At 41.5% G+C, this 144,179-nt stretch overlaps 3 protein-coding genes, 1 long non-coding RNA gene and 1 pseudogene across 8 annotated transcripts; 1 reads left to right on the top strand and 4 right to left on the bottom strand.

Annotated features, from left to right (window-relative positions):
* Window positions 1–14,398: 14,398 nt before the first annotated feature.
* On the bottom strand, window positions 14,399–19,298 carry LOC110510776 (uncharacterized). Its single transcript, XM_021591999.3, has 5 exons — window positions 18,337–19,298; window positions 18,105–18,221; window positions 17,826–17,972; window positions 16,347–16,457; window positions 14,399–15,225 (listed from the first exon to the last, which is right to left on the bottom strand). Exons 1-5 carry the CDS (start codon window positions 18,449–18,451, stop codon window positions 15,023–15,025), a joined length of 693 nt encoding a protein of 230 aa, XP_021447674.3. The 5' UTR covers window positions 18,452–19,298; the 3' UTR covers window positions 14,399–15,022.
* Window positions 19,299–24,356: 5,058 nt separating this feature from the next.
* LOC110510848 (uncharacterized) lies at window positions 24,357–26,144 on the bottom strand. Its single transcript, XR_005051408.2, has 2 exons — window positions 25,938–26,144; window positions 24,357–25,809 (listed from the first exon to the last, which is right to left on the bottom strand). It is a non-coding gene; the product is annotated as an uncharacterized LOC110510848 (long non-coding RNA).
* A 61,526-nt stretch (window positions 26,145–87,670) lies between these two features.
* On the bottom strand, window positions 87,671–91,513 carry LOC110510822 (nonsense-mediated mRNA decay factor SMG9-like; annotated as a pseudogene). The gene is made up of 9 exons (XR_016493169.1): window positions 91,379–91,513; window positions 90,364–90,525; window positions 90,199–90,273; window positions 89,833–90,067; window positions 89,538–89,635; window positions 88,469–88,790; window positions 88,306–88,382; window positions 87,869–87,983; window positions 87,671–87,778 (listed from the first exon to the last, which is right to left on the bottom strand). The product of XR_016493169.1 is annotated as a nonsense-mediated mRNA decay factor SMG9-like (transcript).
* LOC110510439 (uncharacterized) lies at window positions 90,704–99,064 on the top strand. 2 transcript variants are annotated; one of them, XM_021591800.3, is made up of 3 exons: window positions 90,704–91,113; window positions 93,733–93,851; window positions 95,064–99,064. In XM_021591800.3, exons 1-3 carry the CDS (start codon window positions 91,014–91,016, stop codon window positions 98,784–98,786), a joined length of 3,942 nt encoding a protein of 1,313 aa, XP_021447475.3. In that variant the 5' UTR covers window positions 90,704–91,013; the 3' UTR covers window positions 98,787–99,064. The 2 variants fall into 2 exon arrangements, with proteins under 2 accessions (XP_021447475.3, XP_021447490.3); XM_021591815.3 differs by lacking the exon at window positions 90,704–91,113 and adding an exon at window positions 92,658–92,752.
* A 145-nt stretch (window positions 99,065–99,209) lies between these two features.
* On the bottom strand, window positions 99,210–142,293 carry LOC110510617 (intermediate conductance calcium-activated potassium channel protein 4). 3 transcript variants are annotated; one of them, XR_016493166.1, is made up of 9 exons: window positions 141,610–142,267; window positions 135,059–135,154; window positions 127,279–127,742; window positions 125,418–125,553; window positions 118,044–118,154; window positions 115,525–115,646; window positions 106,471–106,540; window positions 104,967–105,942; window positions 99,210–101,286 (listed from the first exon to the last, which is right to left on the bottom strand). XR_016493166.1 is itself a non-coding variant. In XM_036975405.2 (9 exons), the coding sequence occupies exons 1-9, from the start codon at window positions 141,889–141,891 to the stop codon at window positions 101,283–101,285; spliced, it is 1,452 nt and encodes a 483-aa protein (XP_036831300.2). In that variant the 5' UTR covers window positions 141,892–142,293; the 3' UTR covers window positions 99,210–101,282. The 3 variants fall into 3 exon arrangements, 2 of the variants coding, with proteins under 2 accessions (XP_036831300.2, XP_090082451.1); XM_036975405.2 differs by having other exon boundaries at window positions 104,967–105,133; window positions 141,610–142,293; XM_090226325.1 differs by lacking the exon at window positions 99,210–101,286 and having other exon boundaries at window positions 104,830–105,133.
* Between the last annotated feature and the right edge of the window lie 1,886 nt (window positions 142,294–144,179).

Raw genomic sequence — 144,179 nt, 5'->3', positions numbered from 1 at the left:
CTTTTTGTTGTCACGGCGTTATTGTATAGCACGGTTATTCTATGTATTCTTAGGGAGTTGGTTTTCACACCACCCCTTGCTCCCTCTCATGGTCTGTCTATGTAACATATCTGATATATTCATATTCTGGGTACTGTAGTCATATAGTCAACAGGTATGCTTGACTTCCATGTGCAAAGTGGAGATGTTCAGGGTATTCCAACTCCAACGAATGAGGTGAAAAAATTGCCAGTGTGTACATATTAACCAAAATATAATTTTAATTCTGCAAATTTCTTTTTCCTTCAATTCTGCAAATGTAACATGATTAAATAGAGTAAACACAAGTCTATAGTAAGTCTTGACCTAAAGACATTTGCTGTCTCGACTTTCAATGTACCAACAGACTCAGAAATGATTTAGTTAGATTCCTCCAGAGACGCACAGGGCCTGTTGCATATATTCACATAATATTGGAGTCAGATTGATGAATGTAGTTTATTATTATATTCAACATAATTTCTACATAATGGCTGAATGATTTCTACACCTAACATTGGTGCATTAGGATTGTTCACATTTTAGTCCTCTACTCCTCTTGCTCATCATTCCTATTTCACAGAAACATATGATGTAATACAAACCAACAGGAGACGTGGTGATTTACAGAGGCCACCACGGAATGAGAATAGCCAAACAACACAGCCAAAAAGTCTAAATAGTCTACCATAAAAAATGTATAAGAATAAATAATTGACTTTTTGGTCTTCATATAAGGTTAGGGTTAGGCTCAAGGTTAGGTTTAAAATCTGAAGAAGAGAAATTGTAGACTTTGTGGCTGTGTTAACTAGTGACGACAACTGAGAAGAGGTAGACAAGTGGAGACAGTAGCTCTGTCACGTTCTGACCTTTATTTCTGTTGTTTTGTATTTATTTAGTATGGTCAGGGCGTGAGTTGGGTGGGCAGTCTATGTTTGTTTTTCTATGTTTTGGGGCATTTCTATGTTTTCGGCCTAGTATGGTTCTCAATCAGAGGCAGGTGTCATTAGTTGTCTCTGATTGAGAATCATACTTAGGTAGCCTGGGTTGCACTGTTTGTTTGTGGGGGATTGTCTATGTTAGTGGCTTGTGTCAGCACAGGTCTCATTTTGTAGCTTCACGGTCGTATTTGGTTTATTGTTACTCTTTTGTATAGTGTTCAGTCTTTCTTTATTAAAGATTCACCATGGACACTTACCACGCTGTGTATTGGTCCTCAGATCCATCTCGCCTCTCCTCTTCAGATGAAGAGGAGGACGGCCGTGACAAGCTCATTGGTGACTAATAGTTACTGCTACTTTACCTTTACATTCTTTGAGTACTTGAAGTTGATTTATGAAGACATTAGATGTTTGTTTTTCCTCACACAGCAAACCAATGAGAAGCAGAGTGTCCCAGTAAGAACATAAAATGTGGTAGTAAAGGGATGAAAAATAACTCCATAGTAGATTGGGAGATTCAGGAACAAACATTACAGACTATATTAAAATGCAATGAAACACGTGTAATGTTAAAATGTGTCAACATACTGACTTGTAATTGGTTGCATTCTATCGTCGTATCATACTGCACTATGATTGGTAAATACCACCCAGGTCATGAGGGCCTTTTTCAGTTGATCATGGCTGGGGACACATGGACATACGTACTGCATTTTTTAATTTTGTACAAAGCGTGCAAAACAAGACATGGTGTCAGAGTAAAAGGACTAAAATATTAATTTTGCTGGAGTTCCTTCACCTCGAATGGACTGGGGGTCAACAAACGTACCCATAGCTTTTTCAAACAAATGTGCATCCTGTAGCTCTAACTCCAAAAAGTTCTGGGACAGTGTAAAGTCCATGGAGAATAAGAGCACCTCCTCCCAGCTGCCCACTGCACTGAGGCTAGGAAACACTGTCACCACCGACAAATCAACGATAACAGAGAATTTCAATAAGCTTTTCTCTACATCTGGCCATGCTTTCCTCCTGACTACCCCTACCCCGAGCCAACAGCTCGGCACCCCCCACAGCTACTTGCCCAAGCCTCCCCAGCTTCTCCTTCACCCAAATCCAGATAGCCGATGTTCTGAAATAGCTGCAAAACCTGGACCCATACAAATCAGCTGGGCTAGACAATCTGGACCCTCTTTCTAAAATTATCTGCCACCATTGTTGCAACCCCTATTACCAGTCTGTTCAACCTCTCTTTCATATCGTCCGAGATTCCTAAAGATTGGAAAGCTGCTGCGGTCATCCCCCTCTTCAAAGGGGGAGACACTCTAGACCCAAACTGTTACAAACCTATATCCATTCTGCCCTGCCTTTCTAAAGTCTTTGAAAGCCAAGTTAACAAACAGATCACTGACCATTTCGAATCCCACCGTACCTTCTCCACTGTGCAATTCGGCTTCCGAGCTGGTCACAGGTAAACGATATCATAACCGCCATCGATAAAAGACAATACTGTGCAGCCGTCTTCATCAACCTGGCCAAGGCTTTCGACTCTGTCAATCACCGTATTCTTATCGACAGACTCAACAGCCTTGGTTTCTCAAATGACTGCCTCACCTGGTACACCAACTACTTCTCAGATAGAGTTCAGTGTGTCAAATTGGAGGGACTGTTGTCCGGACCTCTTGCAGTCTCTATGGGGGTACCACAGGGTTCAATTCTCGGGCCGTCTCTTTTCTCTGTATATATCAACGATGTCGCTCTTGCTGCAGGTGATTCCTTGATCCACCTTTACGCAGACGACACCATTCTGTATACATCTGGCCCTTCTTTGGACACTGTGTTAACAAACCTCCAAACGAGCTTCAATGCCATGCAACACTCCTTCCGTGGCCTCCAACTGCTCTTAAACGCTAGTAAAACTAAATGCATGCCCGCACCCGCCCGCCCGACTAGCATCACTACTCTGGACGTTTCTGACTTAGAATATGTGGACAACTAACCAGACACCTAGGCATTTGTAGTCTGTAAACTCTCCTTCCAGACTCACATTAATCATCTCCAATCCAAAATGAAATCTAGAATCGACTTCCTATTTTGCAACAAAGCCTCCTTCACTCACGCTGCCAAACATACCCTCGTAAAACGGACTATTCTACCGATCCTCAACTTCGGCAATGTCATTTACAAAATAGCCTCCAACAGTCTACTCAGCAAACTGGATGCAGTCTATCACAGTGCCATCCATTTTGTCACCAAAGCCCCATATACCACCCACCACTGCGACCTGTATGCTCTCGTTGGCTGGCCCCCGCTACATATTAATCGCCAGACCCACTGGCTCCAGGTCATCTACAGGTCTATGCTAGGTAAAGCTCTGCCTTTATATCAGCTCACTGGTCACCATAAAAACACTCACCCATAGCACACGCTCCAGCAGGTATATCTCACTGGTCATCCCCAAAGCAAACACCCACTTTGGCCGCCTTTCCTTCCAGTTCTCTGCTGCCAATAACTGGAACGAATTGGTTTAAATAATGCAAAAACAAAGTGTTGGAGAAGAAAGTAAAAGTGCAATATTTGCTATGTAAAACAGCTAACGTTTAACTTCCTTGCTCAGAACATGAGAACATATGAAAGCTGGTGGTTCCTTTTAACATGAGTCTTCAATATTCCCAGGTAAGGAGTTTAAGGTTGTAGCTATTATAGGACTATTTCTCTCTATACCATTTGTATTTCATATACCTTTGACTATTGGATGTTCTTATAGGCACTATAGTATTGTCTGTATAATCTTCGGGAGTTGATCGGCTAAAAGTCATAAACAGCGCAGTGCTTGAAGCACAGCGAAGAGCTGCTGGCAAATGCAGGAAAGTGCTGTTTGAATGAATGCTTACAAACCTGCTGCTGCCCACCACCACTCAGTCAGACTGCCCTATCAAATATAAAATCAGATAGTTAATTCTAATATAATAACACACAGAAATATGAGCCATAGGTCATTAATATGGTCAAATCCGGAAACTATCATTTCGAAAACAAAACGTTTATTGTTTCAGTGAAATATGGAACCATTCCGTATTTTATCTAACTTGTGGCATCCCTAAGTCTAAATATTGCTGTTACATTTCACAACCTTCAATGTTATGTCATAATTACGTACAATTCTGGCAAATTAATTACGGTCTTTGTTAGGAAGAAATGGTCTTCACACAGTTCGCAATGAGCCAGGCGGCCCAAACTGCTGCTTACACAATTTCCATAGTTTAAAGAAAATCATGTTAGCAGGCAATATTAACTAAATATGCAGGTTTAAAAATATATACTTGTGTTTTGATTTTAAGAAAGGCATTGATGTTTATGGTTAGGTACACATTGGTGCAACGACAGTGTTTTTTTTTTTGCGAATGCTCTTGTTAAATCGTCACCCGTTTGGTGAAGTAGGCTGTGATTCGATAATAAATGAACAGGCACCGCATCAATTATATGCAACTCAGGACAAGCTAGATAAACGAATATCATTAACCATGTGTAGTTAACTAGTGATTATGTTTGATTGTTTTTTTATAAGATAAGTGTAATGCTAGCTAGCAACTTACCTTGGCCTCTTGCTGCACTCGTGTAACAGATATTCAGCCTGACACGCAGTCTCCTCGTGGAGTGCAATGTAATCGGTGTCTAAAAATGCTGATTACCGATTGTTATGAAAATTTGAAATCGGCCCTAATTAATCAGCCATTCCGATTAATCGGTCGACCTCTAGTCATGATGGGATAGGGCAGTGTAATGGCGATTGTGTCGTCTGTGGACCTGTTGGGGCGGTATGTAAACTGAAGTGGGTCTAGGGTGGCCGGTAAGGTGGAGGTGATCCTTGACTAGTCTCTCAAAGCACTTCCTGATGACAGAAGTGAGTACTACGGGGCGGTAGTCATTTAGTTATCTTTGCCGTCTTGGGTACAGGAACAATGGTAGCCATCTTGAAGCATGTGGGGACAACAGACTGGGATAGGGAGAGATTGAATATGTCCGGAAACACACCAGCCAGCTGGTCAGCGCATGCTCTGAGGACGTGGCTATGGATGCCGTCTGGGCCAGCAGCCTTGCGAGGATTAACATGTTTAAATGTTTTAATCACATCGGCCTTGGAGATGGAGAGGGGTGGGGGGGCAGTCCTTGTTAGCGGGTCGCGATGGTGGCACTGTATTATCTTCAAAGCGGACAAAGAAGGTGCTTAAGAGCTTTACACCCCTGGATTGTTCAATATCAGCCCTTTTATTCTTTTCATAATTGTTCAAGCTCTGTGAAGATGTTGGTGCTCATGGGTACACAGTAATTTTCAAATCCTGCCATAGATTTTCAAGCAGATTTAAGTCAAAACTGTATCTTGGCCACTCAGGAACATTTACTGTCTTCTTGGTCAACAACTCCAGTGTAGATTTGGCCTTGTGTTGTAGATTATTGTCCTGCTGAAATGTAAATTCCTCTCTCAGTATCTGCTGTAAAGCAGACTGAAGCAGGTTTTTCTGCTTAGCTGCATCCCGTTTCTTTTTATCCATAAAAACTCCCCTGTATTTGCCAATGTCAAGCATGCCCATACCATGATGCAGCCACCACCATGCTTGAAATATGGAGGCAGTTACTTGGATTTGCCCCAAACATGAGGCTTTGCATTTAGGACAAAACGTTTTTTTTTGCAGTATTACTTCAGTTGCATACAATATGTTTATTTCCATTAATTATTTTCATTGTCATTTAAATCATTATTGTGGAGTCACTACAATGTTGTTTATCCATCCTCAGTTTTCTCCCATCACAGCCATTGAACTCTGTAACTTTTTTTCAATCACCAATAGCCTAATGGTAACATCCCTGAGCAGTTTTATTCCTGTCCTGCAGCTCAGCTCAGAAGGAGGACTGTATCTTTAGAGAACTGTATCTTTGATGTGTCTGGGTGGTTTAATACATAATCCACAGCAGAATTATTAAATTAACAATGCTTAAAATATTTAATTGCATCAAGAAGTTCCTGCAATTTGTACCTCACACATGTCTTTCTGTACAGCTGTTAATTGTATGCTCTTATTAGGGATACAATCATACAGTTAATTTAATTTAGTGGAAATGGACGAGACTGAAAAGAGAACATATACTTTAAGTACTTAGCTTCCTCTTTCAAAATATCATTTTGTGAATCATGGTTTATGTCAATTATTTTTGGTAACATTTCTATGTTGAAGCGGCAGGGTAGCCTAGTGGTTAGAGCGTTGGACTAGTAACCGGAAGGTTGCAAGTTCAAACCCCCGAGCTGACAAGGTACAAATCTGTCGTTCTGCCCCTGAACAGGCAGCACTTTTTTTAAATAATAGTTTATACTTTATTCTGTGCCTCTATGGTACAGTCGTTATTGCTATCCATTTGTACTGTTTCTTCAACTTCCTTTGTTAATATGAACTCTTTGAGCAATTTTTGGGGGTTTGTTTTAAAGATGAATATTGAATTGCATGCAGGAATAAGTCAGTTATAAAATCCTTTGTCTTAGTTAAAAACAGGTTGTCATCCTTTAGGCTTTGATTAAATTTAGAATATCCTTGCCCATGTGGAAATTCTGTAAGAGTAATGTGGATGATTGTAATGGTGGTGTGTGTGGGGGGGGGGGGGGGTCCTATAGCTCCTCTTACTGTGGTATATCATAGACTTAAAGAGCATGCCACAGACACTTTCCAGCTTGAAATGCTACAGCAGTGTCACAGGACACATCAAATATTATTTTGTTAACTGTTCTGTGATGGTAAATGACTGATTGATCATGTAAAGAGTCATGTTACTCCACCATCAACATTATATATGAGATCCTATAGCTCCTCTTACTGTGGCATGCCACACGGGATAAAAGAGACCCTCATTTTAATACTGTAAGCTCTACAGTAGTGACCAAGGACACTAGTAATATAAATTATGTTCTGTGATGATAAATTACTGATATGATTGACAGACTGATAGTGTAAAGAATCAGGTAAATAAAGTGTTCTTAGCATTCTGTAGCTACCCTACAGTGTTTGGCTGTAAGAACTGTTCAAAGCTCCCATATGTTCAGCTTGGTCTCATAGATTAGACATAACAGAGTAAATGTAAAGCCGTGAACCTCAAATTAGTATGTTATGATTGGTATTGTTACATAAGACCGATGTAATGCAAAAACAAAAGGAGGGTGGTTGGTCAGGGCGGATGGGTTGGTGTTTAACGCGAAGGTTCAGCAACCCAAAGGTTGTGAGTTTGAATCTCATCAGGAACAACTTCAGCATTTTAGCTAATTAGCAATTTTTCAACTACTTAATACTTTTTAGCTACTTTGCAACTACTTAGCATGTTATCTAACCCTTCCCTTAACCCCCTTAGCTAACCCTTCCCTTAACCTTATTCCTAACCTTAACCCCCTTAGCTAACCCTTCCCTTAACCGTATTCCTAACCTTAACCCTTTAACCTAACTCCTAAACTTAACCCTAACCTTCACCCTAAGCCCTAGTCTAGCTAACGTAAGTCAGCTAGCTAACATTAGTCAGCTAGCTAACATTAGCCAACTGGCTAGAATTCGTAACATAGTGTACGTTTCCAAATTTGTAACATTTCATATGAAATGGATGATGGACATCAAAAAATTTATACATAGCATATCATAATAAATGGAGTGTCTCGGATTTACGTACAGAATAATACGTAATGCTGTTTTATTTTTAAAATTGTATTTCACCTTTATTTAACCAGGCCAGTTGAAAACAAGTTCTCATTTAAAACTGCGACCATGCCAAGATAAAGCAAAGCAGTGCGACAAAAACAACACAGAGATACACATAAACAAACGTACATCAATAACACAATATAAAAATCTATGTACAGTGTGTGTAAATGTAGAAGAGTAGGGAGGTAAGGCAATAAATAGGCCATGGAGGCGAAATAATTACAATTTGCCATTAATACTGGAGTGATAGATGTGCAAGTAGAGATACTGGTGTGCAAAAGAGCAAGAGGATAAGTAACAATATGGGGATGAGGTAGTTCGGTGTGCTATTTACAGATTGGCTGTGTACAGGTACAGTGATGGGTAAGCTTCTCTGACAGGTGATGTTTAAAGTTAGAGAGGGAGATATAAGACTCCAGCTTCAGTGATTTAGTTTTTTGCAATTCGTTCCAGTCATTGGCAGCAGAGAACTGGAAGGAAAGGCGGCCAGAGTAAGTGTTGGCTTTGGGGGTGACCAGTGAAATATACCTGCTGGAGTGCGTGCTACGGGTGGGTGTTGCTATGGTGACGAGTGAGCTGAGATAAGGCGGGGCTTTACCTAGCATAGACTTATAGATGACCTGGAGCCAGTGGGTTTGGCGACAAATATGTAGTGAGGGCCAGCCAACAAGTGCATACAGGTTGCAGTGGTGTGTGGTATATGGGGCTTTGGTGACAAAACGGATGGCACTGTGATAGACTACATCCAGTTTGCTGAGTAGAGTATTGGAAGCTATTTTGTAAATGACATCGCCGAAGTCAAGGATTGGTAGTCAGTTTTACGAGGGTATGTTTGACAGCATGAGTGAAGGAGGCTGTCACGTTCTGACCATAGTTCTTTTGTGTTTTCTTTGTTTTAGTGTTGGTCAGGACGTGAGCTGAGTGGGCATTCTATGTTGTGTGTCTAGTTTTCGCATTTCTATGTTTGGCCTGATATGGTTCTCAATCAGAGGCAGGTGTTAGTCATTGTCTCTGATTGGGAACCATATTTAGGTAGCCTGTTTTGTGTTGGGTTTTGTGGGTAGTTGTTTCTTGTCTTCTGTCTTTGTGTCTATGCACCAGATAGGACTGTTTTGGTTTTCACATTTGTTGTTTTGTATTTTGTAGTGTTCTCGTGTATAGTCTTGATTAAACATGTTGAACTCTAACCACGCTGCATTTTGGTCCTCCTCTCCTTCAACGGAAGAAAACCGTTACAGAATCACCCACCAAATAGGGACCAAGCGGCGTGGAAATGAACAGCAACAGCCAGCATCACAAGACTCATGGACATGGGAGGACGAGTTGGACGGAAAAGGACCCTGGGCAGAGCCAGGGGAATATCGCCGCCCCAAAGCAGAGCTGAGGGCTGAGTCTGAGAGGGTTGAGGAGTTATTGGATAGATTGGAGGAGAGTGAACGGATGGGAGATGAGGAGACACTCGAGGAGTTGTGAATAGAATTGGAGGAGAGTGAAAAGAGAGAGATGTTGATTTGGCGTAGTATGCAAGGCATGTCCCCAGCCCGGTACCACCAGTGCCGGCACCCTGCACCAGGCTGTCTCTCCGTCCCATCAATACAGGTGCTCCCGCCTGTCCGGCGCTACCAGAATTTCCGCCCCTCAGTCCAGAGGCGCCAGAGCCCTTCAGTCCAGAGGCGCCAGAGCCCCTCAGTCCAGAGGCGCCAGAGCCCCTCTGTCCAGAGGCGCCAGAGCCCCTCTGTCCAGCGCTGCCAGAGCCTTCCTCCTCTCCAGTGCTGCCGGAGTCTCCCACCTGTCCGGCGCTGCCAGAGCTTCCGCCCCTCAGTCCAGAGGCGCCAGAGCTCCTCTGTCCAGCGCTGCCAGAGCCTTCCTCCTCTCCAGCGCTGTCGGAGTCTCCAGTCTGCCCAGCGCCACCAGAGTCTCCCGTCTGTCCAGAGCTGCTAGAGTCTCCCGTCTGTCCAGAGCTGCTAGAGTCACCCGTCTGTCATGAGCCGCCAGAGCCGCCAGTCAGCGTGGAGCCGCCAGAGCCGCCAGTCAGCGTGGAGCCGCCAGAGCCGCCAGTCAGCGTGGAGCCGCCAGAGCCTCCAGTCAGCCAGGAGCCGCCAGTCAGTCAGGATCTGCCAGAGCCGCTAGTCAGCCAGGATCTGCCAGAGCCTAAGTCAGAAACGTCAGGAGTAGTGATGCTAGTCGGGCGGGCGGGAGGGTGCGGGCAGCAATTGGTTGAAGAACCTGCACTTAGTTTTACTTGCATTTAAAAGCAGTTGGAGGCCACGGAAGGAGTGTTGTTTGTCATTGAAGCTTGTTTGGAGGTTTGTTAGCTCAGTGTCCAAAGAAGGGCCAGATGTATACAGAATGGTGTTGTCTGAGTAGAGGTGGATCAGAGAATCAGTAGCAGCAAGAACAACATCATTGATATATACAGAGAAAAGAGTTGGCCCGAGAATTTAACCCCCATAGAGACTGCCAGAGGTCCGGACAACAGGCCCTCCGATTTGACACACTGAACTCAATCTGAGAAGTAGTTGGTGAACCAGGCGAGGCAGTCATTTGAGAAGCCAAGGCTATTGAGTCTGCCGATAAGAATGCAGTGATTGACAGTGTCGAAAGCCTTGGCCAGCTCGATGAAGACGGCTGCACAGTACTGACTTTTATCGATGGCGGTTATGATATCGTTTATGACCTTGAGCGTGGCTGAGGTGCACCCATGACCAGCTCGGAATCCAGATTGCATAGTGAAGGTACAGTGGGATTTGAAATGGTTGGTGATCTGTTTGTTAACTTGGATTTCTAAGATTTTAGAAAGGCAGGGCAGGATGGATATAGACAGTTTGGGTCTAGAGTGTCTCCCCCTTTGAAGAAGGGGATGACCGTGGCAGTGTTCCAATCTTTAGGGTTCTCAGACGGTATAAAAGAGAGGTTGAACAGGCTAGTAATATGGGTTGCAACAATTTCGGCAGATCATTTTAGAAAGAGAGATTGTCTAGCCCAGCTGATTTGTAGGGATCCAAATTTCGCAACTCTTTCAGAACATCAGCTGTCTGGATGTAGGTGAAGGAGAAGCGAGGGGGGGGGCTTGGGCAAGTTACTGCAGGGGGTGCTGAGTTGGAAAGGGGTGGAAAGGGGTGGAAAGCATGGCCAGCCATAAAAAAATGCTTATTGAAATGATCGATTATCGTAGATTTATTGGTGTTGGCAATGTTTCCTATCCTCAGTGCAGTGGGCAGCTGGGAGGAGGTGCTCTTATTCTCCATGGACTTTACATTGTCCCAAAACTTTTTGGAATTAGTGCTACAGGATGCACATTTCTGTTTGAAAAAGCTAGCCTTAGCTTTCCTAACTGATTGAGTATATTGGTTCCTGACTTCCCTGAAAAGTTGCATATCACGGGGGCTATTCTTTGCTAATGCAGAACGCCACAGGATGTTTTTGTGCTGGCAGTCAAGTCTGGGGTGAACCAAGGGCTATATCTGTTCTTAGTTCTACATTTTTTGATTGGGGCATGCTTATTTAAGACTGTGAGGAAAACATTTTTAAAGAGCAACCAGGCATCCCCTACTGACGGAAAGAGGTCAATATCCTTCCAGGATACCCGGGCCAGGTCGATTAGAAAGGTGTGCTCGCTGAAGTGTTTTAGGGAGTGTTTGACAGTGATGAGGCCTAATGGAAGGCAGCAATGGATTCTACGGTTCGCTTGGGTGCAAGGCTGTGTTGAAACAATGACTTATCAGTGACCCAAGCCCTGCTCAGATAATCCCTACCATTGCATTACTGAGTCGTAGTGCTGCTGCAAATATACATTGTCCCAGGGGTGTTGAAAGTCATATTGTAAGTAAAATCATTTATGTTCCTCTAACTCAACTGAATGCCTCTGTCAATCCAACAGATATTGTCAACAGTAATCATGTGCCTATGAACCATATCTAGCAAAACCAAAGTTCCAAAGACTGGGTCTAATATAGTGTATAAGAGATCATACAAGATGTTTTGTAGTGATTTCAATGTTGAAGATGTACAATGCATTCGGAAAGTATTCAGACCCATTGACTTTTTCCACATTTTGCTACGTTACAGCCTTATTCTATAATGGATTAAATCATTTTTCCCCCTCATCAATCTACACACAATATCCCATAACGACAAAGCAATTTATTATTGGGTATGAAGCCACAAACTTGGCACAACTGTATTTGGGGAGTTTCTCCCATTCTTCTCTGCAGATCCTCTCAAGCTCTGTCAGGTTGGATGGGGAGCGTCGCTGCACAGCTATTTTCAGGTCTCTCCAGAGATGTTTGTTTGGGTTCAAGTCCGGGTTCTGGCTTTGCCCCTCAAGGACATTCAGAGACTTGTCCCGAAGCCACTTCTGCGTTGTCTTGGCTTTGTGCTTAAGGTCATTGTCCTGTTGAGCGTTCTGGAGCAGGTTTTCATCAAGGATCTCTCTGTACTTTGCTCCATTAATCTTTCCCTCGATCCTGACTAGTCTCCCAGTCCCTGCTGCTGAAAAGCATCCAGAGAATCTTGTTTCTCATGGTCTGAGAGTCCTTTAGGGGCCTTTTGGAAAACTCCAAGTCATGTGCCTTTTACTGAGGAGTGTCCATCTGGCCACTCAAGACCTGATTGGTGGAGTGCTGCAGAGCTGGTTGTCCTTTTGGAAGGTTCTCCCATCTCCACAAAGGAACTCTGGAGTTCTGTCAGAGGGACTATTAGGTTCTTGGTCACCTCCCCAGATTGCTCAGTTTGGCCGGCCGGCAATTTCTATTAAGAGTCTTGGTGGTTCCAAACTTCTTCCATTGAAGAATGATGGAGGCCACTGTGTTCTTGGGGACCTTCAATGCTGCAGAAATATTTTGGTACCCTTCCCCAGATATGTGCCTCAACACAATCCTGAGCTCTACGCACAATTCCTTCGACCTCATGGCTTGGTTTTTGCTCTGACATGCACTGTCAACTGTGGGACCTTATATAGACAGGTGTGTGCCTTTCCAAATCATGTCCAACCAATAGAATTTACCACAGGTTGACTCCAGTCAAGTTGTAGAAACAACTCAAGGATAATCAATAGAAACAGGATGCACCTGAGCTCAATTTCGAGTATCATAGCAAAGGGCCTGATAACTTATGTAAATAAGGTATTTATTTATTATTTAGTTACAATGTTTTAAATAACTGTTTTTGCTTTGTCATTATGGGTTATTGTGTGTAGATAAATGAGGAAAAACAACAACAACAAAAAAAAAATAACTAAATAACTTTGGCTAGTTTGTTGTGTGTAATGAGGAGAAACCAGACGGCTGCATTCATGAAATTGCTTATTCCAGTTACTAATAAGCATGCACCCGTTAAGAAAATGACTGTAAAAACCCTTAAATCCCTGTGGATTGATGAGGAATTTAACATTTGTATGGCTGAGATAAATGGTAAGTAAGTCTGGCAGCACGGCAGATTGTCAAACTTACTGTAAATTGAGAAATCATGTAACCAAACTAAACAAAAAGAAGAAACTGTACCATGAAACAAAATAAATATATAAAGAATGATAGTAAAACACTTTTGGGCTAAATGGCGACATCAGCTCCATCCTTCACTGAATCCGATGGCTCATTCATCACAAAACCCACTGATATTGCCAACTACTTTAAGGATTGTTTCATTGGCAAGATTAGCAACAACAAATTCTGAACCTACTCTTCCATTCATAACTGACCAAATTATGAAAGACAAGCATTGTCATTTTGAATTCCGTAAAGTGAGTGTGGAACGAGTGAAAAATGAATTGGTGTCTATTAACAATGACAAGCAACCTGGGTCTGACAACTTGGATGGAAAATTACTGAGGATGATGGTGGACTATATTGCCACTCCTATTTGCCATTTCTTCAATCCAAGCCTACAGGAAAGTGTGTTCCCTCAGGGCTGTAGGGAAGCAAAAGTCATTCCGGTACACAAGAATAGCAAATCTTCCTTTTCTGGCTCAAACAGCCGACCAACTAGTCTGCTACCAACCCTTAGTAAACTTTTGGAGAAAAAAAGTGTTTGACCAGATACAGTGCTATTTCACAGTAAACAAATTAACAGCTGACATTCGTGACGCTTATAGGGAAGGGCATTTAACATGTACAGCATTTACACAAATGATTGATGATTGGCTGAAATAAATTGATAATAAGAAACTTGTGGGAGCTGTTTTGTTAGACTTAATCATAATCTGCTGCTGGAAAAACATATGTTATTGCTTTACATCCCCTGCTATATCGTGGATTGAGAATAACCTGTCTAACAGAACCCAGAAGGTGTTTTTTTAATTGAAAACTCTAGCATAATCCAGGTAGACTAGGGCATTCCATAGAGCAGTGTTCTAGGTCCCTTACTTTATTCAATCTTTACTAATGACCTGCTACTGGCACTGAGTAAAGCCGGTGTGTCTATGTATGCTGACGACTCAACATTAAACACATCAGCTACTACAGCAAGTGAATTCACTGCATCACTTAATAACAAAGAGCTGCAGTCAGTTTTAAAATGGGTGGCAAGTAATAAACTAGTCCTAAATATTTCAAAAAAAGAAAAGCATTCTATTTGGGACAAACCATTCACTAAACCTCAACTAAATCTTGTAGTGAATATTGTGGATATTTTTTATTTTTTATTCTTTGCCTCATTGAACTAGGAAGCAGGAGGTTGTGAGAATAAAGAGTCAGCTCATCTATTCAGTAATTCATATACTTTTCATATTTTTTTAATTTACAGAATTAATCTTGTTCATCAAGCAAACACATTAACACTGTACACATCCAGTGACATTTTTAATTTCAAGTATATTTCTGCTAGGTAAAAAATGGGATTCAATAGCCTTTTATGTTATTCAGAACATTAAAAACAGGTGAAAGCTAACAATGCCAATGATTTGAAGCAATGTACCACACTTGCTTAGATTGGCAAATGCCTCGCCAAACATAAACGCCTCACTGACTCACAGGGCCTTGAGGAGAGAAGAGGATGGGTGTGAGTGTGTGTAGGGGTTGTAGGATGGAAGTAGGTGTGGGTTGTAGTGGGTGTGTATTTTTTTGCGAGAGCTGTCCCTAAAATTAAATGGCTATAGTGCATTCCACAGGTGGCTGCAGCATTACGCTAGCGGGGGTGAAGGGGTTGAGTTAACACTACATAATGTGACGCCCCAAGGAAGTATCCAGTGAAAGGGGCTATTCTATAACATTCATTATTAATACACACAACAGGTAGATAGTGGAGACTGGGGCAGTAGCATGGGGAGATGGGGGGGAGGGGGACAATGACAGGGAGGCTCCTGTTACGATGGAGGTGGTGAAGGCAAGGTGTCTCTCAGTAGAACAGGGTGACAGAGACCATGGATGTCACCAGGATCAGGAGGCTCAGTCCGATGCTCTGGGCGTTGTTACACAGGTTGCCCTCGCAGCACTTCATCTCCATGCCAATGGCGGACCCCAGTGCTTGTGACACGTCTCCCATACAGATACTCTTGGAGGCACATCCCTTCATTGATATCTTCTCGCCACCCGTGTTCACTAGCAGCACACACAAGAAAATGTTATTGCTATTCACAAGACTCAATGCTTCCCAAGTCCAGTCAACTCCTGATAAGTGCACATTGGATAAAACTTTCAGCCTATGGAATACTCCGGTAGGTGCTGATTCTGTAGGTACCAGATTACATTTGCACCTGGTGAAATGTGAAGATATCCCATCCACTAGGGGCAACGTGAGTGCCTATTACCATCTAGTAGGCTTGCTAGGGTGTTGTGATGGGGGATAGAGTGTTTAAGCCGCAAACTCCGGCTCTGAGGGTCGTGTGTTCAATCCCAGTTCAAGGTGCTCGTTTTTGTTTTAAGGCTTTCCCAAACCTTAACCAATCAGAATTATTACATAAACCTAAGTTTAGCCCTATCCTTAACCATTGGGAATTCATGCCTAAATGTACATGTTAGTTTCACTTTTAAGGAGTTTCACTGACAGCTAAGATACATCACCACGTCGTAATTAAAACGTTGGGCCATGGAGTAATTTTTTTGCTGCAGTTAGGCCACGGTTGGAGGTTTATTTGGAGATTGGGAAACTTATCAGTGCAGTGCACACTCATTTAAAATACTTATTTATGCATTAATTTGTGGATATCCATCATCCATTTCGTATGATATGTTATGAATTACAATTCCTATGATATGTTACAAATTGCCAAATGTAAGATATGTTACTAATTCCAAAATATTTGTTGCTAATATTAGCTATGTGGCTAATGCTAACGTTAGCTAGCAGTAGGGGTTAGTGTTAGCGGTTATGGTTATCTAAAAGGTTGGGGGAAGGGGTAGCTAACATGCTAAGTATTTGCTAAGTATCTAAAATGCTAAGGTTGTAGGTGATGAGATACAAACATGCAACCTTTGAGTTACTAGACGTTCGCATTATATGCCCACCCATCCACTCCAACCAACCACCCTCCTTACATTTTTGCCTTACGTAACCTTCTATCTGATGTAACTATACCAAACATAACATGTCATACTAATTTGAGTGTCCCGGATTTACGTTTACTATGTCTAGTCTATGAGAGCAGTCTGAGAGACTAAAGGAAGAGGCTTTAGGAATGTAAAAAATGTGCAGATAACGTTAACGTTATCTGAAACACTACCTGTTGTTGAGATGCAGCGGTCCTCGTCTCCCAAGCAGCTCAGAGTGCTCGTGCAGTCCGTTCCGGTACAGGTGAAGCATGTCTTGCCATTAGGAAGGCCTTTAGTGGACTCTAAAGGATAGGTGATTGCACTTTTCACTCCCAGCTCACCACAAACCAAAATCAAAATAGATTAATTCTATTCCTTATAATAGCCTATTCAGTTGCGACCTGTTATTCAGAAAATAAATTTGAGCCCCACATTTTTTGCAAAAAAGCAAAGTAGGAAATACATTTGTAAAAAAAAAGAAGTTGCATGTTATTTTGGCATTAATACGAGTAACATATCAATTTGCAAACAATGTAAAAAAATATATATATATCATTAAGTTAATAAAGCCACCTACAAACATGATCTCGTTTTTGTTTTCTTTAGTAAATCAGCTCCAAAATGCAGGTGTTTCAGCCTAGATCAGTGCTTTCTATGGTGGTGGGGCAAGCCAGCAATGATTGGCTCAGTGTTCTGTCACTCATGGGGACACTATGTCACGGCCAAGTAGTAAGGGTAGACATAGAAAATTGAAGCCCTTTGGCTCCTGCCATAGAATTACATTAGTAGTGCCCTTCCAATAAGGTTCAAGGTCATTGGCCACAGAAAAAAATGATGTCAAATCATGTTATATGTACAGTACCTTTGATTGGACTGATCATGTCATCATCTTACTTTCAAAATCCTTGCCATATGTCATATGAAGAGAAATAATTAAGAGAAATTGTGTCTGCTTACATGCCCCCTTTATTTATCATATGGTGCTGACTTGGTGTACAGGTAAAACACTGTAAGAATGGCCCATGTTCTGAATTCTGTCCCTGTACATTTCAAAAGTACTGAACAACTAGTTATATTGACTATGTCAGTCCTGGCTCGCTCATTAATGTCTTAATCTAAATTATCTGCTTGTCGACCCCTTATGCCATAGTTTGTACATCTCAATTGTCAGTAGGAATCACATTTGTTTAAGCAAGTCAGCTTTATTAACTATGTTTTTTTTAAAGGCATTAAATGAGGCTGATGGACTGTTTCCCTGCCAGACAAGGCTCCGCTGGCTTTATGTAGACCTAACAGTTTGTGGTCACCCTTATAGTGCAATTAATGTATTGTTTGGAGTTGTTGTGTAGTGACTGCTTGCCCCACCAAGATGTGCATGCTAAAATCGCCACGGAGCCTATTTAAATTATTAATCTTCCTCTATGTTGAAAACACGTGGCAGCCGTTAAATAATTACGCTAAATACATCGGTTGGTTGTATTTCATTTTAGGGAGACGTACCAATTTAATAATTGACATACTCTAGTTGATCAACTCAAACTTTCCTCATGGAACTATCAATTAAAATGATTCATTTCAATTCAGCCTTTCAACATGCTATTAAATTTAAAGGTTTTAATAGTAGCATTTATTATAAACTAAGAGCATATAATTCTCATTGAGATAGTTACCAGGGACGCTTTGGGAGTTGCAGAGGTCCGTATTGCAGCATTTCCTGGCGATCGTTGTGCGCGCGATTCCGAAGTTCACTGATGCACTGAGACACTCAGCAGACACCGCGCAAGACTTCGCGTTCATATCCAATAATTTTATATCACCTGGAAATGGAAAGAAGAGGTCGAGGCAAGCAAAAAAACATACAGGTTAAAAAACGTTAAAAATGTAACCTAAATATTTGTTTTATCGTTAGGCTCAAATGTATGACCTAAATTAACCCGCCATTAATTTACCCGCATAGGATATGATCCGCGAGCTTCCACATTGGGCTGGATTAAGACAGTCAGTCTGCTTGTTGGTGCATGCTTCTGATTCTCCTGGTATGCACTCAAAGCATTTGAGTGAATATGCTGAGAAGGTGAAAAGTTACAGCATCCGATTATTTTAAATTATTTTTTATAAATGATCAAGGAGATGAGATAATAGACTAATAACCGTAGGCTATAACCTAAATAGTCCTCTTACCTTTGGGAAGAAGCACGCTCACGAGGATGGGTACAATAAGGTGCATTTTGACTTGGAGCTGGAGGAGGTGAAATGATATAGGGTGTGTCGAGTTACAGCATTTATCTGTTATCATTTAGAGGTGTGGTTTGAATACAGTGTTCCGTTTGCCGAACACAGACCATTTATAGAACGTGGTAATGTTTTGCATTTTCATATTCGTTTGTGGTTTTACATCCTGTAATTCAAATTCATTAACTTTTTTCACTGCTTGGTGTTCTGCAAAACCTTCATAATTTCAAAATAAATGTCAAATTAACATTATTTTCTGCCTTTTTGCATAGTGCACCTTTAAAGTAATGTTCTCAGATTGTTACAAGAAAGTTAAGAAACAACGTTCTTCTGTGGGAATTTCAGTACTTCAGCATAACATTTCCTACACATTTCATCGTGGTTCTATTTAAAATAATGTCTCAGAACGTTCAGAGAATGTTAAGAAAGTTCTTCTGTTAGAATTTCAGTACTTCAGCATAACATTTCCTACACATTTCATCGTGGTTCTATTTAAAATAATGTCTCAGAACGTTCAGAGAATGTTAAGAAAGTTCTTCTGTTAGAATTTCAGTACTTAGGCATCACGGTTTTGGCAGGTTTTACTCATGGCTCTATTTAAAGTCATGTTCTCAGAACATTAAGAAAACTTTATATACATTTTTTTTGAGTGAACAATGCATAACCAAACTATTTTCCATGTGTCCTATTTTTGATTGGAGTTCAAAACCATTAACCGAAGCTAGCAGTGTTATTAAAAGTATTTTTGAAACATTTTCACAGGACATTATTGAATTACTTTCAAATAACCTATCATATTCGTTCTCAGAAAGTTAATAAAAGCTTCCATGAAAACGTACTCACAACAAGTAAGTTCTCAACATCTCTGCCTCATATTGACACAATCACTGTTTGCAGCATCTGGTTGTGGTCTGCCTTCTGTGTCAACTTAAATCTGTTTTTTGTAACTATTTTTGCAAGTGGTCTGCATACCCGTCTCCCTGAGCATGGTTATGCCCATGTATGGAAACAAAGCCGCCTATAGGCTTTTTGCCTTGTGCCTTGAAGCTGACAGCTGTGGACCATGTGTATGTGACAAATACATTTGATTTGATTTTGATTTGTTCATCATCCAGACAGGAAACACAGTAATAAGTCTAGTGAACCTTGACTGATTCAGATTTTGCTGTGTTACAGCCTGAATTCAAAATTGATTCAATATATTATATCTATCCACAATACCCCATAATGACAAAGTGAAAACATGTTTTTAGACATTTATTACAATTTATTGAAAATGAAATACAGACATACAATTGAAGTCGGGAGTTTACAAACACCTTAGCCAAATATATTTAAAATCAGTTTTTCACCATTCCTGACATTTAATCCTAGTAAAAATTACCCGTCTTAGGTTAGTTAGGATCACCACTTTATTTTAAGAATGTGAAATGTCAGAATAATAGTTGAATGATTTATTTCAGCTTTTATTTCTTTCATCACATTCCCAGTGGGTCAGAAGTTTACATACACTCAATTAGTATTTGGTAGCATTGCCTTTAAATTGTTTAAACTTGGGTCAAATGTTTCAGGTAGCCTTCCACAAGCTTCCCACAATAAATTGGGTGAATTTTGGCCCATTCCTCCTGACAGAGCTGGTGTAACTGAGTCAGGTTTGTAGGCCTCCTTGCTCGCACACACTTTTTCAGTTCTGCCCACAATTTTTCTATAGGAGGTAAGGGCTTTGTGATGGACACTCCAATACCTTGTCTTTGTTGTCCATAAGCCATTTTGCCACAACTTTGGAAGTATGCTTGGGGTCATTGTTCATTTGGAAGACGCATTTGCGACCAAGCTTTAACATCCTGACTGATGTCTTAAGATGTTGCTTCAATATATCCACATAATTTTCCTCCCTCATGATGCCATCTATTTTGTGAAATGCACCAGTACCTCCTGCAGCAAAGCACCCCCACAACATGATGCTGCCACCCCCGTGCTTCAAGGTTGGGATGGTGTTCTTCAGCTTGCAAGCCTCCCCCTTTTTCCTTCAAACATAATGATGGTCATTATGGCCAAACAGTTCTATTTGTTTCATCAGACCACAGGACATTTCTCCAAAAAGTACGATCTTTGTCCCCATGTGCCGTTGCAAACCGTAGTCTGGCTTTTTTATGCCGGTTTTGGAGCAGTGGCTTCTTCCTTGCTGAGCGGCCTTTCAAGTTATGTCGATATAGGACTCGTTTCACTGTGGATATAGATAATTTTGTACCAGTTTCCTCCAGCATCTTTACAAGGCCCTTTGCTGTTGTTCTGGGATTGATTTGCACTTTTCGCACCAAAGTGCGTTCATCCCTAGGAGACAGAACGCGTCTCCTTCCTAAGCGGTATGATAGCTGCGTGGTCCCATGGTGTTTATACTTGCGTATTATTGTACACCTCCAATTGACTCAAATTATGTAAATTAGCCTAACAGAAGCTTCTAAAGCCATGACATAATTTTCTGGAATTTTCCAAGCTGTTTAAAGGCACAGTCAATTTAGTGTATGTAAACTTCTGACCCACTGGAATTGTGATACAGGGAATTATAAGTGAAATAATCTGTCTGTAAACAATTGTTGGAAAAATTACTTGTGTCAGATTTTTGGATATAAATATGAACTTTACCGAATAAAACATACATGTATTGTGTCATCTGATGAAGATCATCAAAGGTTAGTGATTCATTTTATCTCTATTTCTGCTTTTTGTGACTCCTCTCTTTGGCTGGAAAAATGGCTGTGTTTTTCTGAGACTTGGCTCTGACCTAACATAATCGTTTGGTGTGCTTTCATCGTAAAGCCTTTTTGAAATGGGACATTGTGGCTGGATTTACAACAAGTGTATCTTTAAAATGGTGTCAAATACTTGTATGTTTGAGGAATTTTAATTACGGGATTTCTGTTCATTTGAATTTGGCACCCTGCAGTTTCACTGGCTGTTGAAGAGGTGGGTCTAGCGTCCCAAATACCCTAGTGAAGTTAATGCAACTGCTGTGTCAGATCTCCAAAAAACTTTACGGAAAAAGCACACCATGCTATAATCTGAGTACAGCGCTCAGAGCCCAAACAAGCCACCATGTTGTGGAGTCAACAGAAGTCAGAAATAGTATTATAAATATTCACTTACCTTTGATGATCTTCATCAGAATGCACTCCCAGGTATCCCAGTTCCACAATAAATGTTTGTTTTGTTCGATAACGTCCATAATTTATGTCCAAATACCTCCTTTTTGTTCGCGTGTTTAGTTCCAAAATCCAAATTGATGACGCGGAGGTCAGACGAAAAGTCAAAAAAATTCATTACAGTTTGTAGAAACATGTCAAACGATGTATAGAATCAATCTTTGGGATGTTTTTAACATAAATATTCAATAATATTTCAACCGGAGAATTCCTTTGTCTTCAGAAATGCGATGGAACACAGGTCGCTCTCACGGGAGCGAGCGTGATCAGCTCATGCCAGACACCTGACTCAAAGAGCTCTCCTTCCCTCATTCTTCACAGTAGAAGCATCAAACAAGGTTCTAAAGACTGTTGACATCTAGTGAAAGCCTTAGGATGTGCAATATGACCCCAAAGACACTGTATATTGGATAGGCAAACCTACCTACCTCAGATTTCCCACTTCCTGGTTGGATTTTTTCTCAGGTTTTTGCCTGCCATATTAGTTCTGTTATACTGACAGACATCATTCAAACAGTTTTAGAAGCTTCGGAGTGTTTTCTATCCACAACTACTAATAATATGCATATTTTAGCTTCTGGGATTGAGTAGCAGGCAGTTTAATCTGGGCACCTTAATCATCCAAGCTACTCAATACTGCCCCCAGCCATAAAAAGTTAACATACAGTATGTATCTGACTCAGGTTTGTTAGATCTCTCCACTGTAGTAGCTGATTTGTGATGAGCTCCACCCCCTGCTCATGGCATATTCTGCTCCCAAGTGCTTCAATTTGACCTGCACCTGGTTCAACGCGTTCCTCCCGAACGTTAACTACTTTCTTTCTCTTTCTCTATTTATTTAGTTTATTGATCACAGCAGGATGTGACTATCACTCACATAGACTTCTTGGCATGGTAAATGATGCATGATTCAATTCCTGCTGACTAACGTGTATTGGTCTTGTAAGTGTTTGTATACTTTTCAATACATTACACTAAGGTGTGGTCTCCATGTTTCCAAGACTTATAGCTAAAAGTCTTGAACTTGTCTCAAATATATCTGTTCTGACACAAACCTGTCTTCTCTAATGGGTGAAGATTTCTGCAGTTTCACAATAAATGGGAGTTTTCTCTTCTGTTCTCGATCCAACAAGGATCATTGAGATTTAGAATAATCTAATAATATTTCTCCCAGAGATGGCATGAGCACTCAAGAAATCTGACCACCCATGTAATCAAATAACAATAATTGTATATTTCTGGACAAAAAGTAAAGTGAATTTAAACACTTCACCCTAGTTGTTCCTGTAAGTCACTCTGGATAATAATGTCAGCTAAATGACTGAAATGTAAATGTATTTGTCCAATAGAACAAAATTGAACATGTGCAAAGCATACACAGAATATACACAGTATTGCATCCTAATGAGTGATGAAGGGACAAATAAAAATGGGACAGGAAGCCAAGTAACACAAACGCATACAACACTTTGCCCCTGAACTGAAGGTAATATGTAAAAGATTCACAAATGATTTGGTTGGTGATAGTTTGTCACACTGCTGTTTTTACATTCACTTTCTCTGCAAATGAGCCCTTAAGTTTTCAGTCAAAACTTCAAACCGAACCATGTGACAAGCCCTACTTTCGAATTGAGAAACCCTGACCAACTTTCATTTCTTCAAATGTGTGGTCTATAACCCACATGTATTTAAGTTTCTGTTTCTGTAAGTTATGTTTTGTGTCATGAGCCGGTTTCACCACTTCCTGCAAAAAGTAGCGGGCTCTGTCTGTGTTGCTCCTATTTGTTATTGTTTGAATCCGGGAAGACGATCTGGATCCCAGTCAGAGGAAAACACCTCTTTTTGCAAACCAGTCTCTAATTAATTATGTATTATATTGTAACAACCCTGGGTTTATAAGCGCGGATATCGACTGTGCCACTTGAGCATGCTTTTTGCGGTCTATCAACTGTGCCCCAAAAGCATGCTCAAGGGGCAGAGTCACTATCTGCTCTTATAAACCCAGGGTCTTTACACAGCTCCCTCCTTTCATAGAGCGTGTCATCGCGCTAGCTTGCAACTCAATGTTTTACAGGAATGACTCACTGGCCAAGCACACGCACGTTCGTGGATTAGCTAACTTGCTTTGGCTAACGTTAGCTATTAGCTGTGTACAATGCCAGAGGATTGTTTAAAAGAGAAACTCACATATACTACTATGAGATAGTACTCCCTTATTTCTGTTTATCATCACCTTTTATAAAATGACAACAATGCCTTGCGAGCCGGCATACTTTTCCAGTCGAAGCACTGTTTCCTGAAGCATTCTGCCCTATTCTGAAATAATTCACTGGGTATACCGTCATGCTGTGGATGTTTGGTCAGGAAGTGTCGTTATATGAATTTGTTAGTTTTGATTGACTCATTACTCATTTACCAACAGATGGCACAGTGATGCCATCTGTTGGTAAATGTTGATTACTGCAACTCTTGTGTTTTACCTGGGTGCTTGAGATACCCGGATGTGTTGTGATGTACTGAACAAGACTGGTTACTCGCATCAATGCCTCTGTCTCGTCATTTAACATTCAAACAGATACAGGAGTAGTCTAGTCTACAATAATAATGTAATTGAATGTGCTATAGTATCATTTTTTCATTGATGAAAACAATTGTAGATGGGGATGGGTAGGCTACTTAATTCAGTGAATACTGAATGTATTGCTATTTCTGGGAGTATGTTAATGTCGTATTTTCAGCTGATGAACTATGGCAATGTCAAACTCATTTCTAAATCTTTATTTTAGTCAAGATGTGATGAGACAGAGTAACCAATCAGCTTCACTGCAGATGTTCAACCCACCACCCCCACTGCCCTCCCTCCACAAGTAGCCGCATCCTCTTCTCCTGTTCAACTACTTTGTCACCACACTAAAAATGACTATTCTTATACCCCTGTGCCCATTTCAGTGGAACATGATCCATCCAAGGCCTCAGCTGGATGCCTAAAATGTGAGAAATTTAAACAAGATAGTAGTGTATGTAGTTCCAAGAACACACACACGAGTGCCCCTCTCTGTCAATGTTGAAATGCCACACATGGAATATGTCAAAGGAGATAGTGATATGAGTGAGATCATATGAAAATAAAGACACCTTCGGATCTAAAATGAGTGTGGGATGCCCTCGTGTCTAATTTTTTTGTCATTGCTGATGAAAATTGATGAAAGAGAGGAATGCAGCTAAAAAAGAAATTCCGTTTTGTACTGTTGAAAACAGGATGTGGGCAGTAGTACCCCAAATATGTATGTTTGTTTCATCGATTCCACCCCCTCCCCACCAAATACTGGTAGTTATTTTAAAAACCTGTGGAACCACAATCTGGTGTTTAATATGCTATTTGTTATGTTTTGCTGTGCTTTTCACAATAAAAAATAATGTATACTTTCATCATAAAACAAATGCATCACCACTCTGTCACGCCTTGATCTGTTTCACCTGTCCTGGTCTCCACCCCCTCCAGGTGTCACCCATCTTCCCCATTATCCCCTGTGTATTTATGCCTGTACTTTCTGTGTCTGTTGCCAGTTCGTCTTGTTTGTTCAAGCCCACCAGCGGTTTGTCTCAGCTCCTGGTTTTCCCTCCCAGAACATTTTACACAAATGAAAGTGCTGAACAAAGTCAAATTGACTGCAGAGTCAGTTTCGCAAAATACCTTGAGCACTGTTAAGTCTCTGAATTGTGAAAGACAATATTGAGGGTGCCCATCTAATCCACAACTTGCTGTTTTAAAGAAAAGCACATTTCATATAAACATCTCAACTGAACCCACAGCATAACAGCTAAATTGTATCCATCAACCTAACATTTCAATTGTCTTTTTGTATTAAAATATTCTACATCAAAAATGGACATGATCTCAAAGAGATAACATTGTTGAATTGGTAAATACACTTTAGAATGTATGTTATCCATTATCCTTAAGGCATGACACCTATCGATCTAAGTAAAGCCAAATGCTGGGGCTTGAATTATGGCTTCCACCATGAACTTCTTGAATTGTTCGTAATTCTGGTGAATGGGTAAACGCATCACAACTCGCAAGTGTTTGCCTCAGGGTAGACCTTGTGTTCAGGCAGGAACTCTAATGTTGGCTGTGTGTCGAAGGAAAGTGGGGGTATTTCTTCTGCTCCTGACACAAATTGGAGGACCATTCCACATGTAACTGGTGCCCCGGGTCCTGTAAATTTGACCAATCCGTTTCAAACAGGGTTCAATTAATCTGAACATCACTATATTGATACATTGACAATGTAGTTGTATCCAAATATGATATGTTTTCTCAGACAATAGCAATCATGAACTTACAATCGATCTCTAAGAGGAAGACCTCCAGCAGATTAGAACTAGTTCCTCCTGTCTCCTGCTGTTAGTACCCGCCGGGGAGAGTTTGGTAGGAACAGCTCTTCAGATGTCAATGGCTTTGTGACACCAGCCACAAAAAGCTCACGAAGCATGTGTGGGTGTGCCCTCAGACATTCTAGAAGGTCAAGGGTCTTCAGCAGTTCTGTAAATCTAAAACAGGAATTTTTGAAAGTGAATCCAAAAGATTACCACATATTTAACAGTCAGTTCTACATAACTACTTTATTTTTCCCCTGTACTCACTGCTTAATACAGTACCTTGCGAAAGTATTCGGCCCCCTTGAACTTTGCGACCTTTTGCCACATTTCAGGCTTCAAACATAAAGATATAAAACTGTATTTTTTTGTGAAGAATCAACAACAAGTGGGACATAATCATGAAGTGGAACGACATTTATTGGATATTTCAAACTTTTTTAACAAATCAAAAACTGAAAACTTGGGGTTGCAAAATTATTCAGCCCCCTTAAGTTAATACTTTGTAGCGCCACCTTTTGCTGCGATTACAGCTGTAAGTCGCTTGGGGTATGTCTCTATCAGTTTTGCACATCGAGATACTGGAATTGTTCCCCATTCCTCCTTGCAAAACAGCTCGAGCTCAGTGAGGTTGGATGGAGAGCATTTGTGAACAGCAGTTTTCAGTTATTTCCACAGATTCTCGATTGGATTCAGGTCTGGACTTTGACTTGGCCATTCTAACACCTGGATATGTTTATTTTTGAACCATTCCATTGTAGATTTTGCTTTATGTTTTGGATCATTGTCTTGTTGGAAGACAAATCTCCGTCCCAGTCTCAGGTCTTTTGCAGACTCCATCAGGTTTTCTTCCAGAATGGTCCTGTATTTGGCTCCATCCATCTTCCCATCAATTTTAACCATCTTCCCTGTCCCTGCTGAAGAAAAGCAGGCCCAAACCATGATGCTGCCACCACCATGTTTGACAGTGGGGATGGTGTGTTCAGGGTGATGAGCTGTGTTGCTTTTACGCCAAACATAACGTTTTGCATTGTTGCCAAAAAGTTCAATTTTGGTTTCATCTGACCAGAGCACCTTCTTCCACATGTTTGGTGTGTCTCCCAGGTGGCTTGTGGCAAACTTTAAACAACACTTTTTATGGATATCTTTAAGAAATGGCTTTCTTCTTGCCTCTCTTCCATAAAGGCCAGATTTGTGCAATAAACGACTGATTGTTGTCCTATGGACAGAGTCTCCCACCTCAGCTGTAGATCTCTGCAGTTCATCCAGAGTGATCATGGGCCTCTTGGCTGCATCTCTGATCAGTCTTCTCCTTGTATGAGCTGAAAGTTTAGAGGGACGGCCAGGTCTTGGTAGATTTGCAGTGGTCTGATACTCCTTCCATTTCAATATTATCGCTTGCACGGTGCTCCTTGGGATGTTTAAAGCTTGGGAAATCTTTTTGTATCCAAATCCGGCTTTAAACTTCTTCACAACAGTATCTCGGACCTGCCTGGTGTGTTCCTTGTTCTTCATGATGCTCTCTGCGCTTTTAACGGACCTCTGAGACTATCACAGTGCAGGTGCATTTATACGGAGACTTGATTACACACAGGTGGATTGTATTTATCATCATTAGTCATTTAGGTCAACATTGGATCATTCAGAGATCCTCACTGAACTTCTGGAGAGAGTTTGCTGCACTGAAAGTAAAGGGGCTGAATAATTTTGCACGCCCAATTTTTCAGTTTTTGATTTGTTAAAAAAGTTTGAAATATCCAATAAATGTCGTTCCACTTCATGATTGTGTCCCACTTGTTGTTGATTCTTCACGAAAAAATACAGTTTTATATCTTTATGTTTGAAGCCTGAAATGTGGCAAAAGGTCGCAAAGTTCAAGGGGGCCGAATACTTTCGCAAGGCACTGTAGGTTCCTTCAGTCTGTCAGTGAGAAATGCCTCTGTAGTTTCTTTCACAAACCTGTCTCACTCTGTCAAGCTGGTAAGGTATTTGTACACCCCCAGCATTGTGAATGTGTCCATTGCTTCAAATGCTGTCAATCTGGCCTCTTCCAGGCTGGCACTGGCTTGTATATGTAAAGGAATGAATTCCCTAGGTTTTATTACCTATTAAATATATACTTTAGGTAACCTTTCTTACACTGTAATGTTAAAAAAGTTATAATTGAACTGAACCTTTTTGAGTGCGTCTCAGAAGGTATCCTCCATAATGTCCTTCAGTCCAGGCGGGGGGTTAGGCAGTAGTGCCAGCAAACGGAATATCCGTTCACTCAAGAATGGTGATGCTGCTCCAGCTTGCACCAGACAGACTGCCACCATTGCCCCCAAAGTCTGGTATTGGCCAGTCTCGCTTGCTACAGAAATAATAATGAAACAAACAAATATTGGAGGGAAGACAGGAAACGTCATGATATGGATCATATGATATGGATCATACGATATATATACATATATATAACATTAAACCAAAAATCATAACACACATTTCAGAGGATGATTTGCTTTACTTTGAATGATTGGCAACACTTGATGGTATAGGTATGATGCTTTGTAACATGAGCATAACTGTCATTTAATACACATTCAGAAAGAAGTGTACCATAGCTTTGGTACAACATTTACATGAAAAACATTGTCTTTCTAAGACAATTCATAAATCCACTGCTGGGTAAATTAGATTCTATACCAAATTCAGATCCGTAGGCTTAGAAGCGAAATAGGCATTTAACTGTAGTTTAATAAGTGTTGAAAATATCAGCTTTATTATGTATTGTAATTGAATAATGTACATACCATCTCTGTTCAGCTCCAGGGATTTGGAGTCCTCTTGCCCAGTGAACAAGCAACTATTTCTGATCTCCTTTAGGAGAAGGCAGGCAAGCTCTTGAAGTGGTACACCACCAGATGGATTCCTCCCCATACATTTGTGTCTACAAACACTATGTTTAGCTTGCAGGTGGCGTCGAGGATGGCAGGACCTGGCTCTGAGAAACATTTACCATATTGGCAAATGGGGTGTGTTCTCTGTCCACTTTTTTAGCCAGCCTGAAGAGCAATGTCTTCAGAGAATTTCTTTAAAATAAAAACATAAAAGCAAACATTATTAAACCAAAACATAGATCTCGCAATTATTCAGAACTTTTGAATGGTTAATATCAAGCATACTCTTCATCAGTGGATGCCAAGGCAGGTGGGGACCTGGTGAGTGTAGACACTTGTGAGGCAGGTGGAGACCTGGTGGGTGTAGACACTGGTGAGGCAGGTGGGTGTAGACACTTGTGAGGCAGGTGGGGACCTGGTGGGTGTAGACACTTGTGAGGCAGGTGGGGACCTGGTTGGTGTAGACACTTGTGAGGCAGGTTGGGACCTGGTGGGTGTAGACACTTTTGAGGCTGCTTAGTTTTGTGTTGGTTTATTTTCCTGAAAAACCACAATTCTTTTCAGTGGTTCTCAAACTTCTCTGCAACCCCCATATGTTTCACAATGTAGTAGTAGCCCAGAAATAGCTAAACAAATTCACCAAGTATTGGCCTTGATTAGTAGCTGATAAGTTTAATCTATTGTAGTAATTCTGTAATATATAAAATACATGTAACGGCAAGGTGTCCCTGAGGTTTGACAACCACTGCCCTATGTTATTTTTTTCAGATATGAAGCATGAAGGAGCACTAGTACTTATGATGTCAGATTGTTGAATCCGTCTAAATGTGAAAGTAGTCACCTCCACCTGATCCTCAGCCAGCCAAATAGTGAAGAAAACCGCATCTTTAACAATCCCACTGTCCTCCACTGTTCCTGCCTGGGCACGTGTGTAACTGGCGGATGACAGTATCAGGGGCCCCAACGAATATTACTATGTCCTATAAGCATTGAGAAAATTGCATATTAACAAGTTTAATGAGGTCCAAGACTTTTCCAGAGAGAAAGAGGATATTATCTTGTTGTACTGTACCTGAGAAGGTTGAGAGAGGAAGAACCTCTTCCTCTTGCTTCCTCCACCTGCGTACTTGATGGTAACCAGTGTCCCCTCAGCTGGTTCAATAATTTGTGCAACAGCATGAATCCTTTCAGCAACAGTCTTTAATGACAACGAATCACAGAATAAATATGTCCCCATGTGCAGTTGCAAACTGTAGTTCGGCTTTTTTGGGGGCGGTTTTGGAACAGTGGATTCTTCCTTGCGGAGTCCTTAGGACTCGTTTTACTGTGGATATACAGTGCCTTGCGAAAGTATTCGGCCCCCTTGAACTTTGCGACCTTTTGCCACATTTCAGGCTTCAAACATAAAGATATAAAACTGTATTTTTTTGTGAAGAATCAACAACAAGTGGGACACAATCATGAAGTGGAACGACATTTATTGGATATTTCAAACTTTTTTAACAAATCAAAAACTGAAAAATTGGGCGTGCAAAATTATTCAGCCCCTTTACTTTCAGTGCAGCAAACTCTCTCCAGAAGTTCAGTGAGGATCTCTGAATGATCCAATGTTGACCTAAATGACTAATGATGATAAATACAATCCACCTGTGTGTAATCAAGTCTCCGTATAAATGCACCTGCACTGTGATAGTCTCAGAGGTCCGTTAAAAGTGCAGAGATCATCATGAAGAACAAGGAACACACCAGGCAGGTCCGAGATACTGTTGTGAAGAAGTTTAAAGCCGGATTTGGATACAAAAAGATTTCCCAAGCTTTAAACATCCCAAGGAGCACTGTGCAAGCGATAATATTGAAATGGAAGGAGTATCAGACCACTGCAAATCTACCAAGACCTGGCCGTCCCTCTAAACTTTCAGCTCATACAAGGAGAAGACTGATCAGAGATGCAGCCAAGAGGCCCATGATCACTCTGGATGAACTGCAGAGATCTACAGCTGAGGTGGGAGACTCTGTCCATAGGACAACAATCAGTCATATATTGCACAAATCTGGCCTTTATGGAAGAGTGGCAAGAAGAAAGCCATTTCTTAAAGATATCCATAAAAAGTGTTGTTTAAAGTTTGCCACAAGCCACCTGGGAGACACACCAAACATGTGGAAGAAGGTGCTCTGGTCAGATGAAACCAAAATTGAACTTTTTGGCAACAATGCAAAACGTTATGTTTGGCGTTAAAGCATCACCCTGAAGAAACCATCCTCACTGTCAAACATGGTGGTGGCAGCATCATGGTTTGGGCCTGCTTTTCTTCAGCAGGGACAGGGAAGATGGTTAAAATTGATGGGAAGATGGATGGAGCCAAATACAGGACCATTCTGGAAGAAAACCTGATGGAGTCTGCAAAAGACCTGAGACTGGGACGGAGATTTGTCTTCCAACAAGACAATGATCCAAAACATATAGCAAAATCTACAATGGAATCGTTCAAAAATAAACATATCCAGGTGTTAGAATGGCCAAGTCAAAGTCCAGACCTGAATCCAATCGAGAATCTGTGGAAAGAACTGAAAACTGCTGTTCACAAATGCTCTCCATCCAACCTCACTGAGCTCGAGCTGTTTTGCAAGGAGGAATGGGAAAGAATTTCAGTCTCTCGATGTGCAAAACTGATAGAGACATACCCCAAGCGACTTACAGCTGTAATCGCAGCAAAAGGTGGCGCTACAAAGTATTAACTTAAGGGGGCTGAATAATTTTGCACGCCCAATTTTTCAGTTTTTGATTTGTTAAAAAAGTTTGAAATATCCAATAAATGTCGTTCCACTTCATGATTGTGTCCCACTTGTTGTTGATTCTTCACAAAAAAATACAGTTTTATATCTTTATGTTTGAAGCCTGAAATGTGGCAAAAGGTCGCAAAGTTCAAGGGGGCCGAATACTTTCGCAAGGCACTGTAGATACTTTTGTACCCGTTTCCTCCAGCATCTTCACAAGGTCCTTTCCTGTTGTTCTGGGATTAATTTGCACTTTTCGCACCAAAGTACGTTCATCTCTAGGAGACAGAACACATCTCCTTCCTGAGTGGTATGATGGCTGCATGGTCCCATGGTGTTCATACTTGCGTACTATTGTTTGTACAGATGAACATGAGTGGCAGCCCCAAAAATGTATTGGGGGGGGCACACGGGGAGTGTGGCGAAGTTAGGTAGGAGACCTGCGCCAACTCCCCGTGCTTACCGTGGAGAGAGAGGGCGTCGTACTGGTCAGGCACCATGTTATGCGGTGGAGCGCACGGTGTCCCCAGTATGCGTGCTTAGCCCGGTGCGCTACATCCCAGCTCCCCGTATCGGCCGGGCTAGAGTGGGCGTCGAGCCAGGTGCCATGAAGCCGGCTCTGCGCATCTGGTCTCCAGTGCGTCTCCTCGGGCCGGCGTACATGGCACCAGCCTTACGCATGGTGTCCCCGGTTCACCAGCACAGCCCAGTGCGGGCTATTCCACCTCGCCGCACTGGCCTGGCTACGGGGAGCATTCAACCAGGTAAGGTTGGGCAGGCTCGGTGCTCAAGAGCTCCAGTGCGCCTGCACGGTCCGGTCTGTCCGGTGCCACCTCCACGTACCAGCCCTCCGGTGGCAGCCCCCCGCACCAGGCTGTCTCTCCGTCTTCTCCCTACAGGTGCTCCCGCCTGTCCAGCGCCGCCAGAGCCTTCCTCCTGCCCAGCGCCACCAGAGTCTCCAGTCTGTCATGAGCCGCCAGAGCCGCCAGTCAGCCAGGAGCCGCCAGGAGCCGCCAGCCAGCCAGGAGCCGCCAGCCACGCAGGAGCGGCCAGAGCCGCCAGCCAGGAGCCACCAGAGCCATCAGCCAGCCAGGAGCCGCCAGAGCCGTCAGTCAGCCAGGCGATGCCAGAATCGCCCTTCACTCCGGAGCTGCCGAAGTCTCCCGCCTGTCCGGCTAAGAGGCGCAAAAAAACTATGGTGAAGTGGGGTCCACGTCCCGTGCTGAGTCCACGTCCCGCGCCAGAGCCGCCACCGCGGACAGACGCCCACCCAGACCCTCCCATATAGGTTCAGGTTTTGCGGCCGGAGTACTGTCACGTTCTGACCTTAGTTCCTTTGTTTTTGTCTGTGTTTTAGTATGGTCAGGGCGTGAGTTGGCGTGGGCAGTCTGTTTGTTTTTCTATGTTGGTTTTTGAGTTCGGCCTAGTATGGTTCTCAATCAGAGGCAGCTGTCAATTGTTGTCCCTGACTGAGAATCATACTTAGGTAGCCTGGGTTTCACTTTTGGTTTGTGGGTGTTTCCATGTGAATGTTTGGGCCACACGGTACTGTTTCGTTTTGTTCACATCGTTTATTGTTTTGTTCCAGTGTTCAGTTTGTTTATTAAAAAGACATGAACACTTACCACGCTGAAACTTGGTCCTCCTCTCTATCTCCAGACGACATCCGTTACAACGTGGTACCTTCAGGCATTTGGAAATTGCTCCCAAGGATAAATCAGACTTGTGGCGCTCTACAATTTTTTTCTGAGGTCTTGGCTGATTTATTTGGATTTTCCCATGATGTCAAGCAAAGGGGCACTGAGTTTGAAGGTAGGTCTTGAAATACATCCACAGGTACACCACCAATTGACTAAAATGATGTAAATTAGCCGAACAGAAGCTTCTAAAGTCATGACATCATTTTCAATAATTTTCCAAAGCTGTTTAAAGGCACAGTCAACTTAGTTTATGTAAACGTCTGACACACTGGAATTGTGATACAGTGAATTATAAGTGAAATAATCTGTCTGTAAACAATTGTTGGAAAAATGACTTGTGTCATGCACAAAGTAGATGTCCTAACCGACTTGCCAAAACTATAGTTTGTTAACAAGAAATTTGTGGAGTGGTTGAAAATCTAGTTTTAATGTCTCCAACTTAAGTGTATGTAAACTTCCGACTTCAACTGTATAATAATATCCGACTGGTGTTAGACCTTATTGACTATTCTGATCTAATCCTCGAAGATAGTTTTATTGTCTTCTTAAACTTTTATAAAGCCTTCGATACAGTGGAACATGAGTTTCTATTTCTCTCCCTTGAGAAATTTGGTTTTGAGGAATTATTTTGTAGTACAATTAAAACTGTTTATATGAATGGGAACAGATCCTTTAAATTAATGCATGGCACTTCTCCTAGATTTGAAAATAGGAATTAGGCAAGGTTGCCCAATTTTGCCTTACCTCTTCCTGCTTGCAACCCAACTTCTTACAAGTTCTGTTAAATCCAGTGATATAAATGGGATCTCTATTGCTGACAGAGATATTATCATAAATCAGCTTGCAGATGACATCACCCTCTTTTTGAAAGATGCTGACCAGATTCCCAGGGCAATCGATGTGATAAATATATTTTCCAAAGCATCTGGTCTTTGCCTAAACCTTAATAAGTGTGAATTGTTTGCTGTTAAAGACTGTGATACCCTCTACAGTATATGCAATATTCCAGTAAAGGAAAAAGTAACATACCTTGGGATTACCATATCTAAGAATCAACAGGAAAGGTGCTTATTAAATTTCATACCTATTATTGAAAAAGAAAAAAAAGAAGTTGAACCATTGGTTGTAGAGGGATTTATCCTTGAAAGGTTGAGTATTGCTTTCTAAAGCTGAAGGTATCTCCAGACTTACTTATGCAGTCCAGTCCCTACATCTTGATAACAAAATAGGTAAAAGCGGTTGACCAGGTTCTTTTCAACTTCATCTGGGGGAAAAAATGATTTTCTTACTTTGAATAATACTTAAGATAAATTGGGCTAAACATTTCTTAAAGAATCCAACTTCAATTTGGAATCTCAGCCCTCATATCTTTTCCCGTTTTGGTGGCCTCAATTTTATGTTCCTTTGTAACTATAACATTGATAAGATTCCTACAACATTATCTGCTTTTCAAAGACAAGTATTCTTAGTGTGGTCGTTAATATATAAACATAATTTTCCCCCGCATAGGTATTTTATTTGGAACAATAAGGATATTTTGTATAGAAACAAGTCTTTATTTTTTAAGAACTGGTTTAATAATCATATCCTACTGGTGAGTCAACTTTTTAATGCAGAAGGATTGTTACTCAATTATGAGGAATGTTATCTCGTTACAATATCCCTGTTACACCTAGAGTTTGCTATAGTCATTGATGCTATTCCATCTGGAACTCTCGTTGTTTAGAGGTGTAGCCAGACCTCACCTTGACCTACCCTCGCTTAATCCAGTTGCCTCACCAATAGGAAACATTTGTTTCTCCTTGCTCCCTTTTTTCAAAGGGATATTGTATCCATTCCTTATGTCACAACTTACTGGAATACATTGGTCACTAATATCTGTTGGAAAAAAGTCTGGTTATTACCACACATACCTGCTTGTTAACAAGGTCAAAGAGGTCTCTTTCAGAATGATCCATAAGTATTGCCCTGTGAATCATTACCTGAAGAAACTTTAAAAATAAATTAACATTGACTGTCCTTTTTGTGTTGAGCATCCAGAAACAGTTTTGCATTTATTTTGGCATTGTCTACATGTAAAAAAAAATGATGGAAAGATATTTACAGTTTTATAATTGTTAATATTCTTGATGACTTTTGTTTTGTTATAGGAGAATGTGCTGCTCGGTTTCCTTAAAATAAGGATGAAGAAAAACAATTTGACCTTGTAAATCTAATTGTGCAAATGGTAAAATTTCATATTCATAAATGTAAATTCACTAATAAAAAAAAACTCTTCACTGTTTTCTATAAGGAATTCGAGCAGTACATTAAGACCATTCAACATTCTTCTAATAAGAAAGCTGTTAAAACAATCACTGTGTGTTTCTTTTAAGGTTTTTGTATAATATGTCATTTGTTGTACCCCCTAGCATATGTTATCATTGTCTATTTGTATGCTTCTTATGTGTATACTGGTTTTTCTACATAAAAAAATGTCCATCATAAAAAAAAGACTCGTAGTTGAAACACATGTAGTTGTCGTCCTGATGTACAAAGCTGACTGCTACTATATGTATTATTTTGTAAATATATTTCACTAAGTTTATTACAAAGTTAAAAAAATAAAAATAATAAAAATAAAAGACCCAAACCTACATGTTTACTGTTCGCCTTCTTTATATGTCAATGTCTACACTGTATTTCTGATCAATTTTATGTTATTTTAAATAGACCATTTTTTTGCTTTTCTTTCAAATACAAGGACATTTCTAAGTGACCCCAAACTTTTGAACGGTAGTGTATATTAGGACTTATTTATGTACTGGGTTTTATTTTTTTAGTGTATACAGGGCTCTTGTAAAATAGTTTTATCTTAATGTGAATTCCTGTTTAATTAAAGGTTAATAAAAAATGTGAATACATTCTACTAGGCCAAACCCTGATTGCAGACTAACTTTGATATTAGGCCTACACATGTAATAATATTGATAAGCCAATATTAATTGAGTAGGTTACAATTGTAGTGTCATGGAGGAGCACCTTGTTGTCCTCCCTGGTCCCATTCCATATTGACAGGCTACAATGTATGCCATCTACCATTGTGTTCTCTTGGCTCCACCAACTGCTGTATCTGCAGCTTTTCTGATTCATTGTACAACTTGTAGATCTGTCATAGTGCATGTAGAAGTTTATGCCATTAAACAATAATATAGGATAATTCTTAATATCCTCATAAAGCACAGACACAACTTGGAAACTGAAGAGGATTTATTATATAGAGATACGTGGGGGAGTAGATGAAGAATGAGAGCTCCTTCACAGGTATAGGGACAGGAGTGGGCTTTAGGAGATGATGTGGTTTGTTCATTTTGTTGTTGGTTTCATTGCAGTGGCCGAAAATGGCGGCGCACCTGGGTCCACCCATCTACCATGACAGGTCAAATGGAAGAATTCAATAAACTTTTGTATATTTTTCTATAGATTGGAATGTCCACAGTGCAGGGTGTTCTACATTGGACAGACAAAGAGACGCCTTCAAGGCCGCTTAGCGGAACACAAGTACGCCAAACAGGTAGGCAATGAAGACTACCCCATGGCAAGGCAAGTCCTTACACCATGGCAACCCTACCTCCCTACAAGCTATGGGTATTGATCATATTCCGGCATCTATTTGAAAAGGGGACAGTCTTAAAAAGTTAAACCAAAGGGAAGGTTTTGGATTTACAAACTACATGCCACTAAATACCCTGGTTTGAATGAATATACAGTGGGGCAAAAAAGTATTTAGTCAGCCACCAATTGTGCAAGTTCTCCCACTTAAAAAGATGAGAGAGGCCTGTAATTTTCATCATAGGTACACTTCAACTATGACAGACAAAATGAGAGAGAAAAAAAATCCAGAAAATCACATTGTAGGATTTTTAATGAATTTATTTGCAAATTATGGTGGAAAATAAGTATTTGGTCACCTACAAACAAGCAAGATTTCTGGCTCTCACAGACCTGTAACCACTTCTTTAAGAGGCTCCTCTGTCCTCCACTCGTTACCTGTATTAATGGCACCTGTTTGAACTTGTTATTAGTATAAAAGACACCTGTCCACAACCTCAAACAGTCACACTCCAAACTCCACTATGGCCAAGACCAAAGAGCTGTCAAAGGACACCAGAAACAAAATTGTAGACCTGCACCAGGCTGGGAAGACTAAATCTGCAATAGGTAAGCAGCTTGGTTTGAAGAAATCAACTGTGGGAGCAATTATTAGGAAACGGAAGACATACAAGACCATTGATAATCTCCCTCGATCTTTTGCTCCACGCAAGATCTCACCCCGTGGGGTCAAAATGATCAAAGAACGGTGAGCAAAAATCCCAGAACCACACGGGGGGACCTAGTGAATGACCTGCAGAGAGCTGGGACTAAAGTAACAAAGCCTACCATCAGTAACACACTACGCCGCCATGGATTCAAATCCTGCAGTGCCAGATGTGTCCCCCTGCTTAAGCCAGTACATGTCCACGCCCGTCTGAAGTTTGCTAGAGAGCATTTGGATAATCCAGAAGAAGATTGGGAGAATGTCATATGGTCAGATGAAACCAAAATATAACCTTTTGGTAAAAACTCAACTCGTCGTGTTTGGAAGACAAAGAATGCTGAGTTGCATCCAAAGAACACCATACCTACTGTGAAGCATGGGGGTGGAAACATCATGCTTTGGGGCTGTTTTTCTGCAAAGGGACCAGGACGACTGATCCGTGTAAAGGAAAGAATGAATGGGGCCATGTATCGTGAGATTTTGAGTGAAAACCTCCTTCCATCAGCAAGGGCATTGAAGATGAAATGTGGCTGGGTCTTTCAGCATGATAATGATCCCAAACACACCGCCCGGGCAACGAAGGAGTGGCTTCATAAGAAGCATTTCAAGGTCCTGGAGTGGCCTAGCCAGTCTCCAGATCTCAACCCCATAGAAAATCTTTGGAGGGAGTTGAAAGTCCGTGTTGCCCAGCAACAGCCCCAAAACATAACTGCTCTAGAGGAGATCTGCATGGAGGAATGGGCCAAAATACCAGCAACAGTGTGTGAAAACCTTGTGAAGACTTACAGAAAACATTTGACCTCTGTCATTGCCAACAAAGGGTATATAACAAAGTATTGAGATAAACTTTTGTTATTGACCAAATACTTATTTTCCACCATAATTTGCAAATAAATGCATTAAAAATCCTACAATGTGATTTTCTGGATTTTTTTTCTTCTAATTTTGTCTGTCATAGTTGAAGTGTATCTATGATGAAAATTACAGGCCTCTCTCATCTTTTTAAGTGGGAGAACTTGCACAATTGGTGGCTGACTAAATACTTTTTTGCCCCACTGTATGGATTTCTCACCGTTCCTGTAGGGTTGTGATGGGTCCATTTACTGTCATCTAGTGGACATTTTGCTCAATTGCCCTCAGCTATGTTTAGACTGTTGTTCATGTTTTGCTGTGTTCTAGTGTACTATGGAATGTATTGCCTTCTTATTCTTGACACTTCTCCCAGTCATATTTAAGGTTAGAACTACCTTTCTAAGTGTTCTGATACTTCTATCTTGGAGCTGTATTTTTATAATAACTTAGCTACAGTATTTCACGTTTTAATGTGTATAGTATTTCTTACTAGGTGTGTCCAATCAATTTTGTAACCACTCCCTCTTCAAATTAGCTAATTGGAAAAGCTGTTCAAAAGAGGACATTGTATTATATCTTTGTACTCCCTGACGAAGGCCGTGCAGCCGAAACACGTCCGATTTTTAAAACCTTGTTTCTATCGAACATGCCATACAAATAAATACATTTTAATTAATTATATGAAGAGTGCCTTAGTCCTCCTTTCTTTTTGATGACCAATTCACCCCTTTTACCAAAGAGCACCTTCTGTCTACCAAAATGTACTATTGTGTACCTTAGTAGCACTTCCCTTCCTCCTCTTTCTACTATTTTCACCTGTTTATTGTAAAATAACATCAATGTCACAACAGTTCTTTCCTTCCATGTTCTTCCCTTAGAACAGAATCAAACTAACCTCCCTAACTCTGGACTTCACCACTGTCTCCACTGTTCTTACACAGTTCCTATCCTTGCATTCTGAAATAAAAAATGATATATATATTTCAGTCATCATTCATTTTATTTTTACACAATAGAATGGTAATGTATTTTAATTGTTGCCTCAAACATAGCAATACATGCTGTTGATGACTTAAGTCAACTTTCACTGTCATTGCTGGTACGTATAGACCACCCTATGCCCCCAGCTGTGCTCTGGACACCATGAACTGATTACCCCCCATCTATCTTCAGAGCTCGTGCTGCTAGGCGACCTAAACTGGGACATGCTTAACACCCTGGCCATCATACAATCTAAGCTTGATGCCCTCAATCTCACACAAATTATCAATGAACCTACCAGGTACCACCCCAAAGCCGTAAATACGGGCACCCTCATAGATATCATCCCAACCAACTTGTCCTCTAAATACACCTCTGCTGTTTTCAACCAAGATCTAAGCGATCACTGTCTCATTGCCTGCATCCGTAGTGGGTCAGCGGTCAAACGACCTCCACTCATCACTGTCAAACGCTCCCTGAAACACTTCAGCGAGCAGACCTTTCTAATCGACCTGGCCGGGGTATCCTGGAACTATATTGATCTCATCCCGTCAGTAGAGAATGCCTGGTTATTCTTTTTAAATGCCTTCCTCACCATCTTAAATAAGCATGCCCCATTCAAGAAATTTAGAACCAGGAACAGATATAGCCCTTGGTTCTCTCCAGACCTGACTGCCCTTAACCAACACAAAAACATCATATTGCGTTCTGCATTAGCATCAAACAGCCCCCGTGAAATGCAACTTTTCAGGGAAGCTAGAAACCAATATACAGAGGCAGTTAGAAAAGCCACGGCTAGCTTTTTCAAGCAGAAACTTGCTTCCTGCAACACAAACTCAAAAAGGTTCTGGGACACTGTAAAGTCCATGGAGAATAAGAACACCTCCTCCCAGCTGCCCACTGCACTGAGGATAGGAAACACTGTCACCACCGATAAATCTGCTATAATTGAGAATTTCAACAAGCATTTTTCTACGGCTGGCCATGCTTTCCACCTGGCTACTCCTACCCCGGTCAACAGAGAAGCTCACAGATCACTGCACCTGTACATAGGCCATCTATAATTTAGCCCAAAAAACTACCTCTCCCCCTACTGTATTTATGTATTTAGTTCCTTTGCACCCCATTATTTTTATTTCTACTTTGCACATTCTTCCACTGCAAATCTACCATTCCAGTGTTTTACTTGCTATATTGTATTTACTTCGCCACCATGGCCTTTTGTTTTGTTGCCTTTACCTCCCTTATCTCACCTCATTTGCTCACATTGTATATAGACTTATTTCTCTACTGTATTATTTACTGTATGTTTGTTTTACTACATGTGTAACTCTGTGTCAAACTGCTTTGCCAGGTCGCAATTGTAAATGAGAACTTGTTCTCAACTTGCCTACCTGGTTAAAAAAAGGTGAAATACATTTTTTTTAAATGAATAAACAACTAAGATAACATTATGTACTGTAGAGATGACAGCCCAGACCCGTATTGTGTGCAGTGACAAATTAAATATAGGTCCATGTACCTTTGCACTTATTTGGTTTCTGTCTTTTCTCTGCAGTGCCAGTGTCCTCCTCCATGGTCACAATGGACACCTGCTTCTCTTCCACTGAACTTCAACCTGAATGAACAAAAAAAACTGAATTGAAACTCTTAGGTGGCACATACACATTATTTGCTGGTCCAAATTCACTCCCTATCCCTCCTCCTTGGCCCTGACTTAATTTTTCTGAAGGGTCTGGATAGGTATAATCAGGAAAGTGGTGGAGCTTACACCGCATTGCTTACACATTTACAAACATCTAAGGGTTAGGGACAAGGGAAAGAGTTAGGAAATGGCTGACCCCCGACCCCCCCTTTGTACACTGCTGCTACTCGCTGTTTGTTTATTACCTATGCATAGTAACTTCGCCCCCACCTACATGTACAGATTACCTCAATTAGCCTGTACCCCCCCCACACTGCCCCGATTCCGGTGCCCCCTGTATATAGCCTCATTATTGTTACTCTTATTGTGTTACCTCTATTACTTTTATTGTAGTCTACTTCTGGAGGCAGCTCTGCAGAGTGGTCATTAGCTGGCACAGCCACAAAATCAGATTTTAAACCTAACCACACTGCTAACCCTAAATTAGGACCAAAATTGTTGTCATGAATTTTTTACAATATAGCCAGCCTATCTAAGGGGTGTCGTGGAAATTTCCTTAATTACCAAATGATGAGAGAGCAAATCACACACCAGTCAGAGTTGTGCTTAATCTTCACCTTTAATAATAATGAAGCTTTTGCAATAGCATTTTGACTTTCAACAGTTCAGTATCTCTAATGAAAAGTTGAGAGTGGTCACCATAATGACAACTGGGATCCTTTATAGCAAAGATCAACCCCCCCTAGTCGACATGACAAACCACAGGTCTTAGGAACTTACACAAAGAAAAACTTTACTTCAGAGAGAAATATCCCCTAGCCAGACAGAATTGGCTATAAATTATCGTTCAGTTTGGTCTCCTAAACAAAGCTCTTATCTCATCCTTGGTACAAAATGGTACCAAGACATTACCCCCACCCAATTCTGGACAAGCTCACAGAGAGGAAAGTGAGCCTCTAGGTCAAGATAGGGGCAACGAGAGAGGGAACATAGAATGGTTCCAGACACTGCCATCCTCCTCTCCCCGATGGGAAAAGTAGGGAGTGACTGGCACACAGACACAATGGAGCCAAGAGATAATTGGTTCCCCATCAATCATCCCTTCACATGGTTTAAAAGATATGTTTACACATGATGACACCTTGACCTTTTCCATCTCTGCACCTCAAACAACTTAGTCCTGACAGAGAACAGATAACTGCAAATGGCCACCACTATAGTACAACAAAATACATTCTCATGAGAAATAACTCATAAGCATATCATGAAAATAAAACATCTTATCTTACCCAACTAATTCTGATGAATCCCCAACAGGGGAAATCGCTCAGTTCTGCCTCCAGGACAAGACTGATGTCAACATGCTTGTGAAGTTAATGTAAAAATGGTCTATTTAGTGTAAATGCGTTTAATTGCAAGCCAACAGTATGTATAGACTAGTGCTTATGAAGCAACGTATGAATGCAATGTTATTCTACATTTATAAACTCGATTGTTTCCGAATGATATCACATTGTCAGTGTCATTTTCTTAACCTTATCACCATTGTTGCTTACAGCTGATTTGATTGTACAGTTCAAATTAAGTGGTTAAAATTGATCAAATCTGGTTTAGAGATTGAGTGGGTTGTTTGTAGAGAGTTCAAGGAATTGTTATGATCTTCCCTACTCTGCTAAGTAAAATATATTTTGAGCTGTAGGCTATGGTTTATCTGACAAATAGGCTGGATACCTATTTGAAATAAAATGCACCGGCTACTCCTGTTTATTTAGATCATGGCATGTAGCCTAGGCTACATCTGGAAACTCCAGGAATGAGGCAACTTTGATTTCAAAAGAGAACACAACTCTTGGGCTCCCGAGTGGTGCAGCGGTCTAAGGCACTGCATCTCAGTGCTTGAGGCGTCACTACAGACACACTGGTCCGATTCCAGGCTGTATACCAACCGCCTGTGATCGGGAGTCCCATAGGGTGGTGCACAATTGGCCCAGCGTCATCCGGGTTTGGCCGTCATTGTAAATAAGAATTTGTTCTTAACTGACTTGCCTAGTTAAATAAAAGGTTACATTTTACTTCTGTCGCACGTGGTTGACAGAGTCCCCAGTGTTATTTCTGCTCAAGATTCAGTTCTCTCGCTTAGCTGCCCTGATTGGGATCAGTTCCCTCCATGGTTACCATGGTCACCTTCTCTGCATCCGTCACCACGGGCCCCTCCTCAACGGCCTTCTCCATGGTGACCTTCTCCGCCTCCTCCATCAGCACGGGCCCCTCACCTCTATGGTGACCACAGTCACCTTCTCTGCATCCTCCATCAGCACGGGCCCCTCAGCTGCCTCCTCTATGGTGACCACAGTCACCTTCTCTGCATCCTCCTTCACCACGGGCCCTTCCGAAATATGCCGATACTGAAAACCATGCATACTATAAAGCAATACACTTTTGTGGTGGAAATACCAAACAATTACACATTTTCAAAATAAAAAATTACACATACACAACAGTATTTGCAGTGTTTCAAATAATTTGATTGCAAATGTGACAGGGGCCTTGTAGAAACTTGTTAGGCTACTAATTTTCAATAACCATGTATGACCACAAAAGCCTGTGTACAGTACGGCCAAGTACAGTAAAATAATGTGGTTGAAATGTGACTGGCTATATGCCAACATATATCATAGGAATTTGAATTACTAGTGATGCCACTGTGCGATTCTGGGAAGAATAGAAAGGCTAAAAATGAAAAACACAGATCCATAACTATAGACTGAGATTCCGTCACTCAGCCGGTGCTTACAACAAAGATGTCATTTGAGAATCGATTGTTCACTCATTTGAATGTAAATGTAACACATTTAAGGGTGGTTCACACCAAAAAATAGATACAACTTCAGCAAATACTTGCTCAATATAGATTTGATATCTTTCAAGTGTCTTTTATAGGGGAGTACATGATCCACTCCACAAACATGTGAGAATGCCAACCAACTGTTAATCAACTGTTGTTTACAAATCATTCATACTTGTGTCAAGGATTAGAATCTCATTTTCAGTTTTGAAATACCCAATTCTAACATTTAAAAATCTGATTAGAAAAGTTTTGTAAAACTTGGTCCTGTTGATTACTATAATTCACAGCTGTGTCTCACTCTAGATAACTGCTGTCTGAAACCAGACATACACTGAAGAAGGTGGACAACGAAACGTTTGTGTTAGTTTATTCCCTGGCCTGCTGAAAAACAAAAAAATGAAAGCGGAAGTTGGGAAGTTTTGTATATTCTGTGTTCAAACCACCCTTTATTCGTGGTATATTTGTTTAACACACCAACATTTTGAGTTTGAGCGCAATGGTACGTAAAAACATGATTTATTTTCATAAAGACTTCACTCATGCGCTGCTTATTCGGCGAGTGTAACATCATTAGTTATAAACTAAGTAAAGAATATTTGTGTTAATCTGCATCCATCCCTTATGGCACTTTATTGGGGTATTCCCTTATAGAGTCACATGATGTTGTTTGTAAAATGCTATGTTCTCATTGCAATATGACAATGTTGCATGTACTCTGAGTGTACAAAACATTAATAACACCTTCCTAATACTGAGTTGCACTTGGGCCATGGAATCTAAAATATGTCAAAAGCGTTCCACAGGGATGGTGGCCCATGTTGACTCCAATGCTTCCCACTGTTGTGTCAAGTTGGCTAGATGCCCTTTGGGTGGTGGACCATTCTTGATACACACGGGAAACTGTTGAGCATAAAAACCCAACAGCGTTGCAGTTCTTGACACACTCAAACTGGTGCACTTGGCACCTACTACTATACCCAGTTCAAAGGCTATTAAATATTTTGTCTTGCCCATTCATCCTTTGAATGGCACACGTACACAATCCATGTCTCATTTGTCTCAAGGCTTAAAAGTCCTTATTTTACCAGTCTCATCTCCTTCATCTACACTGATTGAAGTGTATTTAACAGGTAACATCAATAAGGGATCATAGCTTTCACCTGGTCAGTCTACATCAGGGAAAGAGCAGATGTCCACACTCAGTGTATGCAGACACTGGTATGGTGCTGGTGTAGAATAAAGCCTTAAGTTAAAAAGTGGCCCTTTTTTTAAATCACTGGACAAGTTAGTGGAAATACAGTTACTGTTGTGGTTGTACTGGTCTTCATTTTATATGCTTTGCTCAACTTAGGACTTCTAGTATCATGGTGTGGTCTCCTCAGGTCTTCCTCATCTCCAATTTCAGTACCTCTCTATGACTTCCCCAAACTGGTGGAGACAATGGAGAAGGAACTTCCTGTTTTCAAGAGGCATGTCCTGCTGTTAGCCATTCCCAACATGAGCCTGAAAACTAACCAGAGGAAGAACGAGGCTCTCCAAGCCAACATATGGGGATCAGCTCTTGTACAGTGCCTTGCGAAAGTATTCGGCCCCCTTGAACTTTGCGACCTTTTGCCACATTTCAGGCTTCAAACATAAAGATATAAAACTGTATTTTTTTGTGATGAATCAACAACAAGTGGGACACAATCATGAAGTGGAACCACATTTATTGGATATTTCAAACTTTTTTAACAAATCAAAAACTGAAAAATTGGGCGTGCAAAATTATTCAGCCCCCTTAAGTTAATACTTTGAAGCGCCACCTTTTGCTGCGATTACAGCTGTAAGTCGCTTGGGGTATGTCTCTATCAGTTTTGCACATCGAGAGACTGAAATTTTTTCCCATTCCTCCTTGCAAAACTGCTCGAGCTCAGTGAGGTTGGATGGAGAGCATTTGTGAACAGCAGTTTTCAGTTCTTTCCACAGATTCTCGATTGGATTCAGGTCTGGACTTTGACTTGGCCATTCTAACACCTGGATATGTTTATTTTTGAACCATTCCATTGTAGATTTTGCTTTATGTTTTGGATCATTGTCTTGTTGGAAGACAAATCTCCGTCCCAGTCTCAGGTCTTTTGCAGACTCCATCAGGTTCTCTTCCAGAATGGTCCTGTATTTGGCTCCATCCATCTTCCCATCAATTTTAACCATCTTCCCTGTCCCTGCTGAAGAAAAGCAGGCCCAAACCATGATGCTGCCACCACCATGTTTGACAGTGGGGATGGTGTGTTCAGCTGTGTTGCTTTTACGCCAAACATAACATTTTGCATTGTTGCCAAAAAGTTCAATTTTGGTTTCATCTGACCAGAACACCTTCTTCCACATGTTTGGTGTGTCTCCCAGGTGGCTTGTGGCAAACTTTAAACGACACTTTTTATGGATATCTTTAAGAACTCTGCTGTCACCTCTGCTGTTTTCAACCAAGATCTAAGCGATCACTGTCTCATTGCCTGCATCCGTAGTGGGTCAGCGGTCAAACGACCTCCACTCATCACTGTCAAACGCTCCCTGAAACACTTCAGCGAGCAGACCTTTCTAATCGACCTGGCCGGGGTATCCTGGAACTATATTGATCTCATCCTGTCAGAAGAGAATGCCTGGTTATTCTTTTTAAATGCCTTCCTCACCATCTTAAATAAGCATGCCCCATTCAAGAAATTTAGAACCAGGAACAGATATAGCCCTTGGTTCTCTCCAGACCTGACTGCCCTTAACCAACACAAAAACATCATATTGCGTTCTGCATTAGCATCAAACAGCCCCCGTGAAATGCAACTTTTCAGGGAAGCTAGAAACCAATATACAGAAAAGCCACGGCTAGCTTTTTCAAGCAGAAACTTGCTTCCTGCAACACAAACTCAAAAAGGTTCTGGGACACTGTAAAGTCCATGGAGAATAAGAACACCTCCTCCCAGCTGCCCACTGCACTGAGGATAGGAAACACTGTCACCACCGATAAATCTGCTATAATTGAGAATTTCAACAAGCATTTTTCTACGGCTGGCCATGCTTTCCACCTGGCTACTCCTACCCCGGTCAACAGAGAAGCTCACAGATCACTGCACCTGTACATAGGCCATCTATAATTTAGCCCAAAAAACTACCTCTCCCCCTACTGTATTTATGTATTTAGTTCCTTTGCACCCCATTATTTTTATTTCTACTTTGCACATTCTTCCACTGCAAATCTACCATTCCAGTGTTTTACTTGCTATATTGTATTTACTTCGCCACCATGGCCTTTTGTTTTGTTGCCTTTACCTCCCTTATCTCACCTCATTTGCTCACATTGTATATAGACTTATTTCTCTACTGTATTATTTACTGTATGTTTGTTTTACTACATGTGTAACTCTGTGTCAAACTGCTTTGCCAGGTCGCAATTGTAAATGAGAACTTGTTCTCAACTTGCCTACCTGGTTAAAAAAAGGTGAAATACATTTTTTTTAAATGAATAAACAACTAAGATAACATTATGTACTATAGAGATGACAGCCCAGACCCGTATTGTGTGCAGTGACAAATTAAATATAGGTCCATGTACCTTTGCACTTATTTGGTTTCTGTTTTTTCTCTGCAGTGCCAGTGTCCTCCTCCATGGTCACAATGGACACCTGCTTCTCTTCCACTGAACTTCAACCTGAATGAACAAAAAAAACTGAATTGAAACTCTTAGGTGGCACATACACATTATTTGCTGGTCCAAATTCACTCCCTATCCCTCCTCCTTGGCCCTGACTTAATTTTTCTGAAGGGTCTGGATAGGTATAATCAGGAAAGTGGTGGAGCTTACACCGCATTGCTTACACATTTACAAACATCTAAGGGTTAGGGACAAGGGAAAGAGTTAGGAAATGGCTGACCCCCGACCCCCCCTTTGTACACTGCTGCTACTCGCTGTTTGTTTATTACCTATGCATAGTAACTTCGCCCCCACCTACATGTACAGATTACCTCAATTAGCCTGTACCCCCCCCACACTGCCCCGATTCCGGTGCCCCCTGTATATAGCCTCATTATTGTTACTCTTATTGTGTTACCTCTATTACTTTTATTGTAGTCTACTTCTGGAGGCAGCTCTGCAGAGTGGTCATTAGCTGGCACAGCCACAAAATCAGATTTTAAACCTAACCACACTGCTAACCCTAAATTAGGACCAAAATTGTTGTCATGAATTTTTTACAATATAGCCAGCCTATCTAAGGGGTGTCGTGGAAATTTCCTTAATTACCAAATGATGAGAGAGCAAATCACACACCAGTCAGAGTTGTGCTTAATCTTCACCTTTAATAATAATGAAGCTTTTGCAATAGCATTTTGACTTTCAACAGTTCAGTATCTCTAATGAAAAGTTGAGAGTGGTCAACATAATGGCAACTGGGATCCTTTATAGCAAAGATCAACCCCCCCTGGTCGACATGACAAACCACAGGTCTTAGGAACTTACACAAAGAAAAACTTTACTTCAGAGAGAAATATCCCCTAGCCAGACAGAATTGGCTATAAATTATCGTTCAGTTTGGTCTCCTAAACAAAGCTCTTATCTCATCCTTGGTACAAAATGGTACCAAGACATTACCCCCACCCAATTCTGGACAAGCTCACAGAGAGGAAAGTGAGCCTCTAGGTCAAGATAGGGGCAACGAGAGAGGGAACATAGAATGGTTCCAGACACTGCCATCCTCCTCTCCCCGATGGGAAAAGTAGGGAGTGACTGGCACACAGACACAATGGAGCCAAGAGATAATTGGTTCCCCATCAATCATCCCTTCACATGGTTTAAAATATATGTTTACACATGATGACACCTTGACCTCTCCCATCTCTGCGGCCCAAACAACTTAGTCCTGACAGAGAACAGATAACTGCAAATGGCCACCACTATAGTACAACAAAATACATTCTCATGAGAAATAACTCATAAGCATATCATGAAAATAAAACATCTTATCTATGTTACCCAACTAATTCTGATGAATCCCCAACAGGGGAAATCGCTCAGTTCTGCCTCCAGGACAAGACTGATGTCAACATGCTTGTGAAGTTAATGTAAAAATGGTCTATTTAGTGTAAATGCGTTTAATTGCAAGCCAACAGTATGTATAGACTAGTGCTTATGAAGCAACGTATGAATGCAATGTTATTCTACATTTATAAACTCGATTGTTTCCGAATGATATCACATTGTCAGTGTCATTTTCTTAACCTTATCACCATTGTTGCTTACAGCTGATTTGATTGTACAGTTCAAATTAAGTGGTTAAAATTTATCAAATCTGGTTTAGAGATTGAGTGGGTTGTTTGTTGAGAGTTCAAGGAATTTTTATGATCTTCCCTACTCTGCTAAGTAAAATATATTTTGAGCTGTAGGCTATGGTTTATCTGACAAATAGGCTGGATACCTATTTGAAATAAAATGCACCGGCTACTCCTGTTTATTTAGATCATGGCATGTAGCCTAGGCTACATCTGGAAACTCCAGGAATGAGGCAACTTTGATTTCAAAAGAGAACACAACTCTTGGGCTCCCGAGTGGTGCAGCGGTCTAAGGCACTGCATCTCAGTGCTTGAGGCGTCACTACAGACACACTGGTCTGATTCCAGGCTGTATACCAACCGCCTGTGATCGGGAGTCCCATAGGGTGGTGCACAATTGGCCCAGCGTCATCCGGGTTTGGCCGTCATTGTAAATAAGAATTTGTTCTTAACTGACTTGCCTAGTTAAATAAAGTCCCCAGTGTTATTTCTGCTCAAGATTCAGTTCTCTCGCTTAGCTGCCCTGATTGGGATCAGTTCCCTCCATGGTTACCACGGTCAACTTCTCTGCATCCGTCACCACGGGCCCCTCCTCAACGGCCTTCTCCATGGTGACCTTCTCTGCATCCTCCATCACCACGGGCCCTTCCGAAATATGCCGATACTGAAAACCATGCATACTATAAAGCAATACACTTTTGTGGTGGAAATACCAAACAATTACACATTTTCAAAATAAAAAATTACACATACACAACAGTATTTGCAGTGTTTCAAATAATTTGATTGCAAATGTGACAGGGGCCTTGTAGAAACTTGTTAGGCTACTAATTTTCAATAACCATGTATGACCACAAAAGCCTGTGTACAGTACGGCCAAGTACAGTAAAATAATGTGGTTGAAATGTGACTGGCTATATGCCAACATATATCATAGGAATTTGAATTACTAGTGATGCCACTGTGCGATTCTGGGAAGAATAAAAAGGCTAAAAATGAAAAACACAGATCCATAACTATAGACTGAGATTCCGTCACTCAGCCGGTGCTTACAACAAAGATGTCATTTGAGAATCGATTGTTCACTCATTTGAATGTAAATGTAACACATTTAAGGGTGGTTCACACCAAAAAATAGATACAACTTCAGCAAATACTTGCTCAATATAGATTTGATATCTTTCAAGTGTCTTTTATAGGGGAGTACATGATCCACTCCACGAACATGTGAGAATGCCAACCAACTGTTAATCAACTGTTGTTTACAAATCATTCATACTTGTGTCAAGGATTAGAATCTCATTTTCAGTTTTGAAATACCCAATTCTAACATTTAAAAATCTGATTAGAAAAGTTTTGTAAAACTTGGTCCTGTTGATTACTATAATTCACAGCTGTGTCTCACTCTAGATAACTGCTGTCTGAAACCAGACATACACTGAAGAAGGTGGACAACGAAACGTTTGTCTTAGTTTATTCCCTGGCCTGCTGAAAAACAAAAAAATGAAAGCGGAAGTTGGGAAGTTTTGTATATTCTGTGTTCAAACCACCCTTTATTCGTGGTATATTTGTTTAACACACCAACATTTTGAGTTTGAGCGCAATGGTACGTAAAAACATGATTTATTTTCATAAAGACTTCACTCATGCGCTGCTTATTCGGCGAGTGTAACATCATTAGTTATAAACTAAGTAAAGAATATTTGTGTTAATCTGCATCCATCCCTTATGGCACTTTATTGGGGTATTCCCTTATAGAGTCACAAGATGTTGTTTGTAAAATGCTATGTTCTCATTGCAATATGACAATGTTGCATGTACTCTGAGTGTACAAAACATTAATAACACCTTCCTAATACTGAGTTGCACTTGGGCCATGGAATCTAAAATATGTCAAAAGCGTTCCACAGGGATGGTGGCCCATGTTGACTCCAATGCTTCCCACTGTTGTGTCAAGTTGGCTAGATGCCCTTTGGGTGGTGGACCATTCTTGATACACACGGGAAACTGTTGAGCATAAAAACCCAACAGCGTTGCAGTTCTTGACACACTCAAACTGGTGCACTTGGCACCTACTACTATACCCAGTTCAAAGGCTATTAAATCTTTTGTCTTGCCCATTCATCCTTTGAATGGCACACGTACACAATCCATGTCTCATTTGTCTCAAGGCTTAAAAGTCCTTATTTTACCAGTCTCATCTCCTTCATCTACACTGATTGAAGTGTATTTAACAGGTAACATCAATAAGGGATCATAGCTTTCACCTGGTCAGTCTACATCAGGGAAAGAGCAGATGTCCACACTCAGTGTATGCAGACACTGGTATGGTGCTGGTGTAGAATAAAGCCTTAAGTTAAAAAGTGGCCCTTTTTTTAAATCACTGGACAAGTTAGTGGAAATACAGTTACTGTTGTGGTTGTACTGGTCTTCATTTTATATGCTTTGCTCAACTTAGGACTTCTAGTATCATGGTGTGGTCTCCTCAGGTCTTCCTCATCTCCAATTTCAGTACCTCTCTATGACTTCCCCAAACTGGTGGAGACAATGGAGAAGGAACTTCCTGTTTTCAAGAGGCATGTCCTGCTGTTAGCCATTCCCAACATGAGCCTGAAAACTAACCAGAGGAAGAACGAGGCTCTCCAAGCCAACATATGGGGATCAGCTCTTGTACAGTGCCTTGCGAAAGTATTCGGCCCCCTTGAACTTTGCGACCTTTTGCCACATTTCAGGCTTCAAACATAAAGATATAAAACTGTATTTTTTTGTGATGAATCAACAACAAGTGGGACACAATCATGAAGTGGAACCACATTTATTGGATATTTCAAACTTTTTTAACAAATCAAAAACTGAAAAATTGGGCGTGCAAAATTATTCAGCCCCCTTAAGTTAATACTTTGAAGCGCCACCTTTTGCTGCGATTACAGCTGTAAGTCGCTTGGGGTATGTCTCTATCAGTTTTGCACATCGAGAGACTGAAATTTTTTCCCATTCCTCCTTGCAAAACTGCTCGAGCTCAGTGAGGTTGGATGGAGAGCATTTGTGAACAGCAGTTTTCAGTTCTTTCCACAGATTCTCGATTGGATTCAGGTCTGGACTTTGACTTGGCCATTCTAACACCTGGATATGTTTATTTTTGAACCATTCCATTGTAGATTTTGCTTTATGTTTTGGATCATTGTCTTGTTGGAAGACAAATCTCCGTCCCAGTCTCAGGTCTTTTGCAGACTCCATCAGGTTCTCTTCCAGAATGGTCCTGTATTTGGCTCCATCCATCTTCCCATCAATTTTAACCATCTTCCCTGTCCCTGCTGAAGAAAAGCAGGCCCAAACCATGATGCTGCCACCACCATGTTTGACAGTGGGGATGGTGTGTTCAGCTGTGTTGCTTTTACGCCAAACATAACATTTTGCATTGTTGCCAAAAAGTTCAATTTTGGTTTCATCTGACCAGAACACCTTCTTCCACATGTTTGGTGTGTCTCCCAGGTGGCTTGTGGCAAACTTTAAACGACACTTTTTATGGATATCTTTAAGAACTCTGCTGTCACCTCTGCTGTTTTCAACCAAGATCTAAGCGATCACTGTCTCATTGCCTGCATCCGTAGTGGGTCAGCGGTCAAACGACCTCCACTCATCACTGTCAAACGCTCCCTGAAACACTTCAGCGAGCAGACCTTTCTAATCGACCTGGCCGGGGTATCCTGGAACTATATTGATCTCATCCTGTCAGAAGAGAATGCCTGGTTATTCTTTTTAAATGCCTTCCTCACCATCTTAAATAAGCATGCCCCATTCAAGAAATTTAGAACCAGGAACAGATATAGCCCTTGGTTCTCTCCAGACCTGACTGCCCTTAACCAACACAAAAACATCATATTGCGTTCTGCATTAGCATCAAACAGCCCCCGTGAAATGCAACTTTTCAGGGAAGCTAGAAACCAATATACAGAAAAGCCACGGCTAGCTTTTTCAAGCAGAAACTTGCTTCCTGCAACACAAACTCAAAAAGGTTCTGGGACACTGTAAAGTCCATGGAGAATAAGAACACCTCCTCCCAGCTGCCCACTGCACTGAGGATAGGAAACACTGTCACCACCGATAAATCTGCTATAATTGAGAATTTCAACAAGCATTTTTCTACGGCTGGCCATGCTTTCCACCTGGCTACTCCTACCCCGGTCAACAGAGAAGCTCACAGATCACTGCACCTGTACATAGGCCATCTATAATTTAGCCCAAAAAACTACCTCTCCCCCTACTGTATTTATGTATTTAGTTCCTTTGCACCCCATTATTTTTATTTCTACTTTGCACATTCTTCCACTGCAAATCTACCATTCCAGTGTTTTACTTGCTATATTGTATTTACTTCGCCACCATGGCCTTTTGTTTTGTTGCCTTTACCTCCCTTATCTCACCTCATTTGCTCACATTGTATATAGACTTATTTCTCTACTGTATTATTTACTGTATGTTTGTTTTACTACATGTGTAACTCTGTGTCAAACTGCTTTGCCAGGTCGCAATTGTAAATGAGAACTTGTTCTCAACTTGCCTACCTGGTTAAAAAAAGGTGAAATACATTTTTTTTAAATGAATAAACAACTAAGATAACATTATGTACTGTAGAGATGACAGCCCAGACCCGTATTGTGTGCAGTGACAAATTAAATATAGGTCCATGTACCTTTGCACTTATTTGGTTTCTGTCTTTTCTCTGCAGTGCCAGTGTCCTCCTCCATGGTCACAATGGACACCTGCTTCTCTTCCACTGAACTTCAACCTGAATGAACAAAAAAAACTGAATTGAAACTCTTAGGTGGCACATACACATTATTTGCTGGTCCAAATTCACTCCCTATCCCTCCTCCTTGGCCCTGACTTAATTTTTCTGAAGGGTCTGGATAGGTATAATCAGGAAAGTGGTGGAGCTTACACCGCATTGCTTACACATTTACAAACATCTAAGGGTTAGGGACAAGGGAAAGAGTTAGGAAATGGCTGACCCCCGACCCCCCCTTTGTACACTGCTGCTACTCGCTGTTTGTTTATTACCTATGCATAGTAACTTCGCCCCCACCTACATGTACAGATTACCTCAATTAGCCTGTACCCCCCCCACACTGCCCCGATTCCGGTGCCCCCTGTATATAGCCTCATTATTGTTACTCTTATTGTGTTACCTCTATTACTTTTATTGTAGTCTACTTCTGGAGGCAGCTCTGCAGAGTGGTCATTAGCTGGCACAGCCACAAAATCAGATTTTAAACCTAACCACACTGCTAACCCTAAATTAGGACCAAAATTGTTGTCATGAATTTTTTACAATATAGCCAGCCTATCTAAGGGGTGTCGTGGAAATTTCCTTAATTACCAAATGATGAGAGAGCAAATCACACACCAGTCAGAGTTGTGCTTAATCTTCACCTTTAATAATAATGAAGCTTTTGCAATAGCATTTTGACTTTCAACAGTTCAGTATCTCAAATGAAAAGTTGAGAGTGGTCACCATAATGACAACTGGGATCCTTTATAGCAAAGATCCACCCCCCCTAGTCGACATGACAAACCACAGATCTTAGGAACTTACACAAAGAAAAACTTTACTTCAGAGAGAAATATCCCCTAGCCAGACAGAATTGGCTATAAATTATCGCTCAGTTTGGTCTCCTAAACAAAGCTCTTATCTCATCCTTGGTACAAAATGGTACCAAGACATTACCCCCACCCAATTCTGGACAAGCTCACAGAGAGGAAAGTGAGCCTCTAGGTCAAGATAGGGGCAACGAGAGAGGGAACATAGAATGGTTCCAGACACTGCCATCCTCCTCTCCCCGATGGGAAAAGTAGGGAGTGACTGGCACACAGACACAATGGAGCCAAGAGATAATTGGTTCCCCATCAATCATCCCTTCACATGGTTTAAAAGATATGTTTACACATGATGACACCTTGACCTTTTCCATCTCTGCGCCTCAAACAACTTAGTCCTGACAGAGAACAGATAACTGCAAATGGCCACCACTATAGTACAACAAAATACATTCTCATGAGAAATAACTCATAAGCATATCATGAAAATAAAACATCTTATCTATATTACCCAACTAATTCTGATGAATCCCCAACAGGGGAAATCGCTCAGTTCTGCCTCCAGGACAAGACTGATGTCAACATGCTTGTGAAGTTAATGTAAAAATGGTCTATTTAGTGTAAATGCGTTTAATTGCAAGCCAACAGTATGTATAGACTAGTGCTTATGAAGCAACGTATGAATGCAATGTTATTCTACATTTATAAACTCGATTGTTTCCGAATGATATCACATTGTCAGTGTCATTTTCTTAACCTTATCACCATTGTTGCTTACAGCTGATTTGATTGTACAGTTCAAATTAAGTGGTTAAAATTGATCAAATCTGGTTTAGAGATTGAGTGGGTTGTTTGTAGAGAGTTCAAGGAATTGTTATGATCTTCCCTACTCTGCTAAGTAAAATATATTTTGAGCTGTAGGCTATGGTTTATCTGACAAATAGGCTGGATACCTATTTGAAATAAAATGCACCGGCTACTCCTGTTTATTTAGATCATGGCATGTAGCCTAGGCTACATCTGGAAACTCCAGGAATGAGGCAACTTTGATTTCAAAAGAGAACACAACTCTTGGGCTCCCGAGTGGTGCAGCGGTCTAAGGCACTGCATCTCAGTGCTTGAGGCGTCACTACAGACACACTGGTCCGATTCCAGGCTGTATACCAACCGCCTGTGATCGGGAGTCCCATAGGGTGGTGCACAATTGGCCCAGTGTCATCCGGGTTTGGCCGTCATTGTAAATAAGAATTTGTTCTTAACTGACTTGCCTAGTTAAATAAAAGGTTACATTTTACTTCTGTCGCACGTGGTTGACAGAGTCCCCAGTGTTATTTCTGCTCAAGATTCAGTTCTCTCGCTTTGCTGCCCTGATTGGGATCAGTTCCCTCCATGGTTACCATGGTCACCTTCTCTGCATCCGTCACCACGGGCCCCTCCTCAACGGCCTTCTCCATGGTGACCTTCTCCGCCTCCTCCATCAGCACGGGCCCCTCAGCTGCCTCCTCTATGGTGACCACAGTCACCTTCTCTGCATCCTCCATCACCACGGGCCCTTCCGAAATATGCCGATACTGAAAACCATGCATACTATAAAGCAATACACTTTTGTGGTGGAAATACCAAACAATTACACATTTTCAAAATAAAAAATTACACATACACAACAGTATTTGCAGTGTTTCAAATAATTTGATTGCAAATGTGACAGGGGCCTTGTAGAAACTTGTTAGGCTACTAATTTTCAATAACCATGTATGACCACAAAAGCCTGTGTACAGTACGGCCAAGTACAGTAAAATAATGTGGTTGAAATGTGACTGGCTATATGCCAACATATATCATAGGAATTTGAATTACTAGTGATGCCACTGTGCGATTCTGGGAAGAATAAAAAGGCTAAAAATGAAAAACACAGATCCATAACTATAGACTGAGATTCCGTCACTCAGCCGGTGCTTACAACAAAGATGTCATTTGAGAATCGATTGTTCACTCATTTGAATGTAAATGTAACACATTTAAGGGTGGTTCACACCAAAAAATAGATACAACTTCAGCAAATACTTGCTCAATATAGATTTGATATCTTTCAAGTGTCTTTTATAGGGGAGTACATGATCCACTCCACGAACATGTGAGAATGCCAACCAACTGTTAATCAACTGTTGTTTACAAATCATTCATACTTGTGTCAAGGATTAGAATCTCATTTTCAGTTTTGAAATACCCAATTCTAACATTTAAAAATCTGATTAGAAAAGTTTTGTAAAACTTGGTCCTGTTGATTACTATAATTCACAGCTGTGTCTCACTCTAGATAACTGCTGTCTGAAACCAGACATACACTGAAGAAGGTGGACAACGAAACGTTTGTGTTAGTTTATTCCCTGGCCTGCTGAAAAACAAAAAAATGAAAGCGGAAGTTGGGAAGTTTTGTATATTCTGTGTTCAAACCACCCTTTATTCGTGGTATATTTGTTTAACACACCAACATTTTGAGTTTGAGCGCAATGGTACGTAAAAACATGATTTATTTTCATAAAGACTTCACTCATGCGCTGCTTATTCGGCGAGTGTAACATCATTAGTTATAAACTAAGTAAAGAATATTTGTGTTAATCTGCATCCATCCCTTATGGCACTTTATTGGGGTATTCCCTTATAGAGTCACATGATGTTGTTTGTAAAATGCTATGTTCTCATTGCAATATGACAATGTTGCATGTACTCTGAGTGTACAAAACATTAATAACACCTTCCTAATACTGAGTTGCACTTGGGCCATGGAATCTAAAATATGTCAAAAGCGTTCCACAGGGATGGTGGCCCATGTTGACTCCAATGCTTCCCACTGTTGTGTCAAGTTGGCTAGATGCCCTTTGGGTGGTGGACCATTCTTGATACACACGGGAAACTGTTGAGCATAAAAACCCAACAGCGTTGCAGTTCTTGACACACTCAAACTGGTGCACCTGGCACCTACTACTATACCCAGTTCAAAGGCTATTAAATAATTTGTCTTGCCCATTCATCCTTTGAATGGCACACGTACACAATCCATGTCTCATTTGTCTCAAGGCTTAAAAGTCCTTATTTTACCAGTCTCATCTCCTTCATCTACACTGATTGAAGTGTATTTAACAGGTAACATCAATAAGGGATCATAGCTTTCATCTGGTCAGTCTACATCAGGGAAAGAGCAGATGTCCACACTCAGTGTATGCAGACACTGGTATGGTGCTGGTGTAGAATAAAGCCTTAAGTTAAAAAGTGGCCCTTTTTTTTAATCACTGGACAAGTTAGTGGAAATACAGTTACTGTTGTGGTTGTACTGGTCTTCATTTTATATGCTTTGCTCAACTTAGGACTTCTAGTATCATGGTGTGGTCTCCTCAGGTCTTCCTCATCTCCAATTTCAGTACCTCTCTATGACTTCCCCAAACTGGTGGAGACAATGGAGAAGGAACTTCCTGTTTTCAAGAGGCATGTCCTGCTGTTAGCCATTCCCAACATGAGCCTGAAAACTAACCAGAGGAAGAACGAGGCTCTCCAAGCCAACATATGGGGATCAGCTCTTGTACAGTGCCTTGCGAAAGTATTCGGCCCCCTTGAACTTTGCGACCTTTTGCCACATTTCAGGCTTCAAACATAAAGATATAAAACTGTATTTTTTTGTGATGAATCAACAACAAGTGGGACACAATCATGAAGTGGAACCACATTTATTGGATATTTCAAACTTTTTTAACAAATCAAAAACTGAAAAATTGGGCGTGCAAAATTATTCAGCCCCCTTAAGTTAATACTTTGAAGCGCCACCTTTTGCTGCGATTACAGCTGTAAGTCGCTTGGGGTATGTCTCTATCAGTTTTGCACATCGAGAGACTGAAATTTTTTCCCATTCCTCCTTGCAAAACTGCTCGAGCTCAGTGAGGTTGGATGGAGAGCATTTGTGAACAGCAGTTTTCAGTTCTTTCCACAGATTCTCGATTGGATTCAGGTCTGGACTTTGACTTGGCCATTCTAACACCTGGATATGTTTATTTTTGAACCATTCCATTGTAGATTTTGCTTTATGTTTTGGATCATTGTCTTGTTGGAAGACAAATCTCCGTCCCAGTCTCAGGTCTTTTGCAGACTCCATCAGGTTTTCTTCCAGAATGGTCCTGTATTTGGCTCCATCCATCTTCCCATCAATTTTAACCATCTTCCCTGTCCCTGCTGAAGAAAAGCAGGCCCAAACCATGATGCTGCCACCACCATGTTTGACAGTGGGGATGGTGTGTTCAGCTGTGTTGCTTTTACGCCAAACATAACGTTTTGCATTGTTGCCAAAAAGTTAAATTTTGGTTTCATCTGACCAGAGCACCTTCTTCCACATGTTTGGTGTGTCTCCCAGGTGGCTTGTGGCAAACTTTAAACGACACTTTTTATGGATATCTTTAAGAACTCTGCTGTCACCTCTGCTGTTTTCAACCAAGATCTAAGCGATCACTGTCTCATTGCCTGCATCCGTAGTGGGTCAGCGGTCAAACGACCTCCACTCATCACTGTCAAACGCTCCCTGAAACACTTCAGCGAGCAGACCTTTCTAATCGACCTGGCCGGGGTATCCTGGAACTATATTGATCTCATCCTGTCAGTAGAGAATGCCTGGTTATTCTTTTTAAATGCCTTCCTCACCATCTTAAATAAGCATGCCCCATTCAAGAAATTTAGAACCAGGAACAGATATAGCCCTTGGTTCTCTCCAGACCTGACTGCCCTTAACCAACACAAAAACATCATATTGCGTTCTGCATTAGCATCAAACAGCCCCCGTGAAATGCAACTTTTCAGGGAAGCTAGAAACCAATATACAGAGGCAGTTAGAAAAGCCACGGCTAGCTTTTTCAAGCAGAAACTTGCTTCCTGCAACACAAACTCAAAAAGGTTCTGGGACACTGTAAAGTCCATGGAGAATAAGAACACCTCCTCCCAGCTGCCCACTGCACTGAGGATAGGAAACACTGTCACCACCGATAAATCTGCTATAATTGAGAATTTCAACAAGCATTTTTCTACGGCTGGCCATGCTTTCCACCTGGCTACTCCTACCCCGGTCAACAGAGAAGCTCACAGATCACTGCACCTGTACATAGGCCATCTATAATTTAGCCCAAAAAACTACCTCTCCCCCTACTGTATTTATGTATTTAGTTCCTTTGCACCCCATTATTTTTATTTCTACTTTGCACATTCTTCCACTGCAAATCTACCATTCCAGTGTTTTACTTGCTATATTGTATTTACTTCGCCACCATGGCCTTTTGTTTTGTTGCCTTTACCTCCCTTATCTCACCTCATTTGCTCACATTGTATATAGACTTATTTCTCTACTGTATTATTTACTGTATGTTTGTTTTACTACATGTGTAACTCTGTGTCAAACTGCTTTGCCAGGTCGCAATTGTAAATGAGAACTTGTTCTCAACTTGCCTACCTGGTTAAAAAAAGGTGAAATACATTTTTTTAAATGAATAAACAACTAAGATAACATTATGTACTATAGAGATGACAGCCCAGACCCGTATTGTGTGCAGTGACAAATTAAATATAGGTCCATGTATCTTTGCACTTATTTGTTTTCTGTCTTTTCCCTGCAGTGCCAGTGTCCTCCTCCATGGTCACAATGGACACCTGCTTCTCTTCCACTGAACTTCAACCTGAATGAACAAAAAAAACTGAATTGAAACTCTTAGGTGGCACATACACATTATTTGCTGGTCCAAATTCACTCCCTATCCCTCCTCCTTGGCCCTGACTTAATTTTTCTGAAGGGTCTGGATAGGTATAATCAGGAAAGTGGTGGAGCTTACACCGCATTGCTTACACATTTACAAACATCTAAGGGTTAGGGACAAGGGAAAGAGTTAGGAAATGGCTGACCCCCGACCCCCCCTTTGTACACTGCTGCTACTCGCTGTTTGTTTATTACCTATGCATAGTAACTTCGCCCCCACCTACATGTACAGATTACCTCAATTAGCCTGTACCTCCCCCACACTGCCCCGATTCCGGTGCCCCCTGTATATAGCCTCATTATTGTTACTCTTATTGTGTTACCTCTATTACTTTTATTGTAGTCTACTTCTGGAGGCAGCTCTGCAGAGTGGTCATTAGCTGGCACAGCCACAAAATCAGATTTTAAACCTAACCACACTGCTAACCCTAAATTAGGACCAAAATTGTTGTCATGAATTTTTTACAATATAGCCAGCCTATCTAAGGGGTGTCGTGGAAATTTCCTTAATTACCAAATGATGAGAGAGCAAATCACACACCAGTCAGAGTTGTGCTTAATCTTCACCTTTAATAATAATGAAGCTTTTGCAATAGCATTTTGACTTTCAACAGTTCAGTATCTCTAATGAAAAGTTGAGAGTGGTCAACATAATGGCAACTGGGATCCTTTATAGCAAAGATCAACCCCCCCTGGTCGACATGACAAACCACAGGTCTTAGGAACTTACACAAATAAAAACTTTACTTCAGAGAGAAATATCCCCTAGCCAGACAGAATTGGCTATAAATGATCGTTCAGTTTGGTCTCCTAAACAAAGCTCTTATCTCATCCTTGGTACAAAATGGTACCAAGACATTACCCCCACCCAATTCTGGACAAGCTCACAGAGAGGAAAGTGAGCCTCTAGGTCAAGATAGGGGCAACGAGAGAGGGAACATAGAATGGTTCCAGACACTGCCATCCTCCTCTCCCCGATGGGAAAAGTAGGGAGTGACTGGCACACAGACACAATGGAGCCAAGAGATAATTGGTTCCCCATCAATCATCCCTTCACATGGTTTAAAATATATGTTTACACATGATGACACCTTGACCTCTCCCATCTCTGCGGCCCAAACAACTTAGTCCTGACAGAGAACAGATAACTGCAAATGGCCACCACTATAGTACAACAAAATACATTCTCATGAGAAATAACTCATAAGCATATCATGAAAATAAAACATCTTATCTATGTTACCCAACTAATTCTGATGAATCCCCAACAGGGGAAATCGCTCAGTTCTGCCTCCAGGACAAGACTGATGTCAACATGCTTGTGAAGTTAATGTAAAAATGGTCTATTTAGTGTAAATGCGTTTAATTGCAAGCCAACAGTATGTATAGACTAGTGCTTATGAAGCAACGTATGAATGCAATGTTATTCTACATTTATAAACTCGATTGTTTCCGAATGATATCACATTGTCAGTGTCATTTTCTTAACCTTATCACCATTGTTGCTTACAGCTGATTTGATTGTACAGTTCAAATTAAGTGGTTAAAATTTATCAAATCTGGTTTAGAGATTGAGTGGGTTGTTTGTTGAGAGTTCAAGGAATTGTTATGATCTTCCCTACTCTGCTAAGTAAAATATATTTTGAGCTGTAGGCTATGGTTTATCTGACAAATAGGCTGGATACCTATTTGAAATAAAATGCACCGGCTACTCCTGTTTATTTAGATCATGGCATGTAGCCTAGGCTACATCTGGAAACTCCAGGAATGAGGCAACTTTGATTTCAAAAGAGAACACAACTCTTGGGCTCCCGAGTGGTGCAGCGGTCTAAGGCACTGCATCTCAGTGCTTGAGGCGTCACTACAGACACACTGGTCCAATTCCAGGCTGTATACCAACCGCCTGTGATCGGGAGTCCCATAGGGTGGTGCACAATTGGCCCAGCGTCATCCGGGTTTGGCCGTCATTGTAAATAAGAATTTGTTCTTAACTGACTTGCCTAGTTAAATAAAGTCCCCAGTGTTATTTCTGCTCAAGATTCAGTTCTCTCGCTTAGCTGCCCTGATTGGGATCAGTTCCCTCCATGGTTACCACGGTCAACTTCTCTGCATCCGTCACCACGGGCCCCTCCTCAACGGCCTTCTCCATGGTGACCACAGTCACCTTCTCTGCATCCTCCATCACCACGGGCCCTTCCGAAATATGCCGATACTGAAAACCATGCATACTATAAAGCAATACACTTTTGTGGTGGAAATACCAAACAATTACACATTTTCAAAATAAAAAATTACACATACACAACAGTATTTGCAGTGTTTCAAATAATTTGATTGCAAATGTGACAGGGGCCTTGTAGAAACTTGTTAGGCTACTAATTTTCAATAACCATGTATGACCACAAAAGCCTGTGTACAGTACGGCCAAGTACAGTAAAATAATGTGGTTGAAATGTGACTGGCTATATGCCAACATATATCATAGGAATTTGAATTACTAGTGATGCCACTGTGCGATTCTGGGAAGAATAAAAAGGCTAAAAATGAAAAACACAGATCCATAACTATAGACTGAGATTCCGTCACTCAGCCGGTGCTTACAACAAAGATGTCATTTGAGAATCGATTGTTCACTCATTTGAATGTAAATGTAACACATTTAAGGGTGGTTCACACCAAAAAATAGATACAACTTCAGCAAATACTTGCTCAATATAGATTTGATATCTTTCAAGTGTCTTTTATAGGGGAGTACATGATCCACTCCACAAACATGTGAGAATGCCAACCAACTGTTAATCAACTGTTGTTTACAAATCATTCATACTTGTGTCAAGGATTAGAATCTCATTTTCAGTTTTGAAATACCCAATTCTAACATTTAAAAATCTGATTAGAAAAGTTTTGTAAAACTTGGTCCTGTTGATTACTATAATTCACAGCTGTGTCTCACTCTAGATAACTGCTGTCTGAAACCAGACATACACTGAAGAAGGTGGACAACGAAACGTTTGTGTTAGTTTATTCCCTGGCCTGCTGAAAAACAAAAAAATGAAAGCGGAAGTTGGGAAGTTTTGTATATTCTGTGTTCAAACCACCCTTTATTCGTGGTATATTTGTTTAACACACCAACATTTTGAGTTTGAGCGCAATGGTACGTAAAAACATGATTTATTTTCATAAAGACTTCACTCATGCGCTGCTTATTCGGCGAGTGTAACATCATTAGTTATAAACTAAGTAAAGAATATTTGTGTTAATCTGCATCCATCCCTTATGGCACTTTATTGGGGTATTCCCTTATAGAGTCACATGATGTTGTTTGTAAAATGCTATGTTCTCATTGCAATATGACAATGTTGCATGTACTCTGAGTGTACAAAACATTAATAACACCTTCCTAATACTGAGTTGCACTTGGGCCATGGAATCTAAAATATGTCAAAAGCGTTCCACAGGGATGGTGGCCCATGTTGACTCCAATGCTTCCCACTGTTGTGTCAAGTTGGCTAGATGCCCTTTGGGTGGTGGACCATTCTTGATACACACGGGAAACTGTTGAGCATAAAAACCCAACAGCGTTGCAGTTCTTGACACACTCAAACTGGTGCACTTGGCACCTACTACTATACCCAGTTCAAAGGCTATTAAATCTTTTGTCTTGCCCATTCATCCTTTGAATGGCACACGTACACAATCCATGTCTCATTTGTCTCAAGGCTTAAAAGTCCTTATTTTACCAGTCTCATCTCCTTCATCTACACTGATTGAAGTGTATTTAACAGGTAACATCAATAAGGGATCATAGCTTTCACCTGGTCAGTCTACATCAGGGAAAGAGCAGATGTCCACACTCAGTGTATGCAGACACTGGTATGGTGCTGGTGTAGAATAAAGCCTTAAGTTAAAAAGTGGCCCTTTTTTTAATCACTGGACAAGTTAGTGGAAATACAGTTACTGTTGTGGTTGTACTGGTCTTCATTTTATATGCTTTGCTCAACTTAGGACTTCTAGTATCATGGTGTGGTCTCCTCAGGTCTTCCTCATCTCCAATTTCAGTACCTCTCTATGACTTCCCCAAACTGGTGGAGACAATGGAGAAGGAACTTCCTGTTTTCAAGAGGCATGTCCTGCTGTTAGCCATTCCCAACATGAGCCTGAAAACTAACCAGAGGAAGAACGAGGCTCTCCAAGCCAACATATGGGGATCAGCTCTTGTACAGTGCCTTGCGAAAGTATTCGGCCCCCTTGAACTTTGCGACCTTTTGCCACATTTCAGGCTTCAAACATAAAGATATAAAACTGTATTTTTTGTGATGAATCAACAACAAGTGGGACACAATCATGAAGTGGAACCACATTTATTGGATATTTCAAACTTTTTTAACAAATCAAAAACTGAAAAATTGGGCGTGCAAAATTATTCAGCCCCCTTAAGTTAATACTTTGAAGCGCCACCTTTTGCTGCGATTACAGCTGTAAGTCGCTTGGGGTATGTCTCTATCAGTTTTGCACATCGAGAGACTGAAATTTTTTCCCATTCCTCCTTGCAAAACTGCTCGAGCTCAGTGAGGTTGGATGGAGAGCATTTGTGAACAGCAGTTTTCAGTTCTTTCCACAGATTCTCGATTGGATTCAGGTCTGGACTTTGACTTGGCCATTCTAACACCTGGATATGTTTATTTTTGAACCATTCCATTGTAGATTTTGCTTTATGTTTTGGATCATTGTCTTGTTGGAAGACAAATCTCCGTCCCAGTCTCAGGTCTTTTGCAGACTCCATCAGGTTTTCTTCCAGAATGGTCCTGTATTTGGCTCCATCCATCTTCCCATCAATTTTAACCATCTTCCCTGTCCCTGCTGAAGAAAAGCAGGCCCAAACCATGATGCTGCCACCACCATGTTTGACAGTGGGGATGGTGTGTTCAGCTGTGTTGCTTTTACGCCAAACATAACGTTTTGCATTGTTGCCAAAAAGTTCAATTTTGGTTTCATCTGACCAGAGCACCTTCTTCCACATGTTTGGTGTGTCTCCCAGGTGGCTTGTGGCAAACTTTAAACGACACTTTTTATGGATATCTTTAAGAACTCTGCTGTCACCTCTGCTGTTTTCAACCAAGATCTAAGCGATCACTGTCTCATTGCCTGCATCCGTAGTGGGTCAGCGGTCAAACGACCTCCACTCATCACTGTCAAACGCTCCCTGAAACACTTCAGCGAGCAGACCTTTCTAATCGACCTGGCCGGGGTATCCTGGAACTATATTGATCTCATCCTGTCAGTAGAGAATGCCTGGTTATTCTTTTTAAATGCCTTCCTCACCATCTTAAATAAGCATGCCCCATTCAAGAAATTTAGAACCAGGAACAGATATAGCCCTTGGTTCTCTCCAGACCTGACTGCCCTTAACCAACACAAAAACATCATATTGCGTTCTGCATTAGCATCAAACAGCCCCCGTGAAATGCAACTTTTCAGGGAAGCTAGAAACCAATATACAGAGGCAGTTAGAAAAGCCACGGCTAGCTTTTTCAAGCAGAAACTTGCTTCCTGCAACACAAACTCAAAAAGGTTCTGGGACACTGTAAAGTCCATGGAGAATAAGAACACCTCCTCCCAGCAGTCCACTGCACTGAGGATAGGAAACACTGTCACCACCGATAAATCTGCTATAATTGAGAATTTCAACAAGCATTTTTCTACGGCTGGCCATGCTTTCCACCTGGCTACTCCTACCCCGGTCAACAGAGAAGCTCACAGATCACTGCACCTGTACATAGGCCATCTATAATTTAGCCCAAAAAACTACCTCTCCCCCTACTGTATTTATGTATTTAGTTCCTTTGCACCCCATTATTTTTATTTCTACTTTGCACATTCTTCCACTGCAAATCTACCATTCCAGTGTTTTACTTGCTATATTGTATTTACTTCGCCACCATGGCCTTTTGTTTTGTTGCCTTTACCTCCCTTATCTCACCTCATTTGCTCACATTGTATATAGACTTATTTTTCTACTGTATTATTTACTGTATGTTTGTTTTACTACATGTGTAACTCTGTGTCAAACTGCTTTGCCAGGTCGCAATTGTAAATGAGAACTTGTTCTCAACTTGCCTACCTGGTTAAAAAAAGGTGAAATACATTTTTTTTAAATGAATAAACAACTAAGATAACATTATGTACTATAGAGATGACAGCCCAGACCCGTATTGTGTGCAGTGACAAATTAAATATAGGTCCATGTACCTTTGCACTTATTTGGTTTCTGTCTTTTCTCTGCAGTGCCAGTGTCCTCCTCCATGGTCACAATGGACACCTGCTTCTCTTCCACTGAACTTCAACCTGAATGAACAAAAAAAACTGAATTGAAACTCTTAGGTGGCACATACACATTATTTGCTGGTCCAAATTCACTCCCTATCCCTCCTCCTTGGCCCTGACTTAATTTTTCTGAAGGGTCTGGATAGGTATAATCAGGAAAGTGGTGGAGCTTACACCGCATTGCTTACACATTTACAAACATCTAAGGGTTAGGGACAAGGGAAAGAGTTAGGAAATGGCTGACCCCCGACCCCCCCTTTGTACACTGCTGCTACTCGCTGTTTGTTTATTACCTATGCATAGTAACTTCGCCCCCACCTACATGTACAGATTACCTCAATTAGCCTGTACCCCCCCCACACTGCCCCGATTCCGGTGCCCCCTGTATATAGCCTCATTATTGTTACTCTTATTGTGTTACCTCTATTACTTTTATTGTAGTCTACTTCTGGAGGCAGCTCTGCAGAGTGGTCATTAGCTGGCACAGCCACAAAATCAGATTTTAAACCTAACCACACTGCTAACCCTAAATTAGGACCAAAATTGTTGTCATGAATTTTTTACAATATAGCCAGCCTATCTAAGGGGTGTCGTGGAAATTTCCTTAATTACCAAATGATGAGAGAGCAAATCACACACCAGTCAGAGTTGTGCTTAATCTTCACCTTTAATAATAATGAAGCTTTTGCAATAGCATTTTGACTTTCAACAGTTCAGTATCTCTAATGAAAAGTTGAGAGTGGTCAACATAATGGCAACTGGGATCCTTTATAGCAAAGATCAACCCCCCCTGGTCGACATGACAAACCACAGGTCTTAGGAACTTACACAAATAAAAACTTTACTTCAGAGAGAAATATCCCCTAGCCAGACAGAATTGGCTATAAATGATCGTTCAGTTTGGTCTCCTAAACAAAGCTCTTATCTCATCCTTGGTACAAAATGGTACCAAGACATTACCCCCACCCAATTCTGGACAAGCTCACAGAGAGGAAAGTGAGCCTCTAGGTCAAGATAGGGGCAACGAGAGAGGGAACATAGAATGGTTCCAGACACTGCCATCCTCCTCTCCCCGATGGGAAAAGTAGGGAGTGACTGGCACACAGACACAATGGAGCCAAGAGATAATTGGTTCCCCATCAATCATCCCTTCACATGGTTTAAAATATATGTTTACACATGATGACACCTTGACCTCTCCCATCTCTGCGGCCCAAACAACTTAGTCCTGACAGAGAACAGATAACTGCAAATGGCCACCACTATAGTACAACAAAATACATTCTCATGAGAAATAACTCATAAGCATATCATGAAAATAAAACATCTTATCTATGTTACCCAACTAATTCTGATGAATCCCCAACAGGGGAAATCGCTCAGTTCTGCCTCCAGGACAAGACTGATGTCAACATGCTTGTGAAGTTAATGTAAAAATGGTCTATTTAGTGTAAATGCGTTTAATTGCAAGCCAACAGTATGTATAGACTAGTGCTTATGAAGCAACGTATGAATGCAATGTTATTCTACATTTATAAACTCGATTGTTTCCGAATGATATCACATTGTCAGTGTCATTTTCTTAACCTTATCACCATTGTTGCTTACAGCTGATTTGATTGTACAGTTCAAATTAAGTGGTTAAAATTTATCAAATCTGGTTTAGAGATTGAGTGGGTTGTTTGTTGAGAGTTCAAGGAATTGTTATGATCTTCCCTACTCTGCTAAGTAAAATATATTTTGAGCTGTAGGCTATGGTTTATCTGACAAATAGGCTGGATACCTATTTGAAATAAAATGCACCGGCTACTCCTGTTTATTTAGATCATGGCATGTAGCCTAGGCTACATCTGGAAACTCCAGGAATGAGGCAACTTTGATTTCAAAAGAGAACACAACTCTTGGGCTCCCGAGTGGTGCAGCGGTCTAAGGCACTGCATCTCAGTGCTTGAGGCGTCACTACAGACACACTGGTCCAATTCCAGGCTGTATACCAACCGCCTGTGATCGGGAGTCCCATAGGGTGGTGCACAATTGGCCCAGCGTCATCCGGGTTTGGCCGTCATTGTAAATAAGAATTTGTTCTTAACTGACTTGCCTAGTTAAATAAAAGGTTACATTTTACTTCTGTCGCACGTGGTTGACAGAGTCCCCAGTGTTATTTCTGCTCAAGATTCAGTTCTCTCGCTTAGCTGCCCTGATTGGGATCAGTTCCCTCCATGGTTACCACGGTCAACTTCTCTGCATCCGTCACCACGGGCCCCTCCTCAACGGCCTTCTCCATGGTGACCACAGTCACCTTCTCTGCATCCTCCATCACCACGGGCCCTTCCGAAATATGCCGATACTGAAAACCATGCATACTATAAAGCAATACACTTTTGTGGTGGAAATACCAAACAATTACACATTTTCAAAATAAAAAATTACACATACACAACAGTATTTGCAGTGTTTCAAATAATTTGATTGCAAATGTGACAGGGGCCTTGTAGAAACTTGTTAGGCTACTAATTTTCAATAACCATGTATGACCACAAAAGCCTGTGTACAGTACGGCCAAGTACAGTAAAATAATGTGGTTGAAATGTGACTGGCTATATGCCAACATATATCATAGGAATTTGAATTACTAGTGATGCCACTGTGCGATTCTGGGAAGAATAAAAAGGCTAAAAATGAAAAACACAGATCCATAACTATAGACTGAGATTCCGTCACTCAGCCGGTGCTTACAACAAAGATGTCATTTGAGAATCGATTGTTCACTCATTTGAATGTAAATGTAACACATTTAAGGGTGGTTCACACCAAAAAATAGATACAACTTCAGCAAATACTTGCTCAATATAGATTTGATATCTTTCAAGTGTCTTTTATAGGGGAGTACATGATCCACTCCACGAACATGTGAGAATGCCAACCAACTGTTAATCAACTGTTGTTTACAAATCATTCATACTTGTGTCAAGGATTAGAATCTCATTTTCAGTTTTGAAATACCCAATTCTAACATTTAAAAATCTGATTAGAAAAGTTTTGTAAAACTTGGTCCTGTTGATTACTATAATTCACAGCTGTGTCTCACTCTAGATAACTGCTGTCTGAAACCAGACATACACTGAAGAAGGTGGACAACGAAACGTTTGTGTTAGTTTATTCCCTGGCCTGCTGAAAAACAAAAAAATGAAAGCGGAAGTTGGGAAGTTTTGTATATTCTGTGTTCAAACCACCCTTTATTCGTGGTATATTTGTTTAACACACCAACATTTTGAGTTTGAGCGCAATGGTACATAAAAACATGATTTATTTTCATAAAGACTTCACTCATGCGCTGCTTATTTGGCGAGTGTAACATCATTAGTTATAAACTAAGTAAAGAATATTTGTGTTAATCTGCATCCATCCCTTATGGCACTTTATTGGGGTATTCCCTTATAGAGTCACATGATGTTGTTTGTAAAATGCTATGTTCTCATTGCAATATGACAATGTTGCATGTACTCTGAGTGTACAAAACATTAATAACACCTTCCTAATACTGAGTTGCACTTGGGCCATGGAATCTAAAATATGTCAAAAGCGTTCCACAGGGATGGTGGCCCATGTTGACTCCAATGCTTCCCACTGTTGTGTCAAGTTGGCTAGATGCCCTTTGGGTGGTGGACCATTCTTGATACACACGGGAAACTGTTGAGCATAAAAACCCAACAGCGTTGCAGTTCTTGACACACTCAAACTGGTGCACTTGGCACCTACTACTATACCCAGTTCAAAGGCTATTAAATCTTTTGTCTTGCCCATTCATCCTTTGAATGGCACACGTACACAATCCATGTCTCATTTGTCTCAAGGCTTAAAAGTCCTTATTTTACCAGTCTCATCTCCTTCATCTACACTGATTGAAGTGTATTTAACAGGTAACATCAATAAGGGATCATAGCTTTCACCTGGTCAGTCTACATCAGGGAAAGAGCAGATGTCCACACTCAGTGTATGCAGACACTGGTATGGTGCTGGTGTAGAATAAAGCCTTAAGTTAAAAAGTGGCCCTTTTTTTTAATCACTGGACAAGTTAGTGGAAATACAGTTACTGTTGTGGTTGTACTGGTCTTCATTTTATATGCTTTGCTCAACTTAGGACTTCTAGTATCATGGTGTGGTCTCCTCAGGTCTTCCTCATCTCCAATTTCAGTACCTCTCTATGACTTCCCCAAACTGGTGGAGACAATGGAGAAGGAACTTCCTGTTTTCAAGAGGCATGTCCTGCTGTTAGCCATTCCCAACATGAGCCTGAAAACTAACCAGAGGAACCTCCCTTACCTCCCTTATCTCACCTCATTTGCTCACATTGTATATAGACTTATTTTTCTACTGTATTATTTACTGTATGTTTGTTTTACTACATGTGTAACTCTGTGTCAAACTGCTTTGCCAGGTCGCAATTGTAAATGAGAACTTGTTCTCAACTTGCCTACCTGGTTAAAAAAAGGTGAAATACATTTTTTTTAAATGAATAAACAACTAAGATAACATTATGTACTATAGAGATGACAGCCCAGACCCGTATTGTGTGCAGTGACAAATTAAATATAGGTCCATGTACCTTTGCACTTATTTGGTTTCTGTCTTTTCTCTGCAGTGCCAGTGTCCTCCTCCATGGTCACAATGGACACCTGCTTCTCTTCCACTGAACTTCAACCTGAATGAACAAAAAAAACTGAATTGAAACTCTTAGGTGGCACATACACATTATTTGCTGGTCCAAATTCACTCCCTATCCCTCCTCCTTGGCCCTGACTTAATTTTTCTGAAGGGTCTGGATAGGTATAATCAGGAAAGTGGTGGAGCTTACACCGCATTGCTTACACATTTACAAACATCTAAGGGTTAGGGACAAGGGAAAGAGTTAGGAAATGGCTGACCCCCGACCCCCCCTTTGTACACTGCTGCTACTCGCTGTTTGTTTATTACCTATGCATAGTAACTTCGCCCCCACCTACATGTACAGATTACCTCAATTAGCCTGTACCCCCCCCACACTGCCCCGATTCCGGTGCCCCCTGTATATAGCCTCATTATTGTTACTCTTATTGTGTTACCTCTATTACTTTTATTGTAGTCTACTTCTGGAGGCAGCTCTGCAGAGTGGTCATTAGCTGGCACAGCCACAAAATCAGATTTTAAACCTAACCACACTGCTAACCCTAAATTAGGACCAAAATTGTTGTCATGAATTTTTTACAATATAGCCAGCCTATCTAAGGGGTGTCGTGGAAATTTCCTTAATTACCAAATGATGAGAGAGCAAATCACACACCAGTCAGAGTTGTGCTTAATCTTCACCTTTAATAATAATGAAGCTTTTGCAATAGCATTTTGACTTTCAACAGTTCAGTATCTCTAATGAAAAGTTGAGAGTGGTCAACATAATGGCAACTGGGATCCTTTATAGCAAAGATCAACCCCCCCTGGTCGACATGACAAACCACAGGTCTTAGGAACTTACACAAATAAAAACTTTACTTCAGAGAGAAATATCCCCTAGCCAGACAGAATTGGCTATAAATGATCGTTCAGTTTGGTCTCCTAAACAAAGCTCTTATCTCATCCTTGGTACAAAATGGTACCAAGACATTACCCCCACCCAATTCTGGACAAGCTCACAGAGAGGAAAGTGAGCCTCTAGGTCAAGATAGGGGCAACGAGAGAGGGAACATAGAATGGTTCCAGACACTGCCATCCTCCTCTCCCCGATGGGAAAAGTAGGGAGTGACTGGCACACAGACACAATGGAGCCAAGAGATAATTGGTTCCCCATCAATCATCCCTTCACATGGTTTAAAATATATGTTTACACATGATGACACCTTGACCTCTCCCATCTCTGCGGCCCAAACAACTTAGTCCTGACAGAGAACAGATAACTGCAAATGGCCACCACTATAGTACAACAAAATACATTCTCATGAGAAATAACTCATAAGCATATCATGAAAATAAAACATCTTATCTATGTTACCCAACTAATTCTGATGAATCCCCAACAGGGGAAATCGCTCAGTTCTGCCTCCAGGACAAGACTGATGTCAACATGCTTGTGAAGTTAATGTAAAAATGGTCTATTTAGTGTAAATGCGTTTAATTGCAAGCCAACAGTATGTATAGACTAGTGCTTATGAAGCAACGTATGAATGCAATGTTATTCTACATTTATAAACTCGATTGTTTCCGAATGATATCACATTGTCAGTGTCATTTTCTTAACCTTATCACCATTGTTGCTTACAGCTGATTTGATTGTACAGTTCAAATTAAGTGGTTAAAATTTATCAAATCTGGTTTAGAGATTGAGTGGGTTGTTTGTTGAGAGTTCAAGGAATTGTTATGATCTTCCCTACTCTGCTAAGTAAAATATATTTTGAGCTGTAGGCTATGGTTTATCTGACAAATAGGCTGGATACCTATTTGAAATAAAATGCACCGGCTACTCCTGTTTATTTAGATCATGGCATGTAGCCTAGGCTACATCTGGAAACTCCAGGAATGAGGCAACTTTGATTTCAAAAGAGAACACAACTCTTGGGCTCCCGAGTGGTGCAGCGGTCTAAGGCACTGCATCTCAGTGCTTGAGGCGTCACTACAGACACACTGGTCCAATTCCAGGCTGTATACCAACCGCCTGTGATCGGGAGTCCCATAGGGTGGTGCACAATTGGCCCAGCGTCATCCGGGTTTGGCCGTCATTGTAAATAAGAATTTGTTCTTAACTGACTTGCCTAGTTAAATAAAGTCCCCAGTGTTATTTCTGCTCAAGATTCAGTTCTCTCGCTTAGCTGCCCTGATTGGGATCAGTTCCCTCCATGGTTACCACGGTCAACTTCTCTGCATCCGTCACCACGGGCCCCTCCTCAACGGCCTTCTCCATGGTGACCACAGTCACCTTCTCTGCATCCTCCATCACCACGGGCCCTTCCGAAATATGCCGATACTGAAAACCATGCATACTATAAAGCAATACACTTTTGTGGTGGAAATACCAAACAATTACACATTTTCAAAATAAAAAATTACACATACACAACAGTATTTGCAGTGTTTCAAATAATTTGATTGCAAATGTGACAGGGGCCTTGTAGAAACTTGTTAGGCTACTAATTTTCAATAACCATGTATGACCACAAAAGCCTGTGTACAGTACGGCCAAGTACAGTAAAATAATGTGGTTGAAATGTGACTGGCTATATGCCAACATATATCATAGGAATTTGAATTACTAGTGATGCCACTGTGCGATTCTGGGAAGAATAAAAAGGCTAAAAATGAAAAACACAGATCCATAACTATAGACTGAGATTCCGTCACTCAGCCGGTGCTTACAACAAAGATGTCATTTGAGAATCGATTGTTCACTCATTTGAATGTAAATGTAACACATTTAAGGGTGGTTCACACCAAAAAATAGATACAACTTCAGCAAATACTTGCTCAATATAGATTTGATATCTTTCAAGTGTCTTTTATAGGGGAGTACATGATCCACTCCACAAACATGTGAGAATGCCAACCAACTGTTAATCAACTGTTGTTTACAAATCATTCATACTTGTGTCAAGGATTAGAATCTCATTTTCAGTTTTGAAATACCCAATTCTAACATTTAAAAATCTGATTAGAAAAGTTTTGTAAAACTTGGTCCTGTTGATTACTATAATTCACAGCTGTGTCTCACTCTAGATAACTGCTGTCTGAAACCAGACATACACTGAAGAAGGTGGACAACGAAACGTTTGTGTTAGTTTATTCCCTGGCCTGCTGAAAAACAAAAAAATGAAAGCGGAAGTTGGGAAGTTTTGTATATTCTGTGTTCAAACCACCCTTTATTCGTGGTATATTTGTTTAACACACCAACATTTTGAGTTTGAGCGCAATGGTACGTAAAAACATGATTTATTTTCATAAAGACTTCACTCATGCGCTGCTTATTCGGCGAGTGTAACATCATTAGTTATAAACTAAGTAAAGAATATTTGTGTTAATCTGCATCCATCCCTTATGGCACTTTATTGGGGTATTCCCTTATAGAGTCACATGATGTTGTTTGTAAAATGCTATGTTCTCATTGCAATATGACAATGTTGCATGTACTCTGAGTGTACAAAACATTAATAACACCTTCCTAATACTGAGTTGCACTTGGGCCATGGAATCTAAAATATGTCAAAAGCGTTCCACAGGGATGGTGGCCCATGTTGACTCCAATGCTTCCCACTGTTGTGTCAAGTTGGCTAGATGCCCTTTGGGTGGTGGACCATTCTTGATACACACGGGAAACTGTTGAGCATAAAAACCCAACAGCGTTGCAGTTCTTGACACACTCAAACTGGTGCACTTGGCACCTACTACTATACCCAGTTCAAAGGCTATTAAATCTTTTGTCTTGCCCATTCATCCTTTGAATGGCACACGTACACAATCCATGTCTCATTTGTCTCAAGGCTTAAAAGTCCTTATTTTACCAGTCTCATCTCCTTCATCTACACTGATTGAAGTGTATTTAACAGGTAACATCAATAAGGGATCATAGCTTTCACCTGGTCAGTCTACATCAGGGAAAGAGCAGATGTCCACACTCAGTGTATGCAGACACTGGTATGGTGCTGGTGTAGAATAAAGCCTTAAGTTAAAAAGTGGCCCTTTTTTTAATCACTGGACAAGTTAGTGGAAATACAGTTACTGTTGTGGTTGTACTGGTCTTCATTTTATATGCTTTGCTCAACTTAGGACTTCTAGTATCATGGTGTGGTCTCCTCAGGTCTTCCTCATCTCCAATTTCAGTACCTCTCTATGACTTCCCCAAACTGGTGGAGACAATGGAGAAGGAACTTCCTGTTTTCAAGAGGCATGTCCTGCTGTTAGCCATTCCCAACATGAGCCTGAAAACTAACCAGAGGAACCTCCCTTACCTCCCTTATCTCACCTCATTTGCTCACATTGTATATAGACTTATTTTTCTACTGTATTATTTACTGTATGTTTGTTTTACTACATGTGTAACTCTGTGTCAAACTGCTTTGCCAGGTCGCAATTGTAAATGAGAACTTGTTCTCAACTTGCCTACCTGGTTAAAAAAAGGTGAAATACATTTTTTTTAAATGAATAAACAACTAAGATAACATTATGTACTATAGAGATGACAGCCCAGACCCGTATTGTGTGCAGTGACAAATTAAATATAGGTCCATGTACCTTTGCACTTATTTGGTTTCTGTCTTTTCTCTGCAGTGCCAGTGTCCTCCTCCATGGTCACAATGGACACCTGCTTCTCTTCCACTGAACTTCAACCTGAATGAACAAAAAAAACTGAATTGAAACTCTTAGGTGGCACATACACATTATTTGCTGGTCCAAATTCACTCCCTATCCCTCCTCCTTGGCCCTGACTTAATTTTTCTGAAGGGTCTGGATAGGTATAATCAGGAAAGTGGTGGAGCTTACACCGCATTGCTTACACATTTACAAACATCTAAGGGTTAGGGACAAGGGAAAGAGTTAGGAAATGGCTGACCCCCGACCCCCCCTTTGTACACTGCTGCTACTCGCTGTTTGTTTATTACCTATGCATAGTAACTTCGCCCCCACCTACATGTACAGATTACCTCAATTAGCCTGTACCCCCCCCACACTGCCCCGATTCCGGTGCCCCCTGTATATAGCCTCATTATTGTTACTCTTATTGTGTTACCTCTATTACTTTTATTGTAGTCTACTTCTGGAGGCAGCTCTGCAGAGTGGTCATTAGCTGGCACAGCCACAAAATCAGATTTTAAACCTAACCACACTGCTAACCCTAAATTAGGACCAAAATTGTTGTCATGAATTTTTTACAATATAGCCAGCCTATCTAAGGGGTGTCGTGGAAATTTCCTTAATTACCAAATGATGAGAGAGCAAATCACACACCAGTCAGAGTTGTGCTTAATCTTCACCTTTAATAATAATGAAGCTTTTGCAATAGCATTTTGACTTTCAACAGTTCAGTATCTCTAATGAAAAGTTGAGAGTGGTCAACATAATGGCAACTGGGATCCTTTATAGCAAAGATCAACCCCCCCTGGTCGACATGACAAACCACAGGTCTTAGGAACTTACACAAATAAAAACTTTACTTCAGAGAGAAATATCCCCTAGCCAGACAGAATTGGCTATAAATGATCGTTCAGTTTGGTCTCCTAAACAAAGCTCTTATCTCATCCTTGGTACAAAATGGTACCAAGACATTACCCCCACCCAATTCTGGACAAGCTCACAGAGAGGAAAGTGAGCCTCTAGGTCAAGATAGGGGCAACGAGAGAGGGAACATAGAATGGTTCCAGACACTGCCATCCTCCTCTCCCCGATGGGAAAAGTAGGGAGTGACTGGCACACAGACACAATGGAGCCAAGAGATAATTGGTTCCCCATCAATCATCCCTTCACATGGTTTAAAATATATGTTTACACATGATGACACCTTGACCTCTCCCATCTCTGCGGCCCAAACAACTTAGTCCTGACAGAGAACAGATAACTGCAAATGGCCACCACTATAGTACAACAAAATACATTCTCATGAGAAATAACTCATAAGCATATCATGAAAATAAAACATCTTATCTATGTTACCCAACTAATTCTGATGAATCCCCAACAGGGGAAATCGCTCAGTTCTGCCTCCAGGACAAGACTGATGTCAACATGCTTGTGAAGTTAATGTAAAAATGGTCTATTTAGTGTAAATGCGTTTAATTGCAAGCCAACAGTATGTATAGACTAGTGCTTATGAAGCAACGTATGAATGCAATGTTATTCTACATTTATAAACTCGATTGTTTCCGAATGATATCACATTGTCAGTGTCATTTTCTTAACCTTATCACCATTGTTGCTTACAGCTGATTTGATTGTACAGTTCAAATTAAGTGGTTAAAATTTATCAAATCTGGTTTAGAGATTGAGTGGGTTGTTTGTTGAGAGTTCAAGGAATTGTTATGATCTTCCCTACTCTGCTAAGTAAAATATATTTTGAGCTGTAGGCTATGGTTTATCTGACAAATAGGCTGGATACCTATTTGAAATAAAATGCACCGGCTACTCCTGTTTATTTAGATCATGGCATGTAGCCTAGGCTACATCTGGAAACTCCAGGAATGAGGCAACTTTGATTTCAAAAGAGAACACAACTCTTGGGCTCCCGAGTGGTGCAGCGGTCTAAGGCACTGCATCTCAGTGCTTGAGGCGTCACTACAGACACACTGGTCCAATTCCAGGCTGTATACCAACCGCCTGTGATCGGGAGTCCCATAGGGTGGTGCACAATTGGCCCAGCGTCATCCGGGTTTGGCCGTCATTGTAAATAAGAATTTGTTCTTAACTGACTTGCCTAGTTAAATAAAGTCCCCAGTGTTATTTCTGCTCAAGATTCAGTTCTCTCGCTTAGCTGCCCTGATTGGGATCAGTTCCCTCCATGGTTACCACGGTCAACTTCTCTGCATCCGTCACCACGGGCCCCTCCTCAACGGCCTTCTCCATGGTGACCACAGTCACCTTCTCTGCATCCTCCATCACCACGGGCCCTTCCGAAATATGCCGATACTGAAAACCATGCATACTATAAAGCAATACACTTTTGTGGTGGAAATACCAAACAATTACACATTTTCAAAATAAAAAATTACACATACACAACAGTATTTGCAGTGTTTCAAATAATTTGATTGCAAATGTGACAGGGGCCTTGTAGAAACTTGTTAGGCTACTAATTTTCAATAACCATGTATGACCACAAAAGCCTGTGTACAGTACGGCCAAGTACAGTAAAATAATGTGGTTGAAATGTGACTGGCTATATGCCAACATATATCATAGGAATTTGAATTACTAGTGATGCCACTGTGCGATTCTGGGAAGAATAAAAAGGCTAAAAATGAAAAACACAGATCCATAACTATAGACTGAGATTCCGTCACTCAGCCGGTGCTTACAACAAAGATGTCATTTGAGAATCGATTGTTCACTCATTTGAATGTAAATGTAACACATTTAAGGGTGGTTCACACCAAAAAATAGATACAACTTCAGCAAATACTTGCTCAATATAGATTTGATATCTTTCAAGTGTCTTTTATAGGGGAGTACATGATCCACTCCACAAACATGTGAGAATGCCAACCAACTGTTAATCAACTGTTGTTTACAAATCATTCATACTTGTGTCAAGGATTAGAATCTCATTTTCAGTTTTGAAATACCCAATTCTAACATTTAAAAATCTGATTAGAAAAGTTTTGTAAAACTTGGTCCTGTTGATTACTATAATTCACAGCTGTGTCTCACTCTAGATAACTGCTGTCTGAAACCAGACATACACTGAAGAAGGTGGACAACGAAACGTTTGTGTTAGTTTATTCCCTGGCCTGCTGAAAAACAAAAAAATGAAAGCGGAAGTTGGGAAGTTTTGTATATTCTGTGTTCAAACCACCCTTTATTCGTGGTATATTTGTTTAACACACCAACATTTTGAGTTTGAGCGCAATGGTACGTAAAAACATGATTTATTTTCATAAAGACTTCACTCATGCGCTGCTTATTCGGCGAGTGTAACATCATTAGTTATAAACTAAGTAAAGAATATTTGTGTTAATCTGCATCCATCCCTTATGGCACTTTATTGGGGTATTCCCTTATAGAGTCACATGATGTTGTTTGTAAAATGCTATGTTCTCATTGCAATATGACAATGTTGCATGTACTCTGAGTGTACAAAACATTAATAACACCTTCCTAATACTGAGTTGCACTTGGGCCATGGAATCTAAAATATGTCAAAAGCGTTCCACAGGGATGGTGGCCCATGTTGACTCCAATGCTTCCCACTGTTGTGTCAAGTTGGCTAGATGCCCTTTGGGTGGTGGACCATTCTTGATACACACGGGAAACTGTTGAGCATAAAAACCCAACAGCGTTGCAGTTCTTGACACACTCAAACTGGTGCACTTGGCACCTACTACTATACCCAGTTCAAAGGCTATTAAATCTTTTGTCTTGCCCATTCATCCTTTGAATGGCACACGTACACAATCCATGTCTCATTTGTCTCAAGGCTTAAAAGTCCTTATTTTACCAGTCTCATCTCCTTCATCTACACTGATTGAAGTGTATTTAACAGGTAACATCAATAAGGGATCATAGCTTTCACCTGGTCAGTCTACATCAGGGAAAGAGCAGATGTCCACACTCAGTGTATGCAGACACTGGTATGGTGCTGGTGTAGAATAAAGCCTTAAGTTAAAAAGTGGCCCTTTTTTTAATCACTGGACAAGTTAGTGGAAATACAGTTACTGTTGTGGTTGTACTGGTCTTCATTTTATATGCTTTGCTCAACTTAGGACTTCTAGTATCATGGTGTGGTCTCCTCAGGTCTTCCTCATCTCCAATTTCAGTACCTCTCTATGACTTCCCCAAACTGGTGGAGACAATGGAGAAGGAACTTCCTGTTTTCAAGAGGCATGTCCTGCTGTTAGCCATTCCCAACATGAGCCTGAAAACTAACCAGAGGAACCTCCCTTACCTCCCTTATCTCACCTCATTTGCTCACATTGTATATAGACTTATTTTTCTACTGTATTATTTACTGTATGTTTGTTTTACTACATGTGTAACTCTGTGTCAAACTGCTTTGCCAGGTCGCAATTGTAAATGAGAACTTGTTCTCAACTTGCCTACCTGGTTAAAAAAAGGTGAAATACATTTTTTTTAAATGAATAAACAACTAAGATAACATTATGTACTATAGAGATGACAGCCCAGACCCGTATTGTGTGCAGTGACAAATTAAATATAGGTCCATGTACCTTTGCACTTATTTGGTTTCTGTCTTTTCTCTGCAGTGCCAGTGTCCTCCTCCATGGTCACAATGGACACCTGCTTCTCTTCCACTGAACTTCAACCTGAATGAACAAAAAAAACTGAATTGAAACTCTTAGGTGGCACATACACATTATTTGCTGGTCCAAATTCACTCCCTATCCCTCCTCCTTGGCCCTGACTTAATTTTTCTGAAGGGTCTGGATAGGTATAATCAGGAAAGTGGTGGAGCTTACACCGCATTGCTTACACATTTACAAACATCTAAGGGTTAGGGACAAGGGAAAGAGTTAGGAAATGGCTGACCCCCGACCCCCCCTTTGTACACTGCTGCTACTCGCTGTTTGTTTATTACCTATGCATAGTAACTTCGCCCCCACCTACATGTACAGATTACCTCAATTAGCCTGTACCCCCCCCACACTGCCCCGATTCCGGTGCCCCCTGTATATAGCCTCATTATTGTTACTCTTATTGTGTTACCTCTATTACTTTTATTGTAGTCTACTTCTGGAGGCAGCTCTGCAGAGTGGTCATTAGCTGGCACAGCCACAAAATCAGATTTTAAACCTAACCACACTGCTAACCCTAAATTAGGACCAAAATTGTTGTCATGAATTTTTTACAATATAGCCAGCCTATCTAAGGGGTGTCGTGGAAATTTCCTTAATTACCAAATGATGAGAGAGCAAATCACACACCAGTCAGAGTTGTGCTTAATCTTCACCTTTAATAATAATGAAGCTTTTGCAATAGCATTTTGACTTTCAACAGTTCAGTATCTCTAATGAAAAGTTGAGAGTGGTCAACATAATGGCAACTGGGATCCTTTATAGCAAAGATCAACCCCCCCTGGTCGACATGACAAACCACAGGTCTTAGGAACTTACACAAATAAAAACTTTACTTCAGAGAGAAATATCCCCTAGCCAGACAGAATTGGCTATAAATGATCGTTCAGTTTGGTCTCCTAAACAAAGCTCTTATCTCATCCTTGGTACAAAATGGTACCAAGACATTACCCCCACCCAATTCTGGACAAGCTCACAGAGAGGAAAGTGAGCCTCTAGGTCAAGATAGGGGCAACGAGAGAGGGAACATAGAATGGTTCCAGACACTGCCATCCTCCTCTCCCCGATGGGAAAAGTAGGGAGTGACTGGCACACAGACACAATGGAGCCAAGAGATAATTGGTTCCCCATCAATCATCCCTTCACATGGTTTAAAATATATGTTTACACATGATGACACCTTGACCTCTCCCATCTCTGCGGCCCAAACAACTTAGTCCTGACAGAGAACAGATAACTGCAAATGGCCACCACTATAGTACAACAAAATACATTCTCATGAGAAATAACTCATAAGCATATCATGAAAATAAAACATCTTATCTATGTTACCCAACTAATTCTGATGAATCCCCAACAGGGGAAATCGCTCAGTTCTGCCTCCAGGACAAGACTGATGTCAACATGCTTGTGAAGTTAATGTAAAAATGGTCTATTTAGTGTAAATGCGTTTAATTGCAAGCCAACAGTATGTATAGACTAGTGCTTATGAAGCAACGTATGAATGCAATGTTATTCTACATTTATAAACTCGATTGTTTCCGAATGATATCACATTGTCAGTGTCATTTTCTTAACCTTATCACCATTGTTGCTTACAGCTGATTTGATTGTACAGTTCAAATTAAGTGGTTAAAATTTATCAAATCTGGTTTAGAGATTGAGTGGGTTGTTTGTTGAGAGTTCAAGGAATTGTTATGATCTTCCCTACTCTGCTAAGTAAAATATATTTTGAGCTGTAGGCTATGGTTTATCTGACAAATAGGCTGGATACCTATTTGAAATAAAATGCACCGGCTACTCCTGTTTATTTAGATCATGGCATGTAGCCTAGGCTACATCTGGAAACTCCAGGAATGAGGCAACTTTGATTTCAAAAGAGAACACAACTCTTGGGCTCCCGAGTGGTGCAGCGGTCTAAGGCACTGCATCTCAGTGCTTGAGGCGTCACTACAGACACACTGGTCCAATTCCAGGCTGTATACCAACCGCCTGTGATCGGGAGTCCCATAGGGTGGTGCACAATTGGCCCAGCGTCATCCGGGTTTGGCCGTCATTGTAAATAAGAATTTGTTCTTAACTGACTTGCCTAGTTAAATAAAGTCCCCAGTGTTATTTCTGCTCAAGATTCAGTTCTCTCGCTTAGCTGCCCTGATTGGGATCAGTTCCCTCCATGGTTACCACGGTCAACTTCTCTGCATCCGTCACCACGGGCCCCTCCTCAACGGCCTTCTCCATGGTGACCACAGTCACCTTCTCTGCATCCTCCATCACCACGGGCCCTTCCGAAATATGCCGATACTGAAAACCATGCATACTATAAAGCAATACACTTTTGTGGTGGAAATACCAAACAATTACACATTTTCAAAATAAAAAATTACACATACACAACAGTATTTGCAGTGTTTCAAATAATTTGATTGCAAATGTGACAGGGGCCTTGTAGAAACTTGTTAGGCTACTAATTTTCAATAACCATGTATGACCACAAAAGCCTGTGTACAGTACGGCCAAGTACAGTAAAATAATGTGGTTGAAATGTGACTGGCTATATGCCAACATATATCATAGGAATTTGAATTACTAGTGATGCCACTGTGCGATTCTGGGAAGAATAAAAAGGCTAAAAATGAAAAACACAGATCCATAACTATAGACTGAGATTCCGTCACTCAGCCGGTGCTTACAACAAAGATGTCATTTGAGAATCGATTGTTCACTCATTTGAATGTAAATGTAACACATTTAAGGGTGGTTCACACCAAAAAATAGATACAACTTCAGCAAATACTTGCTCAATATAGATTTGATATCTTTCAAGTGTCTTTTATAGGGGAGTACATGATCCACTCCACGAACATGTGAGAATGCCAACCAACTGTTAATCAACTGTTGTTTACAAATCATTCATACTTGTGTCAAGGATTAGAATCTCATTTTCAGTTTTGAAATACCCAATTCTAACATTTAAAAATCTGATTAGAAAAGTTTTGTAAAACTTGGTCCTGTTGATTACTATAATTCACAGCTGTGTCTCACTCTAGATAACTGCTGTCTGAAACCAGACATACACTGAAGAAGGTGGACAACGAAACGTTTGTGTTGGTTTATTCCCTGGCCTGCTGAAAAACTAAAAAATGAAAGCGGAAGTTGGGAAGCTTTGTATATTCTGTGTTCAAACCACCCTTTATTCGTGGTATATTGGTTTAACACACCAACATTTTGAGTTTGAGCGCAATGGTACATAAAAACATGATTTATTTTCATAAAGACTTCACTCATGCGCTGCTTATTCGGCGAGTGTAACATCATTAGTTATAAACTAAGTAAAGAATATTTGTGTTAATCTGCATCCATCCCTTATGGCACTTTATTGGGGTATTCCCTTATAGAGTCACATGATGTTGTTTGTAAAATGCTATGTTCTCATTGCAATATGACAATGTTGCATGTACTCTGAGTGTACAAAACATTAATAACACCTTCCTAATACTGAGTTGCACTTGGGCCATGGAATCTAAAATATGTCAAAAGCGTTCCACAGGGATGGTGGCCCATGTTGACTCCAATGCTTCCCACTGTTGTGTCAAGTTGGCTAGATGCCCTTTGGGTGGTGGACCATTCTTGATACACACGGGAAACTGTTGAGCATAAAAACCCAACAGCGTTGCAGTTCTTGACACACTCAAACTGGTGCACTTGGCACCTACTACTATACCCAGTTCAAAGGCTATTAAATAATTTGTCTTGCCCATTCATCCTTTGAATGGCACACGTACACAATCCATGTCTCATTTGTCTCAAGGCTTAAAAGTCCTTATTTTACCAGTCTCATCTCCTTCATCTACACTGATTTAAGTGTATTTAACAGGTAACATCAATAAGGGATCATAGCTTTCACCTGGTCAGTCTACATCAGGGAAAGAGCAGATGTCCCGTACACTCAGTGTATGTAGACACTGGTATGGTGCTGGTGTAGAATAAAGCCTTAAGTTAAAAAGTGGCCCTTTTTTTTATCACTGGACAAGTTAGTGGAAATACAGTTACTGTTGTGGTTGTACTGGTCTTCATTTTATATGCTTTGCTCAACTTAGGACTTCTAGTATCATGGTGTGGTCTCCTCAGGTCTTCCTCATCTCCAATTTCAGTACCTCTCTATGACTTCCCCAAACTGGTGGAGACAATGGAGAAGGAACTTCCTGTTCTCAAGAGGCATGTCCTGCTGTTAGCCATTCCCAACATGAGCCTGAAAACTAACCAGAGGAAGAACGAGGCTCTCCAAGCTAACATATGGGGATCAGCTCTTGTATCTGGCTGTGGGGCAACAATACCAATTTCAGGTCACTCCGTTAGTGTAGACATAACCATCTTGGTAAGGGAGATCAGAATGTACTATCAGGCTTTTGGTCTTAATAATGAGTCTCTGCAGAGCCTTGCTGGTAGAACAAATGTGCCAGTGGAGGAGCTGAAAGCAGTCCTCAAGTCCCCTCTGAACAAGGAGATGAGCAAAGACGCATCAACATTCTGACCAAGGCAGCTGGGTCAACATTGATGGTCTGAAGATGCGCAAAACTTACTGAAGAAGGCTCTGAAGGCCGATGAGTGAGATACTGTCAAAGAGACTGTTTTGATTATGTTCGAGGGATGGGGGATGGGATGTTTTTTCATAAGTGCCTTTTAAATATACAAGGAAACTATATCTTGCCCAAATATATACATAAAATACTATGCTTCCTTTTGCATATTCATACCAATTTAATCTCTATAACCTACAGCATGAAGTCTATTATTTTTTAAAGGATTCAATCACCACCATGACAGTCAAATTTGATGTTTTGAGATGATTGCGTAATCAAAAAAATATTTTTTTGCTTCTGGATTTGAAAATAATCCTAGTTAAGATTAAGATTTAATCAATATTACTTGCCTGAAATGGAAAGGTTGTGGAATAGAAAGGATTTTATACTCTTTCAGAATGTTCTTACAGTATTCTAATGTTACTACATCAACAGGGAGATATAACAGAGTATATCTTTCATTAATGTTAATGATTACATCATATTTTTTTACAATTCTTTTGCAGAAGTGTCTTGTCCTGAATCTCAGCTCCATCTTTACATAATAAACCATCATAACATTTCAGATGAACCGGTAACAAATACTTTAGACAATCACATATTTTGAAATTAAAATGAAGCACCACTGTATGCTTCAACTAAATATTACTTTCACCATTTGCGTGCTAGTCAGAATGTATCTTTCAAAGTCATTCCTTTTCTGTACCATCTGAATCTTCTGACACTTAGCAAGGTTATTTACTGTCACATTGACACCTGAATCTGATCAGCTGTCCCCTTTCTCCCTCTGTTACAAAGCCAGAGACACCAAAGTTGAACTATCTGTAGTTCCATATGTTCCCAATGAGATGGACCTCTCCTCAACATCAAGCACCTCATTTCACCACTGACTGAACCGGTGAGCCCAATAGTACTGGCACTGTCCATCTCCAGACCCAGCTCTCTCTCTGTCTCTTCTGGTCCTAATGTAGGACAGGGACATCCATTTCCTTCAGTATATTCATAACAGGTTGACAGTGCTGCTAGGCAGGTAGACAACTGTATTCAGACAGGGCTGAGGACTTCTTCACCCCGCCCCAGATGCGAACTGCATAGTGAAACCTGTCACAACATAACAGTCAAACATATTTTTGAGTACAGTTTTGCCTCATTTCCATATCTTTGCCTCATTTCTTATCTGTGAGGATGGTGTGTGACAGCGGGAGGAGAGAGAAGAGGGGGGCGGCCACGGACCCTAGAACAAAACACCAAGACACAGACATGGGTAATCAATATAACAAAGGAATGAGAGAGGAGAACATCCACAAAGATAGACATCTCCCTCACTAGCTTTAAGCACCAGCTGTCAGAGCATCTCACAGATCACTGCACCTGTACATAGCCCATCTGTAAATAGCCCATCCAACTACCTCATGCCCATACTGTATTTATTCATTTATCTTGCTCCTTTGCACCACAGTATCTCTACCTGCACATTCATCTTCTGCACATCTACCATTCCAGTGTTTAAGTGCTATATAGTAATTACTTCGTCACCATGGCCTATTTATTGCCTTACCTCCCTTATCTTACCTCATTTGCACATGCTGTATATAGCCTTTTTCTACAGTATTATTGACTGTGTGTTTGTTTCTTCCATGTGTAACTCAGTGTTGTTGTATGTGTCAAACTGCTTTGCTTTATCTTGGCCAGGTCGCAGTTGCAAATGAGAACTTGTTCTCAACTAGCCTACCTGGTTAAATAAAGGTGAAATACAAAATAAATAGATAAAATAGACAGACGTGTATGTGAAAACTAAGACATGGTATTTGCTCTGACCTGCTTTGGTTAGAGCGTCCTCCCCCTCATTCTCCATGAGGGGCAGCAGGAACATGTTGACCTCTGTTTCCAGGTAGTCGCGGTCCAGGCCAGGGAAAATGTTACAGTCCAGCATGGACAAAGTGCCTGCATATAGAAACCAGAACATGATCAGTCAATACAAGCTAACTAAACCCATGTCTGCACACTTTATGTTTTTTTTGAATGACATTTGTCACTGCTTTGCACTTCTCACCCTTCAAAAAGATGCACGTGCAGGAATCCTAATATAGAAACAACACAATAGTATAGTGTTTAAATATGTGAAAGTTGTGATAAGCCTGTTGGTACATCCTCTCCAGTCTAACCTTTATATTTCAGATGGGAGTGGGCAATCAGCTTGTCCACTGCCATATGCATCTTCTTCAGGTTTCTGGGACAGAACTCATCACGACTAGATTTGTTCTGCAGGAACACTAGACAACAGAACAACACATTATTGAGCATTCAGTACACTCAGCCGGAACTAGAGTGTGTGTGTGTGTGTCTGTTGCTACATCTGTCACCTATGTGAGTCGGTGTGGGTAGTACTCTAATCCCTCTTCGGTGCCAGAGGAGCCAGTGCTGTCATGGCTGGCTGAGGGGGTGGAGGGCTTTAACATCTCTGCTGTCTGGAGGAACCTGGTCAGAGACAATATCATCATCACCACAGAGACACTTCAAAAAACCTGGTCAGAATATTCACACAGCACATCAACCACTACAACGACAACATGAATATGATATCAGAACATTCCCAATGTTGTGACAGCACAATGGATGCAAGGGTGTAAAACCTTTCCATGGTGATGAGTGTAAATTGTAATGCCACAGCCAAAATACACTCAGACACAGAACACTACACTCCAATGATGATCCTATCTGCCCTGATTTGAAAACCCCATGATAAGCATTAGTGATTCAGTGCTAATGCTCTTGTTTGCCAGACGGGTGGGGTGGTTACCTGTAGATGTTGATGTCAGTGAACCAGTATTGAATCAAAATGACCACGTGGCACACTGTGAACAGGACGGCAGTGATCTGAAGAGAATGATAAAAAAATGAATCATCAGACTGGATCAGATGAGCCTCTGTTGCTCAGTGCCCCCTGCTGGCCCCTCACTGACCTGCATCTCCACGTAGGTGTGAGGAAGATTGTACTCTGGAGGCAGCTTACATTCGTTGTTGATTAGGCGATCCAAAATGGAGGGGCTAAGAATGGGCTGGAGGAACACATTGGTATAGAAAATAACATTGGAGCAAGAGGAATGGTATATGAATAAATACAAAATTTGAGATACAGTGAATCGCCTTAACCGCTGATGCTTTAATCTGACCTGTGTGTCCAAAAAGATGACTCTTTCCTGGGTAATGTAGAAGTCAATACCCGTGCTCTGGTTCCCTCCTCTCTCTTTGATCTCCTGAATCTGAGCCCTGAACACATAGCCCCTACACAAACACACATAGACACAATACAACCATATGTTACTGTTAACTTTAAAATTGAATTACATTAATTTACAATATAAAGTACAATATACAACACAATATTCCCTGTCTTTATAGATGGAAAGAGCTCCATGTAAGGGGGTGTCAATAGAACAATACTTTTGGTCTTCTTCAGGTGCGTTAGCAGACAGGAGAGACATGATGGTGGATTTCCCTGTTCCCTGCAGACCAATGACTCCCACTACCACCATGTCTGTCTGGTACCTTAGGTACTGTAACACAGGCATGGTCCATGCATGGTCCATATTATCAGGTAAGCTATTAGCAATAAACATTATCACCTGTAGCCCAACCAATAAAAGGCATAGTGGCTAGAAATAAATTGGCTGAATCATGGTGTCGCTATCTGCATTTACCCTATTGATCTAATCATTAGCTAGTGGGGTATTTTAACTAGTTAGCATCATATTGATACATTTTGTGCCCCCAAAAAATATTTTTGAGGTAGGGTGGCGTTTTATCTAAAGCTACCCTAAAATTGATATACATATTCAAGCCCCATTTTCCCTATGCACTCACAAAAAAAGTGTTGAGCAGTAAGGTGCTTAACCATTGAGCTCCTAAAAACTCTGGGTATAAATGGTGCAGTTCATGCATATTTAGGAGTTGATAAATAAATAAATATAAATAAAGTTGCATATGTTACACATATGTATGGCACGACAACGATAATCAGAAGAGCTTTACCTCCATGGCGCTGTCACACCAGCTCATCTGATCGTCCACCAGCTTGATGCTGTGCTTCATCTTCTCAGGGGGGACGAGCTTGGTCTGGACAATCACAGCTGTAAGTAATGTACATGTGTTAGAGATTGTATTCACTGCTACAGTAAATAAATGCTTATAATGGCTAGGGTAATGCTGGTGATCAGTAGACATGTCCTGCATCCATGGTGGTCTGAGGCCTTTCTTTTATTGTCTATATTATGTCTCTGATGACACTAGTAAAGAAAGCAGTGGTCTTTGACCAGTATTGACTCACGGTCGACAGCACCGCTGGAAGCAGCTGCTACCATGCCTCTGTTTTGGATCTGGTAGACAGGTTGGGTAGGGCACTAGCCCTCCCTCTCTAGCTTTGAGGCCCCAGAGCCAGAGACTGGAGAAGCCACGTCAGGAGGGGTCCCTGGTTTCCCCCCATCCTCCCTGGTCTTGATGAGCATGATGGGCTTCTCCAGAGCCTGGCCTCCACTGATGAGTACACTCTCGGAAGGCTTGGACTGAAACAAAACAAGAGCCAATGCATTATACTTGTTGTTGTATTTACTGTCAAGACCCATGCATCTGAATTCAGTAAAAACCTTCAGTCATCTTACAGACAACAACCTTCAGCGAGAGCATCTCTCCTTACCCGTACGCCAAGGGGTTTGGCCAGTATGATGGGGGTCTTCTGAAGGAGTGGTCCTGGAAGCTCCTCACTGGCATCCTTCAAAGACCAGATAAGAACTACAATAAACTAAAGAAGCCCATAGAGATCATTTTCCTGCATAGGAAAGCCGTGCACTCTTGTTCTTACCCTGCGTTCTCTGGGGACATATTCTCGATCTCGACTGGGACCAGAGAGGTTTTGCCCCGGGGGACCCACATCTCTGTCTCGGCGTTGCCTTCTCCTCCGTCCCTGTCCATACATGCTGGGTTGACTGTGGCCAGATTCTGACATGTTGCACACTGTGGTCAACTGTCAAAATAAAATGGGAACAGATTTAATGTGATTTAATGGGAACATCAGTTCAAATGTTATGGATACTGCTCTACTGATATGCAGCATCTAGCTACAGTAACAAATATATTTGGGTGGAATCGATCTGAAGAGTGGCTATATACACAATTCCTGGCTCTTAAAAGCGGAAGTAGCTGCAGGTGGGTCGACGCACTTCCGGCAACAGAAATGCCAATGGCGGACTCGAAAAACATACGTGTTTGTAGTGTCCCGCAGTGCTCAAATTCCAAACAAAAACAGTCATATATCCCCCGAGCATTGATGAATTGAAGAAGAAGTGGGGGCATGCAATTAGAAGAGACGTCGAGGAAGCACATTCTGTATATATGCAACTTACACTTCAACCCTGGCGACTTCGTCAGACCGCAAGGGTCTGAAGCCGGGGGCTGTTCCTAGACGTTTCCAATGGAACGACTATCATCCCGCAACAACGCGGGAATCTGGATATGAAAGGGCAAAAGCTCGTCTTGGAGTTGATGTTTGAGAAATCGAGAACCAGGAGCCGGACACTTAACTGTGACCACGACTATACGAAACCTCCTCTTGGTAAGTGGTGAATGTCTATTATTATTATTATTATTAGCTAGATCAACTCGATGTCCAGGTAAAGTGGACAGGAACATTCTAAATAGATGATATACCTACTACACGAACAGCCATGAACAAATCATGGAAATTGCCATAGTTGTAGCCGGGAGAATTACAATGATTGAATGAACGCTAGTCTTTCCAGGCCAACGACGCATATATTTAAAACACTTTCACTCGTCTTTCATTTTACAATACACATAGTTATTTCGTTAACACTTACGTTATGCGATTAATTGGCTTTTCATGAAGGATTAGCTACTTGCTTTCCAGATAAAATCCACAAAACGGAAACAAAAACAGACGGTAACGCTGAAGTACATCTCTCAAATCTTTCGTTGGGAAGCCAGATGACTAGGCTACATTAGTTCCGGGCAGTTCAGTGTGGTTTTGTTGCACGACAGGGGAGTATTCATTATGCCAAAAACGTTTTCCGTTTTGCAACGAATACGAGAGTTTCTATTGGACAAATTCAAGTAGGTATGTGCTAGGTCCCTCCCCGTTTCGTTCCGTTTGCTCTGTTTTCTTCCGTTTGGTTCTTAAACGTTAAACTATTTCCGTTGCAAGACGTAATGAATACAACACATAATTCCATGTTTTGTAAACTGATTGGAGTTCTGACGTTTGTAAATGCTGTGTAAAATTTGGTTAGTAAATTGTAGCACCGTTCATGTAGTTCAGGCATACTTTTAGCTAATCATACTTTTTATGGGAGGGTGTCATATGTTGATGACAATAATTTCAGATGGATTTTGAAATGTCCTCTAAGTGAACCTAGAATAAATCATGTGAATAGGCTTCAATGCACAGTGCACAGACTTCAAAGCAATACATGCATGTGTGATGAGCCAGTGCCCTGAAAACATGTTATTTTGTTGTAGATGGTATTTAGATGGAAACCCATTTAACTTGGATTTTTTTATTCGGTACATGGGGATTTAACAATAAATATAATTTTTATGGGGATTTAACAATAAATATAAGTTTTATGTGCACTACGTCATCACGCACAGTATTTTATCTACTATCTCTGGTGGGAAAATGCGCACATTGTTTTTATGCGGATATTGGCCTAGCTAGTGATGCAAAACTGAATAAATAATAATCAAATAGAACCACGTGTTTTTTTTGTGGGCCTATATGGTATAATACCATATACTAATGCAGAAAGTTTTCATTACTTTATTATTGCCGTTAGATTGTCCCATTAAGCTGTGGAGAAGATAAGTGTCCTACAAATACCCTAAAAATAGTCATTTAGCTACTTAACAACAATATAGTCCTATTTTTACTAATTTAAATTCCCCACTTAGCTAATAAAATAGGCCTAATAATTAATTAATTACATAATAAAAATGGCATAATTGAAATGGCATCAAAACTTGGCATCACATTTAAATCATAAATTAAAGTAGGACCTTATAGGACCTTATGAATACTGGGAGTTGTAGTATAGCCTTTACAAAGATGGCCACTGGTGCATACTGGGAGCTGTAGGCGTCACACTGACTCCACCCATTCCTGTTAAAACAGGAAATAGAGAATAAATGATGGAAGCCAAAGCAGGGAATTTTAACGTTTAAAAGGGACATAAAAGGTAATTGTTTTACAAATGTTGCTATAGTTATTCACAATTCGTAGTAGGTGTTAGCTAGGGAATTTAAGTCCAAAAATAAACGAATCAATGCCAATTTCGCACGTGCACCAAACCAACGGCATAATCGAATGGGAGAACGCGCTCTCTCTCGATCGATAACAACAGCATTGAGCGCGTCATTACATTGGAGAGAAATTGTTACGTGATCCTCACATTTGAGAGTTAACTTGTACGTTAGTGAGCGATCTAGCTACACACCTGTGTAGTCTGAAGTACATAATTGGAATAACTTGTTGTCTCATATCTAGTTAGGGGTGTATTCATGACGCTATTCTGTTACAAATCGTTTCGGAAAAGGAAGCAAACAAAACGGGACGGGACCTACCAGAATCTGTCCAATTTGCAACTGTTTGCACTAATGATTACACCCTAGATTGCCTGAATAAAAACATATTTTTGATAACTTTAGCCTAGCTAACGCTAGTACCAGCAGAGAGGAGATCTAACCTTTATTTAACTAGGCAAGTCAGTTAAGAACAAATTCTTATTTACAATGATGGCGCCCGACCATACCCGGACGCTGCTCAATGGGACTCCCAATCACGACTGGATGTTATATAGCCTGGATTCGAACCAGGGACTGTAGTGACGCCTCTTGCACTGAGATGCAGTGCCTTAGACCATTGCGTCACTCGGGCGCTTAGCAGGACAATATCATGGAAGTTAACAACCCTCTTGGCCAATATTAGCAACATTTTGCAGAAAGTGACATTAGAACTAATGTTTTGCCTTTGGGAGTTTAACTATCACAGTCTACACAGTAATGCCAAACTGGCAACTAACCCTTTTTCTATCTGTGGTAATACTGTAGCAAGTTATTCTGAATTTCTCCATGTCACTATATCATCTGTGTGTGTGTGTAAGTCAGTCACTGTCTGTGTGGATTTCTTTTTGCTTACTTTGTGTTCTTCAAAATGTAGGGAGCCAGTATACGGTTGCTATGGAGATCGCTCCGGAAGACGTAGTGATTCAGGAGACCTTGGGGGCAGAGGTGGAGCTACTGGAGGACGTGATCAAAACCAAGAAACAGAGCCCACCGGTGAGTTGTTTAAACAGAGTTGATACAGGCCAGAGACTATAGTTATCAATGATATCCTATCAGTGTTCCCAGTGGGATGTCATCCATCCCAAATTATGTACAGCGGGATAGTACATATAATTTTGATGGCTGTCAATTTTGATAATTTGTTTGAGGAATTTTTCATTGTTTACATTTTTAACCCAAATTCCCTTTCAATCAATTCAGTCTGGCATGGAAATGGAATAGTCTCTGTATCCCTCTTGAATGTATCCCTATCTATACTTATCTCTTTCCTCTCGCAATGCCCTCTCCATTGGCTGCCTTGTTATTTCCTCTCTTTTTTCATCTGCAGGACAGGGAACCCTCTGAAAATCTCAGTTTTATTTCTACACCTGTACACTTGGTAATTTTATATGTTTTCCTTATGTAGGCTATTAAAGGAGAAGTTCACTCTTTTGAACCAAATCTGTATTTGACATGTTTTAGAAGTACCAGACACTTTTTTTTGCGATTTCATTTGTTTTTGAGAAGCGTACCCCACCAGCGATATACTTCCTCATGCTTGTTCAGCAGTTTCAGGGGCATTATAAAACATGAAAAAAGGCTCCAAAAACACCTAAGTACGTATGTTTTTGAAAAACAGCAACTCTCTCAGTATAGTGATGCAGGTCTTTAGATGTTGTACACATTAAATTGTGTGATTCCGAACTTTATCCGCAAGGTTATATTCCGTTTTGTGTGACTCGAGCGATACTTCTCTGTGTAACCCATGATACTTTTCCGTGTGCGAATGCGCAGGCTACACGGAGAAGTGGCACAGATGGATAGGGGAAACTACTCGAGTCTCACAAAATAGAGTATAAAGGTGTGATTAATGTTAGGAATGACAGAATGTCATGTGTATTGCTGGTGGGGTAAGTTTCTCAAAATCAAGTGAAATCACAAAGTGTCTGCATACTTCTATAAAATGCCATTTACATACAAAATACGGAACTTATCCTTTAATGAACTGATTAAGAAAAACTACTCTGGCTGTTAGGCTTTGAGTATGCTGTATCTTTCTGTAGACTGTTTCCAAGGCTCTATTTATTGACATTCACCAGTGTCTGTCTCATATGTACAATAAACAATAATATATTTGTGGTCAGTCAACAGTCATCACTTTGTAAACTATTGATTGATTAAATGACTCACTTTGTCTCTAATAAGTCATTTTGCTGTGAATTGCAGGAGATCCCCAGGTTTTCTGTGCCACGCCCGTTCTCCATGCCAGAGGACTCGAGTGACGATGACTGTGACCTGTCAGGGGACAGCATCTCTGCTTACGGCATGCATTCCATGGAGCTGGGGGGAAAGTGCTGGGAATGTGGCGTGCAATTCAAGCCTGGCCAGGAGTTGATCGAACACTTTGAGAGCCACAGGTCCAAGGTCTCAACATCCTGCAACATCTGTCGGGTGACTTTCAGTCGCACAGTATCACTGGCTATGCACCTAGTCAACGCACACACAAACTCAGTCCTCCATTGCAGCAACTGCCAGCTGCATTTCAGCAACTTGTGGGATCTCAACAAGCACATAGGAATACACTTGTTCACTGAGTTGTTAAATACACCCCTTGGGGACATCTCAAATAATGTCTTGAATAGCAGTGAAGAGACTTTAAAGGGACAGTATACTCTACCTTCAGCCTTGGCCCTCAAACATGATGACAACTCAAATGATTGCTTGAATGGAAGTGAGGAGACTTTAAAGGGACAGCATACTGTTCCTTCAGTGGTGGCTCTTGACCATGAGGACACCTCAAATGATGGCTTGAACGGAAGTGAGGAGACTTTAAATGCACAGTGTACTCTACCTTCAGCGGTGACCCTAGACCATACATACAGCATGGAAAGCAATGGGAGAGTGTCAAAGACAAGACATAGGCTGGAGGAATCAGAGGAGGAGGGGGAAGATGTCAAACCAGACCCCTCCACTCTGACTCCCTCACTGAGGATCCGTGTCAAACTGGAGAGAGGGGTTGAGGTTGATTGCGCCCCCCTCCAGTGGGCTGAGGGGATGAACGATGGAGAGGGGAGTGAACATAGCGAAGACACTGAGAGCGCTGGAGGAACAGACAACAGGTTAACAGAGAGCAGCGGGGAAACGGATATCGATGAGGAGGACATCAGGCTGAGTGAAGAAGAGGAGGAGGAAATTAAAAGCAAACAGGGGGAGGATAGGAATAATGACATCCACAGCGAAGAAGAGGATGAGGATGCTGAGACGCTTATTGACCAAGAGGGTGAGCCCTCCTCGTCTGAGCGGGAGTCAGAATTTGACCCAGAAGAGTTATCAGATTCTGACTCGAGGTCCAGCAGCACTGGGGAATCCAGTGGGTCTTCTTACACTCCTGTACGCACACGGAACGCCAAGACCCGGCCGTCCCGGACTAAGCAGCCCCAGACCAAGTTGTCCCAAGTCAAGCCTTATTATTGCATCTATTGTGCCAAAGGACCGTATCATAATATGGAATTTCATGTGAAGACCTGCAATATGAAGAAGGACTTTCAATGCTCTTTATGCCAAGCAGTCTTCCCTACCGAGATGGCCATGTTGGACCATCAGATTCGGACTCACTCTGAAGCCATATCGGGCCAAATGTACGCCTGTGAGTTCTGCCGCCAGGTCTTCCCTGATCTGGCCATCTACAAAAACCACAACTGTCCCAAAAAAGACAAACCCCCGCCATATGTCCCTGATCCCACTACGTGTATCTATTGTGGAACAGGGCCATTCATTAATATGGACGTTCATTTGAGAGGCTGCAGTTGGAAAGGCCTTACATGCACTGAGTGCAGGGTACTCTTCCATAATAGGAAGGCCCTGCAGAACCATAACGTTTCAGTTCACGGACAGCTTTCCACTATGTGTGCTGTTTGCGGCAGAGGGCCATTCACTGATATGGACTTCCATTTGAGGAGCTGCTCTAGGGATTGGTCCTTCCAATGCTCTGAATGCAAAGTCCAATTTCCTTCTGAGAAATCTCTGGTGGACCATAATCTTAAATATCACAGTGCCACATCAAAGACCTCTGACCAAGGTGTCTGTGTTTATTGCGGCAGTGGACCATTCACTAGTCTGGACATCCACATGAGGACCTGCTCTAAACAGAAGGGCTTAAAATGCTCTGTGTGCAAAGTTTTTTTCCCTACTGAATCAGTCCTGGCTGATCATATGGTTTGCTATCATAGCACCCCGTACCATGTCCATAGAACCCCATACCAAGTCCAGAGCATCCCATACCAAGTCCAGAGCACAGACTCAGAGACCCCTGAAGGTACCTGTCTCTATTGTGGCAGAGGTCCATTCACTAGTCTGGATATCCACTTGAGGACCTGCTCTGGGAAAAAGGGCTTCAAATGCTTTGTTTGCAACGTTTTCTTTCCTACAGAGACAGCCCTGGCCGACCATAAGGTTCTCGTTCACAGTATCCCATCAGAGACCCCTGACAAAGGTACCTGTGACCATTGTGGCAAGGGGCCATTCACTAATCTGGACAACCACATGAAGACCTGCTCTAAGAGGAAGTGCATCCAATGTTCTGTGTGCAAGTTGTTCTTTCCTAGTGATGTCCTGGCCAACCATATGATTTCCTATCACAGTACCAAATCCCGAGTTCAGAGCCCAGTCACAGAGATGCCTGACAATGGTGCCTGTGTCCGTTGCGGCAGAGGGCCCTTCACTAGTCTGGTACATCACATGAAGTACTGCAAAAAGCAGAAGGGCATCCAATGCGTTATGTGTAAAGCTTACTTTCTTACTGAGGGCAGTCTGGTGGACCATATTGTTTTGGCCCACGCTGACAAGCTGGTCACCCAAGCTGGTGGGTCCTCCGCTACAACTTTCTCCTTCGTACCCATGGCTATCTCTACAACCTCTGGCCGGCAGAGCCCCAGTAGCTCCACCCTGATGTGTTGCAGTAGTGGCATCAAGGAGCTGAAACGACTGGGCCCAGTCCCAGTGTCTGATCAGGGCCACCGTGCAGTTGGCCAGCTAACACCTGCTGGACAGTCTGTGTCTCTGCCTAGAGTAATGCTGTCTTCCACCTCCTCTTCCCAACCAGCTGTTCCTGTGGTGGCCACCTTGCTCATTGACAACACTGGTGGTGGTCCAGCGAAAATGGCCAGGCTGGTCCCAGTGGCCCCACAGACCAACCCTCCCAAACCTCAGGTCACGGCACCCACGCATACTAATACAGCAAAGCCCCTTGAGCAGTTCTCTAACCTTCTGCAACAGACTGTCCATCAGGCAAAATCTGTCCAACAGCAGACACCCAGGCCCATTGCCCTAGCCATGGACCCTATCAGATCCCCCACCACCCCATCCCCTAGACCTGTCTCAGCCTCTGCCCCGGGGAAAATCACCATGATCCACCACTCACCTGTCCATACCCCCCCTCTAGCGCAGTCTTCCCCCCTTACCCTTGCCTTTGCCCCAGCCCCTCTAAGCATCATGTGTATGTTTGTGAATAGAAGTAAGGAGCTGGCCCTGGAGAAACGCATGAAGATGAGCTGGCGCTCCAAGTGCACCTACACCTGCCGCCAGTGCGGCGCCGTCTCGCAGCAGCCCTCGCTCAGTGTGAAGCACCGCTACCTCCACCGGGGCTCCCGGCGGTACCGCTGCCACTGTGGTAGGTCGTTCCTGCGGCGGCTGCACCTCCTGCGCCACTACCTCCAGCACGCCCAGGCCACCCGCTACATATGCACTGCCTGCGGTGAGACCTTCGACGGAGCAAAGTGCCTCACACAGCACATGGTTGGAGCTTCCAACACGACTCGATGTCCAGGTGACAGCATAACTTTGAAGCTGAGGAAAGAGTGCCGGATGCCCTTCTCCTGTCACTGTGGGCAGGTGTTTTGTAGGCCCGCTGCTTTTCTCTGGCACAAACTGAAAAACACCCAAAGGACTTAACACTGAAATGGGCCCACAGCAGGGCCCAGTCTAGGCCCTATTCAAAGCAGTGGTTTTTCCATGGCTCACACAGGCAGGCAAGCCTATAATTTACTATGTTACGGGTAGAGGAGGACAATGCAGTTTGTGGACTTGCTTGACTTTTTTCACTGAATGAAAGATGATTCCTTAAGAAATAATCTATGTATGTATTGGTTTAAAATGTGTTTTCACTTCCACTAAAACATTGTTTTCACCAAAAGAGCAAAAATACAATCATATTAAAATGATATATTTTACTTGAGTTGTCTTTGTAAGAGGTCATAGGGTACATTAGGAAGACTAAAGCATTATCATTAATTTGGTTCCATGAGATGGCCATATTATCGTTAATATTATAAGTAGGTTATGATTTAGCTGGTAGAACAATACTCATTCAAATACTTCCACTCACCAATGGCTTTTAATTGTCAGGAAGACCAGAAAAAGTATTTACAATGCATGGTTTATCATGTGCAAAAGAAAAGCTGTAAACGCAGTTATCGTTTTTACAGAATCTATCCTTTTGTAAGCCGATTTCACAATATTACCTGTACATGTTATCCTCATGTTAAAAACAATATATATATTTTTAAATTACATATCTTCACTCCAGTTAATGAAAATGCAGAAGTCCAGTTTAAATACAACCATGGGAATAGTTGTCCTCACAAGGTGCTTGATTTAGTAATGCCCCAGATTACCAGCCTTACCATTGGGGCTGGAGAACAAGTACAATTTGTTGATTCACAAAGTGAATAACATCAATTATGCAAATAAGACAATGCTGTGCCACTGACCCATATTTCCCCATTCACACTTGAGTGCAACATATATTGAGAGCTGTGTTCTAAAAACCCACCCTCATTTAAAGACTGACCATTTTTAATCCTACCTGTGTACTAAATATAATTTGGCTGTTACTAGTCCAAAACAATCCATGTCACAAGTATTGTTTGGTAAAAGATTTCAAACGTTTTTAGACTGATGATGTATTACCAATAGGCTGCCACAGAGACCCAAGAATATGAAATGATTCATTCATGCCAATGACTGGTGTGTGATTGTCATGCATGTACATATCCTCTGGGGGGAGCTGTCACATCAGAATTAGAATAACAGTGAGCAATGTCTCCATGTACTTTATGCAGGTTGACATTTATTGTCTTGAGTCTTGCCCTGGAAGCAGAACTGAGCGGTTTCCACTAAATGGGTGACTTACAAACTCAAAGTTGGCTATATTGTAAAAATTAATGAAAACAACAATTTGGCATTATGTTTAGCAGCGTGGTTGGGTTTCAAATCAGATGTTATGACTGTGGCTGTGCCAGCTAGTGACCACTGCAGAGCTGCCTCCAGTACATGAGTTATCCCAATAAATATCAGCCTGCATACTTTATTAGGCTATGCCACTTGTCTTGATCGTTATGAGAATAGCTTAACTATGTAAACTGACTGCTTCCCCATACAATCATCCTTAAAACAACAATATATGTCGGGCTTTAACAGTCTAGATTAGTTATTTATGCGAAAGAGTCTCTGTTAAATTCAGTCTACTTTGGTAACTCCACAGTACCCTAGGGAGTGCTTGAGTGGGCGAGCGGGCAGCCCTTGAGACATGGCAACTGACTAGCAGTTTATCCCTCTGACTGAGGCCATGTGAAGAGAAATTGTTTTATTTCCTAATCCAACAAAATGGAGAGGATTAGAACAGTAAGAGAACAGAGATGTGTATTTTATAAGTGACCAGCAGCTCTCTCTAGTAATAAGGCAGTTGTCCCATACACTGGTGCCTCTGAGAATGTCACCTCTTTATACTTCCTGTTAGGAAAGACGTGTGGAATAACCATTGTGTTTTACTTGTGGAAAAATATATGATTGAAAGATGCTTTGAGGGAGGCTGTCAATACTGAGTGGCATTCAAAGTTCCCCTCACATTTAAAAACAGTGTTTAAACCTCTCGTTCCATAGGAACCAGGCATTATGTTTAGGAGACTCCAATGTAACTTGTAACAGTAATAGCAGGAGTTAGGGGACATACTTTACAGAGCCATCAGTGGGTGAACCCATAGAGCCCCTCCCTCTGAGATGACACAAGCTACAGAACCAGAGGCCATGTTACTGGAGTTCTTAATTGAGATTAACACAAAATGTTCTACATTAAACACATCTGATAAAAATACACCAGTCATCTATATCAGACCCCGCTGTAGTAAAATGAAGTCCTTTTTTGTCTTTACAAGTACGAGTCGTTGTGCGTAGGGTCCATTCAGCCGCTGGGTCAGAACATGATGCCAGCCGTGGTCCTGGCAGTAGTCCAAGTGGTGCAGCAGGCCAAATGTTAAATGCAGCTTTGGGGGAGAAGAGGATTCCCATCCCGGTCTGATGGAAATTACAGAAGGCTGGTAGCATCCATATTTAGTCTTTGGGAAAGGCCTGCAGCGAGTGTGGTTCACCCAACCACCACACAGCCACGAGTCACCTATAGAGAGAGAATAGTTAGAATCTACAGTGCAGGTTATTCTCCCAAGCATGTTCATATCAAGTTTGGTTGTGATAGTTAAAGGTGCTAGACATTTTTTATTTTATTTTTGCATTGTAATGTCAGAAAATGTACATAATATATCTGCACTAATAGTGGAATGATAGTGTTTCACACTATTACTTACCCACCAGTGTTGTGATTGGCAGGGATATTCGCCTATTGATTTCTACTGCCGGAGCGGCATCTGTTGTCAAACTGTGAAAGCTGTTTGGACTTTGGCTGTGTTATCTAGTTGACAAAACAAGCACTGAATAGTGTAGGGAGTCATTGTACCATCTAAATGTTGTGAAATATATTTTTCAATAATACAAAAATATATTTTTTTACAGCTGTTTAAAGATGGTGGGCCAAAACCGGAAGTAACAGTAACAATATTTTGTTATTGAAAATATATTTTGCAGTGATTTAGTGCCATGATTCCTTATACTATTCAGTGCTTGTTTTCTCACATAAACGGAAGATGCAACCAGGAAATGACAGAGCGATTTCCACTAGATAACACAGCCATAAAGTCAGAACAGCTTTGACAACAGATGCTTGGCTGGCTGGAGAAATCAATAGGTGAATATCACAACACTGGCAGATAAATAATACTGTGAAACACTATCAATCCACAATTAGTGCCAGATACTGTATATTATGGACATTTTCTGAAATTACACAAAAAAATCCCTATTTGTAGCACCTTTAAAGGTCTACTGTAAAAACTGCTTAGTTTGTGGTTGTGAAATGGTCTAATCTCAGGGTTGTGTTTGGGTTGTGGTTGTCTTACCTATACCTGATATACAGTAACGGTTGTGGTTGTGTGAGCTGTAGCTGATATGAGTTCTGTATTTGTATTTATTAAGGATCCCCATTAGCTGCTGCCAAGGCAGTAGCTACGCTTCCTTGGGGTCCAAACAAGATGAAGGCGATTACATCGCAAAAAATAAAACAGTACATCATACATTATTACACCACTACTCTACCACTACATTCAGTATCTACAATACAAAATGGATAATACCACAATACAACAACATTACAATGTGTGTGCGTATGTGTGCGTCTCTTTACAGTCCACATTGTTCCATAAGGTGTAGTTTTATCTGTTTTTCAAATCATATTTTTACTGCTTGCATGAGTTAATTGATGTGCAATAGAGTTCCATGTAGTCATGGCTCTGTGTAGTACTGTGCCTTTATCGGTGTCTGTTCTGGACTTGGAGACTGAAGAGACCCCAGGTGGTATGTCTTGTGGGGTATGCATGGGTGTCTGAGCTGTGTGCTAGTCACTTGAACAGACAGCTTGGTGCTTTCATCATTTCATCATTATACCTCTCACAAAGACAAGTAGTACTAGTGATGCAGTCAACGCACACTTTCCTGTAGGCTTACATTAAAGAGATGGCAAATAGGAGTGGCAATATAGTCCACCATCATCCTTAGTAATTTTCCATCCAAGTTGTCAGACCCAGGTGGTTTGTCATTGTTGATAGACAACAATCATTTTTTCACCTCTTCCACACACACTTTACAGAATTCAAAATTACAACGTTTGTCCTTCAGAATTTAGTCAGTTATTCATGGTTACATGCCTACATTTTCTAATCTTGCCAATGAAAAAAAATCATTAAAATAGTTGGCAATATCAGTGGGTTTTGTGATGAATAAGCCATCTGATTCAATGAGCTGAGTTCGGCTTTTTGCCCAAAATTTCATTAAGGTGCTCCAAAGCTTTTTACTGTCATCCTTTATATCATCTATCTTTGTTTCATAGTAAAAAAAAATCTTATTTTTGTTTAGTTAAGCAACATTTTTTTATTTTATTTAACCTTTATTTAATTATGCAAGTCAGTTAAGAACAGATTCTTATTTACAATGTTAGCCTACCAAAAGTCAAAAGGCCTCATGCGGGGATGGAGGCTGGGATTAAAAATATAGGACAAAACACACATCACGACGAGAGACACTACATAAAGAGAGACCGAAGACAACACATCATGGCAGGATCGCATGACAACACAGCATGGTAGCAACACATGACAACAATACTCAATTTATAAGTTTGCCAATCGGCTGTGCAGCTAGACTTATTTGCCATTCCTTTTGCCTCATCCCTCTCAACCAGGGATTTAACCGTTTTTTACATTCATTTTCCTAACGGGTGCATGCTTATTAGTAACTGGAATAAGCAATTTCATAAAGTGCAATGTCCAGTTGCTCCTCATTACAAACCACAGACCAGCAAATATTATTTACATCTTCAACATAGGAATCATTACAAAACCTCGGTAGGATCTCTTATACACTATATTAGGCCCAGCCTTTGGTTTTCCTAGATATAACTTCTATATTTTGATCACTATATCTGATGAATGTGTAGATTTCTGCAGCATCAGTAAAGATTTGATCAAGCCATTTGGATGATTTAATTCCTGTGCTGTTTGTAAATACAGTGGTAGGTTGATTGATAAGCTGAACCAGGTTGCAGGCACTTGTTATCGTTTGAGGCTTTGTCTTGAGTGGACAGCTTGATGAATGCCCGTACATTTTTAGGTTACCCAGAAAATATACCTGTCTGTTGATATCACATACATTATCAAGCATTTCACACATATTGTCCAGATAGTGACTGTTAGCACTTGGTTGGATTGTGGTTGATATACATACCTATACATACCTGATATACAGTATGTGATGTGGTTGTGTTAGCTATACCTGATTTCAGGGTTGGGGTTGTGTTAGCTGTACCCGATTTCAGGGTTGGGGTTGTGTTAGCTATACCCGATCTCAGGGTTGGGGTTGTGTTAGCTATACCTGATCTCAGGGTTGGGGTTGTGTTAGCTATACCCGATTTCAGGGTTGGGGTTGTGTTAGCTGTACCTGATTTCAGGGTTGGGGTTGTGTTAGCTATACCCGATTTCAGGGTTGGGGTTGTGTTAGCTATACCCGATTTCAGGGTTGGGGTTGTGTTAGCTGTACCCGATTTCAGGGTTGGGGTTGTGTTAGCTGTACCTGATCTCAGGGTTGGGGTTGTGTTAGCTATACCTGATCTCAGGGTTGGGGTTGTGTTAGCTATACCTGATCTCAGGGTTGGGGTTGTGTTAGCTATACCCGATCTCAGGGTTGGGGTTGTGTTAGCTGTACCTGATTTCAGGGTTGGGGTTGTGTTAGCTATACCTGATCTCAGGGTTGGGGTTGTGTTAGCTATACCTGATCTCAGGGTTGGGGTTGTGTTAGCTATACCCAATCTCAGGGTTGGGGTTGTGTTTGCTGTACCCAATTTCAGGGTTGGGGTTGTGTTAGCTGTACCTGATCTTGGGGTTGTGTTAGCTATACCTGATCTCAGGGTTGGGGTTGTGTTAGCTATACCTGATCTCAGGGTTGGGGTTGTGTTAGCTATACCTGATCTCAGGGTTGGGGTTGTGTTAGCTGTACCAGATCTCAGGGTTGGGGTTGTGTTAGCTGTACCTGATTTCAGGGTTGGGGTTGTGTTAGCTATACCTGATATCAGGGTTGGGGTTGTGTTAGCTGTACCTGATCTCAGGGTTGGGGTTGTGTTAGCTGTACCTGATCTCAGGGTTGGGGTTGTGTTAGCTGTACCTGATCTCAGGGTTGGGGTTGTGTTAGCTGTACCTGATTTCAGGGTTGCGGTAGCACAGGGCCTGTGCCAGTAGCTCAGAGGTCTGTTGGAAGCAGTGGCTTAGCTCATCTAACTTCTGCTCCATGGAGATGATGCGCTGCTCCAGCTCCCGGTAAGAGTTGTTCCAGTTCGCACTCAAGTCGCACATGATCATCTGCATCTGTTCACCATCAATCAACCAACCAAACATGATCATCTGCATCTGTTCACCATCAATCAACCAACCAAACAAACAACCAAACATGATCATCTGCATCTGTTCACCATCAATCAACCAAACAACCGACCAACCAACCAAACATGATCATCTGCATCTGTTCACCATCAATCAACCAAACATGATCATCTGCATCTGTTCACCATCAATCAACCAAACATGATCATCTGCATCTGTTAACCAACCAAACAAACAACCAAACATGATCATCTGTTCACCATCAATCAACCAACCAAACAAACATGATCATCTGCATCTGTTCACCATCAATCAACCAACCAACCAAACAAACAACCAAACATGATCATCTGTTCACCATCAATCAACCAACCAAACAATCAACCAAACATGATCATCTACATCTGTTCACCATCAATCAACCAACCAAACATGATCACCTGCATCTGTTAACCATCAATCAACCAACCAAACAACCAAACATGATAATCTGCATCTGTTCACCATTAATCAATCAACCAACCAAACATGATCATCTGTATCTGTTCACCATCAATCAACCAACCAACCAACCAAACATGATCATCTGTATCTGTTCACCATCAATCAATCAACCAACCAAACAAACAAACAAATATTATCTATTATCTAATATTATTGTGTTTTTTATCGTTATTTGTCATAACAACACAAGCATGCCAAACAAAATCCAAACATGGAAATCAGATAAACCCAGACTTAACCCCGGATGAGCTGAGAGTGACAGTGGCAACTCTCTTGGGGGAAACAACTCCCTAGGGTAGTTAAAACACAGAGGGGAACCACATATGACACATGTACATATCTCCCTCCTAAAACTGTCTCCTGTGACCGTTTCTTCCTCATGAACTGGTTCCTGTGTTCGATATACATATGAGCTGGACTTGCACAAATATATTGATAAATGTAATTAATAAAAGTGCTCACTACCCATTAACTATAGCCATTTTCTATAGATGTGCATTCTTTGCCAGGTATACTGCCCATTAGGTAAAAAGCTCTGAGTCTAGGATTACATCACAGAGTGACTTGAACCTTCTGCTAGAACTCATGGCTGTTTTATAGAGTTTTATGTGTCTTTTACAGACATTTTATGTGTCTCAACACCTAGTAATAAATTACACAGCAACTTTAATATACTGGATAATGGTCTGTGTAAGAGTGTAGTTATTACCTGGATCTGGGTTATCCTGCGCGTGGTGTGTGTGTGTGTGTGTGTCAAATATGTCGACACAGCTCTGCCGTGAGTTGTTCTAGCCTACTGTATGGTGTGGTTGGTTTACCTTGGGCAGGTCGACCATCTCACTGGCGTAATCTCTCAGCTTCCTTTGTTTAAGGCGCAGGTGCCGGAATCTGTCCAAAACAGACAAAGGACATAGCAACATCTTAGTATGATAACAGTGTGATAGAGACCTTAAATAAATGCCTGGGCCTGAAGTGAGAAACTGTCATTACTGCCACTTCTACCCATTACAGTATAGATTTGATTGGGTAGTGTGTGCGCTATAGAGGGTCCCCTTCACTGAACATACACAACACCCCTTATACTAACAATTACACAATCCTTTGGCTTTGAGAAAAGCTGAGCTACATAATAAACAGTTGCTTCAGGCTTAAAAAGGCAATCAGCTATAGAAACAAGAACATAGGGTTCTCCCTCCCCCTGTTTCGGTAGTTGAGGGAAGGAGCTGTAGAAATGAAACCACTCACATTCATAGACAGGGCTATGGATGCAAGAACTGACCATCCATGCTATCAAAATTATAGTTTTAACTATGTTTGTTTACATTTACTTTGTTTAAAAACATTGGAGCATAACTAGCTTATATTTTGGGTTCTGATGAGGCACAACAGTTGAACTAAACTGATGAGGCATTTATAAGTCATACTCTTCAAGAATCAATGGTTAGGGGAGACCGGGGTTGGTTGTCAAACATTATACTCTTGTGTGTATTTCTCAGCACTAGTATATCTTACAAGACTATTTTTTAATATTAGGAGAAGGACCAAGGTCTTCGGTTGAAATGGGGACCCTTTTTATCCTCATATCTTATTCTAACATGGAGTTCTAAGCCATCAAACACACTCTGTCCACTTGTGACAACTAACCCCATCGTGGGGATGGATGTCACACAATATGTTGTTGGTTTTCACAATGTTTGCAAGTAGTTTATTCATTTTGTAACAGGAAATGAAGCAATATAACATACAGTCTAACAAATAGCCTTTCTTTGATTGAACAATATTCCTGACCAAATTCAGCATTTTATGTCATGAGAATATCATATGACATTCTGAGTAAAAGTGTATGTACGTGTGTTTAGTTTAATTCATTAGGATCCCCATTAGCTACTGCACATGCAGCAGCTACTCTTCCTGAGGTCCACATAAAACATACAAATACATGACAAAGTACAGAACAGTTGCCCTCAGGACCACCTCAATTCATCAAGGCATGGACTCTACAAGGTATCGAAATAATTCCACAGGGATTCTGGCCCATGTTGACTCCAATACTTCCCACACTTGTGTCAAGTTGGCTGGATGTCCTTTGTGTGGTGGACCATTCTTGATACACAAGGGAAACTGTTGAGCGTTAAAACCCCAGCAGCGCTGCAGTTCTTGATACAAACTGATGTGCCTGGCACCTACTAACATACCCCGTTTAAATATTGTATCTTGCCCATTCACCCTCTGAATGGCACACATACACAATCCATGTCTCAATTGTGTCAAGTCACCTCCCCTTCACCCTACTGATTGAAGTGAATTTAACAATTGACATCAATAAGGGATCATAGCTTTCACCTTGATTCACCTGGTCAGTCTATGCCATGGAAAGAGCAGGTGTTCTTAATGTTTGTATACTCAGTGTATATTCATATTATTATATACAGTACAGTTAAATCAGATCTTTAGAAAGAGGAGAGGCGCTGTGATACAATACTGTATGTTTATTATCAGTTTTTTAAAGCTAAACTTGCTTTTTGCCTGAGTAACCTCTGGTGGCAGAGCATTCCACTATGACATGGCGCTATACATAACTAAGCAACGGATAAAATCTGTTTTTGGTTTGGGTACCATGAAGAAAACCCATAGTGGCATGTCTGGTGGGGAATGTGTCTTTTTCAAGTGTATGTAAATAGATTATACAAGTGGTTAGGCATATTGCAACACACAAATGTTTCTTCAAAAGACTAGACGAGAGTAGTCAATTTCTCCTCAACCATGAGACCATCATGCATGTTGTTGATGTTAGTTCTGTTTGTGCAGTTAAGGGCAAGGCACACTGCTTTGTTTTGAGCCAGCTGCAGCTTTGCTAGGTCTTTCTTTGCTGAACCTGACCATAACACCAGACAGTAATTAAGATGGGACAAGATCAGAGCCTGAACAACTAGTACAGTTGATCTTTGTGTCACAAACGCAGAACATATTTTTATAACAACTTTGTCAATATAACTTGAACTTGATAACATAGGTTACTCCCTGGAGTTCAGCTTCTTCAACTTGTTCAATGGTCACATCCTGGTCACATCCTGCACAACTCCAGTTGAGGTTTAGGTCTAAGAGAATGCTTTTAACCAAATACAATGCTTTTGGTTTTAGATGTATTTAAGGCCAGTTTATTGTTAATTACCCACTCTGACTGTAACTCTTTACTAAGAGCCTCAGTGAGCTCACTGGCTGTAGGTGCTTATATATAGAGTGTGCATTCTTGTAAACAATAGAGAATAGTAACAGCCCAAGGCAACTGCCATGATGGATACCGCACTGTACATACAGTTGAAGTCGGACATTTACATACAGTCGTGACCAAAAGTTTTAAGAATGACCCAAATATTAATTTTCACAAAGTTTGCTGCTTCAGTGTCTTTAGATATTTTTGTCAGATGTTACTATGGAATGCTGAAGTATAATTACAAGCATTTCATAAGTGTCAAAGGCTTTTATTGACAATTACATGAAGTTGATGCAAAGAGTCAATATTTGCAGTGTTGACCCTTCTTTTTCAAGACCTCTGCAATCCGCCCTGGAATGCTGTCAATTAACTTCTGGGCCACATCCTGACTGATGGCAGCCCATTCTTGCATAATCAATGCTTGGAGTTTGTCAGAATTTGTGGGTTTTTGTTTGTCCACGCACCTCTTGAGGATTGACCACAAGTTCTCAATGGGATTAAGGTCTGGGGAGTTTCCTGGCCATGGACCCAAAATATCGATGTTTTGTTCCCCGAGACACTTAGTTATCACTTTTGCCTTATGGCAAGGTGCTCCATCATGCTGGAAAAGGCATTGTTCGTCACCAAACTGTTCCTGGATGGTTGGAAGAAGTTGCTCTCGGAGGATGTGTTGGTACCATTCTTTATTCATGGCTGTGTTCTTAGGCAAAATTGTGAGAGAGCCCACTCCCTTGGCTGAGAAGCAACCCCACACATGAATGGCCTCAGGATGCTTTACTGTTGGCATGACACAGGAGTGATGGTAGCGCTCACCTTGTCTTCTCCGGACAAGCTTTTTTCCAGATGCCCCAAACAATCGGAAAGGGGATTCATCAGAGAACATGACTTTACCCCAGTCCTCAGCAGTCCAATCCCTGTACCTTTTGCAGAATATCAGTCCGTCCCTGATGTTTTTCCTGGAGAGAAGTGGCTTCGTTGCTGCCCTTCTTGACACCAGGAAAACCTCCAAAAGTCTTTGCCTCACTCTGCGTGCAGATGCACTCACACCTGCCTGCTGCCATTCCTGAGCAAGCTCTGTACTGGTGGTACCCTGATCCCACAGCTGAATCAACTTTAGGACATGGTCCTGGTGCTTGCTGGGCTTTCTTGGGCGCCCTGAAGCCTTCTTCACAACAATTGAACCGCTCTCCTTGAAGTTCTTGATGATCCGATAAATGGTTGATTTTGGTGCAATCTTACTGGCAGCAATAACCTTGCCTGTGAAGCCCTTTTTGTGCAAAACAATGATGATGGCACGCGTTTCATTGCAGGTAACCATGATTGACAGAGGAAGAACAATGATTCCAAGCACCACCCTCCTTTTGAAGCTTCCAGTCTGTTATTCGAACTCAATCAGAATGACAGAGTGATCTCCAGCCTTGTCCTCGTCAACACTCACACCTGTGTTAACGAGAGAACCACTGACATGATGTCAGCTGGTCCTTTTCTGGCAGGGCTGAAATGCAGTGGAAATGTTTTTGGGGGGATTCAGTTAATTTTGCATGGCAAAGAGGGGCTTTGCAATTAATTGCAATTCATCTGATCACTCTTCATAACATTCTGGAGTATATGCAAATTGCCATCATACAAACTGAGGCAGCAGACTTTGTGAAAATACAGTGCCTTGCGAAAGTATTCAGCCCCCTTGAACTTTGCGACCTTTTGCCACATTTCAGGCTTCAAACATAAAGATATAAAACTGTATTTTTTTGTGAAGAATCAACAACAAGTGGGACACAATCATGAAGTGGAACGACATTTATTGGATATTTCAAACTTTTTTAACAAATCAAAAACTGAAAAATTGGGCGTGCAAAATTATTCAGCCCCCTTAAGTTAATACTTTGTAGCGCCACCTTTTGCTGCGATTACAGCTGTAAGTCGCTTGGGGTATGTCTCTATCAGTTTTGCACATCGAGAGACTGAAATGTTTTCCCATTCCTCCTTGCAAAACAGCTCGAGCTCAGTGAGGTTGGATGGAGAGCATTTGTGAACAGCAGTTTTCAGTTCTTTCCACAGATTCTCGATTGGATTCAGGTCTGGACTTTGACTTGGCCATTCTAACACCTGGATATGTTTATTTTTGAACCATTCCAATGTAGATTTTGCTTTATGTTTTGGATCATTGTCTTGTTGGAAGACAAATCTCCGTCCCAGTCTCAGGTCTTTTGCAGACTCCATCAGGTTTTCTTCCAGAATGGTCCTGTATTTGGCTCCATCCATCTTCCCATCAATTTTAACCATCTTCCCTGTCCCTGCTGAAGAAAAGCAGGCCCAAACCATGATGCTGCCACCACCATGTTTGACAGTGGGGATGGTGTGTTCAGCTGTGTTGCTTTTACGCCAAACAGAACGTTTTGCATTCTTGCCAAAAAGTTAAATTTTGGTTTCATCTGACCAGAGCACCTTCTTCCACATGTTTGGTGTGTCTCCCAGGTGGCTTGTGGCAAACTTTAAACAACACTTTTTATGGATATCTTTAAGAAATGGCTTTCTTCTTGCCACTCTTCCATAAAGGCCAGATTTGTGCAATATACGACTGATTGTTGTCCTATGGACAGAGTCTCCCACCTCAGCTGTAGATCTCTGCAGTTCATCCAGAGTGATCATGGGCCTCTTGGCTGCATCTCTGATCAGTCTTCTCCTTGTATGAGCTGAAAGTTTAGAGGGACGGCCAGGTCTTGGTAGATTTGCAGTGGTCTGATACTCCTTCCATTTCAATATTATCGCTTGCACAGTGCTCCTTGGGATGTTTAAAGCTTGGGAAATCTTTTTGTATCCAAATCCGGCTTTAAACTTCTTCACAACAGTATCTCGGACCTGCCTGGTGTGTTCCTTGTTCTTCATGATGCTCTCTGCGCTTTTAACGGACCTCTGAGACTATCACAGTGCAGGTGCATTTATACGGAGACTTGATTACACACAGGTGGATTGTATTTATCATCATTAGTCATTTAGGTCAACATTGGATCATTCAGAGATCCTCACTGAACTTCTGGAGAGAGTTTGCTGCACTGAAAGTAAAGGGGCTGAATAATTTTGCACGCCCAATTTTTCAGTTTTTGATTTGTTAAAAAAGTTTGAAATATCCAATAAATGTCGTTCCACTTCATGATTGTGTCCCACTTGTTGTTGATTCTTCACAAAAAAATACAGTTTTATATCTTTATGTTTGAAGCCTGAAATGTGGCAAAAGTTCAAGGGGGCCGAATACTTTCGCAAGGCACTGTAGATATTTGTGTCATTCTCAAAACTTTTGGCCACGACTGTACACCTTAGCCAAATACATTTAAACTCAGTTTTTCACAATTCCTGACATTTAATCCTAGTAAATATTCCCTGTCTTAGGTCAGTTAGGATCACCACTTTATTTTAAGAATGTGAAATGTCAGAATAATACTAGAAATAACTATTTATTTCAGCTTTTATTTCTTTCATCACATTCCCAGTGGGTCAGAAGTTTACATAGAATCAATTAGTATTTGGTAGCATTGCCTTTAAATTGTTTAACTTGGGTCAAACATTTCGGGTAGCCTTCCACAAGCTTCCCACAATAAATTGGGTGAATTTTGGCCTATTCCTCCTGACAGAGCTGGTGTAACTGAGTCAGGTTTGTAGGCCTCCGTGCTCGCACACACTTTTTCAGTTCTGCCCACAAATGTTCTATAGGATTGAGGTCAGGGCTTTGTGATGGCCACTCCAATACCTTGACTTTGTTGTCCTTAAGCCATTTTGCCACAACTTTGGAAGTATGCTTGGGGTCATTGTCCATTTGGAAGACCCATTTGCGACCAAGCATTAACTTCCTGACTCTGTCTTGAGATGTTGCTTCAATATATCCACATAATTTTCCTTCCTTGTGATGCCATCTAATTTGTGAAGTGCACCAGTCCCTCCTGCAGCAAAGCACCCTCACAACATGATGCTGCCACCCATGTGCTTCGCGGTTGGGATGGTGTTCTTCGGCTTGCAAGCCTCCCCCTTTTTACTCCAAACATAACGATGGTCATTATGGCCAAACAGTTCTATTTTTGTTTCATCAGACCAGAGTACATTTCTCCAAATAGTCCGATCTTTGTCCCCATGTGCAGTTGCAAACCGTAGTCTGACTTTTTTATGGCGGTTTGGAGCAGTGGCTACTTCTTTGCTGAGCGGCCTTTCAGGCTATGTTGATATAGGACTCGTTTTACTGTGGATATAGATACTTTTGAACCTGTTTCCTCCAGCATCTTCACAAGGTCCTTTGCTGTTGTTCTGGGATTGATTTGCGCTTTTCGCACCAAAGTACGTTCATCTCTAGGAGACAGAACGTGTCTCCTTCCTGAGCAGTATGATGGCTGCATGGTCCCATGGTGTTTATACTTGCGTACTATTGTTTGTACAGATGAACGTGGTACCTTCAGACGTTTGGAAATTGCTCCCAAGGATGAAGCACACTTGTGGAGGTCTATATATGTTTTTCTAGGGTCTTGGCTGATTTCTTTTGATTTTCCCATGATGTCAAGCAAAGAGGCACTGAGTTTGAAGGCAGGCCTTGAAATACATCCACAGGTACACCTCCAATTGACTCAAATGATGTCAGAAGCTTCTAAAGCCAGGACATAATTTTCTGGAATTTTCCAAGCTGTTTAAAGGCACAGTCAACTTAGTGTATGTAAACTTCTAACCCACTGAAATTGTGATACAGTGAATTATACTGTAAGTGAAATAATCTGTCTGAAAACAATTGTTGGAAATATTACTTGTGTCATGCACAAAGTAGATGTCCTAACCGACTTGCCAAAACTATAGTTTGTTAACAAGAAATGTGTGGAGTGATTGAAAAACTAGTTTTAATGACTCCAACCTAAGTGTTTGTAAACTTCTGACTGTATCTGATGTTGGAGAAGCTTCCATTGAAGAATACTCTCTGAGTTCTGTTTGATTAGTAACTCTCAAACCGTATGATGGCAGGTGATGTAAAGCCATAACAAGTTTTTTCAATACGAATGATGATCAATAACATCAAAGGCTGCACTGAAATCTAATAATACAGCTCCAACTATCATCTTACGATCCATTTATTTTAGCCAATCATCAGCCATCTTAGTCAGTGCAGTACAAGTTGAGTGCCCTTCCCTATATGCACACTGAAAGTCAGTAGTTAACTTCCCCTGGGGAGACTGGATGTGGCATCTGCAGGTTGACCCTTTTAAGTTTATCGTGTTTGGCTCTTAGATACTGTCAATAACTCAACATCCAGGAGCCCTGCTTTGTGCTCAGAATGGGTAGATTGGAGAAATGTCTGTTGCTCCAATGTTTTCAACGTTTAGGGTTGGAAAAAAAACTAAATTTAGATTCTAAGTTGGATGAAACCAGAACTGCCCCAGAATAAGAAAAACGGAAACCAATATTGCAGGGAACTTCCATCAAGCACTCATGTGCACTAAAATGTCCTAGTGGGGTTGCCAGAGCCAAAGAACCGATACATAAAAACCTGAAAAAGTACAAACAAAATTAGTCTCTAAATAGTAACTTAACTGATTTGGCTCTGTCTCCATTCCAAGGTGCTGGAAGTGTCTCCTCATGCTTTCTTTCCAACATGTATTTATAGTGGGTCTGCTAACTGTACAACAGGAAATGTAACCCCTCCACCCTAACAGGCATACTCTTTCTCTCCCACACATATGCACACACACACACACACACACACACACACACACACACACACACACACACACACACACACACACACACACACACACACACACACACACACTATTATGAAGTCCTGCTGCCTGATAATGACTCACATATTCACACGTCTAAGCTTCCTTGATCTCCAGTGAAAGAAGTCAGGCAACCCCACACCTCACTCCACTTGTTATTAGCAGGAAGGCTAGAATACATTGTCAAACAACAAGGATGAACAACAATGAAAGTAGACATGAGGAAGCAGGCAGAGGACGTCAAAGTTCCCAAGTGCTATTATGGAGAAGGAGCTGTCATTCAGATTCGTTTTTTCGTCAAAACACAAGCAGTTTTTTGTTAACTTTTCCAGTGTTTCTTAGTTGTGATTTGACTTCACATGATGGAAGTTCCTTCTTCTGAATTCCGTGTCAAATAAACGTTTCACTGTTTGTCAGATCACCATTGTCCAGCTCTTTTAGTCATGAGAGCTTTTGTAAGAGTGAGACTATGTTGTATGCTTTACTCTATTCTAAAATCAAACTGTACTATTGTCAGTGAGTGTATCCACTTGATTGATGTCTAAAGTCGATTTTACATAGTGGCCTAATCTTTTACCGAAAGGGGTGGAATGCCAAGCTTGTTTTGCTGGATCGTAGCATCCAAACAAAATAGACTCTGTTTAGTGTTGACAAAGAGTTAATGACCCATAAAACCATCACAACACACACACACACACACACACACACACACACACACACACACTTTAGCCTGCTTAGTGTTCTGAATGGTCTCTAAATGTACTGCTATTCTTCTGTTCTCCAGTGTTTCTGCAGAACAAATCTAGTCGAGATGAGATGTGTCAAGAAACCTGAAGATGCATATAGCAGTGGACAAACTTATGGCCAGCTCCCATCTGAAATACAAAGGTTAAACTGTGATGAGGACTTACACTCTGATGGCCTCCAGTAGGCACCTCTGGTGTCTGCGGTGCTCTCCACTGTTGCCCTTGGTCATGTTGGTGCGGTGCAGCAGCCAACACTCCCTCAGCACGTTGGCAGCAGCATGGCGGATCTGGGACAGACAGAGCACCAACATCTAGACCCAGTCAATCAAACGTGCAGCCCTAACGTGTACGTGTGTGACACAACACACTCCTTTGTACAGAATGACTGTCACAGCTGGAGATAAGAGTATATGGAACGGTGATGCATTAAGCTAACACTCATGCGTATAGAATTACCGCACTAACCGGAAGGATGACAGCATGTCATAGCATGGTGTCATCTTGGGGGCATGTTTATATCATGGTGCCACCTTGGGAGTATGTTCATATAATGGTGCCATCTTGGGAGGATGTTTAGATCATGGTGCCATCATGGGAGCATGTTTATATCATGGTGCCATCTTGGGCACATGTTTATATCATGGTGTCATCTTGGGAGCATGTTTAGATCATGGTGCCATCATGGGAGCATGTTTAGATCATGGTGCCATCATGGGAGCATGTTTATATCATGATGCCATCTTGGGAGCATGTTTAGATCATGGTGCCATCATGGGAGCATGTTTATATCATGGTGCCATCATGGGAGCATGTTTATATCATGGTGCCATCATGGGAGCATGTTTATATCATGGTGCCATCTTGGGAGCATGTTTAGATCATGGTGTCATCTTGGGAGCATGTTTAGATCATGGTGCCATCATGGGAGCATGTTTATATCATGGTGCCATCTTGGGAGCATGTTTATATCATGGTGCCATCTTGGGAGCATGTTTATATCATGATGCCATCATGGGAGCATGTTTATATCATGGTGCCATCTTGGGAACATGTTTATATCATGGTGCCATCTTGGGAGCATGTTTAGATCATGGTGCCATCTTGGGAGCATGTGTATATAATGGTGCCATCATGGGAGCCTGTTTATTTGCTGATTAAACTGCTGTTATGAAGTGAGAGGTAGTCCATGGTTAACGTTGATGAAAACAATGTTGCCTAGTGCAGAACTGGGTCAGGCGGGATGGACTGTACACTAATGTTTGCTACTCGACGGTGTTTGCTAAAAACACAAACGGATGTATGCGTACCCGTCATACAGGGAATAATATTTGAGGATGTGAATAGGCATCAGTGGGCCATATGTTGGTTACGGAAACATATTCCTCTTGTTTCTCTTTGATTCTATTAGTGTCTGCTCTCCTTCCTGACGAGGACACTGTAACTGCCCTGCTATCTGAGCTTGGTGATGTCACTACAGCCAGGCGTTGTCTTGTGTTGTCCTCTGTGTGGGGTTATTATTAGGGGCCGTCAGGGGCCGTGCCCAGATGTCTTTCCTTATTCTTCCTGTCAACGTAAATCAGGGCAACGACGGACAACACCGCAGGGACGCACACACACACACCAAACAACTACAAACAGACATAAGGATGCACCCAGTGAGAGGATGTGTTCAGTGCCAGGGAGGAAGTGGTTATATCCTCAGCAGACCTACAACCTCACATCCTCACACTGACAACACACTGCAGCCTGCAGCCAGGTATAGCCTACACCCTACACTGCCAACCTAGCGCTCAGCTAATGCTCAATCAGGTCAGTGGATTTCAAAGAATCCTGCCATACACTACTTGCATATTAGAGAATGATGGATATTGGGAAATGGATATGGAAATCATGCTAGCATCTTCCGTTGTGCTCGTTTATTTTCAGGTTGTTGATTCTTCTTCCCGGCGATAAGCAAACAGATGGATCCTGTCCGAGGCTTCAACATGAAGTAACCCCTCACCAACATACGCTTGCTCACTGTGTCCTCAGTTACGGCAGTGAGTACACACACACCATCTTATCCAGTTTCCTGTCGGTCCGAGCTCCCCATCCTGGCAGTCCCTTTCCTGACAGGGACACGATTATTTCCTCCTTTTGACGCCTTTTGGAGGCTAATAAGAGATTGGCGGGCCCCACCTCCCGAGCCCCCCCCCCCCCAGTCATTTTCCCACACTATCCTGTCCTCTGGAATGGCCTATTTAAGGAAAGAATAATATTATAAAAAGACTCCAAAGTCATAACACGCGTGCGACGTGGAAAATATCGCTGCATCCACCCAGGAGGCCTCATCTGTTGTGTCAAGGGTTTTGTTTTTCTTGTGAGACCGAGGGAACCTTTGAAGGGAGGTGGCTGCTTCCGGTTATCAATGCAGGACAGTGGTTTGGATCTTCACAGTATGTTTTTCTTGTCATTCAGTTATTGGAAATATGGGGATAAATGACTCCTTCCACTGAGAGACACCCACAACATGCTCATTCATTACTGTCATTATAGAGCCAGGTATTTTTACTGACCATGTGACCACCTGACCAGGAAAAACTCCCAGCCCTTGTAAAGGTTAGAACTAGGGCCCAGAGTTTTCCTGACTAGTTGGACACATGGGATATGGAAAAACTCTGGTGCAGTCGTTCTCCTCGTCTCACCCGTTTGGAGATCTGGATGTCCATCATGAAGAAGTGAACGTGTTTCTCTCCTTTGTTCAGTGCCAGCTTCTTGGTCATGACGGCCACCAGCATGGCGGTACAGGCCACACCCTGAGGACAGACATACAGACAGTCACACCACCGTCACCATGATTACCACCACCACTGTTTGTCATCCTCCTCGTGTCCCCTTGTGACCCGTAAGAGCGGGAGTCAGTCGGAATTCACAAAATGATCATGTCAACATTCAAAATCAGCCCTATAGTTTCAGGTTTGTTTGGCCAACATCAAGATAGACATCGCAATTTCTTTTCAAGAAGTTATGACATAGTTGTGACTTGCTATAACTTGTACAAATATGGTGGGCCTATTATGCCTATTTCGCCTAATAATACCAGTTACACTGAATTGACCTTATGTTTATGTGAGAGTGAAATGGTTAATCATATGCCACTGTGCCACTGATATAGTGGTATGGTTTACTCTGAGAATAGTAAACCATAAGGTCAACATTGTGCTATTGCTGGATAGGGAACAACTAAATGCTGACGAATGCTCAGGAACCCCACAGAGTGAATCTGTCATGTTCTGACCATAGTTCTTTTGTGTTTTCTTCGTTTTAGTGTTGGTCAGGACGTGAGCTGAGTGGGCATTCTATGTTGTGTGTCTAGTTTTCCCATTTCTATGTTTGGCCTGATATGGTTCTCAATCAGAGGCAGGTGTTAGTCATTGTCTCTGATTGGGGACCATATTTAGGTAGCCTGTTTTGTGTTGGGTTTTTGTGGGTGGTTGTTTCTTGTCTTCTGTCTTTGTGTCTATGCACCAGATAGGACTGTTTTGGTTTTTCACATTTGTTGTTTTGGGTATTTTGTAGTGTTCACGTTTATGGTCTTTATTAAACATGTTGAACTCTAACCACGCTGCGCTTTGGTCCGATCCTTCGTCCACAGAAGAAAACCGTTACAGAATCAGAGTGACTTGGCACTAAAAGTGACTATATTTCAGTGTGGTACAATAGTCTCAACACACTAATTCTTACTGTGTAATCTTAGATTACAATTCCAACCTATGGGGGAGGTTTAACATAGTTAATTTACAATTGAGAGCAATTTTATATCAATATGTACTGTAATTGCACAAAGCTCACAGTTGTACCAATGTGTATCTACCTACAACGTAATTGCATTGTACCTGCCAGTGTAATTACTGAGGAAATACAGTACATGGTTTTAGAGACACAGTGTAATCATATCATTTAAAGATTAGACTGGTTTGAAAATGAACACCAATTTTTACCTGTTTTCCTTCCCTTGTTTGCATTAGTAAAAGAGAGAGAGAGATAAAAGTCTGATTAAAAAAGAACAATCATATTAGCATGCAGGCCAAGGCTCACAATGAAACACGGTTTACAGTCTGGACACAGAGATAATGCTAAGAGCCATTTGGATGGATAAATCACAAATCCTGCACTAGTCCCCTGTCCCCTCCTAAGAGCTCCCAAAATACTCTGCTGGCTTCCTAACATCAACCAGCCCACTCACTGGTACTGATATGGGCATGACTGGAACCAAAGATTCCATGTGAATCTGCACCAGTGTAATCTGGGAATTCTAAGAGGCACAACATCCTTTCCATGGATCCATTCACACCCCACTGATAGGATGTGTGGTGAGCACACTGCTCTGCTCACCTCCCCTACACAGCTGGGACACTACCAGAGAGGCAGGCTAGCCCAGGGTAGATGTGCTGAGCCTAGGGGTCATTGACAGCCGAGCACTACAGGTGTGAGTACTGCTTCACTCATTGTCCTAGAGAGCTGCTCTGTTGGGAGTAGGAAACTTTTTTTTTCTCAAGTCATGGGCACAGGTTGGCACGCCCTCCTGTTCCAGTGGTGCCAAAGGCTATAAACTACCTAAAAATGGAAATGGTGGAAAGTTTCCCCTTAAAAAAGGGGAAAGCTTATAAAAACAAGGGGAGAGGGAGAGAAAGAGGAGTGAAGGATAATTTTCCACTGTGTCAGGGAGGTGTCTCGGCCTGGCTCGCGCCCCTCTGCCGGTCTTGTGACTCTCCGTCGCTTATCTGCTCGGATCGGAAACGGACAGAGCTGAGGTGAGGCAGAGAGCCAAGTCCTTACAGCACAACAAGCAGAAAACACCCAGATACCTCCCTCCCTCTCCCTCTCCCTCTCTCTCTCCCTGTACTAGTCACATGGTCCTAAACCCTTCAAAGTGCAAGATCCTGTTGGTAGCATGCATGAGAAACCTGTCCCCTGCATGTCCCCTTATGATATATGGGAAAAACCTGCAAGTCTGTGGAAGTGTGAAAGTCCTTGGAGTCATTGTGAAAAACAATCTGCAGGGTGACAAACAAATCGATTCAATGATTCGCAAGGGAAGCAAAAAGTTGTTCTTCCTACGTCGACGTACCACAAATGGACCTGGTAGCCATCTGCACGGGCTATGTTCAACCCTGCCTAGAGTATATCGCAACATCTTGGCACAGCTCCTTGACTCAAACCCTCTCTGAACAACTCGAGCCCATACAGAAGCGTGTTTGCAGAACCATCCCTGGCACGGCATATCCTGGAAACAACAATGCTCTGACATCACTATCACCTGCCCTCACTTCATGAGAGAAGAGAGAAACTGTACCTTGATTTTCCTTTTTCCCTGTTCAAGTCCCCCTTCAGAGAACAGTTAGTTACCTGTCTGCCGAGGACAAGTGTCAGGCAGATCCACCTGCTCTCTATTCCACATGCCAGGACTGAGAGATATAAAAGTCGCCCATTCCATACAGTACGAGTCAAAAGTTTGGACACACCTTCTCATTCCAGGGGTTTTCTTTATTTTTACTAGTTTCTACATTGTAGAATAATAGTGAAGAAATCAAAAGTTTGAAATAACAAAAAAGTCTGAAACAAATCAAAATATATTTTATATTTGAGATTCTACAAAGTAGCCACCCTTTGCCTTGATGACAGCTTTGCACACACTTGGCATTCTCTCAACCAGCTTCATGAGGTCGTCACCTGGAATGCATTTCAATTAACAGGTGTGCATTGTTAAAAATGTATTTGTGGAATTTCTTTCCTTCTTAATTTGTTTGAGCCAATCAGTTGTATTATTGGGTGGTATGGGTGGTATAAGGAAGATCGCCCTATTTGGTAAAAAATAATAATAATTATGGCCAGAACAGCTCAAATAAGCAAAGAGGAATGACAGTCCATTATTACTTTAAGACATGAAGATCAGTCAATGGGGAACATTTCAATAAGTTTCTTCAAGTGCAGTCGCAAAAACCATCAAGTGCTATGAGGAAACTGGCTCTCATGAGGACCGCCACAGGAAAGGAAGACCCAGAGTTACCTCTGCTGCAGACAATAAGTTCATTAGAGTTACCAGCCTCAGAAATTGCTGCCCAGATAAATGCTTCACAGAGTTCAAGTAACAGACACATCTCAACATCAACTGTTCAGAGGAGACTGTGTGAATCAGGCAAATTCATATTTGAATTGCTGCAAGAAACCACTACTAAAGGACACAAATAAGAAGAAGAGACTTGCTTGGGCAAAGAAACACAAGCAACGGCCACTAGAAAGGTTGAAATCTGTCCTTTGGTCGGATGAGTCCAAATTTGCGATTTATGGTTCCCACTGACGTTTCTTTGTGAGACGCAGAGTAGGTGAACGGATGATCTCCACATGTGGGGTTCCCACCTTGAAGCTTGGAGGAGGAGGTGGGATGGTGTAGGGGTGCTTTGCTGGTGACACTGTCTGTGATTTATTTAGAATTCAAGGCACACTTAACCAGCATGGCTACCACAGCATTCTGCATCGATATGCCATCCCATCTGGTTTCCACTTAGTGGAACTATAATTTGTTTTTCAACAGGACAATGACTCAACACACCTCCAGGCTGCCTAAGGGCTATTTGACCAATAAAGATAGTGATGGAGTTCTGCATCAGATGACCTTGCCTCCACAATCACCCAACCTCAACCTAATTGAGATGGTTTGGGATGAGTTGGACTGCAGAGGGAAGGAAAAGCAGTCAACAAGTGCTCAGCATATGTGGGAACTCCTTCAAGACTGTTATAAAAGCATTCCAGGTGAAGCTGGTTGAGAGAATGCCAAGAGTGTGCAAAGCTGTCATTATGGCAAAGGGTGGCTACTTTGAAGAATCTCAAAAATAAAATATGTTTTGATTTGTTTAACACTTTTTTGGTTACATGCTTCTATTTGTGTTATTTCATAGTTTTGATGTCTTCGCTACTATTCTACAATGTAGAAACCAGTAAAAAATAAAGACTACCCCTTGAATGAGTAGGTGTGTCCAAACTTTTGACTGGTACTGTAAATTAACAAAACAAAACTTTGAGTCTCCTGAATGTACATATTGTCTTGAATTTCAACTTCAAAGTTTTGTTGTGTATGTATTGTAATATCCAATCAACTATGATTTGATATCCATGTATTTCAGTTTCATTGACTGCCATGTGGATATGAGTAAATTTTTTATCTCCCTCTATCTCTCCCTCTACTTCTCACTCTCCCTCTACCTCTGCATCTCCCTCTGCATTCCACTCTCCCTCACTCTCTCTACTCTCCTTTTCACTCCCCAGCTCCCTCTTATGCTCCATCTTCCACCCCCTCCAACCTCCCACCTCTCACTCTCCCTTTACTCTCCATCCCTCTCCATCTCCTTCTCAAATATTTTTTCCATTGTAAAAACCTATCAACTCTTTGTACTCAGCATCAACCTACTTAACTGAGATATTGGCCTATATTCTTACTGGTGAGGGTCCATTGTTTAGTAAACAATGGCAGTTGAATATGACAATATATCATAGTGAAACTCCTGTGTTCTTTTCTATGACAGAACAAGACCTGAAGTGTATTATTTAATGTCATTTCCATGGCACCAAGACTGCTTGAACATAAGAGTTACAGCACTTTCACAAATTTCAAATATGTTTACAGTGTTTCAAATGAGCTTTTTTTCTACTACGTGTGCCTTTCTTACCATTGGGTGTAACCAAAGTGTTTGAGTCACAGACATAACAATACATGAGTCAATGACCACACTGCCTGCTTTCGTCGTTGGACAAGAGAAAGGTCATATGTTATCATGTAGAGCACATTGGGGCTGCATTCTGTAAGAAACGTGCTATGAAAATAAAGTTCAATATTATCAGTGCCTGTACTCTTTGAGTTCACCCATAAAACCCACTGTAACCTTTCACATCTCCCCACCTCTGCTCAGTGCCGAGACATCTACATAACAACTACTCCAGTGTGTGTGTGTGTGTGTGTGTGTGTGTGTGTGTGTGTGTGTGTGTGTGTGTGTGTGTGTGTGTGTGTGTGTGTGTGTGTGTGTGTGTGTGTGTGTGTGTGTGTGTGTGTGTGTGTGTGTGTTTGTACGTGTGTGTGTGTGTGTGTGTGTGTTTGTACGTGTGTGTGTGCGTGCGCGTGTGTGTCTGTGTGTTTGTACGTGTGTGTGTGTGTGTGTCTGTCTGTGTGTGTGTCTGTGTGTTTGTACATGTGTGTGTGTGTGTGTGTGTGTGTGTTTGTACGTGTGTGTGTGTGTGTGCGTGCGCGTGTGTTTCTGTGTGTTTGTACGTGTGTGTGTCTGTGTGTGTCTGTGTGTGTCTCTGTGTGTGTGTGTGTGTGTGTGTGTGTCTGTGTGTGTGTGTCTGTGTGTGTGTCTGTGTGTTTGTACATGTGTGCGTGTGTGTGAGCGTGTGTGTGATGAGAGAGTGCCTGGTACTAGAGAATCACTTCTCTGACCCATAAACAACCAAGACATCATCAGGCATTCTCCCCTGAATATGTCAAATACAGGCTGATAGTGGGGTAAACAATAATAATAATACTATTACAGTGTTACATTTTCAGAATAGAATAGAAAAGCTTCAATATGAAAAATACAGCTACTGCACTTTAAGACATCATAGCATGCACTGGCAACACACAGGGGGCACATGCTGACATTGTAAGAATGCCATCATGGAAGATAATAGAGAAAGAAGCAGTACTGTACATGGCGTGCTCTCTGCATGTACCCAGCAACTAGCCGCCAGCATCAAAGTCAATATCGGGACTGGGTGGCACCAAGCACCACTGTATTTCTACTGTAAGTAAGTCACTTTCTGCAGCCACTTCAATGTAATAGGTACTTACAAAACAACCAACTAGAGAGCACTGACTAGTGTTTCAGTTTCCCTCTATTCTTCTTAATTTGATCACCCTGTTGCAGAATAACCTTCCTGCAATGCAGTGTATCTGAGGTTTAAAAAGGCTTCTGAAGTTTGTCATTTCCACCTTGAAATTTCAGACATGATTTTCCCTTACGAAAAATGTATCAACCCTTACAAAAATGTCCATTAATTATAATCCATATAGTAATTCACATTTCCTGTTGTTGCAGGATTATTTCCCTGCTGTAGAAAACTGGCTCAAATTTGTATCATACATCTGTACACCTGCAGAGACATGAAGCCATGTACAGTACATGTACAGTTCCTTGCAAAATGATTCATCACCTTTGTTGTATTTCCTATTTTGTTGCATTACAACCTCAAAATTAAATTGATTTTTATTTGGATTTCATGTAATGGACATACACAAAATAGTCCAAATTGGTGAAATGAAAAAAAATAACTTGTTTCAAAAAATTCAAAACTGAAAAGTGGTGCGTGCATATACTGTATATTCACCCCCTTTGCTAGGAAGCCCCTAACTAAGATCTGGTGCAATCAATTACCTTCAGAAGTCATATAATTACTTAAAATAAAGATAAAATAAAGTCCACCTGTGTACAATCTAAGTGTCACACGATCTCAGTATATACAGTTGAAGTCGGAAGTTTACATACACTTAGGTTGGAGTCATTAAAACTCGTTTTTCAACCACTTCACAACGTTCTTGTTAACAAATTATAATTTTGGCAAGTCGGATAGGACATCTACTTTGTGCATGACACAAGTAATTTTTCCAACAATTGTTTACAGACAGATTATTTCACTTATAATTCACTGTATCACGATTCTTATTTCTTGTTATTTTCAGAATTTAAAATATTTTGCATCTTCAAAGTGGTAGACATGTTGTGTAAATCAAATTATACAAATCCCCCAAAAATATATTTGAATTCCAGGTTGTAAGGCAACAAAATAGGAAAAATGCCAAGGGGGTGAATATTTTCGCAAGCCTCTGTATGTTATTTAGCCTGTCTACTTTACAGTAATGTTCTGCTTTAAAAAGCCATTGTAACCTTTAAGATACAGGCTTTATCATGCTTTGACATTCAGGCTAGAAATGTTATTTTCCCTATCTCTCCATTCCCCATATAGTTACCATGACTCCATATAGTTACCATGACTCCGGTGAAGAGGCACACCACTTTGCCACAGCTGGTTTTGGGGGACACGTCCCCGTATCCCACGGTGAGGAAGGTGATGGCAATGAGCCAGAGAGCTGTGTCCATACGACCAGTCTCCTCCTGTGTCTGCCTGTAGAGGGCCACACACCCTGGGGTCACTCACTACATACACAGATACATATGTCTTACATGAAGATATTCATAGATTTTATCAATATTATCTAGACATTACATTACTAACAAGATCAGACCAATGGGTAAGACAAAAGCAGATATATTAAGTTGTCAAATCTGATTGTCAAGAACTCCAGTCACCCAAGTCATAGACTGTTCTCTCTGCTAAGCGGTACCAGAGCACCAAGTCTAGGTCCAAAATCCTCCTTAACAGCTTCTACCCCCAAGCCATAAGACTGTTTTACAATTAATCAAATGGCCAACCGGACTATTTGTATTGAACCCCCCCCCCCCCCCCTTGCTGTTTATTATCTAGGCATAGTCACTTTAACCCTACCTACATGTACAAATTACTTTGTCTAAACTGTACCCCCGCATATTGACTCGGTACCAGTACCCCCTGTATACAGCCTTATTATTGTTATTTTATTGTGTAACAATTTTTAGATTTTTTTACTTTAGTTTATTTAGTAGATCTTTTCTTAACTTTATTTTCTTAAAACTGCATTGTTGGTTAAGGGCTTGTAAGGAAGGATTTCACGGTGATTATCTGTTTATATGGCAGTGGCTGTGGGGTCAGGGAAGGTCCTGTTTCAATTCCAGGAAAGAGAAAATAGAAGTTGAATTGTCTGGACAGATGGTGAAACTGACTCAAAAATGAGCTGACTTTTGTAAGTTGTTGTTTTCTCAGAATCTATTTCAAGACCATTCCAATTCAGTGTTCATCTTAAGTCTTCTATTGCCTACAGGGAAGTTATAATGCATTATACCTTTTGGGTGTTACTCAGAAGTTTTACAATCTGTCAATCATCAGATAGTATAACCAAAACGTCAGTTTGTTTAACATGCAGCTTGATTAATTAACATGTTTGATTTCTCTATGTAACTGAGATCTAAGAATCCCATCCCATTGTAGGTTCAGCCTAAACAAATGACATCACATTGGCCACAAGCCGACTTCAGAGGCCTAGGACGGTATGTGTTGGCTCGCAATGAAGAGTCATTTGTCGGAGTAACTCAACAGAAAACGATCTACATTGAATCTGTTATTAGACATCCTTTCCGAATGGGGAACTCAAATTGACCATCAATATTTGAAGTAGAGTGATCAATTGATTGCCCCAGTCTGTTTGTAATAAACTGTGTAGGGGTGTATGTGTATGTGTGCGTGTTTCTGTGCTGGCAGTAGTAATGTGTTATATTTATATTTAGGCAAACTGTTTTTATCTGTCACTGTGTGTCCTCATTTTCTGTTCTGTCTATCACACAGACGTCTGTTTGTGCCTGTGTTTCTCAAACAGGAGAGTGTGTGTGAGTCATGCATGAGATGTGTGTGTGTGTGTGTATGAGAGAGAGAGAGAGAGAGAGAGAGAGAGAGAGAGAGAGAGAGAGAGAGAGAGAGAGAGAGAGAGAGAGAGAGAGAGAGAGAGAGAGAGAGAGAGAGAGAGAGAGAGAGAGAGAGAGAGAGAGAGAGAGAGAGAGAGAGAGAGACAGAGAGAGAGAGAGAGAGAGAGAGAGAGAGAGAGAGAGAGAGAGAGAGAGAGAGAGAGAGAGAGAGAGAGAGAGAGAGTCGTGCGTGAGTCGTGCGTGTATGTATGTGTGTGTGTGTGAGCATGAGGTATGTATGTGTGTGTGTGTGAGCATGAGTGTGTGCCAGCATGTGCACGCCCCTCTACCCTACCTCTCACACAGCGTGAGCATCCAGGAGGCGATGAGCCAGAACAAGAAGATGAACACCATCAGCGTGCGCGCTGGGTACTTGTTCATCAGCACCTTGAGCACGAAGCGGAACGTGAAGTTGATGTTGTTGAGCGAGCCGATACTCCTATAGGAGGCACTGAGCAGCACCTTGCTGTGCAGTAGGATCGTCCTGTGGACCAGGTACAGCCTGAGGAACATCAGTGCCGACAGTAGCAGCTCTGTGTCCAACAGCACCTCCCCGTGGCGGGAGGACACACACAGCGGCGCCGAGTTGGAGGAGTTGACCTCTACCCCCTCCCTGGCGATGGGTGCAGGGATGCCCACCTCCCAGTAGGTGCCCACAGGATGGATGGCACAGACCAGCAGCTCCAGGGAGATGCCCAGCACCCTGCGGCTTGTCATGGCGATGCGCCAGTCCACCTGGTTGTGGTCAATGATGAAGAGCTGGAGAAAAAAGAGAGGGGTCGGGACAGGGTCGAGAGAGAGAAAGGGATGAGGGTGAACGGAAGAGCCAGAGGGAGGAGGAGAGTTAGAGGGAGAGAGGGGGGAAAGAGAGTGAAAGAGAGAGAGAGACAGAGAGAGACAGAGAGAGAAAGAGAGAGAGAGAGAGAGAGATTGCAAGAGGGAAAGGGATTGAGTGGGGGAGAGAGCGCGAGAGAGGTAGTAAATGAAGAATGTCAACGGAGAATTGTTCATTTGATTTGAAGCATTAAGGAAAAAAATGTTTTATTTATCCGTTATTTTACCAGGTAAGTTGACTGAGAACACGTCCTCATTTGCAGCAACGACCTGGGGAATAGTTACAGGAGAGAGGAGGGGGATGAATGAGCCAATTGTAAACTGGGGATTATTAGCTGACTGTGATGGTTTGAGGGCCAGATTGGGAATTTAGCCAAGACACCGGGGTTAACACCCCTACTCTTACGATAAGTGTCATGGGATCTTTAATGACCTCAGAGAGTCAGGACACCCGTTTAACGTCCCATCCGAAAGACGGGACCCTACACAGGGCACTGCCCTGGGGCATTGGGATATTTTTTTAGACCAGAGGAAAGAATGCCTCCTACTGGCCCTCCAACAGCATCTGGTCTCCCATCCAGGAACTGACCAGGACCAACCCTGCTTAGCTTCAGAAGCAAGCCAGCAGTGTGGTATGCTGCTGGCATGATAATGAAATGATGATGATTAACTAAAGGTGGGAATTGGAAGAACAACAGAAACATGATGCCAAGGCAAACAAAGACCCACCCAAGCAGATACGGAGCCAGTGAAAGTCAAGATTGTGGGGGTTGTAAGCGACACAAGCCCTCTGACTCACAAGTCTCTTAGATGATGAATATAATCCTGTCTGATCCTAGTCTGACATGACACAAGTCCAAGATATCACTTTATTATATCACTAAAGACAATGAAAACCAAATCCCTCGCTCGCCAAAACCTCCAATTCCTGGTGCTTTGAGGTTTCTTTGTAACTCTTGATATTTGAAACTGCCGTAAGCATATTAGAACACTCAGTTCATAGTCTTTCTGCCCTTGACTGACTTTCCCATTGCCCAATCACCCAGCCACCCAGTTCCTGCAGCAGAGGGGTAACTTAAGCCACATTCTTCCCCTTTATATTGCCACACCGTTCCCTTGATATTGCCACACCCTTCCCTTGATATTGCCACACTCTTCCCTTGATATTGACACACCCGTCCCTAGTTATCGCCACACCTTCCCTTGATATTGCCACAACTTTCCTTTGATTTTGCCACACCCTTGCCTTGAAATTGGCTCACCTGAGGCTTTTGGTGCAAGTTCATTTCCTTACCTTTCACCTGCATTTATAGAAATTCAACTGTACCTCCATCATCTGTGTTCTTATAGACTAACCTCCAGGGCAGAGCAAGCCAACCTTAAAATACAGTCCTTGGCCAACCAACCCTAACCAGTTTTTACATCCTTCGAGCCAGAACGAGCTATTGTGGTGGAAAGGACAACAATGGAGTACAGATTCCCATCTGACTGAGGGCTCATCTTCAGATAGAGAATGAGGGAGATTACACATCAAATCAAGTATATGGAAACAAAGAAACCATCCATCCCAGGCCCACTCCAAGCCACATTTCAGAAATGGATTTGTCCAAAACTCTACTATTACCTATTCACATGAGCTCAAGACTAAACTCCAGTTCCCTGTGCTCCACCTTCATTCCTAGCCCAACTGCAGTACCCTTTCAGACTACAACTCCATTTTCACTGCTGTACCCTTTCAGACTAGAACTTCCATCTCCACTGCAGTACCTTGTGCAGTCTCAGATCTAACTTAATAATGCCAAGTTTGTCAGGCCTGCAGTAGTCCATGGAGTCACCCTAGCTCCAGTCCCAGGGACCAGCCAGGCTCCCGTACAAGATTACCCTGTGCCCCCTAACACAGAAGACACAGTACCTCCAGTGGCCAGTGGGGCAAGCTGACCTCACACTGTGGCTGGTGGCCCATTCCAGTTCCTGTGGACAATGGCCAAGACCTCCACCAGTGGCCATCAAGCCAAGACCTCCACCAGTGGCCATCAAGCCAACACCTCCACCAGTGGCTATCAAGCCAAGACCTCCACCAGTGGCTATCAAGCCAAGACCTCCACCAGTGGCTATCAAGCCAAGACCTCCACCAGTGGCTATCAAGCCAAGACCTCCACCAGTGGCCATCAAGCCAAGACCTCCACCAGTGGCCATCAAGCCAAGACCTCCACCAGTGGCCATCAAGCCAACACCTCCACCAGTGGCTATCGAGTCAACACCTCCACCAGTGGCCATCGAGTCAACACCTCCAACAGTGGCCATCAAGCCAACACCTCCACCAGTGGCTATCGAGTCAACACCTCCACCAGTGGCCATCGAGTCAACACCTCCAACAGTGGCCATCAAAATCAACACCTCCACTAATGGCCATCGAGTCAACACCTCCACCAGTGGCCATCGAGACAACACCACCACTAATGGCCATCGAGTCAACACCTCCACTAATGGCCATCGAGTCAACACCACCAGTGGCCATCGAGTCAACACCTCCACTAATGGCCATCGAGTCAACACCTCCACTAATGGCCATCGAGTCAACACCTCCACTAATGGCCATCGAGTCAACACCACCAGTGGCCATCGAGTCAACACCTCCACTAATGGCCATCGAGTCAACACCACCAGTGGCCATCGAGTCAACACCTCCACCAGTGGCCATCGAGTCAACACCACCAGTGGTAATCGAATCAACACCTCCACTAATGGCCATCGAGTCAACAAAAGCGCATATAAGCTTGGTATATCAACCACTCAAAGTTGGCCTTAGTGTGAGTGACCATAGAATTCTATAGGAGTCACCGACTGAGTAAAGTATTTGCCATCATTTAATTTTAGTGAATCACACTACTGCGAGACGTGGCTCTGTGGTTGTGATGTGCTAGTGTAAGCGGGAGGGTTAGGGGGAAGTTGCTGTGGGAGATGATTGGTTGGTAGATTAAGCTGAATGCCTGCGCGCTGGGAGTTTCTCTGTATTGGCTAACGAAGGCCAAGTTTGAAGCATTGGTCCACCATACTCTTTGCGTATTTGGGCGGAAGTGTTTGGAAATGTTATTAATCTATGGCTAATCCGTGTGGCAGTCTGATAAACATTACAATTCATTTCAGTTCTTTTTTGGTGCAAGTTATTTTCCTTGTCTTTTATCTTTGGAAACGTTTATAGAAATTCAACTGTACCTCCATCTTATGTGTTCTCACAGACACACTACCTGGGTAGCCCACACCCAAACCACCAGCAAGCCAACGTAAAAATACAGTTCATTACCAACCAATCCTAACCCTACATTTTTACAATAAGAAAGTCTTGTTCTTATTTGTACATTATAGTTATACAGTATATACCGGTAAGCAAATGCAATTTGCTTGGAACATGTTGAAGATGTACAAAGAATTACAGATGTTCAATTCCTGTGTGTAAACACTACGCACCTGTGAGCCTCATTAAAAGTATGTCGCACACAGCAGAATGAAATGAGGCCCTCTGGTAATGCAAATGATCTGCCACCAATGAAGAGGAGTCTTTATATGTAACTGAAAGGGGAGGGAGTAAGTGCTACTCATCCTGGAATGTATCCAAGCCAGCAGTTAGGCCTGCCACTGTACAAGCAGGGCCATCAGAACCCAATGGGAATGGGAGCTGGGAAGAGGCTTAGGGTTGGGGATCATGTAGAGACAGGTGATGATATTGACAGCCCATAACCCTGGGAATGTGTGTTTACTAGTGCCTGGGGACCCCAGCCACATATCACTCTCTCCGCCTGCACACCGTCCTGAACGATGCTCACATGATAATCAAGAGGGGGACCCATGATATGAGGAAATATCAGCTGGGTTCGTTTTTCTCTGTCCATTTTCCTCTTCCTATGTTTTCTTTCTATGCTTCATTTCTCTGATAATGTCCTTCTCTTTTCTGTTTTTTTTTTTGAGAGTGAGAAAGGTTAACACTAGGTTGTGCTGCCGCATGTTTTGTTTTCAGCCTAAATATGGAGGCCCAATGCACAGCTCAAAAACGATAACCTTCATCCTTGCTTGGAACCTCACCTCTCTTATCTCCCCGCAGCACTTGCGCAGAGCCCCCCCCCTCCTCTCAGATATGCCTACACATGGATGTCAACCTAACAGGTGTTTAAAGACCAGGCAGTGTGGCCTGAAAAACCTTCTGGCTGCCTACCCTTTTGTCAAAAAATGTATGAATGGGACCTGCCCCACTATGTTTTATTTACAGTGTTTTATAATCGCTTACACACTGAAAGTGGTGCTTGAGGCACACTCAGTGAAAGAGAGAGTTAGAGGAAGAGGAGTGAGAGTAAGAGGGGGACGAGGATAAGGAGGAGGAGGAGGACAAGGACGAGGATGAGGACAAGGACAAGCCTATTTGTTTATCTTCTACTGTATTTGTTTTGTCTGTTCATCCCATTTTACTGTTCATCCTGAAATCTGGATGAAAATAAAATGTTTTGAGAAGTAAACAAATTGTATTTCCCCCCTCTTGCATTTCTGTTTATAGTGCAAATATATACTGAATATGCATACATACTGTTTATATTTGTGCACATACATGTACGTGTGAGTGCTATGACAAACTGCGGTGGACTCCACTGCACACTGAACATGCAAAAGACACAAGATAGTAGTGTTTTACATTTTTCACATCCATGTGTAGTTGCCGTGTATAAGAGCTAATCATTTAATGTTTTGTGGTAGAGTTTTGATGCTAAAACACCATTTGAGAAAAGTTAAAATAGTTTTGAATGAAGTGTTTAGTTTTACAAGAGATGTGTGACGTTTTGCATGTTGTGTGTGTGTTTTGGGGTTTTGTGGGTAGAGTCTAGAGAAAAGGAGCCATAGTTTCAGAAATCATGTGTAAGAAATTGGCAAAAATTGCAATCATATACTGCACTGAGTGGTACATAAAATATATCTACTTCTGCACAGTCTTCACACCTTGCACTAACCTGTTTATCATATAGTACCTTGTTGACTTCTATACTGAGCAGTAAGGATATTAACATATTGAATTTCAGTATCTTCACTAAAGTCCTGACACCTTGTGCATTGACAAGGTATTACAGAGCAAGGATGAAAATAAGACGACTAGAGAACTGTACAGGTCTCCGTGAATTCGAGTGTCATCAGGGGGAACGTGCATGTGAGTGTGTGTAAGCCACCGCATGGTTATTTACTAAGAAGTCCTGCTGACAGTCTGTGTGTGTAATCAAGATATCATCAAGGCAAATCAGCATCAGAATTTTTTGTGACCAATCAATGAACAAACCAACAGCTGAATGTTATCAAAGTGAGGTTGGTAGGACAGCCACAAAATTTGAGCAATTCACTTCCAGATCAAATAAGAAGTATGTAAAACAAAAAACACTAATGGCAAATGAAAAAATGCGGCCTCCCCACAAAACTAGAATAATCCCAGTAAGCAAAATGACGTTGAAAAGACGTCTAAAAGACGTCTTTTCCAGACGTTGAAGTTAGGTTTAATTTAGGTTCTGAATGAAAGTTAAACAGGTATTTACCATATGTTTAAAATAAATATTTTCCAGGTCGTTGAAAAGGCATATTTTCCGGACGTTGAAATCAGGTTAATTTTCGGTTCTGAATGAAAGTTGAAAAATGATTTTATAGATGTCTATGTTTGGGCCAAATTAAGGCTGGTCCAGACCGTACAAAATCTGAATCAAACATAGAATGATTGGTTTAGATTTGGTCCGGACCGCACCAAAAACCAATGTCCGTGGATGTGGAAATCAAGGCCGGCAGGATCTGCACCAAAAAGATGTCCAAAAGGCGTCGAGCTGAGCTTACTAAGGTGTAGCCAACAGTGTTGCCTGAAATTGAATTGTATGAATGCCAATCTATGTGGTAAGCTTACCATTTGTAAAACACCCCAAAAAGACATCCGGACAGGACCAAAAAAAGACATCCAAAAGACGTCGGCTTGTGCTTACTGGGATGTAGCCTAGAATGTCGGCCAGCAATGGAATTTTATGAATGCCCATCCATGTGGTAGGCCCACCGTTTGTAAAACAGGCCATTGCATTGGCTGTATTAGTCCTGATTCCTGTGACTAATCAATTTGGTTATTTACAGTTTTTGACAATTGCTTACACATGATTTCTGAAACTATGGCTCCTTTCTTTAGACTCTACCCACAAAACCCCAAAACACACACACAACATGCAAAACGTCACACATCTCTTGCAAAACTAAACACTTCATTCAAAACTATTTTGACTTTTCTCAAAATAGTGTTTATGCATCAAAACTCTACACACAAACCATCAAATGATTAGCTCTTATACACACGGATGTGAAAAATGTAAAACAATACAATCTTGTGTCTTTTGCATGTTCAGTGTGCGGTGGAAACAAGTATTCAAACATGAATACTGGGTGTAGGTAATCGGTAAATGTGTGGCATTTGGAATGGCAGTGTTTTCCAAACAAAACACAAGACCTGTTGGTTTTGAATGATGTGTCTAATGTTGAGAACTGTGTTTAGTGTTTTGTACAAAGTGTGTTTTACAATTGCAAACTGATTGTAAAGCAGATAATGTGCTTGCAGTTTTGCAGACTTGGTCTGAAGATTAGGTAGTACATGAGTTAATAGTTTCACTGAGTGTGCCTCAAGTACCACTTTTAGTGTGTAAGCGATATAAAAAACGGTAAGCTCTGAATATCAGATACCCAACTTTATCAGGAGTTATCTCAAGCCTATTTGCAATGTGTTTACACAGCAGGAAAAGTATTTTATTTTTCGCTATGATCAGCTTGTCAAAAATGGACCAATACAAACTTGAAACAACTGATCATGACAATGAGGTGAAACTCCTGGACAACATTTGTGATTGTACATTCCATATTGTCCATTTTACTTTGACCTCTCCTGTTTTTAGGATATGTTGTTTGTTAATTTGATTGAGCGCCATTTAGGTTAGGCTATTTGATCGGAAAAACCTGCATGATGTAAATAGTGTCTGTCTGATTACATTATCATACTTGTTATCTCTAGCCTGTAGGCTACAGGTGGCCGGCCGCCTAATCCTGCTTACCTTTAACAATTAGTGATATAACGTAACCCCTGCCTTCAACTCCTATGTTCAAAGAGTAACTAACACAGTTCTTTCCAGTGATAGAGAGCTGGGCTGCACAGTCAACAATGGGATCAGAGGTCAGAGAGAACACACACTCACCCTAATGTCTTTATAATGGAAGGCTACGATGAGAATCAGAAGACACCCAGTGGATATGCTGATGGAGCAGTTGATGATAAAGGCGTAGCGGGAGCCCTGGGGAGAAAGAGGATGACAGACAAGTTAAAGACATTAAAGGGAGGTTTAAAGTTATTCAAACAGTGCTTCTGTTTTCGATTATTTTCCGTTTGGCATTTCCAGTAGCAGTGTGTTAGTGTTAGTGGAATGCTCTGACCTTCAGTCTCCGCTGGTCACGCACACTGATTTGGTGACAACTTTATCATGTGTGTGATGCACATGCACCCTCACGAACACACGCACACACTTGGGTGGCATTAGATCAAGTAGGCATATTGACCTGGCATGATATGAAGTATTGGATTCAAGTGAACCACCAGGTCGCGCAACCAAATAAGATGAGTGTAGGCCTACAGAGCTCTTAGCTGATGCATTAAAACGATCTTTATAAACTAGCAGAGCCGGCCCTAGCCACTAAGCGACAACGCTTAGGGCCCCGCGCCTACTAGGGTGCCCCGACCCAAAATACGTTTTTTTTTTGTTTATTGGTTATTTTAGGAACTTAGTCAGGGTCTCAACTTACTGTTGAGAGATAGAATAGTAGAATACACAAGGTGCAATTTGGTGCAAGGTACACAATACACAAGGTGCAATCCAAATTTGGTTGTGTATAAGCAGTTTTTCTACTGTTATGTCAGTCACTGAGACTCACTCAATTAGCACGTCAGCTAACTTTTTCTATATTGGTCTAGACAGCTATGCAAACTAGTAATTGTGTAAAAGTGGTTCAATTACCCAGGGGCCCTGATCTCCAGGGGGCTCCCATTGATTTTGTTATTCGCTCTCACTCAGATATCATATTAACATGGCATAAGTCAGTGCAAAACACTACAAACATTTCTCTCCTCCCTATAGCAGAATTTGTAGAATTCCATGAAATCAGTTATAAAATTGGTAAATATTCTCTCTGCCCTCTGGCGAAATGTGTAAAATTGCAGCAAATGAAATCTAAAACTGTAAGTCACTAACCAGGTGAGAGGTGACATGCTATCCAAGATTCCTAAATCAGTTTATCAACTTTACCCTGGACTGCAGCAAAACCTAAAGATCATGGTACATTTAGTTAGATGAAAGAAAAGGGAACCGGATTTGGCTTCTGTAGCAATGAACATAGCCGCTGGAAGTGGGGGTGCTGAGGGTGTTGCAGCAGCCCCTGAAAAATATGAATAAAAAAAAAACATATATTAATACAAATAAAAAATACAATTTGAAAACCAAAAAATATATATTTTCACAAAAGTAGTGCACTGGGCCGATATAGACATCTGTAGCATAGGCATACTTTTTTTTTTTCAGTATCTCCACTTTGTCAAAAAAGGTAGTTGTATAAGTATGGTTTTCCACAGTTGTTTACACACGTTTGCTGAATCTTTGGGCCATTTCCCCAAAACTCTAAACACAAAACCACAAACACAAAATGCAAAACTCTACAAATATCTGGCAAAAAACAAACACTGCATTCAAAACTGTTTTGTCTCTTTCCAAAGTGTTTTTCTGCATCAAAATGACAGACACACGCGTCATATGAATAGATCTGTCTACCAACCAACAACAGACTGATGTGCTCAACACAAAACACTACTATGAATATCTCATCAGTGTTGTGAGTTCAACAACTAAGCCGGTTGTAAAAGATTGTTACAGTAATGTATACAGCAATGTAAACCTACTCAAATATACATAAATAAATACACACAAATGCAATACAGTTGCCAATTGGTTTATAGAGCTTGGCATTGTGATTGGCGTTGCTTTCCAAAGGGACTAAAGAGATTTTAATTTTGAATGTTGTGCCTAATGTAGAGGAGATCTGTGTGTAGTGTTTTGCAAAAAGTGTGATATAGAATTTAAAACTGAGTGTAAAGCAGGAATTGTGCTTGCAATTTTGCAGACTTGGTTTCGGGATTTAGTACACGAGTTTCAGGTTTCGGTGATTGCGTTTCAAGTTCCAATTTTAGTGTGTAAACAATTGGGGAAAAGAACAGTATCTTGCAGGATTCAATGGTTGTAATTGTAAGAGTTGTTGCCCTGTCTTTTTCTCAGCGATTGTCATTCTAATAGAATCCAGAAAGTCTGTCTTCAAATATGTCTATCACCATGAAGAAAAACAAAGTGCAGTACAGTAATTTAGTACATACAGACATCAAGTGGTTTATGATGATGTGGCTTAGTTGTTGAACTCACAACACTAGTGTTGTGAATTTCAATTCCCACAGGGGACCTGTATGAAATTACACTTTTTTTAAAACTAGGCAAGTCAGTTAAGAACAAATTGTTATTTACAATGACAGCCTAGGAACAGTGGGTTAACTGCCTCGTTCAGGGGCAGAACGACAGATTTGTACCTTGTCAGCTCTGGGATTCAATCTAGCAACCTTTTGGTTCCTGGCCCAATGCTCTAACCACGAGGCTACTGCTGTACCAGTATGCATTCACTACAATAAATTGCTCTGGTTAAGATCTACTGAAAGGTAAAAGGAATGAATACACCGTTTCAATTTACACATAGAAATAAGTTGCATTTGCAGAGTATTTCAAGAAAATGGAAAACATATATCAAACAAGTATTTTTATATTCCACAAGTACAATATTATCAGATTAACTGTTTTGTACAGATAATTATCAGACTCAAGTTTCAAATGCTGGTAAACCCTCAATTACAAATAGATTTAGTTTAAATATTTTCACAAAAGTAGTGCACTGGGCCTTTACTAGTCCTGTATTAGCAGACCATCAGCGCTAGCATACTACTTCCCGCGAATTATGCAATGATATGTCAACACATCTGATAAGTAGGCTGAGTGTCTTAATAATTAACCCCGTGAGTAACTATCACTTGACTTCCCTGTACTTGAAACGATCGTCTCGACAGTAGGCTAAGTAGGCTGAGTGATAAAAGTTGTGCTGTTTATTGCCATGACGTCCACGCAGGCAACTGATGTAACCTCGATGAAAGTTTTAACGGGGAGTTCATTTAATGATGGGTGGTTGGAGTTTACAGTCTAAAAGTTATAATTGCAAATTTTCAGACAAAGCTAGGGAAACTTCAACGCAGAGAGGTGGTATGGTGTGACGTGCGTTGGCAACTTTGATTGTTTTCCACAATTTCCACAATTTCACAATCAGCCCATCTGCATCATGTCTAATTTTATCCCAAGCCTAATTGGACTCCACATCAGCGTAACGTTAATTTGACTACATTATTAGACCTCTATCACATGGAGACCACAGCTCTGAGTGTCTAAATTTGTTTTGGAATATTTTCCCTTTGGAAACAGAGTAATTTCAAGCCTTTTTGAAACGACCTAATTTATAGTAACTCTAACACCGTTGTTTATCCAGGCCTTGGACAGACAGGAAGGCCACCCAAGACCAATGCAGGCCAGAATCCATCCCATCAGCCTTCAGACAGAAGCTGTGAGTAGAGGATGTGAGTAGAGCCTGAAACATTCATCATAATTCTAAATTAATTATTAAAAGAAAGAAAAACCCCTTCTGTTGGTCACTTTTGATAAGGTCTAGTTCATTTGCAACAATGTCCTCTGTGTGCTGTGTTCCGTGACAATGGCACACCCAAATAGTTGCTAGGCCGTCGCTAATAACATCAATCATCATTGTTGTTTGTTTTGTTTTTACAGTCACAACATGATGGTGTTGTATCGGCTTTACTATAGAAACGCATCCTCTTGGCACACAGTCAAACCTGACGCCATTTAACTCTGGATAAACACAGTGCAGATTAGCTGATGTAACTAACTAGATGGTCACACTCAGTAATATCAGTCTGGCATGCTGGCCCAAAGACCTTGACAATCAGCCCAGCCTCAGCCCAGCCCCCCATCTCCAGGAGAGGTGAAACTCTTGCATTATTCAAACAGTCTCTAATGAAACACAAATGATGTGGAAAGATCCAAAATGACCGTGGGCAACCTGAGAAACACTAGCTGTGAAGGGAAACAAATACAATGTGGAAAAAGTACCACAAATAGCACATTTTCCTCATCCTGTATAACCTGGTTTCCAAGGAAAAGTATCCTTAAATACACTGTCATACAGAGAGGGTATACCAGTCTTCTAGCTATTTCTGAGCATCCAGTTATCTCACTCATCATGTAGCCTGTTTTTTTGAGTTTTGATACAACTTATGCATTTCCAAAAATAATAGTTTGGCAAACTCAATTGGTTTTCAAAATCAAGATAATGTATAGGGAAAAATGCATGGAAATGCCTGCCCGGGTAATTGCCAGATACATCAGCATATGGAGCTGTTTGCAACATCAACTTCTGCGTGTCAGCCTAGTTGGCAATCAATATTTGATCAATCATGACAATCATTTTAATCAAACAAACAGATTGGATCTCCTCTCCCTGAAATCAGCCTGATTTAAACAGCCTGCCTGCTGCACTCAGCAGTTTTCACTTCACTTGCCTTGGGACCATTACACGGAGGAATTAGATCAGCTGGACAGGAACTATAGCTTGCTCATCTAGCTGTAATTACCTCAAAGTATAGGGACCTCAGATTGGATCTCCTTTCACTGGATGGCCAGGCAGGTATAACCAGGCTGACCGATTGTTTCACTCCATTGTTTTCACTTCACTTGATAAGTGAAAGTGAATTGAAAAAAATGGCGAGTGCCATGGTCAGGTTGGTACACCAGGGTAGGAAACACCTACCTTATAGTGTTAAGGTGGTCTGACATTTGGTTGCATCATGGGTGAGTTGCTGAGAGCCTCTTTTCTACTTATGGACCTGGCACGTATATTCTAGAACTTCAGTGGGACGGAGTTAAAAACTGCTTGACTGTGTGGACTGACATTTTTATCCATCCTAATCTGTATGTTGATGTGAAGAGACGGCAGTACCAAGCAAGCAGTGGTTCTGGAAATGGGCTCATAATCAGAAGGTCACCGGGTTCAAATCCCAGTTGTGGGTTATGCTATTATGCTGTGACGCAAGTCATGCTTGTTTAACGGGTCTGTTAATCAAGGAAATGGTTACGACAACAATTAGACACGCCGTTCCGTTCTCTTCCTATGAATGGACTGAATATAGTATTTCTGTACATAGATTAATCCAAGGATTTTGTGGTAGAGCTACAGGGCACATGTAGGTTGATAATAGCATTCATGATCTTTATGTTGTATCAACAGCACCTGTTTTCTGTCCGTCTGACTGACCTCTTCATGTTAAAGGGATACTTTGAGATGTTGGCAATGAGACCCTTTATACTTCCCCAGAGCGTGCTAGCAGTTACCCATAGCCTTCCAGTCATTGCGCTAATGCTAGTTAGCATTGCTCGTGAAACTACATCCAACTTCCTTCATACTAGACACAGAGACATAAAAATGACATCCACAAGTTCATCTGACTGTGGGGAAGTAGATAACGGGCCTCATTGCCAAAATCCCAAAGTATCCCTTTAACATGTTAATTATCAATGCAGAAGTTGAAACTCATTCTCCACACAAGGGGGGTGACATTCACTCATTAAAAAAACACAAATAGTGTTCAGTAGGTCTGTGACCTATTCTCAGACAGACTCTCTTTCTTGAGCAGCCTAGTCAGAGTACTAGGGGTATACACAGGATATCTGGTTCCCTGAGATAGCTGCTACTATTCAATGAATTTCTGTGGTGGCTTGGCCAGCAGTAGGTCAGTTGATTCCTGCAGGTTTCAGTTGTATTACATGCTGCTGTTGAGGCCTGCGTTGCTGGTCATTTCATCATTGGTCAGGTGGGGACAAGGTATTGAACCCTAAAGAGGTCTGTAGCGCACCAAACCAACATGGTCCCTGTGGTGTCAAACAGGTGTAGTTAACGATTAGGTAGAGAATCAATCTGATTTATTTGACTTATTACAAGGACAACCTTGGTGTTCTCACCACTAGCCTATTCAACAGTAACTTGATAATCATGATGGCATTTGCTGTTCTAAGGGGAATCATATATTGTGAGCTTTCCAAATACGATGTACCACTGACTTTACTCTCTCTCTCTCTGGCATGTGGCTATGACAGGTCAACAGGTGTCTTAGACTAAATCACTTTTATGGCACATGATAACTTGTCTCTTGATTAATCAAAATATGTGAGCTGAGAAATTATGAATATTCTGTATATCCATAATGGCCTGTACAACTCATAGTGGCATATGTTTGACACCTGTCTTTGACCCACTTTGAATGTTAGCATTCTGAGGGAAGCCTTGTACTTTAAGTTCACTGTCTTGATCGTAACATTTTTAAATAGAAACAGCTCTTTCAGTTCTTCTCTTTCAACTTGAGAGTTGCAAGACTATAATGTAGGTCCACTTTATTTCACTGAAACTGAAAACCAACAGCAAACAACTTTAATTGCCAGGGATTTGTTATGCTTTCCTTGATAAATTCGTTAGCATGATTATATTTTAACAGTCTTGTTGGTAGTTGAAAGTGAATTTTACGGAATGTGACGTGACCAAAATGACTTACCGGTTGGTAAATAAACGGACACAGCTCCGCGTGCAGTATCATGAGCAGTGTCCCAACCAGCGCAGTGCCTAGAGCCCATGCGCACAGACACTTTTTGTTCTCCAATAAAACTTTTCTATCTCGCAATCTATAAAGATTGCCCCCCTCGATTTGAGGCATACGCTTCCCAGAGTGGGACAGAGGCACAGATATCTCCGTCATGTCCCCGCCATTTCTGTTGATCACTCCATCGCAATTGTCAACTTTGGAGTCGAGGTGCAAATTGCGGGTTGTCATCTCCATGTCGCGTTGGGTTCGGCTGTGTCCGCTCTCCGTGTTGTTGTCCTCTGATGCCTCGTCCTCTCACTGTCCTGCCTCTGCCCTGTCCGTGCTCTTCCCTGGAGTGCGGGAAAGTATACCACGATGGGCCAGCTGTGTCCCAGGTCCTCCTCTCCGTGGCTCATGAAAGTAGCGGATAAGGACTGTATAACTAACTGTATGAGCTCACCTGAACACGAACATCGAACACCTCCACTAGCGGCATGTGATACGCTCACCACTGACAGTTGACTGGGGCGCTATTCTTATTTGCAAGGGTTATGAGGATATACTGTATGAGAGTGCGCCATAAAAAAGTATCTCGCTCTCTCTTTCTCTCTCTCTCTCGCTCTCTCTGTGTGCGTGCGTGCGTGCGTGCGTGCATGCAGTGGTGGAAAAAGTACCCAATTGTCATACTTGAGTAAAAGTATAAATACCTTAATAGAAAGTTACTCAAGTAAAAGGTAAAGTAACCCAGTAAAATACTAATAAAGTCTAAAAGTATTTGGTTCTAAATATACTTAAGTATCAAAAGTAAATGTAATTGCTAAAATGTACTTAAGTATCAAAAGGAGAAGTACAAGTATAAATCATTTCAAATTCCGTCTTTTAAGCTATTTTCTTTAGGAATGTATTAAAGTAAAGCACAGATACCCCCAAAAACTACTTACGTTTTTTAAAGTATTTTTACTTAAGTACTTTACATCTGTGTGTGTGTTGGGGGGGGGGGGGGGGGGGGGGGGGGGGGTCCTCACGCAGATGTAGGCTAGCCTACTCATTGGATAATTCTAGAGGCTGGTAATTGCATAAGATACAGGATGTAAGGGTTTTATGACCAGATGATCAAATATGATAATTTCAGATGGTGAGGGTCAATCACCAATTCAGTTAGACAACTATTTTAGCTTGTCGCTCTCTTTTTGAAATACCGTTTTGATGGGCTTTTCAGTGATGTGTTCCATTAATTACAGTACTGATAAAAAATAGATTTTAAAAAATCCAGCAATCCCTGTCAAAACAAATTGTTTTAAAAATACCACAATACTGTGTGCTCCCAAAATTCTATTCTGTAGCCTTCTAGAATTAATTAATTAATTTTGGCATTATCAATTGCAAATAAGCTGTCACATAGGCCACCAATAAAAAGCACATTATAGACTAGTACTGTTGTTATTTACCTGTGCATTGACATGGTGAGCCTATTCTCAAACAACACTTTCACAGCTCCAGGGTAACCTCTGGTGGACAAAGGAGTAGGGTGTTTATTGAGATTTAGGGACAACGTATACAGTATGTCGCCAACTATTTATTGTCAGACACCCATTTATATGAGAGGGATTTTCAGGCTCTCTTGAATAAAACTGCATTGTTATTATTTGACTGTTAATAAACGTCCCGTGGAATGTAGACGTCACCTCATAATTGTTGTATTTTGTTTTGTACTGGTCTCAGATGTCTCAACCTCTAAACTCTAGAGATCTTTATCTCTCCCCAACAAACTGATGCATTAAGTGACATTTAGATAACTACCCCCCCCCCCCCCCCCACCTTCCCCAGACACCTAAGTAACATTCCTCAAAAATCCTTGAGCTATAGTGTAGTGTACACAATCTCTCACCCCATTTCCTAGGTTCTATGCCTGGGAGGAACAGCGTCATGACCTTGGGCCATGTGACGCATTCACCCCACACGGATCCTTCCGACAAGGTATCCTGTGCTGGGCTGCTGCTGACGACAGTGTCACTACTCTCACGGCTCTAAGTGACTGGATGACCGCCTCAGAGTGGCTTTCTACTGGACCTGACCTGGTATCTGTATCACGACCTGACCTGACCTGGTCTCTGTATCAGTGTCCGGGAGAGGTTGTGAAAACAGGGTTATGGTTAATTGGTGGAGACTGATTTGATAAATACTGGGCCCAAGGCCAACATAGTACACTATATATATACAAAAGTATGTGGACACCCCTTCAAATGAGTGGATTCTGCTATTTAAGCAACACCCATTGCTGACAGGTGTATAAAATTGAGCACACAGCCATGCAATCTCCATACACAAACATTATTGCGGGTGTAGCGAAATGCTTGTGTTCCTTGCTCCAACAGTGCAGTGATATCTAACAATACACAACAATACACATAAATCTAAAAACTAAAAGAATGGAATTAAGAAATATAGAAATATTAAGACGAGCAATGTCAGAGTCCGGAGTACACTATATATACAAAAGTACAGTACCAGTCAAAAGTTTGGACACACCTACTCATGCCAGG

Source organism: Oncorhynchus mykiss, chromosome 3 (genome assembly GCF_057628025.1).
Source record: "Oncorhynchus mykiss isolate SJ-2025 chromosome 3, ASM5762802v1, whole genome shotgun sequence".
NCBI classification, from domain to species: domain Eukaryota; kingdom Metazoa; phylum Chordata; class Actinopteri; order Salmoniformes; family Salmonidae; genus Oncorhynchus; species Oncorhynchus mykiss.
This window is presented reverse-complemented; position numbering and strand designations above follow the sequence as displayed.

What these genes read in the sequence shown, in the direction of transcription:
- LOC110510776 (XM_021591999.3), bottom strand. Translation starts at nt 18,451, where the DNA reads ATGATAACAGATAAATGCTGTAACTCGACACACCCTATATCATTTCAC. An exon ending in GAGCGTGCTTCTTCCCAAAG is followed by an intron (nt 18,222 to 18,336) that starts GTAAGAGGACTA and finishes TCACCTTCTCAG; the next exon opens with CATATTCACTCAAATGCTTT. An exon ending in GCGGATCATATCCTATGCGG is followed by an intron (nt 17,973 to 18,104) that starts GTAAATTAATGG and finishes TTCCATTTCCAG; the next exon opens with GTGATATAAAATTATTGGAT.
- LOC110510439 (XM_021591800.3), top strand. Translation starts at nt 91,014, where the DNA reads ATGAAAGGGCAAAAGCTCGTCTTGGAGTTGATGTTTGAGAAATCGAGA. An exon ending in CTATACGAAACCTCCTCTTG is followed by an intron (nt 91,114 to 93,732) that starts GTAAGTGGTGAA and finishes TTCAAAATGTAG; the next exon opens with GGAGCCAGTATACGGTTGCT. An exon ending in CCAAGAAACAGAGCCCACCG is followed by an intron (nt 93,852 to 95,063) that starts GTGAGTTGTTTA and finishes TGTGAATTGCAG; the next exon opens with GAGATCCCCAGGTTTTCTGT.
- LOC110510617 (XM_090226325.1), bottom strand. Translation starts at nt 141,891, where the DNA reads ATGGAGATGACAACCCGCAATTTGCACCTCGACTCCAAAGTTGACAAT. An exon ending in GTCCGTTTATTTACCAACCG is followed by an intron (nt 135,155 to 141,609) that starts GTAAGTCATTTT and finishes CTTTCTCCCCAG; the next exon opens with GGCTCCCGCTACGCCTTTAT. An exon ending in AGATGGTCGACCTGCCCAAG is followed by an intron (nt 105,134 to 106,470) that starts GTAAACCAACCA and finishes GATGGTGAACAG; the next exon opens with ATGCAGATGATCATGTGCGA.